General features: G+C 44.3%; 1 protein-coding gene across 4 annotated transcripts; it reads right to left on the bottom strand.

The window, feature by feature from the left end:
- Positions 1 to 42,356: 42,356 nt before the first annotated feature.
- GNE (glucosamine (UDP-N-acetyl)-2-epimerase/N-acetylmannosamine kinase) lies at positions 42,357 to 95,262 on the bottom strand. 4 transcript variants are annotated; one of them, XM_056518271.1, is made up of 12 exons: positions 95,014 to 95,184; positions 58,126 to 58,328; positions 52,743 to 53,194; positions 51,685 to 51,837; positions 51,378 to 51,590; positions 50,363 to 50,450; positions 50,054 to 50,264; positions 48,671 to 48,800; positions 48,313 to 48,534; positions 46,879 to 47,061; positions 46,162 to 46,278; positions 42,357 to 45,271 (listed from the first exon to the last, which is right to left on the bottom strand). In XM_056518271.1, the coding sequence occupies exons 1-12, from the start codon at positions 95,053 to 95,055 to the stop codon at positions 45,036 to 45,038; spliced, it is 2,250 nt and encodes a 749-aa protein (XP_056374246.1). In that variant the 5' UTR covers positions 95,056 to 95,184; the 3' UTR covers positions 42,357 to 45,035. The 4 variants fall into 4 exon arrangements, with proteins under 4 accessions (XP_056374246.1, XP_056374248.1, XP_056374247.1 ...); XM_056518273.1 differs by lacking the exon at positions 95,014 to 95,184 and adding an exon at positions 72,404 to 72,623; XM_056518272.1 differs by lacking the exon at positions 58,126 to 58,328 and having other exon boundaries at positions 95,014 to 95,262.
- Between the last annotated feature and the right edge of the window lie 25,920 nt (positions 95,263 to 121,182).

Raw genomic sequence — 121,182 nt, 5'->3', positions numbered from 1 at the left:
TATACTCTACTATAAGCCGACCTCCCTATGCTGCAGGGACCGTCCTGTGGGGAGGGTTAGTCGTTCCGGGCTGTCCATCTTCACCGGGAGGCCCTCTTCTATGCTCCCGGACGGCCCTGGACTAGTGACGTTGCCTTGACGACGACGCACAGGGAAGTTCATGCACAGGGACGTCCCTGTGCGTCGTCGTCAAGGCAACGTCACTAGTCCGGGGCAGGCCCGGAACGACTAATCCTCCCCATCGGACGGTTCCTGCAGCATAGATGGCCCGGACCAGCTCACCCTTCCTTCCCACCAAAGGGAGGTAAGTAGAAAACTAAAGGGGGGTCTGGATGATGACGAAGGCGCGGCAGTGGTCTTCAACCTGCGGACCTCCAGATGTTTCAAAACTACAAGTCCCAGCTGGGAGTTGTAGTTTTGCAACATCTGGAGGTCCGCAGGTTGAAGACCACTGAGAAGGGATTGACAGGCAGAGAGTTCACTCGAGTATAAGCCGAGGGGGCGTTTTCAGCACGAAAAATCGTGCTGAAAAACTCGGCTTATACTCGAGTATATACAGTATATTACATGCATGTGCACTTTGGTTTAGCAGCCTTGTATTATTGAATATTATATATCTTGTGCAGGATGGGATTGGGGTTAGGGGGTTCATGGCCCCTACCCATGTGGTGCTATGCTCGCTTTTCAGCTTTTTTTTTTATTGGTTTTAAGTGTCCTTGTGTTTCTCAATGATTATTTGTCTGTATGTGTATTTGTAATGAAGAGATTATTATTTGCATACATTTCTCTGTATTGGGTGTGCACTTGTTACAGCTTTTTCTTTTTCTCTTTTGCGATTTTTAAATAACAAAGCGTACCTGTCAGATCCCACAAAAAAAAAAAATGTTTATATGTTACTCGGTACCTAATCCTGATCATGTACATGTAAGTTTTATATCTCTATAACCCATAGTTCACAAAAAAAAAAATTGCATATTAATACTGCTCCATCTTGTAAAAGGGATGGGGTGTGTCCTCCTCTTGCCTGCACTGTGATGACTCCTCCCCCTCCCTGACGCTGCTGACTAACTGCTCTGGGAAGCCTGGCAGCCCTGCTCTGTAACCCTTTCCTCTCTGGATTTATGCTGTGTACACACAATAATTATTGGGGATTGCCTGTACTCACAATATTACAATATGGTGAGTGTATAACTTATATCTTCATATGTCATTCATGTGTGTCATCCTTAGGCAGTCCTGTAATGCTGGAACTTGCAGTTTTGGAATAGCTGGAGGTACACTGTTTGGATAACGTTTTTTTTTTGTGTGCAAAATTACAACTCTCAGCATGCCTAGACATCCTTTGACAGGCATGCGTGTTGCTGCAGGCTGTGTTCCTCCTGCAGCCTTGTCAATCAGCCATTTCTTGTCCATCACCCTTGGACACCCTCATGCTGCTGTGGGACTCATCAGTGTCCCAGGATGTATGGGGACCCCTAGTGATGGGATTTTCGGAGGTAGTTTTCTTTAATAAAATGTGATTTTTTTTTTTTAAAGAAGTATATTAGAAAAACCATTCTTTTGCCAAGTTGTATAACATTTAGAAAGTGTTTATATCTGACAGTGCCCGTTTAACATCTTCCTGCAAATGAATGTATATGTAAGCCCACTGCGGATCCCACTGTATGATCAGCAACCGGGAGCCATGGCTAATGCCGGACATCGCTTTTCAGGCTGATGTCCGGCATTAAACCTTTTGACGCTGCAATTGAAGTTGATTGCGATGTCTAAAAGGGGTAAATCACGTTCCCAGCTAGCTCAGTGGTCTAAACAGGACAGCCGCGGCATCCGGATCAGCTGAGAGGATGGCAGCAGGTCTCTTTGCCCCGTATGCGGTTTTACCACCTAAAACTGTAGTAGACCATGGTTTGAGGTTCGGTGGAAAAACGCGTACGGGGGAAAAATGAGCCGACCGGAGTCAGTGTCTCACTCTGGCCGGCTCATTGAAATGAATTACATACGGACGGCATACGGCAGGGATACGGGAGCGCAAGGTTTTAGCTCCTTCCAGCCGTATGCGGTCCCGTATTGGTAAAAACGTGATGTGAACCCAGCCTTACCCTCCTCCAGCTTCACATGGTTGCTGCTCCATGTGAAGTTAGATATTTGCTGCTGAGCATATGGAGTAAAGCTTCATGTTTTATATCTGGATGGTAAGTGCACTGATCTTCTTTTCTCTTTGTCACTTGTTGATGGACTTTACATATCGAGTAGCACCTAAGGATTTTTTTGCAACCACTTGCATACCACCCTGGTTTTGCTAGAGTTTGGACCGTGCCCGGTAGTTTCTATTTTACACCAAAAACAATAAACACCTCAGCAGAATCTAAGGCGTTAATCAGTGGTGCCCATTAAGTGTCCAGTGGTGTAAATTTGTGGAATACGAAAGAAAAGAGAGGAGCGCTCCTAGTGTGATACTGTCAGTATACAGATGTTAGAGTGCTGGATTATTGCACCTTACCGTAATATGTTGTGCTCAGAGCACAACACCTCAGTGTGCGTGTAGACTCGCGGAGAGTTGGTCATACTCAAGCAAAGTGATATTTCAACTAAAACACAGACTCACCTGTCAGTCATCATATATTTTTCATCTCATCGACTGCAGCTGTGGCCTTCAATATGTAGGAAGGACAATCCAATCCCTCCATTGTAGGATAAACAAACACAGACAGAATATCAAGAATACATTTCAAATGCATGGACTCTAGACACTGTTCAATAATTCATCCCATGGAGCTGGAACCCATCCGGGTGACCCCAATTGATCGCATCTCAGAGACCTGTTCAAAGCGTTTAGAACTTTTTAAAAAAAACGTGAAGTATACTGGATGTATAAACTCAGTACAGTCTCCCCACGTGGTCTTAATGAAATTGTGGAGACATCATATAAATATTTTATAAAACATCCACAGCAAACAATCTTACCTAACATATACTATATACATGGTGCCCTGTCTTATTACATTTATTTATTCATATTTATAATTATATTTATATTCAATTATATTACTTTTATTATATATATTATTTATATTATGAATTCTATTATATTCTCTACTTTTATATATACATATTTTATTCTCTTATTAATATCAATATATATTATCATAATTGGTATTATAATTTTGTGAGCGCTTCTACTATAATACCTGGTATGGCTCCCAATATCCTATCCCCCTCTGTACCCTGATTATATTTATATTATTAATTCTATTCTATTCTCTTTTTTTTTATATATATATATATATATATATATATATACATATTTTATTCTCTTATTAATATTAATATATATTATCATAATTGGTATCATAATTTTCTGAGAGCTCCTACTATAATATCTGGTACGGCTCCCAATATCCTATCCCCCTCTGTCCATGTGTCGGACCCTATATTGCCCGTATTTTCTCCTGCTATACTATCCAGGAGGAGCCTATAATACCCCAACGCGGCTCCCAATACTATGGATAAACCGTAACCATCTTCCATGTTATCCCCCATCTGACAACAACTGTTAGGCACACGCTATAAACGATGCACATCCACAATACAACAATGTGTGCATCCAAGTGGGCTTCTTAATAGGTGAATGCAGCGCTGCATAAAACCGAATGCACCACCGATACATCAAACACAGGTCCTAACAATGAGAATGATCCCAAGGTCCAAACCCTATCTGACAACACCGGTAAAGCACCCGCTACTCACCATTATTGCCCCCAAATTAACCAAAGAGTGGTCTCCCAAATATGAGTCTCCAGCACTTCATTCATAGTTATTAGAGATGAGCGAACTTACAGTAAATTCGATTCATCACGAACTTCTCGGCTCGGCAGTTGATGACTTTTCCTGCATAAATTAGTTCAGCTTTCCGGTGCTCCGGTGGGCTGGAAAAGGTGGATACAGTCCTAGGAGACTCTTTCCTAGGACTGTATCCACCTTTTCCAGCCCACTGTAGCACCTGAAGGCTGAATTAATTAACGCAGGATAAGTCATCAACTGCCGAGCCGAGAAGTTTGTGACAAATCGAATTTACTGTAAGTTCGCTCATCTCTAATAGTTATGAATACGGGATGCCCGCTTCTCACATCACCTCACGAGCGAGCCGCCAGCTACATTGTTACAACGGTAAATATGTCCAAAAATAACACAAGCAATATACAAATTTATACAAACTGAAAACAAATAAAATCTCACCCAAGTTCACTCGCGCTACATCATGGAAAAACCTGCGCTGGACATAAACTCTAATAACCCAGATATTGTGAACTCTATGTACCCTGCGGCTGCACAGTTTACCAACAATCTGTGACCACACAGATTAATCATACTACAGCCTAACCGCAGTAGAACTGTGCATATAGGGTGCTGCAGAATATACTACTGTACTCCATCCGAATGTGCATTTTAAACATTAGCTCTGAACATACATTATGTGTTTAATATCCACTGTCATCTCTACACAATTTGTAATGTAAAACAATTTTGAATGTTTTTTTTCATACTGTAATTGTACCCTCCTCCCACATGACCTTGTGACCCGGCGGCACTTCACCATTGTACATTTAAAGTTGGCGCATTTTTTTTATCTGTAAGACACACTGCCTGACGAAGAATCCGGTCCGGATTCAAAACTTTTAAGTTGCATTTTACAATAAAACTGCCTTTTTGATTTTATTCTACTCTGGCAAGTTTTTATAGCATTTATAGCATTTTGTTTTGCTATTTCCTTTATAAACAGTAAAAAAACAGGTATGACCAAAACCTAAATCACATGAGAAGGTAAAACTAGGGTTCAAAAAAAGCAACATTCCACGTATGAGGGAAAAAAAATGCAAATTAAAGCGTACCCGTCAGATCCAACAACATTTTTTTCTTAATATATCACTCAGTACCTAATCCTGACTATGTACATCTAATTTTTATGTGTCTAGTACCTTTATTTTTTTTATTACACTTTTAATGTAACTCACTACTCTGAATTCCTCTCAAAGGGAGGGGGCGTGGCCTCACTGTGCAGGTCTCCGCCCCCTCCCTCAGTATGCTGTCTGCTCACATCTCCCCTAGCTTCAGCAAAACTACAACTCCCAGCTTGTCCTCACTGACAGTAGCGGGACACAAGCTGACAGTGGGAGGATTTTTCCTCCAGCTATGAGCCCTGCGCTCACAGCTGTCAATCAAGGAAGTGTGTCCATGACATAGGTGATGATGCATGGACACAGCAGGACTAGTATGTGTCTAAGCAGGCAGGGGGGTGGGGCAGTTGTTTGACTGGCATTTTCCGTATGAAATACTGAAAATGTTTTAATGAAAGCAATTGCAAAACCTATTAGTTATACATGCTTTACAACATATAAAAAGTTTTTGTATCTGACAGTGCCCATTTAATGCATTACACTGCTATTCAGCCTTTCGCCTGCTGATATAGGACGTGGCTGCGGACAGGGATTTACTGACCGGCATTGTGATGTGCTGCAGTGGGGGAAGCAGCAGCAGGTGAGTCCTGTTTGTTTTATTTGTAGGCAGCCCAGGCATTATGGAAAAAAAAATTGTACTTGAGACTTCTTTAACCTCTTAACAACATAGGACGTAAATGTCTGTCCTGGTGCTTTATGCACCAGGACGTACATTTACGTCCTATACATAACATGAACACTGGAATGGTGCTCACATCATGCACGGCAGGTCTGGGCTGCTATTAGCAGCCAGGGACCCACCAGTAATGGCGGACACAGCTCTAACAATGCATTCTGCTTTGTGATTGACACTAAAACACTAGCATGGGGCTGTCAATCATAGAACAGAAGGTGTGGATGTGTAGAGTAGAATAGACATGTCAATTCTTTCTGCAGAGTTTGCACGGAAATGCATTACCGCTTCTGTGAAATGTCCACACTGAAATGTTCCGTGAGGACATTCCACCATGTGAATGTGGCCTTAAACAGTTTGCATCCACAACGTGGTGAAAAGATTTTATGTTAACTCTACCTAAGCTGATCCCACAACCATTCTCCCTTCCATCCCTCCCTAAGGCTAGGTTCACACTACGAAATTTCCGCTGGCAATTCCGCTTTGAAATTGCAGGCAGAAATTCTAGTCAGCACTGGCCGCACTCGGAATCTCCGGGCGGAAATTTTCTGCCCGGAGATTCCGTAGTCTGAACCTAGCCTAATTCTCACCACAATGGTTAGTGATTGTTTGGCTAAGTGAAGCTTTATGTACCGTATGTCCTTACAGAAAAAAAAGCAGGAAGTGCTTCTTGTCTACAGTCAGAGATTATCAGGACATACAAAGCTGGGGGTATATAGGCAGGAATGTTTTTCTATATTTTATTCCATAAGCCACAATTGTGTGGAGTTGGTCAACCTATATAATTTTCATTGTAGGTAATATCTTTATCTGTCTTCCAAGGAATATGTTTGATGAAGATTTTCATCTTACTAGTTGTGTTTCCCGGAAGAGGACTTAAATGAATTCCCCCCCCCCGTATCGCTGCTCTCAGTCTCTGCCAACATGCTTCCTGGTGCTGGGGCACAGGACATCTAAGTGCCACTCAACCAATCACTGGCTGAGGTGGTACACTGCCGAATGCCTAAGCTGCAATGTCTCCCACTCCCACATTGCCACTCACGGGATGCAGCAGTGTCCTCCCTCCGTCATTGCTTGGCTGAGTGACAATCTGAAATCTCAGGCCCCAGCACTAGGAAGTGCAACGCAGCGAAGACCATGAGCAGCCAGGGCCGGACCAGGGTTAAAATCCAGCCCTGGAAATAAGCGCATCACACCAGCCCCACAGCATTGCATCATTTTTCCCCCAAAAAATCTCCCTCTGCTACACCACTAATATATAACATTAACATAGATAAATAAACCATACAATTACTCATAACACCTGTGTACTGAGACCAATAATACCAGTATACAAGGAGGAATATTATCAGCATACATATTACCATCATACTGTTACTCAAAAAATCCTGTATACTGAGACCAATAATACCAGTATAAAAGGAGGAATATCATCAGCATACATATTACCATCATACTGTTACTCACAAAATCCTGTATACTGAGACCAATAATACCAGTATACAAGGAGGAAATAGTATGGTGGTAATATTTCTCATTGTATACAGGATTTGGTCAGTAACAGTATGGTGGTAATATGTATGGTGATAATGTTACTGACCAAATCCTGTATACTGTGGCCAATAATACCAGTATACAAGGAGAAATATTATCACCATACATACTATACAATACAGGAATATAGGTGCACTACTGTGGTAGATGTATACAGTGACATTGGCTACACATCCACACCTTCTATCTGGTGTAGGATTCTATTGTGGCACTTGTATTCCGCTGCAAGCATCCTCCATTGTATGCATTTTTCTGCTGGGGATTGCCCCTAGCAATGGACTACAAGGGCAGGATCTGCTCCCCCAGAATAAATGCACAACCGCATTTGGGGTTGAGCACCTCCAGCTATTTGAGACCACGTTTTTTGTTGTTGTTTAAATTTTATACTTGGAGGTGTGTAAACTCCATATGTGATGCATCTGGAACATTTTCCAGGCAGCATGGAGGTAGCACCTGTGAGGCCATGCACCTATATTAGCCAACTTGGGTGGGGCTTGCAGTTTGCCTCCCTCCTCCCATTATATGTGTGCTTAGCCACGCTGGAGGGTACCTGGGAGCCGACCTAATGCGGCTGTAATTGCCACTGGCCCCTGTTTTGCTTATCACGCACAGGTAGGTTTAGCGCTAGGTCCCATGCCATTTGAGAAACCTTGGCGTTGGTGTGCGGGCTCTGGTGTGTCCTTCATATAAGGATATACTGGCGAATGTCTCAATTTTAACATCAGTGTTGAGGGATTGCCAATGTCATTGTATACATCTACCACAGTAGTGCACCTATATTCCTGTATTGTATTGTTCTAATTGTTACACATCCACACCGTCTATCTGGTGTAGGATTCTATTGTGGCACTTGTAGTCCGCTGCAGGCATCCTCCATTGTATGCATTTTATGCTGGGGATCGCCCCTAGCAATGGACTACAAGGGCAGGATCTGCTCCCCCAGTATAAATGCACAACTGCATTTGGGGTTGAGCACATCCAGCCATTTGTTGTTTAAACACCATACATACTACCATCATACTGTTTCTGATCAAATCCTGTATACTGAGACAATAATACCAGTATACAAGGAGGAATGTTATCACCATACATATTACCATTATACGGTTACTGACCATATCCAGTATACAGTGACCAGTGTTATCAATTGTACCAGTATGCAAGGGACGATAATATCGCCACATCACAACCACGTATCACCACCACATTACCTACCACCACAATGCTACTGAATAAAATTCAGTATACAGATATCAATATTTCTCCCATACAGTAACCATTTAGAAGTAGATACCATCTGTATGCAGGCTCTACAGACCATATAAGTAACTACTGTTACATCTAGTGACTCACAAGTGATGTCTTCTCTGTTGTCTCAAAAAAATCTTAACTCCTTAAGGACTTAGGGCGTACTTGTACACTCTGAGTCCGCTCCCGTTCTATAACGCGGGGCCACAGCGTGTTGGCTAATAGCGTACGGCACTGATCGCTGTGCCGCGCGCTATTAACCCTTTAGACGCGGCGTTTAAAGTTGATCGCCGAGTCTAAAGTAAAACTATAACGCTGCTGGTTAGCTCAGGGGGCTGTTCGGGACTGCCACGATGAAATTGCGGCATCCCGAACAGCTGTAGGACAGCAGGAGGGTCCCCTACCTTCCTCCTTACTGTCTGATCGCCGAATGACTGCTCAGTGCCTGAGATTCAGGCATGAGCAGTCAAGCGGCAGAATCATTGATCAATGGTTTCCTATGAAAAAGCATTGATCAATGTAAAAGATCAGTGGGTGCAGTGTTATAACCCCCTATGGGGGCTATAACATTGCAAAAAAAAGTTAATAAAGATCATTTAACCCCTTCCCTAATAAAAGTTAGAATCACCCCCTTTTCCTATTTAAATGGGCACTGTCAGATATAAAAAACTTTTTATATGTTGTAAAGCATGTAAAACCAATAGGTTTTGCAATTGCTTTCATTAGAACATTTTCAGTATTTCATAATGAAAAAGCAAGTCAAACAACTGCCCCCCCTGCCTGCTTGGACACATACTAGTCCTACTGTCTCCATGCGTCATCGCCTATGTCATGGACAGACTTCCTTGATTGACAGCTGTGAGCGCCCATCTGTCAGCTTGTGTCCCGCTACTGTCAGTGAGGACAAGCTGGGAGTTGTAGTTTTGCTAATGCTAGGGGAGATGTGAGCAGACAGCATACTGAGGGAGGGGGCGGAGACCTGCACAGTGATGCCACGCCCCCTCCCTTTGAGAGGAATTCAGACTAGTGAGCTAAATTAAAAGTGTAATAAAAAAATAAATAAAGGTGCTAGACACATAAAAATTAGATGTACATGGTCAGGATTAGGTAGTGATATATTAAAAAAATGTTTTTTGTTGGATCGGACGGGTACGCTTAAAAAAAAAAACTGTAAATAAAAATAAATATATGTGGTATTGGAAATGTCCGAATTATAAACATATATCGTTAAATAAACCGCATGGTCAATGGTGTACGCGCATAAAAATTCCAAAATAGCGTATTTTTGGTCACTTTTTATATAATGAAAAAATGAATAAAAAGCGATCAAAAAGTCTGATAAATACAAAAATGGTACCACTAAAAACTTCAGATCAGATATAGGGTTCAGAATATGACAATTTTAAACGTATACATTTTCCTGCATGTAGTTATGATTTTTTTCAGAAGTACGACAAAATCAAACCTATATAAGTTGGGTATCATTTTAATTATATGGACCTACAGAATAAAGAGAAGGTGTCATTTTTACTGAAAAATGTACTGCGTAGAAATGGAAGCCCCCAAAATTTACAAAATGGTGTTTTTTTTTCTTCAATTTTGTCGCACAATGATTTTTTTTCCATTTCGCAGTAGATTTTTGGGTAAAATGACTGATGTCATTACAATGTAGAATTGGTGGCGCAAAAACAAGCCATCATATGGATTTTTAGGTGCAAAATTGAAAGGGTTATGATTTTTAAAAGGTAAGGAGGAAAAACAAAAGTGCAAAAAAAGAAAAACGCTCAGTCCTTAAGGGGTTACAGACAAACATTTTAAGCTCCTTTCTCCAGCACAATCCTCATCATTATACAAACTCCCCATCTGAAATAATTCCCATTTTTGTGCCCCTATATAGCAGTTAGGCCCCTTCTGTGCACCCATATATGAGTTAAAAGTTTCCACTGGACAATCCCAATATCAGAGGCTACAAGGGAGGTGAATTAAAACTTTATTTGGGCACATTAACCCCTTAATGACGCAGGACGTATATTTACGTCCTGCGCCGGCTCCCCGCATCACATCGCGTCGGTCCCGGCGCTCATAAACGGCCGGGACCCGCGGCTAATACCACACATCGCCGATCGCGGCAATGTGCGGTATTAACCCTTTAGAAGCGGCGGCCAAAGCTGACCGCCGCTTCTAAAGTGAAAGTGAAACTATCCAGGCTAGTCAGTCGGGCTGTTAGGGACCGCCGCGGTGAAATCGCGGCCTCCGAACAGCTTACAGGACACCGGGAGGGCCCTTACCTGCTTCCTCGGTGTCCGATCGACGAATGACTGCTCCGTGCCTGAGATCCAGGCAGGAGCAGTCAAGCGACGATAACACTGATCACAGGCGTGTTAATACAGTGATCAGCATAGGAGATCAGTGTGTGCAGTGTTATAGGTCCCTATGGGACCTATAACACTGCAAAAAAAGTTTAAAAAAAAGTGTTAATAAAGGTCATTTAACCCCTTCCCTAATAAAAGTTTGAATCACCCCCCTTTTCCCATAAAAAAAATAAAACAGTGTAAATAAAAAAAATAAACATATGTGGTATCGACGCGTGCGTAAATGTCCGAACTATAAAAATATATCATTAATTAAACCGCACGGTCAATGGCGTACACGCAAAAAAATTCCAAAGTCCAAAAAAGCGTATTTTGGTCACTTTTTATACCATTAAAAAATGAATAAAAAGTGATCAAAAGTCCGATCAAAACAAAAATCCTACAGATAAAAACTTCAGATCACGGCGCAAAAAATGAGTCCTTATACCGCTCTGTACGTGGAAAAATAAAAAAGTTATAGGGGTCAGAAGATGAGATTTTTAAACGTATAAATTTTCCTGCATGTAGTTATGATTTTTTCCAGAAGTACGACAAAATCAAACCTATATAAGTAGGGTATCATTTTAACCATATGGACCTACAGAATAATGATAAGGTGTCATTTTTACCGAAATATGCACTGCCTAGAAATGGAAGCCCCCAAAAGTTACAAAATGGCGTTTTTTCTTCGATTTTGTCACACAATGATTTTTTTTCCCGTTTCGCCGTGAATTTTTGGGTAAAATGACTAATGTCACTGCAAAGTAGAATTGGTGACACAAAAAATAAGGCATAATATGGATTTTTAGGTGGAAAATTGAAAGGGTTATGATTTTTAAAAGGTAAGGAGGAAAAAACAAAAGTGCAAAAACTGAAAAACACTGAGCCCTTAAGGGGTTAATAAAAGTTTACGCCTGATAACCCCTTTAGACCAACATATATGCCCTCATATATTATTAGGTCCACCTCTGAGCCCCTATATAGAAGCTTGGCGCATATCTGTGCCCCTAAATAGTAGTTAGAGCCCTCTGTGCCCCTATATAGTCACTAAGCCCACCTCTGTTCCCTCTAAATAGTAATTAGACCCCTCTGTGCCCCTATATAGTATCTAGGCCCACCTCTGTGCCCTTAGGCCTCTTCTGTGCCCCCATATAGTAGTTATGACCCCCTCTGTGGCCCCCCATAGTAGTTAGGCCCAGCTATGTGCCCCCATATTTTAGACAGACCTTAACTGTGCCCCCATACATTTGCCCCACATAATGATCTGGCCTAAATAAATAATTTTGCCCCCACTCTATAATGTTGAAGTAGTCCTCCTTTGTTTTATTTAGTAATTTCTCCCCACACACATACGAACATTAATATTTCCCGCCCCCATTAAGTAATTACACACTATTACATATGCTCTATGCTCTGTGTTCTAAAATAAAACCAAAAACCTTATACTTACCTAACACTGTTTCCAAGAAGCATACCTCCAGTGTCCTCTTCTTTCTTCTCAGATGTCTCCACACAGACCACCAGGGCCACCATCAGGGCATGAATGGCGGGCATGCAGTCAGGGGCTTGGGCAAAAATATAAATGAGGGGGGCCCGGCTAATTCCTTAAGGGGCCTGGCCACTGCATTTCCTGCAGAATTCTGTGGTAGAGAAGTCACCGAGTAGTCGTCCTCATGATCAATACAAATATTGTTTAAAATATAACTTTTAATGTACTACAGACTAAAATTAGAAGATGACAATTGAACTAAGGTATGTGCTACTTGTACTAAATAGTGCTAGGGAGCCCGGGGGTGTGCAGACCCAAATCTTGAGGATAGATAAGTGAACCACGCCTATAGTAGATATAGATGGATGATCTAAGATAGGAGCGACTAAGTTCCTGTATTAGAGGATGTAAATGTATGATTATTCAACAATGAAATAATTCAAGGATTAGAGAGATGGAGGGATATGTGCCCACTATGATAAATAAACCCATCCCTCTTTCCCTGCCTTTTGAGGGACCCACCTCCTTAACAGGGTGGCCTCAACCATGGTGACGTTCCCTGCTCTCACTAAGTGAGGGGAAAAAACAACAAAATGAGACAATAGATAGAAGGGGATAGGGCTGCACAACCCAAGGCTCCAAAAACAAAGTGTGTGTGACAACCACAATAGTGCAAAAACAATCAAAAAATAACCCAACTCCAACGCGTTTCACCTGTCAAATTTAAACAGGATCATCAGGGAGAAACGTGGCACCAAACATAAACATTAGTGATAGTGATAGCACCAATTTAAAAGACAGGGCACTTATGATGACCAAGTATTCCCTAAGAGCGCAGCGAACCAGACCCAGATAGTAGCTAATTCCTCCAAATTTGCCCTCCTAGTGTGGGATGTACACTAGGTGCATGAGGTATGCCACATATAATAAATTGTGCCCTATGCAAAGTAGAGGCTATTAATAGCCATGATGTTTACTCATTACAGCCATGTACACAAACAACAAAAAAATAATAGTTTTTCTTTGCATAATTTGCTAGCATAGATATAGATGCAAAAATATACATATACCTAAGTACTCTGGATTATTAAAGTAGATACAAGTGGTGACGTAATAGACAATATCACCATTAACCTTTACCCGAAAATATGCATAGGTACCATGAAGTAGTTGTGATTGGTCAGAGATACGTCAGGGGGTGACTTAGTGTTAGTGCACTAGTAGATGGGTGCACTACACACAATGATAGCAACGCGATAGGAGCTACCACTAAATAAACATAAATACATAAACTGCCTAGCCTGGCAGGTATATTGAGTATAGCCAATAAATCACAAACTGGGACCAAAATGTTGGATAGCTGGCATAGATATTAAAGATATTCAAAGATGTAGAAAAAGGCTAGTGGAGTGTAATGGCACCCCAGCAGCAAGTATACTTAGCACCCCCAGACGATGGTACACTTAGGGCATCCGGTCTTACTGGGCTGGCGACATGCTCAGATGTGTTAAACAGAGTGTACCAGCTGGTTTTAAATAGTGCGCATCTTACCTGGCGACCAGTCAGAGCCAGTGGCGCATAATGTGACGTCAGACGCCGGGCGCAAGCAGCGCGTCACTGATCTGTAAATGTCAGTGAATCGGTCACATGCGTTTACGAGGATGCGGCACTATGGCGCATGCGCGGTATAGCCGCGCCTCCAGACAGGAACTGAATACAATCCAGAGACGCATCACGTGACCTACTTAGGTCACGTGAGCGTCCAAATGCCGGAAATGGGTTCCGGAAGGTATGTGACATGTAAATAAAGCAAATATTAATTCCATAGCCACCCAAATTATGCAATCCTATATTTGGAGCTAGTGTTTTGCATAGAGATGAAAAATTGGTGTTGTTATGTGAATGATCGCTGCTATATATGATGTACTTAAAGTACAACAAAAGTTATTAAAAGATAGACTGACCAGACAATGATGTCAGTCAGTAAGTCCCTATTTTTTAGTATGATAATAGGATAAAAAAAGGGGGACAATTCTAGATAAGCTGTCAATAATAGTTAATTCTGATGAAATATCAATCTTAAAAATGATAATCCAAGAGGGAGGTCTAGCTATCAGCATATAGTAAATACGTATATATGTATTAATTGATGACCAAAAATTACTAAAAGATTGGGGGATTACTCCCCAATATGAGAAAGAAGGGGGGGCAAATTTTAACCAAATAAAGGGATTGCCATCTGTTCGGGTGTATTATCAAATAAAGGAGGTAAATGACAAATGTTCATTCAGCCCCTCAGGGGATACAGTCCCCAATCTGTAAATCCACTGAGTTTCTTTTTGCAGGAGGCGACGATCAATGTCGCCACCCCTTACATTAGCGTGTACTACCTCCAACACTTGGAAAGAGATAGCACAAGGTGTAGACGCATGTACAGATCTCATATGATTAGAGATGGGTTTGTCTCTCTGATGATTAATGTCTCCTATATGCTCTAATATGCGACGGCGTAGTTCTCTCTTAGTTTTTCCCACGTATACAAGGGGACAGGGGCATAGGCATGCATAGATCACATTAGAGGTTTTGCAATTAGCAAAATCCCGACTAATGTATCTTTGTCCATTATGTGGGCTCTGTAGATATTTTGTCACCTTAATGTACTCGCAGCCTTTGCATTTACCACATCTATACGTTCCTACCACTTTCCGATCAAGCCAGGTCCCTTTGGCTGATGGTGGTGTAAAGTGACTATGTATTAATCTGTCACCTAGGTTTCTACCACGTCGATAGGTGATCTGTGGGCGTTCACCCACCAGACCAGATATCAACGGGTCTGATGTCAAGATAGGCCAAAACTGAGTGATAATGTTACGTATAGATGTGGCTGCTGTTTCATACGTCCCAATTATTCGGAGACAGTTGTTCTCTTTTTTAGGGCGAGGGATAAGTAACGAACTTCGATTACATTTCCTTACTTCATTATATGCTTTAGTAAGAATACTGTTGGGATATCCCCTCTCTCTAAACCTTCGTCTCAACTTATTGGATTCTGTTCTAAAGGATGTATCATTTGAACAATTTCTCTTCATGCGTAAATATTGAGCCTTAGGGATACCACGTTTTAGAGGCACTGGGTGATGACTGTCCCATTTTAGAAAATTGTTACCCGCCGTTGGTTTTCTATAAACACATGTATCTATTCTTCCCGATGGGTTCCTGCTCAACACTACATCAAGAAAACACAGACTGTCTTTGTGTATTTCATAAGTGAAATGGAGGCCTATCTGATTTACATTAAGTTCGTGTACAAAAGAGATAAAATCTTCTCTCTGTTCTGACCAGATGATAATAATATCGTCAATATACCTTCCCCAGAAGGATATTGACGGCTGATATTTTTCAAGGGTGTCACCAAATACAATCAGACTCTCCCACCAACCCAGATAAATGTTAGCATAGGTGGGCGCTGCTGGACTGCCCATGGCAGTCCCTCTGAGTTGGTGGTAGATCTTGGTGTTGAAAGTAAAGAAATTTCTGGTCAGGACAAAGTTGAGGAGTTGTAGAACGAATTCATTGTGTTCTTTTAGATGAATACTTCTACTGGACAGGAATGATCTAACAGCCTCAATACCACAGTTATGTGGTATGGAGCTATAAAGGGCCTCCACATCGATGGAGCAGAGCCAGGAATCATTATCCAGTGAGACGTCTTCCAGTTTTAGTAACAAGTCGGTGGTGTCCCTGATATAGGAAGGGAGCGATAATACAAAAGGACGTAGTATTTGATCAAGGTAGACCCCCGCATTTTGCGTGAGGTTATTAATGCCTGATACAATTGGGCGGCATTTCAGGGGTGAAAGCCCCTTGTGTATCTTAGGCAATCCGTAGAACGTTGCCATAGTGGGATACATAGGGTAAATGAAATCATATTCTTTTTTATCAATGAGGTTGGAGAGTAAAGCTTTGTCGACAATGGCCTTAAGTTCTTTCTGAAAAATCATTGTAGGATCCCTATCCAGAGTCCGATAGCCTGTTCTGTCTTTGAGTGCGTTTAGGCACATAGTGACATAGTCCCCTTGATCCATAATGACCAGGTTTCCTCCTTTGTCGGAGGATTTAATCACTATGGTTTTATCCTCCTCCAGGATTTTTAGGGACTGTAGTTCATACTTTGTTAGATTGGTGACCTGGTGATGATCATTTCTCACCGTGTCCTCTATGGCTCGGATGACTACTCTTAGGAATGTATTAATACTATCCTCTTCATTAATTGGAGGCATTCTAGTGCTACGGAGATGGCATGAAGAGAATGGACCCTTCCCTGGGTCTCTCTCGCTATCGTCCAAGAGAGACACCAGCAATTGTGCATCGGTGAATTCATCAGAAGATAGGCCATGTTCCATACCAAGTCTCAAATCACGCATTTTGAAGAATTTTTTCCAACGTAAGGATCTGGCAAAAAGATGGAGATCACGTACCCATCCAAAAGAGTCAGGTCGATTTGTGGGTATAAATGATACGCCTTTATTAAGAAGAGAGATTTCAGATTCAGAAAAAATTCTTTTAGATAGGTTTATAATTCGTTTATTGTCTGATGAGGGGGAAAACAGCGGGTCATTTGATGTCGATGCTAGCCCTAACTCTGGGTCAGCATCGGACCCTTCTCCAAAAAAGATGATGTGGAGGCGGAATGTATTGGCACATTGGCCTGTGAAGAGGAAGAGGCAGAGGGCAATCCATATTGTGGAGGTCCATATGATTGATTTCTGTTTCTGCCTCTTCCCCTGCCTCTGCCTCTGGGGGCGTAGTTGTTGTATCTGTTCTGCCATCCTCCCCTGCCTCTAAATCTCGTTCCGTATGGTGATCTAGATCTAGATCCTCTATTTGACTCTTGATCAGAGTTTTCCGTATCGGAGGATGAAATCGCCGTATCGGTGCCTCGTCGTGTATCACCTCCCAGAAAAGAGTACGCTCTATTTTCCTTGAACTCAGCTAAGTCTCTCACGTATTGTTTATGTTTTCTGTCTTTCAAGATGTACTTAAATTTCTCAACTTTGTTTTGCAATTCAAGTTCCTTTTTAGCGAACTCAGGATCAGACTTCAAGGAGAGGGCAATCTCGATGGAGTCTTGCAATTTCTGGGTGGTGGAGGTTAATGTTCTTTTTTCTTCTTCTAGAAGCAGGTTCATAAAGCGTAATGAACATATAGTAGCTTCTTGTTCCCACTTGAGCATAAGCTCAGGGGTACGCGATCTCTCAGCAGGGACTATATTGATTCTTAGTCCCTTTGGTACAATATTGTTTGAAATGTAGCTCTCTAAAGAGCGTACTTCCCACCAGGATTTAATATTGTCCCTATAGTGATTTGCCAGATCCTTAAATGTGGAATTTAAAGTAGGTATCCCTTTATTACTAAGGCTAATGTCCTAATCCGAAAAGACTTCTTTAGCCTCCTCAGCCCAACCTTCTAGGTTAATGCGATTAGATAAAAAGTTGGCCATCTAACTGACAGCGTGAAAGCGTTAGACCCCTATTTATGATATACTGATGCCGATTAGTAAGGTCAATAGAGGATCTAGATCTAGATCACCATACGGAACGAGATTTAGAGGCAGGGGAGGATGGCAGAACAGATACAACAACTACGCCCCCAGAGGCAGAGGCAGGGGAAGAGGCAGAAACAGAAATCAATCATATGGACCTCCACAATATGGATTGCCCTCTGCCTCTTCCTCTTCACAGGCCAATGTGCCAATACATTCCGCCTCCACATCATCTTTTTTGGAGAAGGGTCCGATGCTGACCCAGAGTTAGGGCTAGCATCAACATCAAATGACCCGCTGTTTTCCCCCTCATCAGACAATAAACGAATTATAAACCTATCTAAAAGAATTTTTTCTGAATCTGAAATCTCTCTTCTTAATAAAGGCGTATCATTTATACCCACAAATCGACCTGACTCTTTTGGATGGGTACGTGATCTCCATCTTTTTGCCAGATCCTTACGTTGGAAAAAATTCTTCAAAATGCGTGATTTGAGACTTGGTATGGAACATGGCCTATCTTCTGATGAATTCACCGATGCACAATTGCTGGTTTCTCTCTTGGACGATAGCGAGAGAGACCCAGGGAAGGGTCCATTCTCTTCATGCCATCTCCGTAGCACTAGAATGCCTCCAATTAATGAAGAGGATAGTATTAATACATTCCTAAGAGTAGTCATCCGAGCCATAGAGGACACGGTGAGAAATGATCATCACCAGGTCACCAATCTAACAAAGTATGAACTACAGTCCCTAAAAATCCTGGAGGAGGATAAAACCATAGTGATTAAATCCTCCGACAAAGGAGGAAACCTGGTCATTATGGATCAAGGGGACTATGTCACTATGTGCCTAAACGCACTCAAAGACAGAACAGGCTATCGGACTCTGGATAGGGATCCTACAATGATTTTTCAGAAAGAACTTAAGGCCATTGTCGACAAAGCTTTACTCTCCAACCTCATTGATAAAAAAAGAATATGATTTCATTTACCCTATGTATCCCACTATGGCAACGTTCTACGGATTGCCTAAGATACACAAGGGGCTTTCACCCCTGAAATGCCGCCCAATTGTATCAGGCATTAATAACCTCACGCAAAATGCGGGGGTCTACCTTGATCAAATACTACGTCCTTTTGTATTATCGCTCCCTTCCTATATCAGGGACACCACCGACTTGTTACTAAAACTGGAAGACGTCTCACTGGATAATGATTCCTGGCTCTGCTCCATCGATGTGGAGGCCCTTTATAGCTCCATACCACATAACTGTGGTATTGAGGCTGTTAGATCATTCCTGTCCAGTAGAAGTATTCATCTAAAAGAACACAATGAATTCGTTCTACAACTCCTCAACTTTGTCCTGACCAGAAATTTCTTTACTTTCAACACCAAGATCTACCACCAACTCAGAGGGACTGCCATGGGCAGTCCAGCAGCGCCCACCTATGCTAACATTTATCTGGGTTGGTGGGAGAGTCTGATTGTATTTGGTGACACCCTTGAAAAATATCAGCCGTCAATATCCTTCTGGGGAAGGTATATTGACGATATTATTATCATCTGGTCAGAACAGAGAGAAGATTTTATCTCTTTTGTACACGAACTTAATGTAAATCAGATAGGCCTCCATTTCACTTATGAAATACACAAAGACAGTCTGTGTTTTCTTGATGTAGTGTTGAGCAGAAACCCATCGGGAAGAATAGATACATGTGTTTATAGAAAACCAACGGCGGGTAACAATTTTCTAAAATGGGACAGTCATCACCCAGTGCCTCTAAAACGTGGTATCCCTAAGGCTCAATATTTACGCATGAAGAGAAATTGTTCAAATGATACATCCTTTAGAACAGAATCCAATAAGTTGAGACGAAGGTTTAGAGAGAGGGGATATCCCAACAGTATTCTTACTAAAGCATATAATGAAGTAAGGAAATGTAATCGAAGTTCGTTACTTATCCCTCGCCCTAAAAAAGAGAACAACTGTCTCCGAATAATTGGGACGTATGATACAGCAGCCACATCTATACGTAACATTATCACTCAGTTTTGGCCTATCTTGACATCAGACCCGTTGATATCTGGTCTGGTGGGTGAACGCCCACAGATCACCTATCGACGTGGTAGAAACCTAGGTGACAGATTAATACATAGTCACTTTACACCACCATCAGCCAAAGGGACCTGGCTTGATCGGAAAGTGGTAGGAACGTATAGATGTGGTAAATGCAAAGGCTGCGAGTACATTAAGGTGACAAAATATCTACAGAGCCCACATAATGGACAAAGATACATTAGTCGGGATTTTGCTAATTGCAAAACCTCTAATGTGATCTATGCATGCCTATGCCCCTGTCCCCTTGTATACGTGGGAAAAACTAAGAGAGAACTACGCCGTCGCATATTAGAGCATATAGGAGACATTAATCATCAGAGAGACAAACCCATCTCTAATCATATGAGATCTGTACATGCGTCTACACCTTGTGCTATCTCTTTCCAAGTGTTGGAGGTAGTACACGCTAATGTAAGAGGTGGCGACATTGATCGTCGCCTCCTGCAAAAAGAAACTCAGTGGATTTACAGATTGGGGACTGTATCCCCTGAGGGGCTGAATGAACATTTGTCATTTACCTCCTTTATTTGATAATACACCCGAACAGATGGCAATCCCTTTATTTGGTTAAAATTTGCCCCCCCTTCTTTCTCATATTGGGGAGTAATCCCCCAATCTTTTAGTAATTTTTGGTCATCAATTAATACATATATACGTATTTACTATATGCTTATAGCTAGACCTCCCTCTTGGATTATCATTTTTAAGATTGATATTTCATCAGAATTAACTATTATTGACAGCTTATCTAGAATTGTCCCCCTTTTTTTATCCTATTATCATACTAAAAAATAGGGACTTACTGACTGACATCATTGTCTGGTCAGTCTATCTTTTAATAACTTTTGTTGTACTTTAAGTACATCATATATAGCAGCGATCATTCACATAACAACACCAATTTTTCATCTCTATGCAAAACACTAGCTCCAAATATAGGATTGCATAATTTGGGTGGCTATGGAATTAATATTTGCTTTATTTACATGTCACATACCTTCCGGAACCCATTTCCGGCATTTGGAACGCTCACGTGACCTAAGTAGGTCACGTGATGCGTCTCTGGATTGTATTCAGTTCCTGTCTGGAGGCGCGGCTATACCGCGCATGCGCCATAGTGCCGCATCCTCGTAAACGCATGTGACCGCTTCACTGACATTTACAGATCAGTGACGCGCTGCTTGCGCCCGGCGTCTGACGTCACATTATGCGCCACTGGCTCTGACTGGTCGCCAGGTAAGATGCGCACTATTTAAAACCAGCTGGTACACTCTGTTTAACACATCTGAGCATGTCGCCAGCCCAGTAAGACCGGATGCCCTAAGTGTACCATCGTCTGGGGGTGCTAAGTATACTTGCTGCTGGGGTGCCATTACACTCCACTAGCCTTTTTCTACATCTTTGAATATCTTTAATATCTATGCCAGCTATCCAACATTTTGGTCCCAGTTTGTGATTTATTGGCTATACTCAATATACCTGCCAGGCTAAGCAGTTTATGTATTTATGTTTATTTAGTGGTAGCTCCTATCGCGTTGCTATCATTGTGTGTAGTGCACCCATCTACTAGTGCACTAACACTAAGTCACCCCCTGACGTATCTCTGACCAATCACAACTACTTCATGGTACCTATGCATATTTTCTGGTAAAGGTTAATGGTGATATTGTCTATTACGTCACCACTTACAGGTGAAACGCGTTGGAGTTGGGTTATTTTTTGATTGTTTTTGCACTATTGTGGTTGTCACACACACTTTGTTTTTGGAGCCTTGGGTTGTGCAGCCCTATCCCCTTCTATCTATTGTCTCATTTTGTTGTTTTTTCCCCTCACTTAGTGAGAGCAGGGAACGTCACCGTGGTTGAGGCCACCCTGTTAAGGAGGTGGGTCCCTCAAAAGGCAGGGAAAGAGGGATGGGTTTATTTATCATAGTGGGCACATATCCCTCCATCTCTCTAATCCTTGAATTATTTCATTGTTGAATAATCATACATTTACATCCTCTAATACAGGAACTTAGTCGCTCCTATCTTAGATCATCCATCTATATCTACTATAGGCGTGGTTCACTTATCTATCCTCAAGATTTGGGTCTGCACACCCCCGGGCTCCCTAGCACTATTTAGTACAAGTAGCACATACCTTAGTTCAATTGTAATCTTCTAATTTTAGTCTGTAGTACATTAAAAGTTATATTTTAAACAATATTTGTATTGATCATGAGGACGACTACTCGGTGACTTCTCTTGCTTAGATCCTCTTGACATTTATCATTACGATAACATAGAATTCTGTGGTAACAAGAATGGCGCCTTGCAAGACAGCAGTGCCATTCTTTTTACCACACTACAATCCCCCCCTGCACTTACTGTCTCCCCTATGCCCTAGACTCTTCTCTCAGACTGAGGAGAGAGCACAGTGCTGGTATGAGCAGGGGAAAGGCTCTACAACATGGTGACTGTAAGCAGGGGAGAGCCCAGTAAAGACTATACAAGATGGTGACTGACTGAAGGCTTTAAAAAGTAGGTGTCCCTACATGTATATATGTATGTATGTGTGCATGTTCATGTTTATGTAATGTGCCTATTTATGTGTGTGTTAGTACTGTGAATTAATATATACAAAGGGCATGTGTGTACATCTGTATAAAGTGTGTATATGCATGTAATGTTTACAGTATGTGTGTTGTGTGTAAATGATGCATACATGTACAGTATGTGTGCTGTGCGTATGATCCATATATGCACAGTATGTAATGTGTACAGTATGTGTGGTGTGCGTATGATGCATATATGCACAGTATGTAATGTGTACAGTATGTGTGCTGTGTGTATGATGCATATATGCACAGTATGTAATGTGTACAGTATGTGTGCTGTGTGTATGATGCATATATGCACAGTATGTAATGTGTACAGTATGTGTGCTGTGTGTATGATGCATACATGTACAGCAAGTAATGTATTTTTTTTTTCTGGGTTCACCGTAAGTTTTGTGGTGAAATGATTGATGTCAGTACAAAATACAATTGGTGGTGCAAAAATGAGTCTATTGGTGCAAAATTTAAAGTGTTATGATTTTTAGAAGGTGATGAGGAAAAAAACAAAAGTGCAAAATGGAAAAGCCTCTGGTCCTTAAGGGGTTAAAATTTATCATTCTGGAAACAATTCCAAATGAGTGTCTGAATAGATACCAAAGACTCATTAATCGTGAGTCTTTTTGGATATTCAAACTTTCCGCCTTATTTCCACATGGTCTCAATGAGACCAATGAGAATGTCCGCAAAGGAAAAATTAGTTTTTTCTGGTAGAGCTCTGTTGCATTTTAGGGGCTTTGCATGTATTTATTATATATTTATAAGTTGTTTTTTTTTTTTGTATTTGTTTAATGTATATTTCCTGGTAGTCTTATTTTTAATTAATTGCTGCTATTTTAATATCTTTTACATATTATTTGATGTTATGCAATGTGATTCATTGTTGAACCCTGAAGGGGGTACATTTTTGGGTATATAATGATCTCTAATCCTGCATTTACCATGCCTGATAAAGCAGCTAGCTGTGCATTGCATTCTGGGTTATAAGAGTCAAGATTACACTCCCTAATTGTGTCCAGCGCCATGTTGATCGACCCTGTTTGAAGCAAGCATCCTCTATACCGGTGGTCTTCAACCTGCGGACCTCCAGATGTTGCAAAACTACAACTCCCAGCATGCCCGGACAGCCGTCGGCTGTCCGGGCATGCTGGGAGTCGTGGTTTTGAAACATCTGGAGGGCCGCAGGTTGAAGACCACTGCTCTATACATTAATAGTCTCAAACAAGTTTTAGTCCCAGCGTATATGTTATCCATTCTGGCCAAAAGAGTGAAATGCTGCTATGCCAGGATAATCCCTGGTTCCTGGAAGGTGTTCTGCATCCATCCTTTTCTTTACACTGCATTTAAAGGAGTGTACAAAAAAGAAAGTTGCAACAGCACTCTTGGTCAAAAAATGGAGGCTCTTAGCGCACTTTTTGATCAAAATGTGTCCCCCCCATCCACCACGCGGTAAGTTGGGGGGTGTGGCACCCTCTTTAGCCGTGCACCCCACCCCTCTCAGACTGGAGGTGGTTTAGTCAATGGCTGATCCAACATGTCACACAGTCAGAGGCTATATGCACAGCAGAGGTGAGTTATCATGTTAGGGTCCCATCCGATATGAGGCCACCTCCGCGTGGTGGATGGGAGGACACATTTTGATCAAAAAGTGCACTAAGAGCCTCCATTTTTTTTTTACCAAGAGTGCTGCTGCAACCTCTTTTTTGTACATGTTGTATTTGCCACAGCAGCGGGCACCTGTGTATTAGGTTGTTGTGCTGGCTATTTTTCCTTTTGTTTTTGCATTTAAAGGAGTAGTGCACTGACAAGTAACTTGAGTCCTTTGTGTTCGGGCTGCTTAAAAAAAATAAAAAGAGAAACTTTCACTCACCTTCCTGCATTCCCCCGTAGTGATGCTACAGCTGTTTGGTCCTCCGGTCCGCTCTTCTTCCGTGTGCACGGATCGTCGCACTGAACTCAGTCTATCATCAGCCGAGGCGGGACATCGCTGCGGATGGTGATAGGCTGAGCACAGTGTGACAATCCGTGCACATGGAAGAAGGAAGAAAACCGGAGCGGAGGTCATGCTTTTTTTTTTTTGCCAAACATTTTTGCCAGACAACCTTTTTATAAAGGTTATCCAGCACTAGATAAACAGGTGATTTCTTAAATTAAAAAAATAGCACATTTGTCCTCAGGTTGTGTGTGGTCTTACAACAGCTCAGTTCCATTGAAGTGAATGGATCCAAGTTGTCGGCTGTCCACAGCAGATTTTCCGCTGCGTAATTTGTGCTGCGGAAAATCCTCCGCAGATCCTACTGACTTCAATGGGGCTTGTGGCGGATTTCCGCAGTGGAAAATCTGCTGCGGACAACCGCAAAGAGCCCGCCCCTTTAAAATACGTAGTGGGAAACCCGCAACTAAATCCGCCTGTGTGAACGTACCCTTACTCAGGATCCAAACCTGAAAGAGCAGTTCTTCTCAAGAATTGTTATACACCACATTACAGGGTCCATTACCCTATGGAAATATAAGATTAAAAAAACCCGATTGGAAAGTCCGACTGCTGTGACCTCCACCGCGGGCCCTTTGTTCTCCACATGAATGGAGCAGCAGCACTCATACTTGGCTACTGCTCCATTTGCTCTTTATGGGGGAGATTTGTCAAAACCTGTGCAGAAGCAAAGTTGGCCAGTTGCCCACAGTAGTTAATAAGATTGCTTCTTATTTTTTCAGTTTTTAAAACTGAAAGAAGAAATCTGATTGGTTGCAATTGTCACCTGCTTTGACCATAGTAAAGCCCACACAATGAAGGAGAGGATTTAGGGTGTGTACCTATATGTAATAGCTGTCCCTGCTTTAAAGGAAAACTGCCACCAAATCCCCCCCCCCCCCCCCCCGCACTAACCAGAGGTACTGGCTGGTAGTGCGGGGGACGCTGATCAATATGATGCCTGCCATGCCCAGATCAGCCCCACTGTTCGCCTGATATCTTCATTTTTCAAGATGTGCAAATCATCTTCTAAGTTACTGCCTTCAACTGGCACTGTGATGTCACCACTGCTCGGACCACAGCACCGTCCGGCTTATGCATATTCATGCTCTCCTTCCCACTCTGTATGTGACTCCACTGCGCATGTGCCGGTTTCCTGTGTACACCCGGTAGCGGCCTCAGCGCTGTGAAGTCACATACAGAGCGGGGTGGAGAGGGAGGGCATGAATATGCATAAGCCAGACGGTGCTGTGGTCCGAGCGGCGGTGACGTCACAGTGCCAGATGAAGGCAGTAACCCCGCCCGTGACAGTAAGAAGAGGACTTGCATATCTTGAAAAATGAAGATATCAGGTGAACAGCGGGGCGGATCCGCGCATGGTAGCCATCATATTGATCAGCGTCCCCAGCACTACCAGCCAGTACCTCTGGTTAGTGCGGGGGGGAATTCGGTGTCAGTTTTCCTTTAAAAATAGCGAAAAGCAAGGTTTATTAATTGCGGCCGAACACACGGATGGACGGTGCCAAAGCACGAGAAGCCGCATGCTGCTAGGCCTTTTCTTTCTTGGTCCACATCCCATCTTACAGCGTAGAGTTCTTACTGCCAATAAAGGGAGAACAGAGCAGGGATGGAGGAGAGGAGAGGCATGCCAGCCCGTAACGTCTCAAGCTTTTACACTGCCCAGCCGTCTGTTCAACCACAATAAATAAACTTGCTTTTGCCATTTTTAAAGCAGGGCCAGCTATAACAAAGGTACACTCGTAAGTGGGCAGTGTCAGATCCAAAAACTTTTCATATGTTGTTACTAATAAAAATAAAAAAAACTTTTTTTATTATGATTGTTTAAAAACTTTTGAACGTTTAATAAAGAAAACTGCTCCTGAAAATCCCACCACTAGGGGTTGCCATACATACTGGGACACTAACCAGTCCTGCAGCAGTATCATGCTTGTCCATGAGTCACAACAGGGCTGCATGAGCAGACACACCAATCATCTCCCACCACCACAAGGGAGGGGAGAAGATTTCTAAAATTGTAAGCTAATGAAAAGAGGTATTTTATATAATAAATATAGGTGAGATAAAATTAGATGCATACAAATTAGATTTACATGATCACGATTAGGTACTGAGTAAAAAAATTTTTTTTTTTTGTGGGATCTGACAGGTACGGTATAAATCCTCTCCATTGTGTGGGTTTGCTATGGTGAAAGCAGGTGACAGTTGCAAGTTAGGATCAGAGTTCTCCAAACTGTGGACATCCAGCTGTTGCAAAACTACTACTCCCAGCATGCCCAGACAGTTACTTGGAGTTGTTTTGAATCATCTGGAGGTCAATAGTATGTAGACCACTGCCTTAGATAGCCAGCCTAACTCTCTGGTGGCATCAGGTTCAGCTAACTTTAGTATACAGGCACCTTAAAGGGGTATTCCAGGCAAAAACTTTTTTTTTTATATATCAACTGGCTACGGAAAGTTAAACAGATTTGTAAATTACTTCTATTAAAAAATCTTAATCCTTCCAATAGTTATTAGCTTCTGAAGTTTTCTGTCTAACTGCTCAATGATGATGTCACGTCCTGAGAGCTGTGCATGATGGGAAAATATCCCCATAGGAACTGCAAAGCTCCCGGGACGTGAGTCATCAGAAAGCAGTTAGACAGAAAACAACAACTCAACTTCAGAAGCTAATAACTATTGGAAGGATTAAGATTTTTTTTAATAGAAGTAATTTACAAATCTGTTTAACTTTCCGGAGCCAGTTGATACATAAAAAAAAGTTTTGGCCTGGAATACCCTTTTAACCCATTCATGACCCAGCTCATTTTGGAATGCTTTTATTGGGCAATGCAATTTTGAGATTGTTTTTTCGTGACTTATTGTACTTTATATTAGTAGTAAATTTTTGTTGATACATACAGCGTTTTTTGTGAAAAACTCAAAAATGTAATGAAAAATTTGAAAAATTAGCATTTTTCTAGATTGAAAACTATCTACTTGTAAGAGAAATAGTTATGCCAAATAAATGTAGTTATTAATTCACACCTACAATATGTCTTCCTTATGTTTGCATCATTTTTTATACATTCTTTTTCTTTTTTAGGGCATTAGAAGGCTTATAATACTATGAGCATTTTTTCACATTTTCATGGTAATTTCACAATAAATTTTTTTAGTGACCACTTCAATTATGAAGTGGATTTGAGGGGCCTGTATGCTAGAACCCCCAAAAAATCACCCCATTTTAAAAACTGCACCCTTCAAAGTATTCAGAATGACACAAAGTTTATTAACCATTTAGGTGGTTCACAAGAATAAAGCAAAGTGAAGGGACATTTTTAAATTTCAAATTTTCTTTTGCATTTTTCTTGTTTCAACTATTTTTTTGACATGGAAGGTATTATCGAGAAAAAACTCAAATGTATATGTATTACCCCCATTCTAAAGATTTTAGAAATATCTCATATGTCTTTTTTGTGTGCTCCCTGACACACAGGCCTAAGACTTGATGCAGCACATATTGGATTTTGACACCTCCTTTTTCTTAGGATATTTAGCAGTGCCCACCGTGGTACCAGTACAGTGGAAAAACCCCACAAGTGACCCCATTTTGGAAACTACACCCCTCAGAGAAATCATTTAGGGGGGTAGTGAGCATTTTGACCCCAACAGGTGATTGAGGATAGTTTTTAACTCGTTTTTTCCTCCTCGCCTTCTAAAATCCATAACTCTTTTATATTTCCATGTACAGACCCATATAAGGGCTTGTTTTTTTGCGTGACCAATTGTACTTTGTAATGAAACCTCTCATTTTATTTAAAATGTACGGCGAACCCCCCAAAAATTTTTTAGGGAGGAAATTGAAATGAAAACCACAATTTTGCACATTTTGGAGAGTTTTGTTTTCACACTATACACTTTACGGTAAAAATTACATGTGTTCTTTATTCTGTGGGTCAATACGACTAAAATAATACCCATGGCTAGATACTTTTATATTTTTGTACTGCTTAAAAAAAATCTAAAACTTTTTGTACAAAATCAGTAATCTAAAATCACCCTATTTTGACCACCTATAACTTTTTCATTTTTCCGTATATAGGGCAGTATGAGGGCTAATTTTTTGCACCGTCATCTGTACTTTTTATCGATACCACATTTGCATTTATAAAACTTTTAGATAATTTTTTATTAATTTTTTTTTAATAAAATATGACAAAAAAGCTGCATTTTGGGAATTCACCGTACAAGATCATTAACATTATATTTTGATAGCACGGACATTTACACGCGGCGATACCAAATATGTTTATAAAAAAAATGTTTACACTTTTTGGGGGTAAAATGGGAAAAACTGTCAATTTTCATTTTTATTGGGGGAGGGGATTTTTCCCTTTTTTTTCACTTTTTATTTTTACATTTTTCGACTTTTATTTTACACTTTTTATGTCCCCATAGGGGACTATCTATAGCAATCCTTTGATTGCTACTACTATTCAGTGCTATGTATAGGACACAGCACTGATCAGTATTATCGGTGATCTTCTGCTCTGGTCTGCTCGATCTCAAACCAGAGCAGAAGACCGCGGGAGACAGCCGGAGCAAGGTGAGGGGACCTCCGGCCACCATGCTGGATGATCGAATCGCCACAGCATTGTGCATTGTGCTTTTATTGCAGAGGCTTAGAGGTGTAAAAATTGTGGAAACCATTGAGAAGTGACCCCATTTTAAAATCTACGCCCCTTCAAGGAATTCATAAAAGGGGGTATTGAGCATTTTGATCCAACAGAGGTTTTCCAAAAGCTAATGCTCTTAGGGATTGTGCAAAAGGAAAATTGTGATTGCGTCACAGATATTAGGTAGAAAAACTCGGCACTCCGATAGAATTAAGTGTAACTTGAATTTTATTTTGCAGTCTTTAGAATCTGACGTTTCGGTCCAATCCCTGGACCTTCCTCAGAGTTTAGATTGCTGCGGAGGTGTGAATATAAAGAGGTATACGGCTTCCTGCCGGGAGAAAGGTATAAAGAGCGCAGCCATAGACTGCGCTCTTTTTAACTTTCTCCCGGCAGGAAGCCGTATACCTCTTTATATTCACACCTCCGCAGCAATCTAAACTCTGAGGAAGGTCCAGGGATTGGACCGAAACGTCAGATTCTAAAGATTGCAAAATAAAATTCAAGTTACACTTAATTCTATCGGAGTGCCGAGTTTTTCTACCTAGTATTTATGGCTTGGGAGCCTACTTGTGCACCATTAAATTAGGAGAGTGCCATATTTCTCATTATTGAATGCGTCACAGATATGCCATTTAAGTTCCAAATGCGTTGTGCTTAGCTTACACAGATTTAGCTGGAATGGTTTTGGGGTACAATGAAAAAATTTGCGGCATACTGTATCGCACATTTTGCTGGAATGGTTTTGGGATACAATGAAAAGATTTGCTGCATACTTTACCGCACATTTTGCTGGAATGGTTTTGGGGTAAAATTTAAATGATTACGGAATGGGTTATGGGTGCTAAATTGAGGTTGGATTTTAGATGTGGGGACGTATAGTAACTGCAGAGAATGGGGATGAAAAGGTGATAGTAGGGTTAATAAAAGATAAATTTAGTAATCTAAGGATTTGTGGAACTCTTTGAAACAATCTTTTATGCAAAGGCCAGGGTTATCGAGGCAAGTTTCACAGTGGAAAGTGGTGTCCTTTTTGATGGCTTTTTTGTAGCAGACTCTACATCTCTTTTGGGTCCTTCCCTTTTTTCCGCTAGAGGGGATAACATTGGGAAAATGTTGGCCAGGTACAATACGGTTGTACCCCACTGATGAGGTACTGGGACGCTCCTCTTCTCGGTGTCCACAAATTAGGTTCTTAATAACAATTTCTTGAAAGTCAAGAAATGTCCCTGTCCCACCTGCATTACGTGATAGCACGTATGAATTGTACAGTGCCACGAGCTTTTTGTAACAGGCCTTCGCTTTTCTCATGGCACTGTACGGTTTTAGGACTTGATCGGATAAGTCCACCCCTCCCATATATTTGTTATAATCCAGAATGCAATCTGGCTTGGAGACGGTGGAACTTGTGCCTCGTACTGGGACAGTGGTGGAGCCGCTGCCATGGATGGATGTCAATATAAGGACATCTCTTTTGCCTTAAAATTTTGCCTCTTGGCAGTGGTTACGCAACATGTGTTTTTGGGGAGGCCTCGCTGGCTCTTGCGAACAGTGCCACAGGCGACTGTATCCCTGGCAGCAAGGCACTGAAAGAGAGGCAGGCTTGAATAAAAATTGTCCATGTATAGGTGATACCCTTTATCTAAATGTGGGTACACCATGTCCCAGACAATATTTCCACTTACCCCAAGAGAGGGGGGGGGGGGGGGGGGCATTCAGAGGGGGGGCGCAATAATGCTGTCTTTTGTCTTTCCCTTTGTATACTCTAAATTTGAGTGTACCCCGAGATGCTTTTGCATGGCTTATACAAATATCTTTTTCTGGGATGTATGCCTCTGAAAACTTGCCACTGAAATGGTCAATTATTGGCCGAAGTTTATATAGGCGATCAAAAGAGGGGTAATTTTAGGGTGGGCATTGGGTATTGTCACTGTAGTGGAGGAATTTGAGGATTGCCTCAAATCTTTTGCGGAGCATAGTATTGCTGTTCAGTAGGGTGTGGTACAGAATGTCTGCACTACAATACTGCCTCATTTACGGCTTTTTCACTATGCCCATGTGGAGAACAAGGCCCCAAAATGTCATAATTTCATCAGACGTGACGGGGGTCCAGTTTGAATATGAAGAAGTGGGGTTCTGGGCCAAAAATTGTTGGGCATATAAATTGGTCTGTTCTACAATTATGTTGACCAATTCATCCAAATTTTTTATTTTTTTTTGCTGAAATAATCAATTTTAGTAAAGCCATCTGTACTGAACTGGATTCCTGAGCTGGCCACGAACTCAGCAATCTGGACCTCATAATTTTCTGGGACTGGGGTCCACACAGGGTCACTTGGTTCGGGTGCTGGCTCAGGCAGCGTCCTGCGATGCCTTTGTCGCGGTTCCTTGTCACTACTGGAGGAGGATAGCAAGAGGAAAGAGTCTCCTAGGACTGTATCCACCTTTTCCAGCCCACGGGAGCACCTGAAAGCTGAACTAATTTATGCAGGATAAGTCATCAACTGCCGAGCCGAGAAGTTGGTGACGAATCGAATTTACTGTAAGTTCGCTCATCTCTATCCGCTACCCTAACACCCTGCCTATTACAGGAACCTAAACTCCAATGCTAAAGAGTGTGTGTGTGTGTGTGTGTGTATATATACACACATATATATATATATATATATATTTATGGTCAAAGCCTACCGCCTGACACAAGGTGTGTCCCTATCCCTACCTTACTAGTACCTATAAGAACTACGGCTTGTGGTGTGCCCGACTGGACACCAGGCATGATCCGTAGTGAAGTAAGGGACTACCGTGCTACCAATAACGTTCTTAGAGCAGGAGAGTGTCAATTGAGCTAAACCCGGGGAAAATTGTATTTGACCCACTTGTACATAGTTCCTGGAACCTTGTGCTTGCGCAAACTCACCCGGACGCAAAAAGCCATAAAAAGCCAGATACATGGCTGCCTTAATTACTCTACTACCATGAACCCCAAAAGGATGCTGATCCAGTAGCTGCGACAATTGTCTAAACAGGGGGCCAGTAACCGGAAGTCTACCAGGTGTGGCTGTAGTTGATGTTTTCTGAATACCTCTTAAAATCGCCCGAACAGGCTGGGCCGAAAATAATGACCCACCCCGAGGATTTTCTAAGGACATGAAATGCTGGATCCCCGACAGGTATAACTTAATCGTGTTATGGCTAAGTTTTAAGTCAGTGTGGCAAAAGACTACAAACATCAGGATGTAGGACACATTATCGTGACTGTCTTGTGGGAACTTCTGCTTGAAATTTGAAAAAAATTTCCACGCTTGAGAATATGCTTTAGCCGTGTTCTTAGACAGCGATTTATTAATCAGACCTTTAGCAATAGATATGCAGTGATCTAAAGGAACCTTTGGTCGCTGACGAGAGGTGCCCGCGTGGCTGACCTGTCTACGCCTGGCATAACCTGAAAAAAGAGAGTGTAATTAGTACGTGATAGGGCATCTGCCGCTATATTCCGTATCCCTTGAACATGTTGACATTTCACATGAAACTTGTGAGACAAGGACAACCATATTAACCTCCTGAGGAAAGACATAATGGGACTGGACCTTGATCTCCCTTTATTGATGATATCCACCACAGCTATGTTATCGGTGAAAAACACTACCGTCTTCCTGGACCACAGTGAGCCCCAGGTAACTGCTGCCGCAACTACTGGATAAATTTCAAATAACGCTGAAGTGGATGAAAAATTCTCTATAGATAACACTTCCTGCGGCCAAGGACCAGCTATCCAGTGGGAATCCCAGATTGCCGCATATCTTATAGAAGAAGCGTCAGAAAAAATCCCGGGGGAAAAACTGTCCTCGACAGGGATGAAAAAAGAAATGCCGTTCCAAGACCGCAGGAAGTGATTCCACATGACCAGATCACTCATGGTCTCATTGTCTAGATGCAGTGTTGCATGTTGATCTGAAACCGTAGGAAGCAAGGCCAAGAGACGAGATACAAATGTTCTCCCTTGCGGGATGACTCTGGCAGCGAAATTCAGCATGCCCAGAAGCTTCTGTAACTCTACCTTGGAGCAATGGCTGTTTCTGGAAAATGAATCTATGGTCTGTCTAATACGAACCAGTTTCTCCTCTGGCAGCCTTGCTTCCATGGCTACTGAATCCAACACGATACCTAAAAAAGTGATGGTGGTACTCGGCCCTTCCATTTTATTCTCGGCAATGGGGACATGCAAAGCTGTGAATAATTGCCTAGTAGTTGGTAACCCGATGGGGGGGGTGGCATGAGGGTTCGATGATCAGAAAGTCATCCAAATAATGAATGACATGTGGGCAACCGAGGACTGATTTGTGAATCCAATGTAATGCGGAAGCAAACTGGTCGAACAGCCATGGGCTGCTTTTAGCACCAAATGTCAGTTTGGTGGCAAAATAAAACGTTTCCTGCCATTGAACCCCATGCCACTTCCATAAGTCCGGTCTAATAGGCAACAACTTAAAAGCGTCAGTCACATCAGCCTTGGACATCCATGCACCTGGACCCAAGGATAAAACAAACAATCTGGATGGCCTGATCCACCGATGCATACTTCATCGAATATTCCTCGGAAGGGATCAGGGCATTCAGACTGGGAACGACGCTACAATGAGGCGCAGACAGGTCGTACACTAAACGTTTTTTATTAGAGAATTTCCCTACGACTATCCCAATTGGACTAATTCGCCATGTGTGAAAAGGTATTTCCGAAAAGGGGCCTATCATGTAGCCCTTTTGCACTTCTGCTTGTATAAGCGTGGTGGCTGTTTACGGGTCTCTATCAGCAGACTGCAAATTGTGGCAAGTGAATGCCTGTTGAGGCACTGCCACCAGCCCTGTATGGAACCCGAACTGGAGCCCATGCGACAGCCACTGCACCCAAGATTGATTGGGGTGCGATGACAAAAAGACTGTCAAGGCTTCCACATCCACCACGCTTAGTCATGCGTTTTTCTGAGGACACTGCGTCTTTTGATGTGCTCTGAATCACAGCGAGCAGACATGTAAGAGCCTACACGTTGAATAGTTGCAGGCCGACCAATTATAATTATTACATACCTGGGCCTTGCCGAGGTACTTAATTGGTCTGCCCAGTTTGTCTAGCCCTGCTGCTTTTTGGGCAGAAGAATGAATAGGAGCCAGGCCAGAACTGGAGGAGGCTTGATTATTTACTTGCTCACACCAAGTGCTGGTATGTGAAATGGAGTTGCAATGATTACAGGCCGGGGCCTTCAAACCAGCGAAATGGCGGCAAAATAATTCTGTGTCCAACACCGTCCAGTCAGTGGCCTGCTGAAATTGCAGCCATGCTGCCGCTGCCTGGGCTGCAAAAGACACATGGTAATCATAAAAAGCGCTACCACCATATTTAAGCCCCAGCTCCGTGAGCTTATATAGGTAGATATCTAACTCCTCTCTGCGCAATGGGTAAACTGAACAGATAACATCACGGTAGATGCTGAAAGCTAGCATGAATTCCGGCAAAGTCAATTTCCTACTTAGCCGCACGTCCTTGCTTTTGAGCACGACTGACACCTCCCTGCATGCTATAGTCTTACTGTCAGCGAGCTCATGTGAAGCAATTAGCAATGAAACCAGTTTTTCGTCTTTTCCCTCTAAAATGTCCTTGCGGATATTGGGAGGGATAAAATGGGCTGGCAAGACGTGCCGTGACTTCTCCGACATGACCGCTACTGGGCTTGGTGCCGTACCTGACGAGAGCCCTGACGGGCCCAGGAGAGCTACGGATGAAGCGGCTGTAGTGTCCGAGTTAGTGGCTTGCAGACTAATAACATTATTCCCTGCTACTGGAGCGGCCGCTGAGGACACTCCCTGCGTAGTAGCCGGCAGCCTGGCCTCCATGGAGTCCATGCGACTAGCCACTACCGCCAGGGAAGTGGAGAACCCCGTCATCATGCCTTGCAGCTGCGTGAGTGCCACCTGGATGTTAGAGAACTGGTCTGCCTGTTGACTCGTGCCTGGAGCATCCGCCATCATGATGCGATATAGCTCCGCCTTCCTGGCAGTAGCCGGGAAGGGTACTCCTCCTCTGTCGTGATTTTGGGGATGGTCCATGCCCGATAGGACGATGTACTCCCGTGCTCCGAAGCCCTGGATGGCGTCTCAGGGACTGAGAGGTAGTCCTCAATGTCCGACCCGTGGGACATGATCCTACAAAATAACCCCCAAGCCCCCCAAAATTACATTAAAACGAGTTGATTTCCCGAGCCCTCGACATGAATGAAAAACGTACGAAATGTCACGCTCTTGCCTGACATGTACACCTACCTGCCAGGCCCCCTAAAAGCAAGAAAAACAAGCAGACCGCCTCGTACGTGCAACCGAAAATGGTAGAAACTCTCCTACCAGTCATCTGCAGCCTCACGATGACTGATGTTTTCTACCCTTTATTATCACTGGTTCTGACGCGCAACCGACTGACTCCATGCGAGGCAGGTTATGGGAACTCAGATACGGAACAGAGCCAGTTTAACATACTGAACCAAGTGACTTATGCCTGTAGCCGTGACAGGACTTCCCTAATTGGTCTGTGGCCGTGACAGACTGGTCGGAGTCGGCGCCCGAGCCAATAATAAGTCGGGAGGCCCATTTATAACAGTTCAACCGACAGTGACTGAAACAGTGCAGGAGAAAATCGTAAGCGTGCCCTACTCGTGTCATGTGACTAACGTTCACCCTTCACGCGTGTACTGGGCTACCGCTAAGCCCAACTTACCTCCTACTTAGCGCAGCACCTAGAAACATAATATGCAATTAACCACAAATCTCAATAAGCGATCCAAACCCCCTAACATATGACACGTACCGCTGAACAAAATACTTGCTGGCTGTCTGAGCGTACGCCTTCGCACCCTAGTAGCGACCGTGAAGCTATCACTACGGGAGATAATTATGTGAGAGAGTAAACAAGATGTGACTCTGTACATTAAGGTACCCTTGCGAGGTAATTGTGACATCAGAAATGTACCTGCCCATTGACCAGAGACCCTTGTAATAGAAAGAGTACGCCAATGGCATAGACCCCTTACCGAGGGAACCATAGTCACCCATGTGTAGTCAACTATCACCAGCCAGACAAACGATAAGTCAGCCCCCAAACATTCGTAATAATGGTAACCACCGAAACTACTAAGATGGAAAAAGAAGCACCAGATATCATGACAGGGCGTGAAAGAGAATAAGTACAATAGCGCATCAGTCAACCAATAAGTGATAAGATACCAAACGCTTACACCTGACAATGCCTGAAAAAAGTTACGAGGGGTACCTTCTGAATTAGGTTTAAACCTCAGACAACGAATATGAGGACCCTTGTAGGACAGAGGCGACGAACTGGAGAAACAGTTGAAATAACGAATCTAAGGATGGAATAGGGGAAATATGGTTACCCTAGTATCCTGAATCTATGCATTCCTGTATATGCTAGCATGGCCGTGCGAAGAAGCTGTATATATGAAGTATACCTGTATCATGCACGTGCCCCATGTGATAACTCTTACTATACAGCCTACAAACATCTTATTAAATGTACATAATACATTCCTTCTGAGTCTCTATATGACCCCCTATAAAAGAAAAACAACTGGAGGCACCTGGTGGCTACCGTGCAGTGAAACGCCTTGCTGTCAACCATGTGACTGGGCAAACCTTGGTAACCCCCGTATTGCCATCTGCTGCTGCCGGCAGGAACTGGAGCCCCCACGTTGCCTGAAATCCCCCCGCTGTAGGGTACGTCAGGACAATGGGGCCTGCTGGGCCCAATGCGTATACTAGAGGCCTGCCCTGCTGTGATCAATCTGATCAGCTGATCCGGGTCGCCAAGCAACGTGCGCAGGACGCCAGCAGGCTGCGTCCCCCGCCAGCGCTCACCCCCCGCTGGCCCTGGTCCGTCGATACCAGGCCCCGGGTGAGTGACACACCGGCCCCCCGGGGCACCCGCACCGCACCCACCGGAAGCACCCGGCCAGAGTTGACAGTTTACCCCGCCGGGCTGCCTCCAGTGATCGCCGACACTGCCCGGGACCAAACCTGAGCCTTACCTTGACCTGCGACGCTGGCCACCGCTCTATGCTCCCAGCTTGGACTGACAGTGCAAGGACCGGAACCAGAAGTCCACCTGAAAGAAACCGCCCGCAACGATAAGGCCTTCCCTCCCCCTATCCCTGTTATATGGAGGCTCGCGGCTCCTCCCATAAATCTAGGTTGTGCCAACCTTTCACATATACCGTATTTATCGGGGTATACCACGCACCGGCCTATAACACGCACCCTCATTTTACCAAGGATATTTGGGTAAAAAAAGTTTTTTACCCAAATATCCATGGTAAAATGAGGGTGCGTGTGTGTGCGTGTGTATACCCCGATACACCCCCAGGAAAGGCAGGGGGAGAGAGGCCGTCGCTGCCCGCTTCTCTCCCCCTGCCTTTCCTGGGGTCTAGAGCCCTGCTGCCGACCCTTCTCTCCCCCTGGCTATCTGCGCCACTGCCCGTTCTCTCCCCCTGATCATCGGTGCCGGCGCCGATAGCCAGGGGGAGAGAAGCGGCGCCTCCGGCGTGCGTCCCCGCTGTGCACTGCACGGCGCACTGACGTCATCCGCCGCGCCGTGCAGTGCATAGCAACGACGCAGGGGACGCACGCCGGAGGCCTGAAGCAGTGCGGACCCCGGCAACAGGTAATTATGCAACCGGGGGATGGGGGGGGAGGCAACGGGGCAGCGGCGCCGGCAATGGGTGCCGCTGCCCCTTCTCTTCCCCTGGCTGTCGGCGCCGCTGCTCCATCGCCGGCACCGCTTCTCTCCCCCTGGCTATCGGCGCCGGCAATCGGGCGCTGGCACCGATAGTCAGGGGGAGAGAACGGGCAGCGGCGCCGATAGCCAGGGGGAGAGAAGGGCCGGCAGCAGGGCTCTAGACCCCAGGGCAGGCAGGGGCAGAGAAGCCGGCAGCGCTGGCTGTCTCTGCACCTGCAAAGCCGATGCAGTTCATTGATTTAAAGCGCCCGCTTTAAATCATTGAACTGCAGTGGCTTATCGGCGTATAACACGCATGTAGACTTTAGGCTAAAAATTTTAGCCTAAAAAGTGCGTGTTATACGCCGATAAATAAGTTTTTTTTTTTTTTTTTTAAAGTGGACGCCAACAACTATCGCTTAAATGTCCACCACCTAACACCCTGCCTATAACAGGTACCCAACAACAAAAAATTTTTTTTTTTAGATATATAAAATTATATAATAAAGTGGCAGGTTTATGACTGTAGGGGGAGCTGTTGTACAGCTAACTAGCTGTAACTACAGAGAAAAATAAAATAAAAATCACACGTCTTCTCTTGGAAGTGAAGAGAGCTGCAGGACAGCCACAGCTGCCGGACCTGAACAGATGGGGGACAAACTGTTGGTAAGTGACACTGGGGGATCACTGGGGACAGTTGTGATCAGGCACAGAGGGGATCACGAAGGGGATGGCACAGAGGGGATCACGGAGGGGGATCAATGGTCACAGAGGGGATCACCGTTCACGGAGATCAGATCACATACACCGCTCTGCTCACTGAATGGAAAAAGAATGCAAGTGAGCAGAGCAGTGTTTATTATTTACATTTTATGCTTTGGCTGCCATCGGCTTGGTCCCCCTGGACCATCCAATCACAGCCAAAGCAACAAGGAGCCACCTAATGTAAACATCGGTGGTGATTGGTGCTGTGTTTTACAGCGCTGAACACCACCGATGATCCCTGTTACTGGGCAGGGTAACAGGATTTTTCCTGCGATATGCTGTCATCGGCTAGTCAGATTTGACTAGCAAATGGCAGTGATCGCGGTGGGGTGTGACGGAACCCCCCCTGGGTCCTGACACAAGATGGCTGGCTGTCAGTGATAGCCACCATCTTACCGGGCGTGGCACCCGTTAGTGGCGGACAATATATACATGACCTTCCCTTCCATGACGTACATGTATGTCATGGGTCAGGAAGGGGTTAAATGGGCAGTGTCAGACATAAAAACTTTTGATATGTGGTAAAGCATGCAAAACCAATAGGTTTTGCAATTGCTTTCGTTAAAACATTTTCAGTATTTTATACTGAAAAAGCCAGTCAAAAAACTGCCTCCCTGCCTCCTGGGATACATACCAGTCTGGCTGTGTCCACTCATCATCACCTACATCATGGACCCACTTCATGATTGACAGGTCTGCAGATCTAAAGCTGCTGTGATCGGCTCCCTCACTGTCTGTGTTTACTTCACAGTCTCCTCGTGTGAGGAGAAGTTGGGAGGGGCGGGAGTACACTGCTGCCTGTGAGCAGATGATGAAAGACGCTGGTGACTGAAGATGGGGACTAAATGGAGGATTTTTTGTTTAAAACGTAAGGGTCCCTGCATGTATATATGTGTGGATAAATATATGTATGTGTGTAAATCTGTGTCTAGGTAATGTGCATGTGTATGAATAAATGCAGTGTGAGTGTGTGTGTTTGTGTGTGAGATACAGGGGGACTACAATCATATGCCTCCAGCTGTTGCAAAACTACAACTCAGGGTAGGGGGTGGAGGAGGAGGGGGAGTAGTTATCACCTGAGAAGAAAGGGAACAGTCCCCCTGCTTCTAGTCTACAACATTAAAGGGGTGCTCCCTTGGAAAATAATTTTTTTAATCAACTGGTGCCAGAAAGTTACAGATTTGTAAATTACTTCTATTAAAAAAATCTTAATCCTTCCAGTACTTATTAGCTTCTGAATACTACAGAGGAAATGGTTTTCTTTTTGGAACACAGAGCTCTCTGCTGACATCTCTGTCTATTTTAAGAACTGTCCAGAGTAGGAGAAAATCCCCATAGCAAACATATGCTGCTCTGGACAGTTCCTAAAATGGACAGAGATGTCAGCAGAGAGCACTGTGGTCATGATGTCAGCAGAGAGCTCTGCGTTCCAAAAAGAAAACCATTTCCTCTGTAGTATACAGGCCCTAAAAAGTACTGGAAAGATTAAGATTTTTTTAATAGAAGTAATTTACAAATCTGTTAAACTTTCTAGCACCAGTTGATTTAAAAAAAGTTTTCCATGGGAGTACCCCTTTAAGGTCATTAAGAAATAAAGCTAATTCTGAGAGAAATATAGGTCATAGACACATGAAAATGATATGTACATGATCAGGATGAGATACTAAGCAACATATAACAGTTTTTTTGGGGGGTGATCTGACAGGTACGCTTTAAGACACCTTCCCCAATTAATTCTATAGGAAAAATGGCTGTGGTGGAACATATAAATCGATTGCCCTTCACACTACATATTTTCTGAGCGGAATTCTGCTGGAGGAAAATAAGATTCATAAGCCTCAAATTGTTTTTAATAGGATTTAATAGGATTTCATTGAAATTGAAAAGAATGTACATGTTCATTCTTTCAGAGGAATTTGCTCGCAAATGCATTGTCGTCATGGAGTTGGCACACTTCCAAGCTGTCCTAGCACCGGCTTGCACTGCAAGAGCCTGCTACAAATGGAATTTCCACCCGAGGATTCTGTAGTGTAAGGGTCTATTCACACGTACAGATTTGATGCGCAGGATTTCAAGTTGTGTTCAGTTTACATTGAAATCTGCAGCAGAAAATCCTGCGCATCACATTTGCGTGTCAAATCTGCACAGAATACGGTACGTGTGAATAGACCATAAAGGAGCCCTATGAGCGCAGTATTAAAATAGCATTGTGCATGATACATAAAAAGGCATTTGAGTTCTTTGGGTTATATGGCTGTGTTGGGAACAGGACTGCCTACTCTACCACTATCACTCTGTACTGTACTCTGTCAACATCTTTTAATTTGTCACGTCAACCTATTTTAGGTGGACAGGTATCATGGTCATTTAACCTAACGACCATGGACTTGTATACTCGTCCATGTGCCGTCAACAGGGTATGGCGTGGGCTCCTGACTCTAGCCTGCGTCATACCGGCCGGCCCCCAGCAGATTCCTGTAGCTGGGGGCCGGTGTTAATAGCAGACATGTGGTGATCGGCGTGGCCGGCTATTAACCCTTTCGATCGCCGCTGTTAAAGCTGACAGTGGCGTCTAAAGGTGCCTTTATCCCGTCCCTGGTGGTCCAGTGTGGTGGATCGCCCCCCCACAGCGCGATAGTGGGGGGTGGTTGGGCTTTCCTTTCCTTCCATGCCGGCTCCTGCACCGAGAATGATAAAGCCTGGCAGGACCAGGCTTTAACAATCAAACGCAGAGCACACAGATCAATGTGGTTCTATGGAACCACATTGATCTGTATGAGGAATCAAATGATTCCTCCTAAAAGTCCCCTAAGGGGACTAAAAGTGTAAAAAAAAATTAAAAAGTTTCCTTAACTTCCTTATTAAAAGTTTAAATCACCCCCCTTTTCCCCAAATCCCATATAAAAAATATATATAAACATAATGAAAATAAACATATGTGGTATCGCCACGTGCGTAAATGTCCAAACTATAAAATGATATTAATTAAACCGCACGGTCAATGGCGCACGCGCAAAAAAATTCCTAAGTCCAAATAGCGTATTTTTGGTCACCATAAAAAAATAAAAAGCAATCAAAACAAAAATGGTACAGATCGAAACTTCAGATCACGGCGCAAAATATGAGCCCTCAAACAGCCCAGTACGTGAAAAAATAAAGTTATAGGGGTCAGAAGGACAATTCTAAATATATAAATTTTCCTGCATGTAGTTATGATTTTTTCAGCAAGTACGACAAAATCAAACCTATATAAGTAGGGTATCATTTTAACCGTATGGACCTACAGAATAAAGATAAAAAGTGTCATTGTTACTGAAAAATTTACTAGAAAATGAAGTCCCCAAAATTTTACGTTTTTTCTTCAATTTTGTCGTACAATGATTTTTTTCCGTTTTGCTGTAGATTTTTGGGTAAAATGAATGTCATTTACAAAGTAAAATTGGTGGTGCAAAAAAAAAAAAAAAGCGCCCTCATACGGTATTTAAGGTGCAAAATTAAAAGGGTTATGATTTTTAAAAGGTAAGAAAGAAAAAATGAAAGTGCAAAAACAGAAAACGCCTGGTCCTTAAGGGGTTAAAAATGGAACAAATGAAACAAGAATTCAACATGTAAGCTTATCACAACAATTCAAACCCGTGGTCTCTCAATGGTCTGTTTATTGTCATTTTATGTTACTAAATGATGATGTTTATACAATAACATAATAAATATCAAATAATAGCCATCACCTGTGAGTACGGCACAGTACAGTATCATAAGAGAAAATGTACAGGAGATAACATTTCATAAAACATTCAAATGTACCGTCCCAGTCTTTACTACTGTTGTGTCTTGATAGAATGTTCCACATTTTACAGCAAATATTGCACCAAGTCACAAAAACTGTAACTACATTTAAATTAAAAAACAAAAACAAACTAGAAAGCAGCTGGAATGTTGGGAAATTCAAGCCATTATGGTAACATTTGGTAATAAAAACAAGAGTAATGCATATTGGACGTATACAATACAACCAAAGCTATTTACTTTAGGTTTAACAACTCCCCCCAGAAGGGTTAGCAATGTAATGTGCAAGTCAACAGCTTTGCAACCAATTTTTATTGCCCCAATTCAACTTTATAAAGTCTTTAAAAAAAAAAAAAAAATGCTCTGTGTTGTGTATACATGTTACATCCATGTATCCTCCAAATGGCTGTAACAATTTCAGACTAAAGACAAGATATGTCTAGTCCAACAATGCCCTAATCCTTATCAACATATATTTAGTAGATTACCAAACAGGCCACAGATAGCAGAATATGGCTGCACAGGCTTTTTTAAAGACTGTAACAATGGAGACACACAGGTTACATAGGAGCCACAGACATAAAACTGCATTTTATTTTTATACAAGACTAAGTTGCATCATTTTATATTGTAGATGTAAAAATGAAAAAATGGTTGCAAGAGAGTGTACATAGCCTTTAAAGGGATACTCCACCCCTAGACATCTTATCCCCTATCCAAAGGATAGGGGATAAAATGTCTGATCGCGGGGCTCCCGCCGCTGGGGACCCCCGCAATATAGCATGCGGCACCCACCTGTTTCTTGTCCGGAAGCGATGGAGGGTCTGGGTCCCGAGCACGGGAACGGAAGTCCGTGACCCTCCAGTGCCTCCGGACAAGAAACAGGTGGGTGCCGCATGCTATATTGCGGGGTCCCCAGGGGCGGGACCCCCACGATCAGGCATCATATCCCCTATCCTTTGGGTAGGGGATAAGATGTCTAGGGGAGGAGTACCCCTTTAAATATATTAGAACCTTAATAAACATTTGTACATTAAATATAAACATTCAGGAGATTATTAATCGGACACTAGTTACATTAAATTACAAGAGGAAAAAAAAATCCAGTTTTTGAATGGTATGTCAGTCTATATTAAAAAGGTAAATATTAGGTCACCCCCAGTTACATTTCTTCAAATATCCTTCCAATAAAAATAAGCAAGTCAATGATTTCCATGGGATCTTAGACAACTGTAAACCAGTTACAGCCATTTATAGGATGTGGAGCTTCCCAACAGCTATCTGAATGTTAAGTATGTTCATACAAGGTAAAGTGGTTTAAGTCCGGTTTACAGTTAGGGTTCCAGCAAAATTCCACTTGCACACTTGAGGAATCAGCACTTATTTCACAGCAAAAATTCGAGTCATTCATTTTTTGGGCAGAATCTGGATCCACTTAGGAAGTTCTGCTATGGAACTTCAGAAGTGTGCACAGAACAGCGAAATCCCATTGAAACCAATGAGAAGCTGCTGCAAGCAGAATTCCACTTAGAATAACTCTGCGCACAATTTCCGCATGAGCCCTTACTGGTACAGATTCCATGCCAAAACTGGCACCAAAGATTCCAAAATGCTAGTAAGTGGATTCTTCCAAACACCATGCAAAAATGCATGTAGATTTATTACACCTACCGCAGTGATCTGAAAGTAACAGATCCAACATGCTAAAAATAAGGAATTCCTACAATAGGCAATCCCGTTTCATACTGCACTTTTGTCTGACAATACGATGGTTTTAGTGTTCAAACACCTTTATGTACAATATAAGTTTGGCTTATAATATTATGATAGAACATTGTTTCATTTAGAAACAGAAAACACTCACTACAGACATCTATTTACAGCATCATACAGAAAGTTTGACTGATATACATCTAAACTTATTTAAATTCTGGTGAACCTTGAGAAAACACTTGTGAAAATGTTATCTTGTTGTCTCTTAACATTATATATATATATATATATATATATATATATATATATATATATATATATGAAAAAACGGACTGCTTTTCTCTCCTCCAGAAACTGCACCACTACTGTTCACAGGCTGTGTCTGGTATTGTAGCTTGGACCTATTGAAGTATTGGTACTAAGATGCAATACCAGTCATAGACAAGAGTGGTGCTTTTTCTGATTTAAAAAAAAATATAATAATAAAAATTTCATATGTGCCTATTCTAGATCAAAACAAAGCAAAATGTCCAAACGCCCTTCATGGGCTAAAACACGAGTCATCTGATGCCACTCTTCAGGTGAGGGCATCTGGTCTTCAGGTTTTTCTATGTATTAAAATTCCTTTCCATTGTTCGCCTCAACATAAAGCCAGTGAGGCCAATTTTCTTTGGTGATATACATATAGTATAAGGCAATAGAGAAAATAACTACAGAAGAAAGTGGTCTATATAAAAAAGATAATCCAGCTTCATCTAGGCACAGTGTTAGTCTTGCCCGCGGCCGTGTAATTGTTCCAATCACACAGGCCTTTTACAGTCTAGTAGGTCCTACGTGTGGTATAGTCCAGCACCATACTCGCTGCTCCCAGGAGCGCAGGGTCAGACAAGTTTGATACAACCACATTGACATCCTGGACTGAAGCCAAGCCTCTCTGGTGTATCACTTCTTTTACTGCGTTTACATACTGGTTTGCCAGCACGCCCGAGAGTATCACCAACGATGGGTTGATGGTGTGCAAGATGTTCACAATCCCAATGCCAAGAGCTGTTCCAGCTGTTGGGAAAAAATAAATAAAAAGGTAGTATTAGAATATGGAAGTATGTATTCATAAAGTGGTGGGTGCTTTCTAAAGCCTGATGATTATACAAAAAGCCTTTTTGGGAGGAATCTATTAGCAGAAACTGCAGAGGAATGTAGTATTATAGTTTACGAGTGGTCAGAGCTACTAAATTAGGAGTAACTGATAGTGGCTCTCGCTTTTGGATGACAGAGAGGGGGCGGCACTAGGTCAATATGCCCATTTGAACATCAACAATGGTAGTCAATGGCACAAAATTTAATTAGTGTTGTGTTCAAGTCAAATTGCTGAATGTCAAGTTATGTCACAGGCCAGGTATTCAACTTCTATTTCAAGCGTTTAACCATCTCATGTGCAGAATGACACTCCACCCCATGCCCTGCCAATTTTGGTGTTTCATTCCTCCCTCTTCAGTTGCTGCTTTTTTTTTTTGCATATATTTTTTATTGCCACTATTTTGGCTTAAGTATAAATTGTTCCTAACATTTAACTGTAAGCAAAGGGAATGGTGGAGAAAAACAGCAAATTAACCATTGTGATTTTGCATTTTAAATGTATGGGGGGGGGGGGGGGGGGAGATTTATAAAGTCTTGTGCAATGAAAGCAGGGAGTATTTGCAAACAGCCACCAATCAGGTTTAATCTTTAAGCTTTTAAAAAAGGAAAGCTGGAATCTGATTGGTTGCTATGGGCAACTGCACAAGGTCCGGTACATCTTTCCCAAAGGCCATGTTCACACGGCGGAATTTCCAAGCGGAATTCTGTGGACATTTTATAAAGGAAAAAAAAGCCTATGCAGTGGCCTAGCTGAAAGAAAGATATGTGAAAGTCAGGAAAGTATTTTCTTAATAAATAATAATTTATACCTGTCTTCAAAATATTGCTGGCTTTGGAGTTTCCCAGTTTTGCTGCTTGGATAAGATGAACAGCTGTGACACACTCATCATTTTTCAGCATCATATTTTCTACTAACAGCTGATCCTCTGAATAATATGATCAGAAATGAAAATTTCATCAGTTGGACACATTAGAAGCAAGAACTTATTTATTCTTGATGAAACATAAATTGCTAAAAATCTTGTTCTCTGGGGTCCGAGGAAAAACAGGTGCTTTAGCCATTTATGGAATTAGGAAAGAACTCATCACGACCCAAAAAGATGAGCGTACATCTGCTCTGTTACCAACTTTGCTGGTGGTCTATAGGAGTAACAGCACATGCAGCGTCGCTGTTCTCTTAACCTTATTCTGCAATAAATCACTAAAAGTACAAATTGTAAGGCACACATTTTTCCTGCAAAAATATAAGCTGACTAAACATCTATTCGGATTTTCTCCCTTATTTTCTCTAAGTCATTTGCTGATAATGTGACTTTCTTTGCTAGATTTTTTTCCTGCCTTGTTATTGTTTTATACTACTGTATTCTGTTATTTCTGTACTACCTAACCAATCAATAAACTTGAATTGTTCATTAAAAAACAGGCTACAATGCACTCTAACAAATATTATTTTAGAGAGCCAGGGGTCTCACTGCCACCTAGTGACAGAACATGCAATCTGAAGGAAGAAAGTCATGGGAACTCACCATCATGCAGTTTCTTTGCCTCTCTTTGCAAGGCGATTCCTGATGCATATGCTTCTATGCAGCCATGGCTACCACACATGCATTCTGGTCCATCAAAAGATACCATGATATGTCCCAGCTCACCAGCACAAAAGGAGCTGCCATATACAAGTTCACTGTGATGTATCACACCTCCTCCAATACCTAAAACAGAGTAAATGTACTGATATAAGTGTAAACACTCAGCGATGAAGTCTCAGGAGAAATCAGAAGTAATAAGCATGTAGTAATAGTTTCTCTCTATGTTGGCAACTTCTTTTCTGTTCTCCTAATCTTTTGATCAGTCACCTCACTTGGCTACAAGTCTGACTCCCCTAGAGAAGAGCAGGCTGCTACTTATTTCATGCTAAGATAATATGCACATTCAGATGGATTAAAGTCTACTTTTTAATTGGGTAGAATAGAATGATGGATATATATTAATAAAAGGTTAATGGGGCAGGCAGAAGCCAGTGGGGAGAACCATGACAGGTGAAAGGTTCCCTCTAAAGGTTTTTTTTTAATCTTATGTTTACTCCTCTGTTGCGTTTCTTATTTCCCTACTACTCAGCAGTTGTGGGCAGTACTAAGCCCTTCTATTAAGTGACCAGCAAGCGGCAGTGTGATCTTGCTTGTGTGCTTGCTCCCAATGCTGCTGTATATTGAAACTAGAAGCTGCTATGTAATAGTATTATAAGCAGTATCATAACTTGCAGACACTTAATGCATATGCATTATTATAAAAGACACTTAAAGGGGTACTTTGTTGCTAGAAATCTTATCCCTTATCTAAAGGATAGAGGATAAGATGTTGAGCCGCTGGGACCCCCACAATCTTCGTGTAGACACCCGGCGTTCTGAACATTATGTTTAGAACACAGGATTGGGGAGGACGTGACGTCAAGCCACAGCCCCTCCATTCATGTCTATATTTGGATAGGGGATAAGATCTCTAGCAACTGAGTACCCCTTAAAGGAGGAATTATTCAGTCACAACCTATTAAAGCTCTTCCAAAATGTTGTGCAAAAACATTTGTGCAGTTTTGCCATTCTGCACTGGTGCATGGAATGAGGAGTTCCCCTTTTTTTGATAGAGAGGCTTTAAAAAAGTAAACAATTATATAAACAATATTTTGAGATAGTTACAAGTAATATAAGTTTCTTATAAATTGGCATACTTCCTGTTTAGAAAATCGTTGTCACACTGTTCATACTCCAAAGTCCACATTGTTATCTTTTATTTGCAAATAGAGATAACCGTGCTTGACAGCAGGCCATTGTGATAGCCTGGATAAAAGCAACCGATGTGCTGAGTTGTGTGCTTGGTATGGTTGGAAAGAAATACTACATGCAGAAGATAAGACACATACAGAAGTTACATCTCATTTATCTTTTTGAAGCCCTTGTGACACATACCTGTACCAGTAATAACCGTGACAAAATCTTCTAATCCTTTGCCTTGTCCAAACTTTCTCTCAGCTAGCGCAGCACAGTTACCGTCATTATCAACCCATACTGGTAGATGAAGTGTATCTGACAGAGGAGTTCGCAGGTCAACCGAGCTCCACTCCTGAATTAACTTGGTAGAATGAAGCACCAAGCCTTCCTGCGGGTTTACTCGTCCACCAGTGGAAATACCTGGATGTTATGAAGCAGTGTTAGTTACACGTATATAGTATTTCTTATAAGTCATTTATTATCATTTTAGATTCTATATAAATAAAATGGTATTATATAACTGACAAAATATTATATATCAGCAAAAGGTACATACCTACACCAAGTATTCTACAGTTCAGAGTGACTGCTTCAGATGCTGCTTCAACACACATCTTGAGAATCAATTCAATTCTATCTTCATATGTTTTAGGATTGGGTTGGACATATTTTTTTATAATTTCCCCCTAACAAAAAAATAAATAATAATAAATTAGAACAAAAGTAGGTAAGTAACAGGCTTGAACAGCTGTATTATGCTCTACTGAAACCAGCCTTGCCCAGGTAGTCAACATCCATTCATGGATGGATCTAAACAATTCTACAGGTCTAAAATGTACATCCATGAGGCACTTCAATTTGCTTTTCTCTCAGATTTAATCAAAATAAATCATGGCATGCTTCAACACATCACAGAACAAACATTGTTTCCATGAGGTACCACAAGGTGGTATATTAGCCAAGTGTATTAGCCCAACCTCATACCCAAACAAATGTCTTCACACTAGGGCTGGGCGGTATACCGATTCATAACGAATACCGAAATTTTTGTGCTGCCCGATATGAATTTTAACCCATACAGCAATACCGGTTTGGCACCTCCCCCTCGGGAATTAATGAATTGTCAGCCCAGCACTGCACTGTCCCCACATCGGGGAACTAATCATAAGTGACCCGCGAGCGCCGTTCTGCTTCTCTCCCCCCCCCCCCCCAAGTAATTATTAGCCCAGCACTGCGCTGTCCCCATCAGGGAACTAATCACACACATCACCCGCAAGCGCTGCCCTCCTGTTTGTTGCGGCCACCGGCACTGACACTCTATACCAGTGGTCTTCAACCTCCAGATGTTGCAAAACTACAACCCCCAGCATGCTCGGACAGCCGTTTTGCACCATCTGGAATTCCAGAGGTTGAAGACCACTGCTCTATACTGTATCCCTATGCCCGGGCTGCGAAAGGTAAACAAAAACTAACTCACCTTCCCCGTCGGTCCGGTTTAGCCCATGACAATGGGCTCAGCCTACCACCTGCCGAGACAGAACATCGCTGTGGCTGGCGATAGGCTGACTGCTGTCCGATGTTCACATCCCCAGGAAGAGTGTAAGGCCAACGTAGGAACATGCGTTAAAGTTTATTTTTATTTACCTTTTTCAGCCCAGGCATAGGGATACAGCTATAGAGTGTCAGCACCGGTGGCCCGCAAAAAACAGGAGAGCAGCGCTTGCGGGTGACGTGAGTAGTACCCCGATGGAGACAGCGCAGCTCTGGGCCAATAATTTTTTATTTTTTTTTATTTGTCCATACCGCCCAGCCCTACTTCACACATAAAAATATAGCATCTACACAAACAATGTAAAGCATCTACACAAACAATGTAAATCACACATCAATACTTTTATAAATAATTTACAGAATGACAAACTTTATCAAGGAAATCTACCTTCATGCTGACAATGGCTATTCTAAGATTTGTTCCTCCCAGATCAACAGCCAAAGCACTCAGTGTTTCCAAAATGTGATCAATATCTTGAGAAATATTTTCTTTCACTGGAGGAAAGCAGAACTTCTTTTGAAGAGGTTCTGACAAACTGATTGATTTGAGAAACTTTACAATTCTGGGAACAGAACTGCCGTCTCCATAAATTTTTGAGCTGCGAAAGAGAAAGAAAAAAAAAGAAAAAATTGTAGTGAGTGGTAAAGATTAAATAAAACAAAATACACTTATGTATTTAGGCAGGATCACACCTACCAAGGATATCGCTTTCCAAACTGAAGCTGAAGAGCATGAATTATTTTATTCTCTGTATCTGCATCACGGACATGAAGCACATTTTCTCCTATAAAACATCAGAGGTTAAACAATATACGTACAATATCGTGTCAGTAGGCTGCAGGCACACCAGACTGGTTAAACAACACTAGTAGTAAAGTTACAACAGTAAATAATTGAAAGTTTGATCAGTAAAGCCAAAAGAAGCTTTAGGGCCTGTTCACACTAGAGAATTTCCATGAGGAAACTGCAGTGTTCGCCCACTGAGATCACATTACAGAAGTTCCATAGCGAACATGTTCAAGCTTCCAGTGGAATCCACTGGAGAAGTCCCAGCATCGGGGACGGCCGTCAGCGGCAGACTGCTGTGGACAATAAGCGCCAATTCCAGAGGAGACTGCTGTAACAGGAATCCACCTGGAATTTCCACAAAGAATTTTCATAGTGTAAACAGGGCCTTTGAGAACTAGTAATTATGTTCTCTAACCAATTTTCTAGTAGCTGGATGCTAGCATACCCAGCCCCCACAGAAGAAAGTTTATAATAAATCTACGATATATTAGAAGTTTTGCAATCACATGAATGTTATACCAGTGTGTGTTGGCTTCTGTATTATGGACCTCAATCCTGGCCCGACCACTGGGCTAATGATCCTTATGATGCTTTCAGTTTGGGGTCTATAGACCTCTGGTTGGGCTGGGACCTGTGTCTGTATTAAGGACAGGTGAATGCAGCCTAAGTGAAAATGTGCAGAGATCAGGAATAGATCAACATATGTGAAATGCGACATGCGGCCATGTCTTTCTTTCTAAATCTGTGGTACATAAGTGTACTTTCACTTTTATATTAACTTAATGTAACTTCAACTTAACTTAATATTACCATATCTATTTCATAAAAACTAATTTTAGCAAGCTTGAAATAATGTAGATGCTTTGATGAACCAAGACTGGTGATACATTTCATGTGGTTTTTTTTTTCCACACATCCTCACCGGTTTCTCTTCCTGTCTGTCGCGTTCCCAAATTGATGACTGGGGTTCCGAAAGCTCCTGCCTCGCGCACCCCACAGCTGCTGTTCCCTATCATACATCCTGCATGTGCAACTAACTGGATAAACTGTTCAAATGGGACATGTTTCACGGCTCGGAAGTTGGGATGGTGCTCCACACCCTTCTTTCTCATCACTCGCACCATTTCCTTACTTCCTGTAACAAACAGAAATTCATTACATCTGAAGAACATTTCCTATACCCAACCCCAATGAAACCATGTGTCATGTGTCCTTCCACAGCAACTCACCTGCATCAATGTTTGGGAACAGAACCAATGTTTTCTTGTTGAATGAAATGAGAGCATTTAAGGTGAACTCAAACATTTTGACAGAATGTTTAATATCTGTAGTAACTGGGTGCTGCAGAGCTACAATATACTCCTCGGGTTTCACATCATCACCTGTGAAGGATAAATTGGTGGTAACTTAAAAAGGAAAACAACATAATGGAAAACTCAAATGATGCAAAAGAAAAATTCAAATATGTATAAAAAATTTTTACTTTTTCGTAAAGCTGTTTAAGAGGATTAAGATCAACGTGGCCAAAAAAAAGTTTTATACACGGTGTCCCGGTACTATATACAGGGTGTCCCAAAAGTTATCAAACAGTAAGGCAAGAACACCAGTGTTTCACCATTGGATTCATTTGCCAAATGAGAGTTTTCTAATCACAGTGAACAATGAATATGGAATAAAATTATTATAAAAAAAAAAAAAAAAAAGGAAAAGCATTAAAATCAAATTCACTAACATTTTTTGGGATACAAATTCCGTTTCTGACTTTGGGGTTGCCTTTGAAACCACACTACTGACAAGATTTAGTGGTAACACAATGGCCCTCATTTACTAAGAGTGTTGTGTAGGTTTCTTTGTGGGTTTTAATTCCCTACAATTTATTTTCCACATAATTTACTAAGGTTTCCCTACATTTTCCACTTTCCCTACATTTTGCTTTTTTTACACATGTTCTGATCTGTCTGGTTGTCCTCAGCTCAAATCCACCACATTTTATGTGGAAACCTTAGTAAATATGTTGGGTATTTGTAAATATGTCGGGAACACGCCCCTTTTTGGAGACCACGCCCCTTTTTCAGGTTGTCTTCGCAAAATGGAGTTAGTCGGGGTTTTTTCAATTCTGGCACAAAATCTGGCGCAGACAGAATTTCAGGCGCAATGCGACAGAATCTGGTGCACAATTTGACAAAACATGTCGGGTTTGCATTAGTAAATGAGGGTCATTGTGCATTAAAATGAGGAGACATACAGCAATAAGCATACACTTATGAAGTACTGGAGTTACACATACCGAGCCAAGCTTTGATGACACCCATGTAGTCCTTGTTTTTCAGATTAAGCAGCTTGTCATAAGAGGGACATCCAGCCAGGAGGATGCGGTCATGGTCCTCACACATGGCGATGAGGTGCTGTTCAGCACTCCGGGTGCAGCACACATGGTAATGGGACAGTTTAGTGATGGCATGTCTGATGGAGTCATCAATTGTTCCACTGACTTCACCTCCTTCTATGTGAAGGATTCTTATATTCATAAGAGCAGCACTTGTTGCCAATGCTAAGGCATCAAACCTGTCTCCATGGACAACGATGATGTCTGGTTTCAACCGATTTAAAACATCTGGCAATTTCACTAAAGCAAGGCCCACTGACTCCACCATAGCCGCTTCATCTTCCCCTCTCACAATTGTATGTAACCTTGCTTGGATGTCAAAGTCATCTTGTTCAATCATACGATAAGTATTGCTAAATAAGAAAGACAGGAAAGGAAGATGGTAAATATAAAAACACTTATCCATTTGGCAGACATACATGTCAAATCCAATGTGTCCCTTTGCACAACAATCCCATTACCCCCTCTTGTTGACCTTTAAAAAGGGTTATCCAGGTTTAGAAAAACATAGTTGCTTTTTTCCAGACACAGCACGACTGGTTGTGTGAGAGGTATTGTAGAGAATGGAGCTGTGATACCACACACACAACCTGAGGCCAAGAGTGGCATTGTTTTAAATGAAACAGGCTAGGGAAAAAGTGGGTAAAATTCTGAAACTTAAAAAAAATTGTTTTTTTATTACAACTGGATGCAATAGGTCCTCAGTTGATGAATCTTAAACATTATGTAATGTCACATGGCATATTTAGCTGTATTACAAGGAACAGCTTATCTTAACAAGGTCTTTACAGTAAATAGGCTATCTTTATCTGTGGGGGGGGGGGGCACAGCGGCATCAGTCATTGTGGGGAGGGCACAGCGTCATCAGTCATTGTGTGGGGGGGGCACAGCGGCATCAGTCGTTGTGGGGGGGGGGGGCACAGCGGCATCCGTCGTTGTGGGGGGGGGGGGGCACAGCGGCATCCGTCGTTGTGGGGGGGCACAGCGGCATCAGTCATTGTGGGGGGGCACAGCGGCATCAGTCATTGTGGGGGGGCACAGCGGCATCAGTCATTGTGGGGGGGCACAGCGGCATCAGTCATTGTGGGGGGGCACAGCGGCATCAGTCATTGTGGGGGGGCACAGCGGCATCAGTCATTGTGGGGGGGCACAGCGGCATCAGTCATTGTGGGGGGGGTACAGCGGCATCAGTCATTGTGGGGGGGGGTACAGCGGCATCAGTCATTGTGGGGGGGGGGTACAGCGGCATCAGTCATTGTGGGGGGGGTACAGCGGCATCAGTCATTGTGGGGGGGGGGGGGGGTACAGCGGCATCAGTCATTGTGGGGGGGGCACAACGGTATTCATTGTTTTATGGTACAATAAGAAGGTACAGGGCACGGTGTTTGTCAAAATTATATTTGGGGACATAGTGTGTGGCAGTAATATACCAGGGGCATACCAAGTGGCAGTACTATACCAGGGGCATACCATGCAGTAAAAATATACCAGGGATACTGCATGTGGCAGTAATATATTAGGGGCATAGCATGTGGCAGCACTATACCAGGGGCATAGCGTGTGGCAGTAATATACCAGGGCACAGTGTGAGGCAGTAAGATATCCAGGGGCACAGTTTGCGGGCAGTAATATATACAGGGTCATAGCGTGCGGCAGTAATATATGCAGGGATATAGTATATGGCAGTGTTATATATTAAGGGGGTACAGTGTGTGGCAGTAATATATTTAGGGGGTACAGTGTGTAGCAGTATATTCAGAGGTACAGCATGTGGCAGTATTTTCAGGGGTACAGCGTGCAACAGTTTTATATTAAGGGGTACACAATGTGGCAGTATTTTGGGGTACAGTGCGACAGCATTACATTCAGGGGCAGTATTTTATTGTCTGTGGCAGTATTAGTTTCATGGGTACAGTATGCGGTAGTATTATTTTCAGTTGTACACAGTATGCTGCAGTATTTTCAGGGGTACAGTAGGCAGTTGTATTTTTAGGGGTACATTTTCAGAGAGTCTATGGCAGTATTTTTAGAGGTACAATATGCGGAAGTATTGTTTTTAGAGAGTGTGACAGTATTATTTTTAGGGGTACAGTATGTGGCAGTATTTTCAGGGGTACAGTAGGCAGCTGTATTATTTTTAGGGGTACAGTATGCGGCAGTATTCAGAAAATACAGCAAACAGTACATTTACATCATCCAGAGTTCAGTCATTTTACCTATATCCTTCATGGCACTGCGACCACTAGGTGTGAAGCAGGCCTTAGCGCTTAGCTCGGATCTTTACCAGTGACAGACCTGGATGAGCGGACCCTCACTAAAAATAGTTCCCCTGCTATAGAGGGACACGGCAGACATCATAAAATCAGATAAGGTAAGTGTTAAATCCTATTAAAGGAAGGGGATAAGGTAAGGAAGAGAGAGGAGAGTGCGGAAGGCCTGGTTGACAAGTGGCCCCTACCTACAATACCCTACTCCAAGACAATCCATAGACTGACGAAGTACAGCATGGATGGAGGCTGTGGTGAGGGCCATCACTAGAGATGAGCGAACTTACAGTAAATTAGATTCGTCACGAACTTATTGGCTCGGCAGTTGATGACTTTTCCTGCATAAATTAGTTCAGCTTTCAGGTGCTCCCGTGGGCTGGAAAAGGTGGATACAGTCCTAGGAGACTCTTTCCTAGGACTGTATCCACCTTTTCCAGCCCACCGGAGTACCGGAAAGCTGAACTAATTTATGCAGGAAAAGTCAGCAACTGCCGAGCTGAGAAGTTCGTGACGAATTGAATTTACTGTAAGTTCGCTCATCTTTAGCCATCACCACAACCTCCATCCATGCTGTACCTCATGGGCTTGTACTTGGATCATCTTTTACTTTCATTATTTAACCCCTCTATTGTCCCTAGATGAGCCAAGGGGCTTTAAACTTGTAGGGATGTTCAGTTTTACACGGTCTGCAAATAGATTAATATTATGTATTCCTTTTCTGATCTTTTGAGTCTCTGTGATTGTAACAGTGATGTCTATATAATACTATAAGAGCGATTTATATTACTGCATCATGTAATAAAGGATACTTTACACTCACAGAAACCTGATTCTCTCTGTTACATTTATTGATTTTTATGTATAACCTGTTATTAATATGCATAGGAATGTTTACATGTAGTTCCTAGTATCCCATTCCTGTCCACAGAGTTAAACAGAGATTTTTGGGTAAAATTACAGATGTCATTACAAAGTAGAATTGGTGTTGCAAAAAAAAAAAAAAAAAAAAGCTATGATTTTTAAAAAGTAAGGAGGAAAAAACGAAGGTGCAAAAACGGAAAAACGCTATGTCCTTAAGGGGTTAAATCATTTATACAATAATGAAAACAAAACCTACACAAAATGTTAACTGAGAATGCATGAAGACAAAGAACGATTGTCCAAAGAAGACAGACAGGAAATTCTACAAGCCAAGTCAAATATCCTGCTCTGAAAAAACACTCGTTACGCCGAGCGCTCCGGGTCCCTGCTCCTCGCCGGAGCGCTCGCGGCGTGCTCCTCTCTGCAGCGCCCCGGTCGGACCCGCTGACCGGGAGCGCTGCACTGACATTCACGATGGGGATGCGATTCGCATAGCGGGACGCGCCCGCTCGCGAATCGCATCCCAAGCCACTTACCCGTCCCGGTCCCCGGCTGTCATGTTCTGGCGCGCGCGCGCCAGCTCTCTAAGATTTAAAGGGCCAGTGCACCAGTGATTGGTGCCTGGCCCAATCAGTCTGATTAGCTTCCACCTGCTCCCTGTCCATATAACCTCACTTCCCCTGCACTTCCTTGCCGGATCTTGTTGCCTTGTGCCAGAGGAAGAGTTTAGTGTTGTCCAAAGCCTGTGTTCCAGATCTTCTGCTATTGCCATTGACTACGAACCTTGCCGCCTGCTCCGACCTTCTGCTACGTCTGACCTTGCCTATGTCTAGTCCTTCTGTCCCACGCCTTCTCAGCAGTCAGCAAGGTTGAGCCGTTGCCGGTGGATACGACCTGGTTGCTACCGCCGCAGCAAGACCATCCCGCTTTGCGGCGGGCTCTGGTGAATACCAGTAGCAACCCTAGAACCGGTCCACCGACACGGTCCACGCCAATCCCTCGCTGACACAGAGGATCCACATCCAGCCTGCCGAATCCTAACAATAGATCCGGACATGGATCCCGCTGAGGTGCCGCTGCCGAGTCTCGCTGACCTATCCACGGTGGTCGCCCAGCAATCGCAGCAAATTGCCCAACAAGGACAGCAGCTGTCACAGTTGACCGCCACGTTGCAGCAACTTCTGCCACTGCTACAGCAGCAACCATCTCCTCCGCCAGCTCCTGCACATCCTCCGCTCCTAGCCTCCGCTTGTCCCTGCCAGACAAATTTGATGGGGACTCTAAACTCTGCTGTGGTTTCCTGTCTCAATGTTCCCTACATATGGAGATGTTGTCAGACCAATTTCCTACAGAACGGTCTAAGGTGGCGTTCGTAGTGAGTCTTCTGTCTGGAAAGGCCTTGTCTTGGGCCACACCGCTCCGGGACCGCAATGATCCTGCCACAGCCACAGTCCAGTCCTTCTTCGCTGAAGTCCGTAGTGTCTTCGAGGAACCAGCCCGAGCTTGTTCTGCCGAGACTGCCCTGCTGAACCTGGTCCAGGGTAATTCTTCAGTAGGCGAGTACGCCATCCAATTTCGTACTCTCGCCTCCGAATTATCTTGGAATAACGAGGCCCTCCACAGCAGAGTGGTTGAGGGCTTGGCATCCGCTCCCTTCCGTATTATTAACTTCTGTATGTAGAAAGATGCCATATGGAAGGCTGTTGGATGGCCACTAAACAGCCTTGTTTTTCCTTTATATAATGGATATAGGTCCAAATGTGTTAATCTGTCAGGAAAAAATGGTTTTCCCACAGTAACCAATGAAAGCTTGTGTTTCATATGTAAACAAACTCTAGTAAAATGAATGCTGGGCTATGGCATGTGTTTGCAGTTGTTTCAGCTGCATTAAAAAGGACAAAAAGGAAACATTTACTACTTCAAACAAGTCTGTCTTTTCCCTCTCTAAATTTACATTATCACCTTATTCATGTGTATTAGACTTAGGTTAAATAGATATGCTTGGGAAATCTCCTGGAGTAAATGTTACATTTATCCATACAGCCCTTGTTACCTGACTTAGGCTACAGAAAGTGTCCTTTTATACTGTTAAGCTATGATATGAGATAATAGGATATAAAAATTGTTAAGAAAACAAAAAGGAAAAGCCAACTTACCCGTAGTCATCGATGAGATGTGATCCAATAACCACTACACTAAGTTCAAAGTAATCTGATTCTGCCTTGATTCCGAACATAATAGGGGCGAGCTTGGAGTAATCTGCTCTGTTGCAGGTTGCCACACATACTCGGAGTTTCCTTTGGTTTGTATTCTTCTCCATGTCAACTTTCCGTCTTGTTAGGTTTTCAAAGTAAAGCGCCTAAAAAAAAAAAAAAATACAGCACAAAGAGCTTTTAAAAATCTGTTTTATTTATCTTGTGGACAAGATATTAACCTATTGGTTTGTTTTTAAAGCTCTTCTACCAGGTTCACATCAGCGTTGAGCTTCGGTCAGGGGAGCTCTGTTTGCTGGGTCTGTTCAGATCATGGGAGTTGAGCGTAGAAAAATACTGCAGGGATTAATTTGTTCTCCGCTTGACTCCTGAAAAACCCCAACAGATCCCATTCAAAGTCAATGGGACCAAGGTCATTTGTTTGACACTGGAACGGACTCTAACGCAGATGTGAACTTAACCTTCACATTTAATCTAAGAAAAAAAAAAATGGGATTTGGAACCAAATGTAGCACCATAAGTTGTAAAAATGTAATCATCAGAAGTTATCCATAATTCACAATAGCAGCCATAAAATCATTCCTTGTGACCAGGCTTAGCTCAATGTCCTTGATGCATTTGGCAACCGGGTACAATGAATAGAAGCAGTCACTGGCAGAAAAATTACACAGAGGTTGATATATATATATATTCATATAATAATATTTGGCAATAAGCTGCTGGTATGTATTTTACTGACAACAGGGGGTGCAGAGCTCAAATGTGAAAGGAGTTAGTACAGAGCAGAAAAAAATTAAGTAGACATACAAAAAAATAATAAACTATGTAATAAAATGGGTTATGTATAGCTCTCTTTCTGTTAAAGAACAATTAAAATACAGTGTCTACTGTCACTGTCTTGCCTACAACAAATAAAAGGGAATACAAAACGAAAAAAAAAAAAAAAATTATAAAATGTCCAGCTTTTAATAGAACAGTGACTCATTGGTGTAAATCAGTATGAGCTGAGAATATGGTATTTGTACTTGAGAATCCACACCCAAGATTAAATGTTTATATAAGGCTTTGCCTTGGCACCATGACATTTATAATTTATATGTTGCTAAATATTTGACATTATAATGATGCAATCTGACCATGTCCCGTACAGCACAAAGTAAAATGAATGCAATGATGTGTGAGAAGGAGAGGGTCACCGTAACACAGACTTCTTACTCCCTTTCATAACAGTCTAGCACAGCCAGATGTAATTTTCCATGAGACGTAGACGTTCCGTCTTTCTCCAAGCCACTGTGATCTCAGATGGTTTTTCTAAAACACAGGCAGGGATGACAGTGGAGTGGGAATCGTTTTATTAGCAGTCATGTCCAAGAGGGCGTAACTGTGTCTAGATGTTTCTGGCAGCAGCCACATATATAGCAGGCAGTTAGTCTCATCTTATTCTATGATATGTGATCGCCAAATATTACGTTGGATTACAAAACAAGGATCAGGCGATCCCTTAAATATGAGCCATAGATTTATTTGTTTGGAATTTATGTGTGACAGTGGAAGTGGCTTGTACAGTGAGAAGATTCCTGTCCACATTCACCAGTAACCGAATACACCAAGAACTAAGACACGGGTGTGGTGTCAACTTAACGGGGTACTCCGCTGCTCAGCGTTTGGAACAAACTGTTCCAAACGCTGGAGCTTGTGACATCATAGCACCGCCCCCTCCCATAGACTTGCATTGAGGAGACGGGGTGTGTCGTCACAAGCTCCCAGCGCCAGCTCCAGCGTTCAGAACAGTATGTTCCAAACGCTGAGCAGCGGAGTACCCATTTAAACCTCAGAAATGTAATACAGCATTGTTGTGGACACAAGACAAGAGTGAGGAATGGCGAAATTATTCTGTATGTACTTTTCTGTACATTAATAGAAAACTGGAATTTGTTCACTTCATACATAGCATTCATTGAACCCCAACAAGGACGCTCATCAGAACATTCACTGACAGCGTGCAGAAGTAGTACTCTCTCACTAGTAAGCGTGAACCGATAGCACTAGGATTCCCTGATTACTTTGGTAGTTGTGTACATTCACTAGCAATAGTTTACTTTCAGGTCATCCACTTCTCTGTGACATACACATAAAAAAAGGTATTATTCATCTGTGTGTCAAGGACCAACAATTATGTTTAACAAAACTTTCTCGCTAAATATTTAATGTTTAACAACTATACAAATTGAGCATTCACTTCCACATGAAAGGTTTAGCTAACTGACCAAACAAGCAGAGCTACTGCTAAAGCAAACAACAAAGCTTAACAAAGACAAAGTTACATGGAGAATTGATTGATAATGTTTCACAACACAAAAAGTAGCAGGAAAAATAAAATGTTCCCACAATATTAGGTGAAATGGCTTTCTCTGAAATGTTTTTTCAAAGGGGTACTCCACTGGAAAACATTTTTTTTTCTAAATCAACTGGTGCCAGAAGGTTAAACAGATTTGTAAATTACTTCTATTAAAAAAAATCACAATCCTTTCAGTACTTATCAGATGCGGAATAGTACAGAGGAAGTTCTTTTCTTTTTGAATTTCCTTTCTGCTGACACTGTCCAGAGTAGGAGAAAATCCCCACAGAAAACCTATCCTGCTCTGGACAGTTCCTAAAATGGACAGAGGTGTCAGCAGAGAGCACTGTGGTCAGACAGAAAGGAAATTCAAAAAGAAAAGAACTTACTGTGGATCATACAGCAGCTGATAAGTACTGTAAGGATTAAGATTTTTTTAGCTGGGTTTTCATCCGAGATCTTGGGTCTTTCAGCAGGACAATGACCTCAAACATACGTAAAAAAGCCCCCAGAAATGGATGGCAACAAAGCGCTGGAAGTGGCCAGCAGTGAGTCCAGATCTAAATCCAATTGAACAAGTGTGGAGAGATCTTAAAATTGCTCTTGGGAAAATGCGCCCTTCCAATAAGAGAGACCTGGAGCAGTTTGCAAAGGAAGAGTGGTCCAACATTCCGGCTGAGAGGTGTAAGAAGCTTATTGATGGTTATAAGAAGCGACTGATTTCAGTTATTTTTTCCAAAGGGTGTGCAACCAAATATTAAGGGTGCCAATAATTTTGTCCAGCCCATTTTTGGAGTTTGGTGTGACATTATGTCCAATTTGCTCTTTTTCCTCCTTTTTTTGGTTTAGTTCCAGTTCACACAAAAGGAATAAACATGTGTATAGCAAAACATGTGTTACTGCAATCCTTCTCTGTGAGAAATACTTCATTTTCTTGAAAAATGTCAGGGGTGCCAACATAGTCTGGGGTTCTTGGGGAAGATTTAAAATAAAAGATTCTCCCCATTGTCCATAGCAACCATCACAAGTAAGTTTTTATTTTACAAGAGCAATACAACAAGTTCAAAATGTCCGCAGTGTAGATGGAACTTCAACACAATAACATCTACTTTGCTGGTACTGTAATACCCCTGCAGATTTTCAAATCTGCAGCAATCTGGTAAGGGTGCATTAATCTTATGGATCGACCGATAGATTTTTTTTTTTTAGGGCCGATAGCGATAATCTGTCACCTTTCAGGCCGATAGCCGATAACTTATACCGATATTCCGGTATAAGTTATCGGCTATTTCAACCCCCCCGGTGGGGCAGAAGCCGTTGCAGATCAATGATTTAAAGCGGGCGCTTAAATCAATGAAATGCAGCTGCTTTTGCCGTGCCAGAGACCGCCGCAGCCACCCGCTTCTCTCCCCCTGCCTGTCCCGAGTCTAACCACCACAGTTGTCCCATCGCCTCCCCCCATCCTCTGTCCACATACCACCGCCGCTGCCCCATTGCCTCCCCCAATCCTCTGCCCACATAACGCCGCTCCATCACCTCCCCCCCCATCCTCTGGCCACATACTGCCGCCGCTGCCCCATCGCCTCCCCCCATCCTCTGCCCACATACCGCTGCTGCCCCATTGCCTCCCCCCATCCTCTGCCCACATACCGCCGCTGCCCCATCGCCTCTCCCCATCCTCTGCCCACATACCGCCGCTGCCCCATCGCCTCCCCTCCATCCTCTGCCCACATGCCGCCGCTGCCCCATCGCCTCCCCTCCATCCTCTGCCCACATGCCGCCGCTGCCCCATCGCCTCCCCTCCATCCTCTGCCCACATACCGCCGCTGCCCCATCCTCTGCCCACATACCGCCACTGCCCCATCGCCTCCCCCCCATCCCCGATGTTGTAAATACCTGTTCCCGGGGGTCCGCGATCCTTCAGGCTTCATCGGAGTCCTGCGCTGACACTGTGCGTACTGACGGTGACGTCACTCGTCATTATGCAGCACAGCAACAGTGCAGGAGCCAGAAGGATCGCGGGCCCCCGGGAACAGGTAATTATAACACTGGGGATGGGGGGAGGCGATGGGGCAGCGGCGGCGATGGGCGGGGCATTATCGGCAAGGTAATTGCCGATACCGATAATGTCCAAAAGCACGATTATCGGCCAATAATATCGGCCAAACCGATAATCGGTCGATCCCCAATTAATCTTAAACGGATTATCTGGCTAAAAAGATGTATCCCCTATACACTGGATAATGATATATATCTGATAGCACGGGAATTATATTTTTCAAAATGAAGCCCAATCTCTCACCTCTGGACGTTGCTGCCCGTGGAGCACGCAACAAAACCAGCTCCCACCGTCCAAGACTGCCTACTTGTGCTGAACCATGATGAACCACTCACTCAGCCAATCAGCGGCTGAGAGGGGACCCATAGGTTCCCGTTGCCACATGTTCTGCGTTTGGCTTTGAGAGATGCAGCTCATCCTGGGTGGTCTGACTGCCCAAGCAACATTATGACTACCAACTAGTACCATGCACAAGTGCTTTTTTAATTAGCAGGACTAGATTTGAACGGTTGCTCTGGTAACCTGACTGGGTGAGCTGCTTCACTACACTAAATGTCTGGCATAAGTTCTAATAAGTCTGAAGGAAGGGTGTTCAGAAGGCCATGCCCCTTTATGCGGTGCCAGGGCACGCTATGTAACCTGGGCGGAGGTCATTCAACAGGAGCAAAGCTGTGAATTTTAGTCATTTTCTGATCATTTCTGCATACAAAGAAATAGTTTAAAGTCTGTTTAAAGACAGATGACAATATGATCTTTCCATACATATAACATAACAGAACGGAAAGACTTCTGTTAACTTGAGAAAGCGGGCAAACAATGACTTGTGAAAGAAAAACAGTTACCCCTCTGTGGAAATATACAGCTATCATCAGGCCTTTAGTAGTAGTTACATGTAGCAGTGTCAGATTACGTAGGGTGAAGGAAAATAAGAGGGATGTCAACGACTAAACAAACCTGCCAGGACAAAAGAATGTCACTCTCTGAAGAAAGGCTGCCTCACAATGCATCCATAAATAGGACCTTATTAGGAATCTAGTTCTAGACAATAATGTATAAACCAGCTGTATAGCAGTTAGTGTTCCTAGACTAGCGGTCCATAGAACCAAGGCATTGTTCAGAATCTAGAAGGGGGCTCAACAATAGTTATATTAAAAAGGAGTACTCCGTTGCTCAGCATTTGGAACAAACTGTTCCGAACGCTGGAGTGGGAGCTCGTGACGTCATAGCCCCCCCCCCCCCCCCCCCCCCTGACAGCACGCCCCACCCCCTCAATGCAAGTCTATGGGAGGGGGGGGTGACAGCCGTCATGCCTCCTCCCATAGACTTGCATTGAGGTGGCGGGGCATGACGTTATGAGGGGGATATGATGTCACAAGCTCCTGGCGCTGGCTCCATATAAAAGTGTAAAAAAAAAAGATTGATTAAGCCTGGATAACCTATTTATGAAGAAGGTTATCAAACACCCTTCCATAAAGCCTTAGGCCCTGTTCACACTACGGAATTGCCGCAGAATTTCCGGGCGGAATTCCGCGGGCGCAATTCCGTGGTGTGAACTTTAACATTAGTGTGAATGGGTCTCCGCGAGACCCGTTCACACTGCGGAATTTCAGCGGCGGACATTTCCGCCGCTGAAAGTGTTCCGCGCAAAGAAAGAACATGTTCATTCTTTGCGCGGATTCCGCGAGCGCTGCATAGCCGTCAATGGTGACGGCTCAGTGCCCCGCGGCCCTAGCGCCGAAGCAACTTCGGTGGCGGGCGCCAGGCGGAATCTCCGCTAGCGGAATACAGCCGCGAGAATTCTGTAGTGTGAACGGGGCCTAAAGAGGTCTGCCTGGTTGTCCATGCTATTTAGAAACTGCACTGCAGTCAGTATTACAGTAAGCCCCCGACGTATGATCAAATGGACATACGATGGCCTCTCAGAGGCCATCGCATGTCGAAGCCAGCATCGACATACGATGCTTTTATATGTCGGGGCCATCGCATTAACTGCTAACCGACAGCGCAAAATGCTTAAGCTGTTGTCGGATAGCAGTTTAAGCATCCCGGACAGGTTCACTTACCTATCCCCGCTACTCCGGGTCCACTTCGTGATCCTCCGGCGTATTCTGCATCTTCTCCGGGGTCCGGGCCTCGCTTTCCGTCGTCGTTATTACATCGCTGCACACGCCGTCCCGGGGCTCAACGTAATAACGTCACCAGAAAGCGAGGCCCGGACACTGGAGAAGATGCGGAAAAAGCCGAAGGATCCCGAAGAAGACGCCGGAGCAGTGGGACAGCATGAGGACGCGGTCCGGAGCGGCTGGGACAGGTGAGTATAACTTCCTATACTTTACATTGCACGAATCCCTCAACATACGATGGATTCGATAAACGATGGGTCGTTTGGAACGAATTACCATCGTATGTTGAGGGACCACTGTATTGTACATTCAAAAGGGGTGTTCTAGATATTCCTGTAACTGTTCCGTTTGTCCAGAGTGGGTAGTTAGTGAAAAGCACATGGATGTCTGCAAGCCCCATTCAGATGTACAGAAAAGCTTCAAAAATAAGTGCAAATTCACCTTAATGCAAGGGCTACTTTGCAACATTAAAGTCCCAACTTATCACATTGAACATTGTCGTGTTGTTACAACTTAGCACGAGCATGACACAATCATCAGCAGGACGATAACAGGTGAAGATCAAGATCTTTATGTGCAATCCTAATGCCCCTAGGCCAACGTCGCACACACACAGATGAATACAATGGGGGAGATTTATCAAAACATGTCCAGAGGAAAAGTTATCCAGTTTCCCATAGCAACCAATCAGATTGCTTCTTTCATTTTTAACAAGGCCTCTGCAAAGTGAAAGAAGCGATCTGATTGGTTGCTATGGGCAACTCAGCAACTTTTCCTCAAGACAGGTTTTGATAAATCTCCCCCAATGTCAATATAGGTCTATCACAAAGGTCAGCTGATATGTGTTCTAGCATACATGGCAACAATCCAATGTGCTTTCAATTAGGGATCGACCGATATCGTTTTTTTTAGGGCCGATACCGATAATCGGTGCAGGTTAGGGCAGATAGCCGATAACTTATACCGATATTCCGGTATAAGTTATCGGCTATTTAACCCCCTGCGACACCGCTGCAGATCATTGATTTAAAGCGGGCGCTTTAAATCAATGATCTGCAGTGGCTTTTGCGGGGCCATAGGCCGCCGCCACCACACGTTTCTCTCCCCTACCTGCCAGGGTGGTCCGGGCCATCCATCCATCGTTCATGTAGTGTCCGGGGGCGTTCCGGGTGGAGGGTGGTCCGGTCCGGGCTGTCCTTCTCCGGCGGTCATCTTCTCCACTCCGGGCAGGCTCCGGCCTAGTACGCTGCATAGACGCCGCTGCGCAGTGACGCCAGTGCGCAGCGACGCACCTGACGTCACGGCGTAGCGGCGTCTATGCAGCGTACTAGGCCGGAGCCTGTCTGGAGTGGAGAAGAAGACCGTGGGAGAAGGACAGCCCGGACCGGACCACCCTCCACCCGAACGCCCCCGGACACTACATGAAGGAAGGATGGCCTGGACCACCCCCATTACGGGTAAGTTTAATTTTTTTATTGACTCAAAGGGTGGGGGAGGGGCCCGACCGGTATAGCGGTATGGGAAAAAATCCATACCGGTATACCGCCTAGCATCACGGTGGGGGGTGCGACGCGGTGCGGTGGGTCGGGGGTGCGGTGCGGCGGGTCGAGGGGGTGGCGGTCGCGGTGCGGGCGGTGCATTATCGGCTTATCGGCAAGATAATTGCCGATACCGATAATGCCCAAAATCGTGATTATCGGCCGATAATATCGGCCATACCGATAATCGGTCGATCCCTACTTTCAATAAGTCAAAAGGTACGGCCTCTTGCAGAAGGTTTGACTGTTTTTCACCAGTTCCGTACCTTTGTGTTGAGGCTCTAATCATTATAATCTGTCTAGGATATATACCAGATACAGTTTAGATACAATGAAGTATAAGGTAAAATCTGATAAAGCCGCAATAGGCAAAAAAAAAAAGCCACAACAAACTATAGTAATGCATTACAATCTTCATAGAAAACACCTGGCTGTGATACACATTGTTTGATGATCTGTGTAAAGATGCAAGGTCCTCAGATCTGCAGACATGGACAGTAGAAGCTTCACTATGGCCCTTCCAATAATTTTCAGTCTGGAAACTAAACCCGATATGGTCCAAAAATTATCCTACCGGAGTCACTGACTTACTTTCTCCGACTCATTCAAATGAATGGGGTGCGATTTGGCAGGGATACGGCAGAGGACAGTTTTTAAATTCTTCCCTAGAATCCGCCTGCCATATCAGCAAAACGTGGTGTGAATATAGCCTTACTAAACGGCTTATGGTTCGGCCATTACATCACATGACCACTAATCTGACTTTTGAATCCCACAGTCTAGTGTGGACCAGAAGTCACTTTCACTATTCAATTCTATGGGACAGGGCTGTGGAGTCGGACGAAATTTTGGGTACCTGGAGTCGGCAAACAATGCACCGACTCCGACTCCTACTAAATTTAGATTGGAATAAAAAAAAAAAAAAAAGCAAGTTTAAATGTCCCAATTCACAAAAAGTTATAATTAATGACTTCTCTACTTTAAGAATAAAGACCAATGCATGCAGTGCCTCACGTAACCGCAAAACGAACACGTTAAGTGACCGTGAAGAAGCATGCTTTTCATGTGCTTTACTATAGGGCACACAACGCACAATTAGGAGCGGCAATACTTATACTTTCCATAGTGTTGTGTTCTGCTGTTACAGGGAACCCATGGGTAACCTAGCCTCTCACTGATAAGGGGTTAAGGAAATATGTTTTTTGAAGGACTAGAGACACTTGTATAAGTGAAGGGAATGGAGGGTCAATAGTTCAAGACTGAAGCTGTAAACCATTGGAAAAACTGCTGCCATTCAGCTAAGGCTATAAAAACTTGTAAACTTGATTGTTAGCTTAAAGGGGTACTCCACACCTAGACATCTTATCCCCTATCCAAAGGATAGGGGATAAGATGTCAGATCGCCGGGGTCCCGCTGCTGGGGACCCCCGGGATTGCCGCTGCGGCAACGAGTTTGCTCTGTGCGTAATGACGGGCGATACAGGGGTTGGAGCATCGTTACTTCATGGCTCTGCCCCTCGTGATGTCACGGCCAGCCCCCTCAATACAAGTCTATGGGAGGGGGCGTGGCGGTCTTCACGTCCCCTGCCATAGACTTGCATTAAGGGGGCGGGCCATGATGTCATGAGGGGCGGAGCTATGACATTACGCTGCTCCGTCCACTGTATCGCTCTGTATCCGTACCCCGAACTCGCTCTGTGTAGTAATGAAAGTGCAGTGCCGCAGCGGCGATCCTGGGGGTCGCCAGCAGCGGGACCCCGGGGATAAGATGTCTAGGGGCGGAGTACCCCTTTAAACTTTAAACATGACTATGGGATTCTACTAGGGAAATCATGTTTTATAATAAATGCCCCTTCCTTGATCCTCCCACTGCCCTATCTTCAGCAGCAGATCAGCACACAAACTGTTCAATACAGTAGACTGTTGGCTTCCCAGCCAGTAGTCCTATGGTAATGACAGGTATGTTACCTTTCTTTCCTTCAAGGAATGTATAAAATACATTCGCATATTAATACAGAGGAGTCGGAGTTGGAAGTACAATAAACTCCGGAGTTGGAACATTTATCTACCGACTCCACAGCCCTGCTATGGGATTGATATTAATCTAGACAGGAGGTCACACAATGTAACAGCCAGACTGAAATGAAAGCCTTCATGACCCAGTGAATTTTGACTTACATTTTTTTTTTTCTCCTCACCTTCCAGGAAAATAACCTTTTTATTTTTCCACAAAGTTGTATCAGGGCTTATTTTTTTGTGGCACGTTGTATCTTATTAGTGTACTTTATGATATAGTGTATTCTAGAGCCAGAAAAAAATTATATGCAAGTTAAAATTCAAAAAAATATGGAATTGCGCAAATTTGTGGGTCAATAATTTTTTGGGAGTTCACAATATGGTAAAACTGACAAGAAAACTTTATTCTATGGGTCAGAATGATTCCAATGATACTAAACTTTCAAGCAATAAGGCACGGAATGCATTGTTTTCTATGAGACGGCGCATTCATTTCCAAGCAGTCCTAGCGTCAGCATGTTATGCCACGCTCCGCATTCAGGGGAATGTCTGCGCGGTCCTACAGGGTCAGGAATGTAATCATTTAATAGTTCGGACAATTATGCAAGTGGGGATACCAAATATGTTTATTAATTTTTTTTAGAGTGTTTAATTTGAAGAATGGAAAGGGGGGGGTATTTATAATTTTACATTAGAGGAGGGGTTATACTTAAAAAAAAAAAATGTTTTGGTTACCCTAGGGGCCTAACATAAGCCATTAGTAGATGGCTTATATAGATCAATGTAATGTTATTGATCTATGCGGTCGGCAAGACTAAGGCAGCCTTCAGCAATCATCGATACATGGAAGCCAGGAAAGCAGAGGTGAGACCTTGAGTTTCTACAACAACCCATTGGCACCAGGCGATTTCATTGTGGAGATGCTCATGGGTCCCCCTGAACTCAGGGATAACACGTAAATATCATAGATAACGGGGGGGGGGGGGGGGGGGGTTGGGCGGAGGACATGAAGATTGTGAATATGGAAGATTCAGGAGTGACCCAGTAAGCATGCTTCGTAGACACTGGTTGTGTTCAGCACCATAGACTTATAGGCAAATTAGCACATGCTACTGTAAAACACTATGCCTGTCCTAAGACGTGTCTCTCTGCTACCCTGTACTACACTGCCATCATGGCCTAGCATAAACAACAAGGCACTCAAGAGGCTACATGTTCTACAGCATGCCCTGGTATACAAACACTATAGAAGTACCACTGTTACTCTTAGCTGGTAGGGTCACACATTGCTTATACACAACATATTTCACGCTGCACCAAAATCTGCTACACAGCGGAAAATACGCTGTGTAATATCCTATGAGCAAACACACAGTGCTTCCGCGTGGCAGCGATGTTTGGAGGCAGGTCCTGTGCACCAATGTGACTGATGCATGGGCCTGCCTCCCAACCTCACTGCACACACAGGGCTGCTGTAGGGAAGCCCTGTGTGTTTGCTCATAGGAGAATATGCAGAGTATTTTGTGCTGTACAGCGGATTTTGTGCTGAGTGAAATACGCTGCGTACACATTATGTGTGACCCTCCCATTACCTTGTCAAGACTCTTTAGCCTCTTAGTGACCGCCCATATGTACCTTTATGGCTGTCACTATGGGGCCTATGAGTCTAGTGACAGCCAGGCCCCCATGCTATCTGCCAGGAGCAGAGAAATCCTCGTCTTGGCAGTTTAACCCATTACATGCCGTGGTCAAATCAGGACACTGGCATGTAACAAAATTGTGGGGTCTGTACCCTATCAGTTGGTGCTGATGGGTGTCTTCTGAAGGACACCAGGCCTGCCATAACACAATTGTATACAATGTCTGTCAGTAGTAGTGCTGTGTATTACATCAGTGATCCCCTAAGGCAGGGGTCGGCAACTCACGGCTCTTTTACTCCTTTGCCGCGGCTCCTCGAGTCTGTCCCGGTCACCCTCATTCCGGGACAATGCAGTGCCCTGGAATGATCTGAGCCCATGAGCCGCCGTCACGGCGTCGTCGGTTTACTTCCCTGCCCTGGTGCCATCGGAGCGGAGTCTCTTCTTCCGGGGCCGCGCGGATCCTCACTGTCATGTGACAATGTAACGTCACATGACAGTGACGTCGCCGGTCTGCGCCTCAGTCGAGGAGCGCCGCCGGGAGAGGAAGACGCCACGCGAGGAGCTGGTGAGTATGTAAAGCACATTACTCACTTGACAGCGGGGCGTTAACCCCTCACCCCGCGGCAGCGTTAATGCTGCCGCGGGGTGAGGAGTTAACGCTACCGCTGCCATGGGGTGAGGGGTAACTTAACCCCTCACCCCATGGCAGCGGCAGAGTTATCGCTGCCGCGGGGTGAGAGGTTAACGCTGCCATGGGGTGAGGGGTTAAAGGAGTACTCTGAATCAAAACTTTTACCCACCATTAGCAAGCTTTACCCGAGATATATAACTTAGTAAATTACCTCAGTAGCGTTACCTGCAGCCATCCATGTTTTATAGCAATTCCGGAAGTGCAGCCTGTCTTTACCAATTATGACACTCGTTCCACGCTCTCCGGCCACCCGCGGCCATCTTTTGAACGAATCGTCATCATGGTGTTGTTCCTCCCCGAGTTATGCCAGCCCCCACTAGTGCCGCTCGTTCACTCCCACCTCTGAATATTCATAAACCCCCTGGATTACTCAGCAGCTATTCGCTTTGCTGAGTAAACTCCTCTCCCTCTATCCTCCTATCAGCATGCGTGAGGCATCAGCATACCGGACATGTGATTCCTCCCGTCCAATAATATAACTTAGAGTTACGCTGCAGTAACTAAGTTATATTCACATAGCTAGTTACGCTAGCAATCGGAGTAAAGGGAGATTGAAGCGCGCATGCATAATTTGTGAGGGAGGGGTTGGGAGCGGAAGAAGAGGAGTAAGCATGCTGGGAAAACGTCATTCATGACGTCACGCCATGCTTACAGTACCCGGAAGTATGCTAAAATACCGGGGATGATTGCAGGAGAACGGCTGGACCGATTTTGGCGAGCAGGACCTCTAATGAAAGGTAATAAAGTACACTTCGCTATGGTGCCATATTTTTTTTAGATCAGAGTACTCCTTTAAGTTACCCCTCACCCCATGGCAGCGGTAGCATTTACCCCCCTCTCCCCAGCCCACCCCAGGCCTGGGGCCCAAAAAAATGCCCACCCCAGGCCTGGGCCCAAAAAAAGCCCACCCCAGGCCTGGGTCCAAAAAAAGCCCACCCCAGCAAAAATATATCTTACATTGTTAAGTGAAAGTCCTTTTTTACTTCAGATTGACAGCTGACTGCATGATCCTGTATACATAGCATTAAGGTACGAAACAATATATGCAGTGTTATATTTGTTTTAAATGTCGCAATGGTTTTGCGGCTCCCAGGTTTTTTTTCCCTTCGGAAACAGGTCCAAGTGGCTCTTTTTGTCTTAAAGGTTGCAGACCCCTGCCCTAAGGGAATTAGTTAAAACAAAATAAAATAAAAAAGTCTATTTGAATAAAAATAACCCACCCCCAACATAACACATAAATTCCCATTAAAAAAAATCTAATCTTTAATAAAATATTTAAATAACCTAGAGTTGTCTTTCTGCACAATAAAAAAAAATAAGAATAATAATTCCCTAGCCAGCTGTGTAAAAAAAATTAAAAAGACCCAGAGTATAAAAATATAGTGGTATTTTCCCCACATGGTGAATAACAAATTTAAGATGCAAAAAAATAAAAATAAAGCAAATATTTATAAAAATAAAAAAATTAAAAGTTATATGTTGCCAAATAAAAAAATAATTATAGCTCTTAATATGCAACACTTAAAAAGAAAGGAAAAAAGTGTGTGGGCATTAGGCCCAAAGTGGCTTGGTCACTAAGGGGTTATACAGCCAGACATAACAAGTGACCCCTTAAATACAGTTCTCCAGAGCACAGCTATAAAGACCACGTACAAATGTGCGTAGCATATGTTGGAGAAGGGATACAGAATGAGAGGATGTTTGAACGTACGTAAGAAAAACCATACAATATACGAGCAGGCGACCCCCCTCCCCAGGTGGTTCCGGCTCATGTACACATGATAGCTCCCTGCCAGGTCTCTTCATTGTTATTTACCTGGGGGTGTGCAGTGACCGGTCAGTAGACACCGCAAAGATAACGCGCGGTCTCGAAACAAACTGCGGCAGAGCAAGCAGGAGCGAGATTCTGCGGGGATGCAGGGCGGGGCTCGCGGGGAAGTGGGCGGAGCACAAGCCCACAATCCTTGCTTGATTCCTGCTACGCAAACTCGTCACAGACAGTCATTAGCTGCCCCAGGCTTGAGAGGTACGCGCCGGGGTGGGCGTGGTTACTGCGTATCAGAAATGCGCGTGACGCGCGCTCCCGTGCCCCCAGCTGATCTGTGTGCGCGCTTCACTTCCACTGATGTACTACAACGAGCTCCACGACTCAACACACGTGACACCACATTCCAGCCATCCACTCTCCTTTACCCTATATTTAAAGGGGATTTCCTCCAAGGTGGGGGTAAGCACAGACCCTGGTAGTATTCTTTTTCCAGATTGCTTCTGGTAAAAAGAGCAGATATTCTGTGAATGTGTTCTGAGGTGGTGCAAGTATTAGATCAGCGTTTCCCAACCAGTGTGCCTCCAGCTGTTGAAAAAGTACATCTCCCAGCATGCCCAGACATCTCATTTATTTACAGCCATATTTTCAGACAATTACAGACATAAAAAAGGCTTCATTTTTTTGTTTTGTCTTTTTTTATCTGTAATTAGTTGAAAATACGCCCGTAAACAACTTACAATCATTTATTTTCTGTGTGTGAACATACCCTTAGGCTAAATTTCCACTAGATTTTTTCTGGCAGTTTTTGAGCCAAAGCCAGAAGTGTATTAAAAAGGAATAGGACATATAAAGGAAGGACTTACACTTCTCCTCCCTTGTGGATCCACTTCTGACTGTGGCTCAAAAATTGCAGTGGCAGATATCCAAAAACTGCCAGAAAAAAAACAAGTGGAAACTTAGCCTTAGGCTAGGTTCAGACTACGGAATGGGTTTCCGTTCACAAATTCGCACTTTGTAATTTGTGAAGCGGAAAATCCGCTTAGAAATTTATGCCTGAAGAAAGGCGTCGCTCTTTCTTCAGGCGGAAATCAGCGCGGAACACATTGCAGTCTATTGGAGACTGCAGTGTCCGCGCGGTCCTAGCACCGACTGATTCAGTCAGCGCTGGCCGCACTCGGAATCTCCGGGGGGAAATTTTCTGCCCGGAGATTCGGTAGTCTGAACCTAGCCTTAGGGTAGTGTTTGGTCAGAAGTGTCTTCAGGAGCCCTAACCTGTTCTTAGATGCCTTCCTTATGTCTAGCCTCCACTGTAATTGAATGCATGCTTTCCTTGAAATAGAGGACCAAAGGCTTAACCCAGTCATGTATTTGAAGAAAGGAATTCTCAGGCCTTTGAAGTAAGTACCAGCTACTTGAGATCACAAGCAAATCACTTCAGTTCAGTTGCCTAACCCCTTAGGCTAGGTTCACACTGTGGAATTTCTGGGCAGAATTTCTGCCAGAGATCGAGCCGGCTGCACTAGGACCGAGCGGACTACATTGCTGTTCCCATAGATGGCAAAGCATTTCTGAGCAGATCTCCCAAAAGATCCACCCAGAAATGCATTGCAGTCTATGGGGGCAGCATTGCAGTCTGCTTGGTCCTAGTGCCGCTGGCTCGATCTCCAGCAGAAATTCTTCCCAGAAATTCTGCAGTGTGAACCTAGCCTTAAAGGACATCTGCAGCGTGATTAACACTTATCCACTATCCACAGGATAGGGGATAAGTGTTTGATTGCTGGGGGTCCGAACGCTGGGACCCCCTGTGATCTCCTGTACGGGGCCGCGGCTGTCCCGTGCAGGGGGCGTGCCAGCCGCAGCATGACGTTGCGGCCGGCACAACTCCTCCATACATCTCTATGGGAGAGGCGGGGAGGTAGCGTTCGTGCCTCCCCGCCTCCCCCAATAGAACTGTATTGGGACGGGGAGGAGACTGGGCGTCACCGTCGACGCTACGCGCCTTAGCGCTCACTATGAGCGCTAATGGCGGCGCCCTGTTAGGGAGATCGGGGGGGGGGGGGGGGGTCCCCCAGCGGTCGGACCCCCGCAAACACTTATCTTGTAGGAGAGAAGTGTATATTGCGCTGCAGTTGTCCTTTAAGAACGCAGGGTTTTTCCATTTTCATTTTCTCCTCATCACCTTCTAAAAATCATAACTCTTTCAATTTTGCACCTAAAATTCCATACGATGGCTTATTTTTTGCGGCACCATTTCTACTTTGCAGTGACATTAGTCATTTTACAAAAAATCCACGGCGAAACGGAAAAAAATTCATTGTACGACAAAATTGCAGAGATCGGAAGCGGATGCCTGCTGAAATGCTTCAGCAGGCATCCAGGGCAAACGCCGAGGGGGGCCATGTAGGCCCCCCCATGTGGGCAATCGTCGTAAATCACAAGGGAAATCGCCCCTGCAATCTGCGGCGATACCGGGCTGATCGGGTCTCTGGGTCCCGACCGCCCGGTAATTTTGCATGATCCCGGCTGTCACAGACAGCCAGGACCATGCTGAAGTATAGGAGCGAGGTGGCAAGCCTGCCGCCTCCTCCGATCCCCTGCGATCCGTCGGTTAGCTAACCGTCCAATCGCAGGGGGGGGGTTACTTCCTCCCACCCTGCCCGGCCCCTGGAAGTCCAGAGAGAACGTGAGGAAGACCGGAGGACGCGGCGGGGGACGGGGGAGTGCTGGGGCCCGGCCCCGGTACTTACCTCGTCCCTGAAGACCCGGATCCCGGCGGCAGAGGCGACAGGTGAGTTGATCTTCGGCGGCGTTGCGGGACCTTTGCAGCAGTCCAGACCGCCGTAAAGCGATCTGGACTGCTCCATCTGGTCCCCTTACACTACAACTCCCAGCATGCCCAGACAGCCCTTGGCGTCTGGGCATGCTGGGAGTTGCAGTTTTGCAACATCTGGAGGTCCACAGTTTGGAGACCACTGTGCCCTTCCAGATGTTGCAAAACTACACATCCTCAGCGTGCCCTTACTGTCCAGGCATGCTGGGAGTTGTAGTTCTGTAACATCTGGCCCTTCAGATGTCGCAGAACTACAACTCCCAGCATGCCTGGACAGTTTTGGCATACTGGGAGTTGTAGTTTTGCAACATCTGGAAGGGCACAGATTGGGAACCACTGTATTAGTGGTCTGCAAACTGTAGTCCTCCAGATGTTGCAAACTACAACTCCCAGTATTGCCGGACAGCCGTTGACTGTCCAAGCATGCTGGGAGTTTTGCAACAGCTGGAGGCACCCTGTTTGGGAATCACTGGCGTAGAATACCCCTATGTCCACCCCTATGCAAGTCTTTAATTCAGGCCTCAAATGCGCATGGCGCTCTCACTTTGGAGCCCTGTCGTATTTCAAGGCAACAGTTTAGGGCCACATATGGGGTATCGCTGTACTCGGGAGAAATTGCCTAACAAAGTTTGGGGGGCTTTTTCTCCTTTCACCCCTTATGAAAAGGTGAAGTTGGGGTTTACACCAGCATGTTAGTGTAAAAAAATAAATTTTTTACACTAACATGCTGGTGTTGCCCTATACTTTTCATTTTGACAAGAGGTAAAAGGGAAAAAGCCCCCAAAATTTGTAATGCAATTTCTCCCGACTACGGAGATACCCCATATGTGGGCGCAAAGTGCTCTGGGGGCACACAACAAGGCCCAGAAGGGAGAGTGCACCATGTACATTTGAGGTGATTTGCACAGGGGTGGCTGATTGTTACAGCGGTTTTGACAAACGCAAAAAAACAAAACCCCACATGTGACCCCATTTCGGAAACTACACCCCTCACAGAATGTAATGAGGGGTGCAGTGAGAATTTACCCCCACTGGTGTCTGACAGATCTTTGGAACAGTGGGCTGTGCAAATTAAAAATTTTGTACAGCCCAAAGATCTGACAGACACCAGTGGGGGGTAAATGCTCACTGTACCCCTTGTTACATTCCTCAATGGGTCTAGTTTCCAAAATGGTATGCCATGTGGGGGTTATTTTGCCGTCCTGGCACCATAGGGGCTTCCTAAATGCGACATGCCCCCCCCCCCCGAGCAAAATTTGCTCTCAAAAAGCCAAATATGACTCCTTCTCTTCTGAGCATTGTAGTTCGCCCGTACTGTACTTCAGGTCAACTTATAGGGTACCTCCATACTCAGAAGAGATGGGGTTACAAATTTTGGGGGGTATTTTCTGCTATTAACCCTTGCAAAAATGTGAAATTTTTTTTTTTACGTATGCAAAAGTCGTGAAACCCCTGTGGGGTATTAAGGCTCACTTTATTCCTTGTTACGTTCATCAAGGGGTCTAGTTTCCAAAATGGTGTGGCATGTGTTTTTTTTTTTTTTTTGCTGTTCTGGCACCATAGGGGCTTCCTAAATGCAACATGCCCCCCAAAAACCATTTCAGAAAAACGTACTCTCCAAAATCCCCTTGCCGCTCCTTCCCTTCTGAGCCCTCTACTGCGCCCGCCGAACAATTTACATAGACATATGAGGTATGTGCTTACTCGAGAGAAATTGGGCTACACAGACAAGTATACATTTTCTCCTTTTACCCCTTGTAAAAATTCAAAAATCCAAGAACATGCGACTGTAAAAAATGAAGATATTTGAAAATTGCTGCTGAACTTTGAAGCCCTCTGGTGTCTTCCAAAAGTAAAAACACATCAATTTTATGATGCAAACATAAAGTGGACATATTGTATATGTGAATAAAAAAAAAAAAATATTTGGAATATCCATTTTCCTTACAAGCAGAGAGTAGAATATGTCACGAAAAAACAATCTCGGAATCAGAATGATAACTAAAAGCATCCCAGAGTTATTGATGTTTAAAGTGACAGTGGTCAGATGTGCAAAAAATGGTCGGGTCCCAAGGTGTAAAATGGCTGGGTCCTTAAGGGGTTAAAAGCGCGCACGGGCGGGGGGGGGCGCAAGATTTATAGCGCTGCAGGGGGGGCAGTCATATAGCCTGTATATCTAGCCCCCCAGCAGCGCATTAACAAAGATATCACCCCCGCCGGCGCATTTATACATATATACCCCCCCGCAGTGCATGTATAATGTACCCTCCGCAGCGCATGTATAATATACACTCGCAGTGCTTCTATATACCTATGCCACTGCAGAGCTATAAGTGAAAAGCATTCTAGCAGCAGCATCGGCCGGCTATACATATGCTGCCGCAGCGCTATGAATGCTAAGTATTTCTATTAGCAGCATTGGGCCGCTAATGCTTTTCACATATAGCGCTGCGGTGGCATATGTATATAGATGCGCTGCTCTGCAAGGGTATATTATACATGCGCTGCGGAGGGTACATTAGACATGCGCTGCGGGGGAGGGTATATATTTATTAATACGCCGGCGGGGTTTTTTTTTATAAACGCGCCGGCGGGGGGTATATTTATAAATGCATTGGCGGGGGTCATATCTTTATTAATGCGCTGCAGGGGGCATATTATAAATGTGCTGGGGGGCTAGATATATAGGCTATACGTCTGCCCCCCCCCCTCAGCGCTATATATCTTGCCCCCCACAGAGCTTTTAATATAGATATGGCCCCCTGCTACTCACAATGTTCATTTTTAAATCCCCCGACAGGAGCCCTGATTGGCTCCTCAGTACTGGCCATTCAGGGCTCCCCGTGGGGGATTTAAAAATGATAGTTAACGGTACACTGCAGGGTTGCAGACCATGCCGCCCGCTCCCCTGCTTAATAACTTCGGATCGCGTCAGGTCTCAGAAGTGAAACCTGGTGCGATCAATCCCTTAGCCCCTGTGCTACAACCTCATGGAACAGACTCTGTTCCATGATGGGGGTAGTAGTAAAAACACTAATGTGGCCTCCCCAGCTGTCTGAAGACTCCCGCAGCCAGGGAATTACTACTCCCATCATGGAAACAAGTCTGTTCTATAATGGGAGTAGTAGTAGTCCCGGCTGTGGGAGTCTGTAGGCAGAGGTGTTACGGCCATACATGAGGGATGTTATAACGGGTCTAAACAGATGAATATTTATTCAGCCGTTAGCACCCGTTATTTCATCTGTTATTATACATCCGTTATTATACATCCGTTTTTCATAGTGTGAAAGGAGCATAAACAGGTCAACTGAGTTATTGAGATGCAAGCCACTGTATTCATAAAGAAAGGCTCTATATATGGTCCCAGTTTAGAGAATGTTTATTTATGGCTGGGAGTGATGTCAAATAAAAAATAAATAAATAATAATACTCCCCTCCCTGGTCCCCTGCAGCTCTAATGCAATATCCCAGTGGATACAGAAAACGTCAGGACTGTAGTAATAATATTTCTTACAGTCTTCACAGCTCAGCTCTGAAGATAGCACCTTTACACGAGAAAATTAGGTAGTCACGTTATACCAAAAACCCCAGCATTTCGGAGATGCTTCCTGAGCTTACGCAAGTCACCTTTGTCACTACAAACTGTACGCACATTTCTCTGTAGGTATTTCGTTCATGGAGCCCTGGGGTTACAGTGACAATTGTTTTTCTGTCTGTGTAAAGCTTAATTGGCTTTACCATCACAATTATGGTATTTACCGGAGGCCTTCAATAACAATTTTAAAATGCAGCAAAACCAAGAGAGGGCTCTACCATTAAGGACACAGCACGTTTTCATTTTTTCCTCTACGCCTTTTAAAGAGTACCTGTCACCAAACTAAACTTTAAATATAATTGTCCCTTATGTAATTATAAGACAATTTACTATTTACTTGCTTTTAAAATTCTCAACCTTTTGTATTTTTAACCACTTGGGGATGCAGGGAGTACAGGTACGCTCTGCCTCCCGAGTCCTTAAGGACCCAGGTCATACAGGTATGCCCGAGGGAATTTCGGTCCCTGCCACTCGCCAGGAGGGGACCAGACCGGGATGCCTGAGAACCCCCCCCCCCCCCCCATCATGTTGGCGATCTGCGTGGATTCCGGATCATACGGGTCTCCGGTGAGGGGTTGGGGCTTTCCAAAACACCCCCGATCCCCCTGAAGTTCCCTTACTGGCGGCAATCCTATGGGGTATTTCCGTACTCAGAAGAAAATTTTGGGGGGCTTTTTCTCCTTTTACCCCTTATGAAAGGGTAAAGTTGGGGTCCACACCAGCCTGTTAGTGTAAAAAAATTTAAAAAAATGTCACTAACATGCTGCTGTAGCCGCATACTTTTTATTTTCACAAGAGGTAAAAGGAAAAAAAAAAGACCCCCAACGCAATTTTTCCTGAGTATGGAAATACCCCATATGTGGACGCACAACAAGGCTCGTGAGTGAGAGCACACTAAATTGGTGATTTGCACAGGGGTGGCTGATTTTACAGAGGTTTTGACATAAACGCAAAAAAATGTATACCCACGTGTGACCCCCATTATGGAAACTACACCCCTCACGGAACTAACGAGGGGTATAGTGAGCCTTAACACCCCACAGGTGTTTGACAAATTTTCGTAAAAGTTGGATGGGAAAAAAAAAAGTGTTACCCAAAATTTAGGGAAAAAAAAAACAACATGTAACCCTCATTTCTTCTAAGTATGGAAATACCCCATATGTGGATGTAAACTGCTCTGCGGGCCCCTCCCCACATGTGATCCCATTTTGGAAACTACACCCCTCATGTAATGTAGGGGTACAGTGAGCATTTACACCCAACAGGTGTCTGACAGATTTTTTGGAACAGTGGTCCGTGAAAATGAAGAATGTAATTTTTCATTTGCACAGCCCACTGTTCCAAAGATCTGTCAAACGCCAGAGGGGTGTAAATGCTCACTGCACCCCTTACTAAATTCTGTGGGGAATCAGAATAAAAGCTAAAAGCATCTCAGAGTTATTAATGCATAAAGTGACAGTAGTCAGAATTGCAAAAAACCCCTTAAGGACTCAGGGTTTTTCAGTTTTTGCACTTTCGTTTTTTCCTCCTTACCTTTTAAAAATCATAACCCTTTCAATTTTCCACCAAAAAATCCATATTATGGCTTATTTTTTGCGTCACCAATTCTACTTTGCAGTGACATTAGTCATTTTACCCAAAAATTCACGGTGAACCGGAAAAAAAAAATCACTGTGCGACAAAATCGAAGAAAAAACGCCATTTTGTAACTTTTGGGGGCTTACGTTTCTACGCAGTGCATATTTCGGTAAAAATGACACCTTCTCTTTATTCTGTAGGTCCATACGGTTAAAATGATACCCTACTTATATAGGTTTGATTTTGTCGCACTTCTGGAAAAATCATAACTACATGCAGGAAAATATATACGTTTAAAAATGTCATCTTCTGACCCCTATAACTTTTTTTTTTCCACGTACGGGGCGGTATGAGGACTCATTTTTTGCTCCGTGATCTGAAGTTTTTATCGGTATGATTTTTGTTTTGATCTGACTTTTTGATCACTTTTTATTAATTTTTTAATGGTATAAAAAGTGACCAAAAATATGCTTTTTTGGACTTTGGAATTTTTTTGCGCGTACGCCATTGACCGTGCGGTTTAATTAATTATATATTTATATAGTTCGGACATTTACGCACACGGCGATACCACATATGTTTATTATTTTTTTATTTACACTGTTTTATTTTATTTATGGGAAAAGGGGGGGTGATTCAAAATTTTATTAGGGAAGGGGTTAAACGACCTTTATTAACACTTTTTTTTTTGCAGTGTTATAGCTCCCATAGGGACCTATAACACTGCACACACTGATCTCTCATGCTGATCACTGGCGTGAATTAACACGCCTGTGATCAGTGTTATCGGCGCTTGACTGCTCCTGCCTGGATCTCAGGCACGGAGCAGTCATTCGTCGATCGGACACTGAGGAGGCAGGTAAGGGCCCTCCCGGTGTCCTGTAAGATGTTCGGGACACCGCAATTTCACCGCGGCGGTACCGTACAGCCCGACTGACTAGCCGGGATACTTTCACTTTCACTTTAGAAGCGGCGGTCAGTTTTGAGCTTTGGGGTTAAAGGGGTACTCCGGTGGAAAACTTTTTTTTTTTTTAATGAACTGGTGCCAGAAAGTTAAACAGATTTGTAAATTACTTCTATTAAAAATCTTTACCCTTTCAGAACTTTTTAGCAGCTTTATGCCACAGAGGAAATACTTTTCTTTTTTAATTTCTTTTTTGTCTTGTCCACAGTGCTCTCTGCTGACACCTCTGTCCGTGTCAGGAACTGTCCAGAGCAGCATAAGTGTGCTAAGGGGATTTTCTCCTGCTCTGGAAAGTTCCTGATACGGGCATCAGGTGTCAGCAGAGAGCACTGTGGACATGACAAAAAAGAAATTAAAAAAGAAAATAATTTCCTCTGTAGTATAAAGCTGCTAAACTTGAACTATGTGGCTCTGTTCTGTTCCTTGCGCAAGTCAAACAGTTAGTTTGGTCTCCTCCCACCCTGACAGGAGACCAAACTTAGGAAGTGCCTGTAGGGCATGGCAAGGCACCGCTCTCACAGGCTTCAGTGACGTCACGCCTGCTGGGGAACGCCCACTTTCTCCTGCCGGGAGCTCACATAATGTGAGCAAGGGGAAAGGTATGATACACAGCTTTGTAAAGCTTGGCAATTTTTTAAAGGGCAGGAGGGGTGTTCGGAGTAGTTAGGGAATATAAGAGTTCGTTTAGAAAATATGGTTTGATGACAGGTAACTTGTGTTTTCTACCCAGTGCACTTTATGGTAACACTGACACATTGGCCCTCATTTACTATTGCAAACCCGACATGGGTAAGAAAGAAAACCTGAAAAAGGGGAGTGGCTGTCGGGAAACGGGGGCATGGTCTCTGAAAAGGGGCGTGTTCCCGACATTTTCACAAAAACCCAACATATTTACTAAGGTTTCCACATAAAATGTGGTGGATTTGATTATATTCATTTTTTAAACTCATTGGCATAAATGTTAGAGTTTAATTGTATTAAAAAATTCGGACATTTCCTTACACGACAATATCAAATACATTTATAAAATTAATTTTTATTTCTTTATTATTTTTTCATGTTTACTCTTTTTATGTCCCCATAGGGGACTATTGTAGGCAATCTTTAGATTGCTAATACTAAACAATGCTATGCAGGTGAGTGGACTAGATAAGTTGTCACAAGAGCTGTCAGTGCCTCAATCACAACTGATCCAGACTGTTGATAGCAGCCATCACTCCTGCACTTCAGACAGAATGTTGCTAAGGACATAAATGTACATCCTGGACATGGGATGCTTAAGCCAATTGTCCCCATAAATGTCCTTAAGGGTTTAAATATTTTTTTTATTATTATTAAGTAGGCTCTGTGTTCCTTATAGCAGATTTAGCAACAAGCAGGATATATTAGATAAATGAATTAAACTACTTACTGCCATAATTATGTGTCATTAAAACAGCACTGAACAACGCCCTCTTACATGATCCACCTATACAGGATACTGTTGGGAACATTAAAGCTGAATCAAGTATGGACATATTGGTACACTACGTTCCAATGCTTGTAAAACATATGTGAACTGTCTATGCTCACATATTGCTTATCTACTGCCATTATTTCAAATTACCCACTTTACATATAGTACAGTAGACACCCAGGATTTTAGAGAGAGAGGTCTTATCCCTACAGCTAAATCGCTATCAATGCAGTTGCTCTGTATTACTCTCCGCTAAGTGCTTCTATAAGCTCATCATCCACCACTTATGTCTTTTGTGTAAGGCTGGGCTTCAACCAATGCAGACACACCATAACACTTAATCTCCACTTTCTCTTACAATACAAGCCCAACTTTACTAGGGCCAAACCTCAACATAGAATATGAGGTAAGTTGGCAGACTGCATTTTGTATAGTACAACCCTTGCAGATAAAACAAACTGGGTGAACACCTTGTACGGTTGTATGACTTCCAATAATAAATTACTATTACAATAATCTTATTTTCACCCTAGTGATGACTGCTGGCAACTAACATTGCATGATTTAAATCTGGATTTTAAAAGGGGGTTTCTGCTGGGGCTAATAAAATGAATGACATATCCCTTGAAGGGGTGCTTCGGTGGAAAAAACTAATGTTTTCTAATCAACTGGTGCCAGAAAGTTGAACAGATTTGTAAATTACTTCTGTTTAAAAATCTTAATCCTTCCAGTACTTATCGACTGCTGTATGCTCCAGAGGAAGTTGTGTAGGTCTTTCTAGTCTGACCACAGGTGGCAGCAGAGAGCACTGTGGTCAGACTGGAAAGAACTACACAACTTGCTCTGGAGCATAAAGTAGCTTATAAGTACTATAAGGCTCAAGATTCTTAAATAGAAGTCACTTACAAATCTGTATAGCTTTCTGGCACTAGTTGATATAAAAATGTTTTTTTTTTTTTACCGGAGTACCCCTTTAAGACTGGAGTGTCATGGCCCTTTCATAACATAATAGCTCACCCATATGGATAGCTGTGCCTGGGACTGCAGCTCAGCCCCATTCAAGTTATTAGGGCAGGATCAACATTGACCAAACATTGTTTGGCTTTGAATGTTTTAGTCTCAGAAATGCCCAATAAAAGGGTAGTCTCATCTTAACATCTTAGGATCAAACTGATGTTCTTCATTTAACAATTTAGATCCCACAATCATTGCCAAATGCAGGATCTAAAAGTAAACATAACTGATGCTGGGGGGTCTGATCAGGACCTCTACTTTGCAGTGCCATGGTTACAATCAGTTAAGATGGCAGCAGGAGGTATTCTGCTTACCTATGTGCCAGCCATTGTCGCCCCATTCATACAGCCTGACTGAGGCAGACTGTATAATCAGCATGCCAACATCAATGAATAATGCTATACCATTGCATAGCAATAAACAGTATAAGCAATTAAAACTGCTTAGAAAATTTACAAAGTAACAAAGAAACATCCTCTACACCTAGAGAAAAAAAGTTTCTACACCAGCACAGAAGGGGCACATTTTCATTATTTTAATTTCCGAGGCGGAATTCTCCAGTGAGCACAATGCAGCAGAATCCCGTTGAAGACAATGGGAGGCTGCTGCATCGGAATTTCTGATCTGAATTTCTTAGTTTGCATAGTTTGAATGGGCCCCAACTGTAATGCATGGCACAGATAAACAATGATGTCACAGTTGCAAAGTCCATTGCATGCATGAGCTTGACATCTCAACAGTCCTTATGGGGTTACTGCCAGACATATTATAAAAGTTTGTTTACAAATGCTGGATTTTACTAAGATTTCAGAGTGGATGGACAGGTCTTATGGAACATTTTTACACAGATTTTTGTCCGTTAGTAGCACACAGATTCAATACTGAAAAGCCAAGAATTAGCCCCATAAAATGACAGTGGGGATAATCTTTGTGTCAATCTGCTGCACACCCATAGCACATCTTAAAAATCTGTGGTAGAACTACGTGTCATGTTTCATGCTTAAAGGGGCTGTCCAGGAATGACATGCAATAAAACCTAATAATCTGTTTGATGCATCTTCAGGTGACAACTACTGTGCATCTAGCATAATGCTCAACAATGATTGTAATGGTACATCTCTCCAGCAACCATCTTTAAAAAGTAGGCCAACCTGAGACTCAGACATATGGCTGCTTAGGCTAAAACTCCCCTTTAAAGGAAAACTGTCAGTCTGTTAACCCACACTAAACCCAATACACTGGGTTATAGTGTGGGTGAACAGGAGTCCAACAAGGGGTCACTTACTTAAATATGTCTATTAGGTCCTGATATATGTCCCCCAGAAGATCCACTGCTGAATTCAGTGAATCGCGCACAGGGGGCGGGGCTCCACCCACTTAATTTACATATTCATTGTCTGTGACTCCACATGCTAGTTACAGACAATGAATATATAAATTGAGAGGGCAGAGCCCCACCCCCTATGCGCGATTCACTGTATTCAACAGAAAATTTTCTGGGGGACATATCTCAGGACCTAATAGACATATTTAAGTAAGTGACCCCCTGTTGGACTCCTGTTCACCAACAGTGGGTTTAGTGTGGGTGAACAGGCTGACAGTTTTCCTTTAAAGGAATCTGTCATACATATCACCCGTACAGTTTGGTAGTGCAAGTGACACTTATGACAATGATACTTACCTATCCCCGCTCCGTAATTTCAGTTCCTTGTTACATGCAAATTACCTCCTTGCATTCCCAAGCTCCCCATGCACGGTGACGGCCGGCATCTTTATAGTGCTGAGCCTCCTCTGCTGCAAAGGCTCAACACAGGGGAGATAGAATTAATAGAAAGATGGCGGCCAGACATCATGCACAGGGAGCTTGGGAACACCCTTTGCACACCAAATAGGTCATTTGCATGTACAAAATAAAAACAGGATTGCGGTGGAATGGAGGCATGGAGCGGAAATCGGTAAGCATTATTGCCATCTGTGTCCCCAAGCCTGTACAGCAGGGGCCTCAAACTGGCGGCCCTCCAGATGTTGCAAAACTTCAACTCCCAGCATTCCCGACAGCCATTCGCTGCAGCAAATGGCTGTCTGGGCATGTCCAGGCATGCTGGGAGTTGAAGTTTTGAAACATCTGGAGGGCCACCAGTTTGAGACCCCTGCTGTACAGTGTGGTATTTGGGATCATACTGATGACAAATTCCCTTTAAAGGAAATGCTTTTCAAAAATAATCCTGTTTATGTCTACATGAATTTCCTCTATTAAGCACAGAGAGTAGAGGTATAAATGATTTCATAGTAAAAGGAAAACACTGTTCATTGTGAAACAACACCCAGAATTACACCATTTAGTATTGCAACAGACTCACAGAGGACGTGTGGCCTCATCACCGGTAATAATCCTTGTATTCACCATGAAAAAACTATTCTGGGACATCTTTATTATAGCTGTACTGCGATATCCATCTGTTATTCTTACTAGAAATGTATGACTAAGGCTTGGACTACATGGAGATTATCATACATAGAAAGACAAAAAGGTACCTGCACTCACCGCGAGGAAACAGCAGACCGACTTCTATGGCATCTCGGACAGATCCGACTTCAGGCTGACAGCAAGGCGCTCAGATTGAAGGCGACTGCAAGCAAAGTTTTGCGCAGATCGTACGAGGCCGGAAGAAGCGCGATCCGTGCGAAACTTTGCTAGCAGTCGCCTTCAATCTGAGCGCCTTGCTGTCAGCCTGAAGTCGGATCTGTCCAAGATGCCATAGAAGTCGGTCTGCTGTTTCCTCGCGGTGAGTGCAGGTACCTTTTTGTCTTTCTATGTATGCTATTGAGTGACTTCAGGTTTCTTGGTCCCCAGCACCTCCGGACCCACAGGCATCAGGACTTCGCGTTGCCAGAGTGACAGTGACTCCACAGTACATTCTGACATAATTGGTCTTTCTCCACAGCAGTGCCCTCTAGCTTGTGTTAGTTAGTATTACATGGAGATTATGGCTGCAACAGGGATTGTGCAGTCAAACATTGTCACCTTCCACTTCAGGGCTTATGCTGCATTGCAGCTTAGGTAAGTGAATGGGGTCACGGTGCAACCACAAATATGACCCAGGAGTTGCAAGTAGTCCATCCAAAGATCATCCTGGGAGAGGTGTCTAAAACACAGAATAAGGTGCAAATATTTCCATTATAGTTTTTGGGTATGTTCACACAAGCAGGATCTACAGCGAGTTGCCTACTGGGGCCATAGCAACTTTTCTGCTGTGAATTTTCTGCGGTGAAAATCTCTGCAAGCTGATTACATTGACTTTAATAACTCAATAACTGCAGAGTTAAAAAAAAAAAAATCATCTGGCATTAAAATTGCACAGCTTCGTGATGATTTACACCAAATCCAGCACCAAATGTCAGATGGAGAAGTATAAAGTATGCCGACACTGGCTTGGTAGATATGACTTCTGTGGAATGATGAATTACACTGCATTATATCTGGCAGTCTGATGGGTAAGTCTGGGTTTGCCTGACTACATTGTGCTACCTGTAACATTTAATGAAATATTGTTTTTCAGGTGTTGGCCTAGGCCTTTTAGGTCATGTGAATGGAAAGCTTAAAGAGTGCCTGTCATCAAACCATATTTTGTAAACTAACTCAGATTATATTTCCTAAATACTTCTAACACCCCTTCTGCCCTTAACATTTTTTACGAGCTATAAAAAGCTCTATATCGTGCCTTTCCCCTTGCTCACATTGTGTGAGCTTCCTGCAGGAGAAAGTGGGCGTACACCAGTAGGTGCGACGTCACTGATACCTGTGAGACGTGTGCCTCGCCATGCCCCACACGCACTTCCTGAGTTTGGACTTCTGCAAGTTCGGAAGGTGACCAAACTAATTGTTTGACTTGTGCAAGGAATACAACAGAGCCACCTAGTGGACGTTTTTTTAATCACAGTAAAAACATATAAAAAGGTTAAGAATTTCAACAGCAAGTAAATAGCAAAGTGTCTTATAATTACATAAAGAACAATATATTAAAAGTTTAGTTTGGTGACAGGTACTCTTTTAATGCTTCAGTATAGCAAGACATTACGGACAATTATATGCTGCCAACTTTGTGGAAACAGTGAAAGACAATCTCCTGTTCCAGCACGACTGTGCCCCAGGACACAAATCAAGGTCCATCAAGGTATGGTTGGGTCAGTTAGGTGTAGAAGAACTTAGCTAGTCCCCAGAAAACCCTGACCTTAAACCTCTCAAATACCTTTAAACTAAACCAGGATGGAGATTATGTGCCAGGGCTTCTCATCCAACATCAGTGTCTGACCTCACAAATGCTCTCCTGGATTAATGGGCAAACATTTCCACAGATACCTCCAAAATCTTGTTGAAAGTCTTCCTGAAACATGGAATCTGTTCTAAATGCAAATGGGTCAAACCCCACATTATTGCCCATAGATTTAGAATGGGATGTCCTAAAAGCTCCTGTAGATGTCAGGTAACATTCTAATATGTTTGTACAGCTGTCTTGCTGGCCTGGAAGTTTCGAAGCACATTGTTTTGTTGAAATAAATGAGGGTTGTATGACCTTACATAATGTTACTGCCCTTTAGCTAGTAGCATGGTAATGTTTGTTCTGCACTCTGTTTTTTCTTGTGAAGATAGACACGGATACTGAGAAATATGGTATTTCCTCCTCCCCACACCTCTACCAACTATTAGGGATTGCCTACAAAAATTACAGTATCTCCATTTAGTGAGTCCACCCCTCACATTTTTGTATATATTTTATTATATCTTGTCATGTGATAACACTGAAGAAATGACACTCAGCTACAATGTGAAGTAGTGAGTGCTCAGCCTGTATAACAGTGTTTAATGTCGTGTCTCCTCAAAATAACTCAACACACAGCCATTAATGTCTAAACCTTGGCAACAAAACACCCCTAAGTGTAAATGTTCAAATTGGGCCTAAAGTATCAATATTCTATGAGGCACCATAATTTTCTAGCGCTGCCTTGAGCCTCTTGGGCATGATGTTCACTGCTTGAACACCTACGTGACATTACAGAGCTGGTATATGGTAGAGTCTTTGTGCTCCCCCATCTTCTGTTTGAGGATGCCCCACATATGGTCACTAGGGTTTAGGTCTGGGGACATGCTTGGCCAGTCCATCATCTTTACCCTCAGCTTTTTTTAGCAAAGCAGTGGTTGTCTCTGAGGTGTGCTTGGGACGTTATGTTGGAATACTGTCCTGCGGCCCAGTCTCTGAAGCGAGGAGATCATGCTCTGCTTTAGTATGTCACAGTACATGTTGGTATTCATGGTTCCCTCAATAAATTGTAGCTTTCCAGTGCCAGCAGCACTCATGCAGGCCCAAACCATGACACGTCTACCACCATGCAGGCAAGGCACACTTGTTATGCTCTTCTCACCTGGCTGCCACCGCACACACTTGACATCTGAACCAAATCATTTTATCCTGGTCTCATCAGACCACAGGACATGGTTCCAATAATACATGTCCTTAGTCTGCTTGTCTTCAGCAAACTGTCTGCAAGCTTTCTTGTGCTCCATCTCTTCTGGGATGACTGCCATGCAGACCAACTTGATGCACTGTGCAGCCCCTTCACCCTAGGCAGAAATGCTGGCAACACTAATACGTCTATTTCCAAAGGTAACCTCTGGATATGATGCTGACCATGTGCACTCAACTTCTTTGGTCGACCATGGCGAGGCCTGTTCTGAGTGGAACCTGTCCTGTGAAACTGCTATATGGTCTTCGCCACCATGTTGCAGCTTAGTTCCAGGGTCTTGGCAATCTTCCTGTAGCCTAGGTAATCTTTATGTAGAGCAACCCCACTTAGGGGTGTACTCCCTTTTGTTGACAAGGTTTAGATATTAATGGCTGTGTGTTGAGTAATTTTGAGAGGACACAACATTAAACACTGTTATACCAGCTGTGCACTCACTACTTTACATTGTAGCAGAGCGTCATTGTCTGTACTTGGCCCCTCTGTACTGTAAAGTGCTGCAGATTATATCGGTGCTATAGAAATAATTAATATCATTATTAAATGTTCATTAAAACGTTACTGTCATTAAAAACAGGGTTTTACATGTAGATCAGACCTCTGAGACTCGCTGCGATTGTGAGTTATTAGCCGTGAAGTGTGCTCCTCGGCTATCCATTCATAGACTTATATGCAGAGAAATGTACAGATCTCTCGGTCAGCTGGCAAGTGAGCCTATTGCTGCTCGCTTCCCCGACTAACAACTCATGATCACGGCAGGCCTCAAGACTAATACCTGGTGTGATCAAAGCTTTTAACATGGTTGATCGCCATGTTAAAGGGTATTGTCAATGACAGTAATGCTTTAAAATTGCCTTTAAATGGGCACTCTTTAAAACTAATTTTTGCTATTGCACTCCTTATGGTAAATAAAAAAATATTTCTAATATACTTTGTCTAAAAAAAATGAAGTTTTCTATGTTTTATTTGTGCTTAAAAAAAAGCTCAAGAGCACATTTTCCCCATCTCATACACAGACTTTGGGGGGGTCCTACCAACAGCATATGGCAGTTAAGTGTGAGAAGAGCTATGATTGGATGAAGCTGGACACCCCCCCCCCTCAGCACTCCAGGCTGCACTTCCTGTGTTTGGACTTCGGACCAAAGTCTGTGTATGAGATTGGGGAAAATGTGCTTTTGAACTTTTTTAAGCACAAATAAAACATAGAAAGTATATTTCAAATATTTTTTATTTACCATAAGGAGTGCAATAGCAAAGATTTGTTTTAATGAGAGTAACCCTTTAAAGGAAAACTGTCAGCCTGTTCACCCACACTAAACCCAATACACTGGGTTATAGTGTGGGTAAACAGGAGTCCAACAAGGGGTCACTCACTTAAATATGTCCAGTAGGTCCTGACATATGTCTCCCATAAGATCCACTTATAAATTCAGTGAATCGCGCACAGGGGGTGGGGCTTTGCTGGCTTAATTTACATATTCATTGTCGGTGACTTCACTTCACTGGGATGTGGAGTCACAGACAATGGATATGTACATTGAATCGCATGATTCACTGAATTCAGCAGAGGATCTTGTGGGGGACATCTCAGGACCTACTGGACATATTTAAAGGAAAACTGTCAGATATTTTCTCCCGCACTATCCACAGTACTGGTGGATAGTGCAGGAGACGCTGATTAGAACGAGCCCTACCATACCCGGATCCGCCCGGCCGTTCGCCCACAATTGTACTTTTATTCTATGTGTATATCTTGCTGTAACTGGCATGGGCGGGGCTTCTGCAGCTTAACTGGCACTCATGTCAGCGCCGCTTATGAATATTCATCCCCCCTCCCTCCAGCTCTCCCTCTCTTCACCGCTCCTAACTGGAGGGAGGGGGGATGAATATTCATAAGCTGCGCTGACATCAGTGCCAGTTAAGCTGCAGAAGCCCCGCATGTGCCAGTTACAGCAAGATATACACATAGAATAAAACTACAATTGTGGGCGAACGGGCGGATCCGGGTAAGGTAGGGCTCGTTCTAATCAGCATCTCCCGCACTATCCACCAGTACTGTGCATAGTGCGGGAGAAAATATCTGACAGTTTTCCTTTAAGTGACCCCCTCGTTAGACTCCTGTTCACACACAGTATAACCCAGTGTATTGGGTTTAGTGTGGGTGAACAGGCTGACAGTTTTCCTTTAAATACTGGATGATAACTGTACTCATATCAGAAAAGCGTAGTTCTGGCAGAAAGGTATGCTGACATATACTGTGACACACCCATTCACTTTAATGGACCTAACTTAGTCTACTAAGTGACTATGAGACCAAACATAGGGACTATGTTTGGTCTAATTTTAAATGTATACTTTGTACTAAGCATTCACTCACAAAACAGACTAGTATATTTCGTCCATTACAGTGAACTGGCAATAACAGTACAATATATGTCACTATAGCTTTCTGCCAATATCCTGACATATCACAATTTTTCTGAAATAAACAGAGCATAAACTGCCCCAACAGTGTGAACTGGAAAGGCTTTAGGGTACATTCCCACACGGCGTATCTGCTGCGTATTTGCTGCTGCGTATTTTATTTTCTCTGTTGAAGTCAATGGGTAGGAAAATACGCAGCACCAAATACGCAGCAAATACGCAGCAAAATACGCCGTGTGGGAACGTACCCTTAAGGTGTATTGTACTACATCAAATGAAGGGGCTAAAGCTGAACGGAGTAGAGGAGCAGCTTATTGGTGACTCTATACATAGTACATCCTGTTGGTCGAAAATTCACTTCCTACGCCGGTGTATGAAATAGATGTTTACGTGCTGTGTCAGAGAGTAGGGATCACTTCTTCCTACACTTCTTGGTGACATTGATTCTTTAGGATTTAATACTGCATTACCTCTTGCTACAAGCAGTATAGCCTTTAGCCTCCAGTACTGTCAGTGACAGATCTGCTCTGATCTATTTGCTATACTGACATGTAGTAATCCCACAGTGGAGCACAGAGATCAGTGCACTTAGTTCATCCCGAAGCTGCCATAAACATGATAAAGCTGCCATAAAGCTACTACATTTCTCATAAAGCATTCGTATACCTACATGCTGGGATCGGCCACGTATAACCTTTTAGGTGCAGCTTGTAAAAAGAGCTGATAATATCATTCACATATTGCATGTCAATGGGACAGATTTCCTGTGTAGAATCCCATTAAAGAATATAACCATCAGTCTAGGAAAAGTATAACTGCCTAGGGCCCTTTGACAGACTGTAGGCATTGTGTCCCTTTGGGCTCATTTACATGACAGAAAAGAATCCAGCTTAAAAATTTAGCTCAGAATTTTTGATGCAGCAGCCTCCCATTGTTTTCAATTCACACGGCAGAATTTAATTTCTGGACTCTGCAGAAGGAATGAACATCATTGTCCTCAATGGAGACAGCGCATGCCCGAGCCTGATTCAGATGTGATATGTTCTGCCGGAGTTTCTCCAGGAGGTTATTCTGCAGAGTGATGGGCCCTTTAATTTGCCAATAGCTGTACGGTTTGTGGGGACAGATGAGTATAGAAACACATACATAGTAACTTCTTTTTTTCTCATAAAATGGAGAACATCTGGACCCATTAGAAGAGACATCTTAGAATGGGAGATGTCTCTCTGAACAGACAAGTCGAAGAGACGTATCATCACTGTTTACGGCAAGTTTGTGGGGATGGCTGAGCACGGCCAATAAGAAACACATAAGTAGTCTTCGTGACTTCCTTTCTTTTTCTTATACAATGGGAAACATCTGGACCCGTTACAGGAGACGTCTCAGAATGAGAGATGTTTTTCTGAGCAGACATGTCAAAATGACAAATCATGTTCACGGCCAGTGGAAAAAAATCTGGATGCACAAAAAATACAGCATTTTCTACAGTGTGTGAGGCAGTGACAAGAATGGAATGGAAACCCAGAAAGTTAAAATCCCAGGCAAGACAGGAACACTTTAAGGCTGGGTTCACACTATGGAATTTCTGAGCAGAATTTTTGCCGGAGATTTAGCCGGCGACACTAGGACCACGTGGACTTCATTGCCGTCCCCATAGATGTCAATGCATTTATGAGCAGATCTCCCAAAAGATCTACCCAGAAATGATTTGCCATCTATGGGGATGGCAATGCAGTCCGTGCGGTCCTAGTGTCGCCGGCTAAATCTCCGGCAAAAATTCTGCTCAGAAATACCATAGTGTGAACCCAGCCTTATTGTCAATGGGATTTCAATGCACACAACAGAATTTCAGTGGCGAAGCTTTCTGCCATGGAAATTCATCTGCCAAAAGAATGGACTTAGAATATTTTCAGCTGGAGATTTCGTAGTCCAAACCTAGTCTTAGGGTACGTTTACACGAGCGGATTTTCGCAGTGTATTTCGCTGTGGATCCGCTGGTGAAGGCCCGCTCTATGCTGTCTTTACATGTGTCTGCTCTTAGCGGCAATACGCCGCTACAAGCAGACACACTGCGATGTGCGAATCACCGTATACTCGCACATGGTGGGAGCTCTCTGCCTAGCTCAGAGCAGGTAGAGTGGCCGCGATGTGCGAGTACGCCGCAGGGTGTCTGCTCGTTGCGACGTATTGCCCCTACGAGCAGGCACATGTAAAGACAGCATAGAGCGGGCCTTCACCAGAGGATCCGCAGCGTAAAATATGTTGTAAATCCGGTCGTGCGAACGTACCCTTAGTCTAGGAGACAGTCAGTCTGCAAGTCAGGCTGTGAGGAACCTCTAGTGTACGTTTGAATCCAGCCTCAAAAAGGAAGAATTGTGACCTGTGGGAGTAACACTTTAGATGATTGTTGTGCTGAGTGGCTGGTAGTAAGCCACCTGTATAGAAAAAGAAGAGATCTGTAAAGTTGGCACTAGACAAGCAGGATTTATTTTGTTTAGGAGTGTTAAGGCTGCATTTGTTTTGTTACTAAAAAATAAAGACAGTAGAAGCCCTGTTTAAACTTTACTACTGTGTCTGCCACTGACTGCTGTTTTGCCGCTATCTGTCTGGTTCTATGGAGCTAATCTCTCACAAGTGCTATCATTCAATTTACATCTGGATCTCTCATATTAAAAGGGTTATCCAGCTGTTAAAAACATATCCCAGTGGTTGGAACCCTTCCACAATGTCCAGAACGGCTCCCAACTCTTCCCGCTGAGCGATCAGGCCCCCACCTTGTCTTGGCAGTGGCCACTCTGGAGTCCCGTCTACACAGGTGATTGGTCGGAAGTTGGTGGCGGAGGCGTTCTGGAGGTCGCAGGTGGTCCCAGCAGTCAGACACTTATCTACAGATAAGGGCTATGTTTTTAAAAACTTTAAGGGGGGCACTCAGGTGGCAACCTATCAAACATAAACACAGGTCTGTGCCCTACATTATAAATATTTATATTTGTTATCATCATTCACACATATCATATCCACACACAATCATATACATATTTAAAATGCATTGTGCAGAGCTTATACATGGAATATAGATATATAAACATAGATACTTCTGTGGATTATTCCATTTGGGAGGGGGCACAGTAGGCTTTTACCTCATCAGTCTGGTAGGCACCATGATGTGTCATACAGCTTGATGACTACATCAGTGACATGTAACACCCACGTCGCCCCCCAGGCCTAACCGCATCAGGGGGTCCAGTGACAATAGAGGCTAGGACAAGGCACTTACGTGAGGACCCCGCAGACGAGGGGAATGTCCATTGCTCTCCATCCCGATGAGCCGCCGGTAGGTGCGCTGCGCTGTGCGGATTGCCGGTCGCTCCCCGGATCGCTGTATGTGAATCCAGCCGGCAGCTTTACTGGATGTACTAGTAGTATTCCATTGATTGGCATCTGTGTATTCTTAGTGGAGGAGGAAGCCCCGCCCATTATGCTAATGAGCCCCGTCCTCTCGCCTGGTAGTCCTGCGGTTTCCGTTCAGACTCACATGATTCCTGAGCATCTCGCCTGACCCCGTGCTGCTTTTCCTTGTGGGGAGGGCACTCGCCATAGAGATAGTGGGTGGGAACGTTCTTGGTGACTTTACGTGTCCTATTTAATCTTAGCCTTCTGAGAGTTTGTCTCCTTTAACCTTTTGGTGGTTCACTTTCTTGTAGATATAGTTCTAGTGCCAGATGGCAGTGCTTACCTCTTACCACTCTATAACAGTGGTCTCCAAACTGCTTACCACAGTGCCATAGAACTAGTGCCAGGCACTGCTTCAGGTCACTCCATAGCAGTGGTCTCCATACTGCTTACCACAGTGCCATAGAACTAGTGCCAGGCACTGCTTCAGGTCACTCCATAGCAGTGGTCTCCATACTGCTTACCACAGTGCCATAGAACTAGTGCCAGGCACTGCTTCAGGTCACTCCATAGCAGTGGTCTCCATACTGCTTACCACAGTGCCATAGAACTAGTGCCAGGCACTGCTTCAGGTCACTCTATAGCAGTGGTCTCCATACTGCTTACCACAGTGCCATAGAACTAGTGCCAGGCACTGCTTCAGGTCACTCCATAGCAGTGGTCTCCATACTGCTTACCACAGTGCCATAGAACTAGTGCCAGGCACTCCTTCAGGTCACTCTATGGCAGTGGTCTCCATACTGCTTACCACAGTGCCATAGAACTAGTGCCAGGCACTCCTTCAGGTCACTCTATAGCAGTGGTCTCCAAACTGCTTACCACAGTGCCATAGAACTAGTGCCAGGCACTGCTTCAGGTCACTCTATAGCAGTGGTCTCCATACTGCTTACCACAGTGCCATAGAACTAGTGCCAGGCACTCCTTCAGGTCACTCTATAGCAGTGGTCTCCAAACTGCTTACCACAGTGCCATAGAACTAGTGCCAGGCACTGCTTCAGGTCACTCTATAGCAGTGGTCTCCATACTGCTTACCACAGTGCCATAGAACTAGTGCCCGGCACTGCTTCAGGTCAATCCATAGCAGTGGTCTCCAAACTGCTTACCACAGTGCCATAGAACTAGTGCCAGGCACTGCTTCAGGTCACTCTATAGCAGTGGTCTCCAAACTGCTTACCACAGTGCCATAGAACTAGTGCCAGGCACTGCTTCAGGTCACTCTATAGCAGTGGTCTCCAATCTGCTTACCACAGTGCCATAGAACTAGTGCCAGGCACTGCTTCGGGTCACTCTATAACAGTGGTCTCCATACTGCTTACCACAGTGCCATAGAACTAGTGCCAGGCACTGCTTCAGGTCACTCTATAGCAGTGGTCTCCATACTGCTTACCACAGTGCCATAGAACTAGTGCCCGGCACTGCTTCAGGTCAATCCATAGCAGTGGTCTCCAAACTGCTTACCACAGTGCCATAGAACTAGTGCCAGGCACTGCTTCAGGTCACTCTATAGCAGTGGTCTCCAAACTGCTTACCACAGTGCCATAGAACTAGTGCCAGGCACTGCTTCAGGTCACTCTATAGCAGTGGTCTCCAAACTGCTTACCACAGTGCCATAGAACTAGTGCCAGGCACTGCTTCGGGTCACTCTATAACAGTGGTCTCCATACTGCTTACCACAGTGCCATAGAACTAGTGCCAGGCACTGCTTCAGGTCACTCTATAGCAGTGGTCTCCATACTGCTTACCACAGTGCCATAGAACTAGTGCCAGGCACTGCTTCAGGTCACTCTATAGCAGTGGTCTCCATACTGCTTACCACAGTGCCATAGAACTAGTGCCAGGCACTGCTTCAGGTCACTCTATAGCAGTGGTCTCCAAACTGCTTACCACAGTGCCATAGAACTAGTGCCAGGCACTGCTTCAGGTCACTCTATAGCAGTGGTCTCCATACTGCTTACCACAGTGCCATAGAACTAGTGCCAGGCACTGCTTCAGGTCACTCTATAGCAGTGGTCTCCAAACTGCTTACCACAGTGCCATAGAACTAGTGCCAGGCACTCCTTCAGGTCACTCTATAGCAGTGGTCTCCAAACTGCTTACCACTGTGCCATAGAACTAGTGCCAGGCACTGCTTCAGGTCACTCTATAGCAGTGGTCTCCATACTGCTTACCACAGTGCCATAGAACTAGTGCCAGGCACTGCTTCAGGTCACTCTATAGCAGTGGTCTCCAAACTGCTTACCACAGTGCCATAGAACTAGTGCCAGGCACTGCTTCAGGTCGCTCTATGGCAGTGGTCTCCAAACTGCTTACCACAGTGCCATAGAACTAGTGCCAGGCACTGCTTCAGGTCACTCCATAGCAGTGGTCTCCATACTGCTTACCACAGTGCCATAGAACTAGTGCCAGGTACTCCTTCAGGTCACTCTATAGCAGTGGTCTCCAAACTGCTTACCACAGTGCCATAGAACTAGTGCCAGGCACTGCTTCAGGTCACTCTATAGCAGTGGTCTCCATACTGCTTACCACAGTGCCATAGAACTAGTGCCCGTCACTGCTTCAGGTCAATCCATAGCAGTGGTCTCCAAACTGCTTACCACAGTGCCATAGAACTAGTGCCAGGCACTGCTTCAGGTCACTCTATAGCAGTGGTCTCCAAACTGCTTACCACAGTGCCATAGAACTAGTGCCAGGCACTGCTTCAGGTCACTCTATAGCAGTGGTCTCCAAACTGCTTACCACAGTGCCATAGAACTAGTGCCAGGCACTGCTTCAGGTCACTCTATAACAGTGGTCTCCATACTGCTTACCACAGTGCCATAGAACTAGTGCCAGGCACTGCTTCAGGTCACTCTATAGCAGTGGTCTCCATACTGCTTACCACAGTGCCATAGAACTAGTGCCAGGCACTGCTTCAGGTCACTCTATAGCAGTGGTCTCCATACTGCTTACCACAGTGCCATAGAACTAGTGCCAGGCACTGCTTCAGGTCACTCTATAGCAGTGGTCTCCAAACTGCTTACCACAGTGCCATAGAACTAGTGCCAGGCACTGCTTCAGGTCACTCTATAGCAGTGGTCTCCATACTGCTTACCACAGTGCCATAGAACTAGTGCCAGGCACTGCTTCAGGTCACTCTATAGCAGTGGTGTCCAAACTGCTTACCACAGTGCCATAGAACTAGTGCTAGGCACTGCTTCAGGTCACTCTATAGCAGTGGTCTCCAAACTGCTTACCACAGTGGCATAGAACTAGTGCCAGGCACTGCTTCAGGTCACTCTATAGCAGTGGTCTCCATACTGCTTACCACAGTGCCATATAACTAGTGCTAGGCACTGCTTCAGGTCACTCCATAGCAGTGGTCTCCAAACTGCTTACCACAGTGCCATAGAACTAGTGCCAGGCACTGCTTCAGGTCACTCTATAGCAGTGGTCTCCATACTGCTTACCACAGTGCCATAGAACTAGTGCCCGGCACTGCTTCAGGTCACTCCATAGCAGTGGTCTCCAAACTGCTTACCACAGTGCCATAGAACTAGTGCCAGGCACTGCTTCAGGTCACTCTATGGCAGTGGTCTCCATACTGCTTACCACAGTGCCATAGAACTAGTGCCAGGCACTGCTTCAGGTCACTCTATAGCAGTGGTCTCCATACTGCTTACCACAGTGCCATAGAACTAGTGCCAGGCACTGCTTCAGGTCACTCTATAGCAGTGGTCTCCAAACTGCTTACCACAGTGCCATAGAACTAGTGCCAGGCACTGCTTCAGGTCACTCTATGGCAGTGGTCTCCATACTGCTTACCACAGTGCCATAGAACTAGTGCCAGGCACTGCTTCAGGTCACTCTATAACAGTGGTCTCCATACTGCTTACCACAGTGCCATAGAACTAGTGCCAGGCACTGCTTCAGGTCACTCTATAGCAGTGGTCTCCATACTGCTTACCACAGTGCCATAGAACTAGTGTCAGGCACTCCTTCAGGTCACTCTATAGCAGTGGTCTCCAAACTGCTTACCACAGTGGCATAGAACTAGTGCCAGGCACTGCTTCAGGTCACTCTATAGCAGTGGTCTCCATACTGCTTACCACAGTGCCATAGAACTAGTGCCCGGCACTGCTTCAGGTCAATCCATAGCAGTGGTCTCCAAACTGCTTACCACAGTGCCATAGAACTAGTGCCAGGCACTGCTTCAGGTCACTCCATAGCAGTGGTCTCCAAACTGCTTACCACAGTGCCATAGAACTAGTGCCAGGCACTGCTTCAGGTCACTCTATAGCAGTGGTCTCCAAACTGCTTACCACAGTGCCATAGAACTAGTGCCAGGCACTGCTTCAGGGCACTCTATAGCAGTGGTCTCCATACTGCTTACCACAGTGGCATAAAACTAGTAACAGGCACTGCTTCAGGTCACTCTATAGCAGTGGTCTCCAAACTGCTTACCACAGTGCCATAGAACTAGTGCTAGGCACTGCTTCAGGTCACTCTATAGCAGTGGTCTCCAAACTGCTTACCACAGTGGCATAGAACTAGTGCCAGGCACTGCTTCAGGTCACTCTATAGCAGTGGTCTCCATACTGCTTACCACAGTGCCATAGAACTAGTGCTAGGCACTGCTTCAGGTCACTCCATAGCAGTGGTCTCCAAACTGCTTACCACAGTGCCATAGAACTAGTGCCAGGCACTGCTTCAGGTCACTCTATGGCAGTGGTCTCCATACTGCTTACCACAGTGCCATAGAACTAGTGCCAGGCACTGCTTCAGGTCACTCTATGACAGTGGTCTCCATACTGCTTACCACAGTGCCATAGAACTAGTGCCAGGCACTGCTTCAGGTCACTCTATAGCAGTGGTCTCCAAACTGCTTACCACAGTGCCATAGAACTAGTGCCAGGCACTGCTTCAGGTCACTCTATGGCAGTGGTCTCCATACTGCTTACCACAGTGCCATAGAACTAGTGCCAGGCACTGCTTCAGGTCACTCTATAACAGTGGTCTCCATACTGCTTACCACAGTGCCATAGAACTAGTGCCAGGCACTGCTTCAGGTCACTCTATAGCAGTGGTCTCCATACTGCTTACCACAGTGCCATAGAACTAGTGCCAGGCACTGCTTCAGGTCACTCTATAGCAGTGGTCTCCATACTGCTTACCACAGTGCCATAGAACTAGTGCCCGGCACTCCTTCAGGTCACTCTATAGCAGTGGTCTCCATACTGCTTACCACAGTGCCATAGAACTAGTGCCAGGCACTGCTTCAGGTCACTCTATAGCAGTGGTCTCCATACTGCTTACCACAGTGCCATAGAACTAGTGCCAGGCACTGCTTCAGGTTACTCTATAGCAGTGGTCTCCAAACTGCTTACCACAGTGCCATAGAACTAGTGCCAGGCACTGCTTCAGGTCGCTCTATGGCAGTGGTCTCCAAACTGCTTACCACAGTGCCATAGAACTAGTGCCCGGCACTGCTTCAGGTCACTCTATAGCAGTGGTCTCCAAACTGCTTACCACAGTGCCATAGAACTAGTGCCAGGCACTGCTTCAGGTCACTCTATGGCAGTGGTCTCCATACTGCTTACCACAGTGCCATAGAACTAGTGCCAGGCACTGCTTCAGGTCACTCTATAGCAGTGGTCTCCAAACTGCTTACCACAGTGCCATAGAACTAGTGCCAGGCACTGCTTCAGGTCAATCTATAGCAGTGGTCTCCAAACTGTGGACCTTCAGTTGTTGCAAAACTACAATTCCCAGCGTGCCCAGACAGCCGTTGGCTGTCCGGGCATGCTGGGAATTGTAGTTTTGCTACAGCTAAAGATCCATAGTTTGGAGACGTCCAGGCATGCTGGAAGTTGTAGTATTGCAACAGTTAGATGCCAACATTTTGGAGGCATGCTGGGAGTAGTAGTTTTGCCACAGGTCCACAGTTTGGAGACTTTTTGATATCCTGGGAGTTGTAGTTTTGCTACAGCTAAAAGTCTACAGTTTGGAGACGTCTACGTTGGAAGTTGTAGTATTGCAACAGTTGGATGCCCATATTTTGGAGATGTCTGGACATGCTGGGAGTAGTAGTTTTGCCACAGGTCCACAGTTTGGAGACTTTTGGGCATGCTAGGAGTTGTAGTTGTGCTACAGCTGGAGGTCCACATTTTGGAGATGTCCAAGCATGCTGGGAGTTGAAGTTTTGCAACAGCTGGAGGTCCACAGTTTGGAGATGTCCGGGCATGCTGGGAGTTGTAGTTGTGCAACAGTTGGAGGTCCAGTTTGTAGACCAATGCTCTACAGGATTAGTGCAGGAGCAAAAGGTCATGTCTGAGAGCAATAAGTTTAGCTCTTCTTTTTTTTTTTCTTGTGCAGAACGGACCCTGAAATAGGTCAGAGCACAACTGGCACTGCCTGGTCCTGGCCGACCCCATTCACTTGAATGGGGTACATCAGGGAGCCGGTAGTTTACTGGAGAAACAAATTGTGCTTGCACAGTTTTTTTTTCCAGCTAAACTCCTGTCATTTTGAAGAAATTGCCCAACGGCCTTAGACAATAAAGCATATTTATCATTACACATAAAGGCGAACCCCGAATGAAATTTTTTACAAAAAATGACAGCGCTGTGCACCATATTTTTTAAGCTGACATGTATTTCAAATTTGGTGCCTAAATGCCGGATCAGGGCTTCCTTCTCCCTGCTCCCCTCTGCATATCACACTATTTGACGTCGCTGGGTCTCGTGCTTAATACTCAATACGTCTGGCTGCTATAGAGACAGTGCGGGAAGCTACTTTTCGTAATACGGAGCCCGGATTGGGCGTCAATTTAAAAGATAACATACACACAGTGCTGCGTGTCATTTCTCAAAAGATTGAGTATTAAGGGCATTAATGGTACCCTTTGAAGGAGGGTTATCCTAATATGAGCCAATGTCCACTCATCCAGTGTCTGGACCCTGAGCCGGTGTTTAGGCACGGAATTTGAAATACATGTCAATTTTAAAAAAATGACACATACACAATGCTGCATGATGACCTAAGCTCTTGTGACCAGAAGGTGAAGCAGAATAATTCCTCCCGCTGTGGTCTCATTATGGGATAACCCCTGCTGTCACCATCTCTAGGATATGTTCACACTTAGGAAATTCAGCAAGGAGATTTGTGGCTGGAATTGGTGCTTATGTCTGCCATCCCATTGAGAAAAAGGACATGAGCAGAATCTAAATCCTCGTCGGAAGTACTGCTCCGGAATCTCCAACGCCTTGACATAGCAGAGGATTTCTCTTTAACCCCTTAAGGACCGGGACAATTTTCGCTGTTGCACTTTTGTTTTTGTCTGCTTATCCCATATAAGGGCTTGTTTTTTGCGGGACCAATTGTACTTTCTAATGTCTTTTTTCATTTTTCCATATGCACCAAAGGGAAAATAAAATTATTTCTGAGGTGAAATTGAGAAAAAAATGGGGGGGGGGGGGGAGGGGATGTTTTCTTTTTTACGCCATTTACCGTGTGGTCAAACTAACATGTAATATTGATTCTTTGATTCTTTACGTCGGCACAAATTTTTTTTTTTAATTGCCATTTTCTGACTTTTTTTATTTTTTTGTCAGCTGGGCTATATGAGGTCTAGTTTTTTGTGCCGTGATCTGTAGTTTTTATTGGTACCATTGTATTGATCAGACTTTTTGATCACTAGTTACAATTTGGCAAAAAAATGGCAATTCTAGTTTTTTTTTAACATTTATAATGTTAACCATAATGGATAAATAATGTTATATTTTAATAGTTCAGACAAATACGCATGAGGCATTACCAAATATGTATAGCTTTATTATACTTACATATTATTTATATGGAAAATGGGAAAAGGGGGCTGATTTAAACTTTTGATATGTAAGGGGTTAATGTTTGTGAGTTAAACTTTTGATATGTAAGGGGTTAATGTTTGTGAGTCAGCTTGTTCCCCCCTGCACTAACCAGCAATACTTCCTTTAAACCATTAAAAATATTTTTTACACTTCATCGGTCCCCTTTAGGCTAAGTTACTACTTGTTTTTTTGTGCTGCATTTTTTGGGATGAAAATGTCCTGCGTCTGGCGTTTTGTCTGGCTTTTTTTTTTGGCATTTTTTCATTTGTGTGGAAATTGCACCTTGGCAGTTTTTTTTGGTACCCAAAATTTGTTGGGTACCAAAAAAAAAGATGCAGCAGTGATGAAAAAAAATTATTAAATGAAATGTATATATTTTATTAAAAAATGTTCATTATTTTTTAATAAAGTGTGTGTGTTTCACTTTTTTTCCCTCTATTTTTTACATTTTTTAGGTAGTACTACTACTCCCAGCATGGAACACACTGTTCCATGATGGGAGTAGTAGTACCTGTACTATAGACATATCGCCCCGGGTGTCACTCCTGACACCCGATGCAAGCGTCCATAATATAGCAGAGATGAGGAGCGGCTCTATACAGCGCTCACATCTCTGCTCTGTATTCCGGCCAGTGATGTGAATAGAAATTCACATCATTCATATTTTCCGCACAAAGCTGTGATTGGCCGGATGGTTGCAGCCAATCACAGCTCTAAGGGAAATATGAATGAGTGGCCGGAGTATAGTGCAGAGATGCGGATTGCTGTATAGAGCCGCTCCATCTCTGCTATAGACAGGACGATCACAGCGGATGTCAGGAGTGATACCCGCTGTGATCTGTTCTTATCTGCAAGTACTACTACTCCCAACATTGAGCACACTCTGCTCCATGCTGGGAGCTGTAGTACTTGCATTAATAGACAGATTGCAGCGAGTGTAACTTCTGACAACCGCTGCGATCTATTAATGCAGGTACTACAGTTCCCAGCTTGGAGCAGAGTGTACTCCATGTTGGGAGTAGTAGTACCTGCAGTTAAGGAAAGATCACAGCGGATGTCACTACTGACACCCGCTGTGATCCTCCTGTATAATGTATAGATGAAGCTGCTCTTCTATGGTCCCCTGCACGGCTGTATATATACATATTTTCATATATCCCACAGAGAGCTGTGATAGGCTGGAACCATCTGGCCAATCACAGCTCTCTGCGAGAAATATGAATATGTGTATATATACGGCAGTGCAGGGGATCATAGAAGAGCAGCCGCATCTATACATTATACAGGAGGATCGCAACGGCGATCTGTCAATTAGTACAGGTACTACTACTACTACAGTGTGTTCCATGCTGGGAGTAGTAGTACTACCTAAAAAACTAAAAAAATTAAGAAAAAAGTGAAACACACACACACTACATTGTTATTATTGTCGGCTTCGTTTTTTGGTCCCCACCCACCCACATAAATTGATCCCTGTTTAAAAAGTAATAAAAATTTTGTTCTAAAAAAGATACATTTCGTTAGATACAATTTTTTCCTTCACTACGGTATCTTTTTTTTAAATAAATTTTTTTTAATGGTACCCTACAAAATTTTATTTAAAAAAAAGGTATCTCCATCACTTTTTTGGATTGCTAAAGTCAAAAAAAGAATAAAAACTGCCTGCAAAAACACCAAAGTTAAAACCCACATATCGTTGCTGAACATGCTGAGATTACCAATGATCTGAAAATTGCCAAAAATAGTGAAAAAATTCCAAAAGGATTAAAAAAACGCCAAAGTGAAAAACGCCAAGTGAAATATGAATTTTGCGATTTCTCATTGATTTACAGCTAACATCTGGCCGCAGCGTTTTTTGGAATTCCAACCTTAGGAGAAATCACTAGAATCCTCGTACAGATCAATGCAGTTCAATAAAACTACACAGATCTGCACTTGATTGATAGAACCTGCTGTAGAGAGGCTCTATCAAACCCAGAGCCACAACCAGCATGGATAAAGAGGTAAGCCCTCTGGCTACCTCTACAGTGGATCGCCTCCGCAGGATGGGGGGATGGGGGAGGGGGGGGGATGCACGCACCGTAAATAAGGTTGGGCCCAAAGTCACAAGGTTAGTTGAATGCAAAGTGTCACATGATGTCAGCATAAATACACCTGTCTGCAATACCTCCAAGCAACATGGACAGGAGATGCCTGACAAAGTTGTAAAAAAGAAAAGATCAGGGTTGGGATATAAAGATCGATCCCTAACTTTAACTTCTTAAGAACGCAGCCCATTAAAGGGGTACTCCGCTGCTCAACGTTTGGGACAAACTGTTCCAAACGCTGGAGTCGGCGCCGGGAGCTCGTGACGTCATAGCCCGCCCCCTCGTGATATTACGCCCTGCTCCCTCAATGCAAGTCTATGGGAGGGGGTGTGACAGCCCCCTTCCATAGATTAGTATTGAGGGGGTGGGGTGGGGCGTGGCATCATGAGGGGGTGGAGCTATGACGTCAAGAGCTCCCGACTCCAGCAAACTGTTCCAAACGCTGAGCAGCAGAGTACCCTTTAAGGACAAAGGTTATTTTTGCATTTCATTTTTTCTTCCTCGTGTTTTACATGACTTGACTTTTTTTTTGCCATCTACAGACCCATATTAACCCGTACAGGACCCAGGGCATATGGATACGCCTTCTGTACCTGGATCTTAAGGACCCAGGGCGTACAGGTACGCCTGTGGGAATTCCGGTCCCCGCCGCGCGCCGTGAGGGGACCGGACCGGGGTGACTATCAATCAGCAGGCACCCTGCGCAAATGCCCAGGGGGGTCATCAGACCCCCCCCATGTCGGAGATCGGCGCAAATCGCAAGTGAATTCACATTTGTGATTTGCGCCTATTCCGGGTCATACGGGTCTATGGTGACCCGGAATATAAGGGGGATTGCTGTTGTCCATGACACCCACGATCCCCCTGAAGGGATAGGAGTGAGGTGGCAGGGGTGCCAACCCACCTATCCCTGCTATTGGTCGTCAAAAGCGATGACCAATAGCAGATCGGGGGCAGAGGGGTTAACTTTCGTTTTCCCCGTTCGGCCCACCCACAATAGGCGTGGAAGAACGGGGAAACCGAAGGGGCCCGGGCGGCGAAGTCCACTTACCGATCGGTGGAGGCTGCGGGACACAATCGGCTGCGGTGATCGGCACGGGAGGCATGTCATGCGGCTGGCTCCCTGGATCCTACGGAATATGGAGGGCTACAGTTTGAAACCGCTATACAGTGGTCTCTACACTGTAGCCCTCCAGATGTTGCAAAACTACAACTCCCAGCATGCCCACACATCTGTTTGCTGTCTGGGCATGCTGGGATTTGTAATTTTGCAAGATCTAGAGGGCCAACATCTGGAGGTCCACAGTGTGGAGATCACTGTGCAGTGGTCTCTAACTGTAGCCCTCCAAATGTTGCAAAACTGCAAATCCCAGCATGCCCAAACAGAAAACAGCTGTCTCGGCATGCTAGGAGTTGTAGCTGCGTACCTCCAGCTATTGCATAACTACATCTCCCAGCATCAGTACATGCTGGGAGTTGTAGTTTTGCAACAGCTGGAGACACACCGGTTGGAAAATCCTGAGTTTGGTAACAGAACCTAACTGAAGGTTTTCCAACCAGTGTGCCTCCAGCTGTTGCAAAACTACAACTCACAGCATGCACAGTCTGTCAGTACATGCTGGGAGTTGTAGTTTTGAAACAGCTGGAGGTTTGCCCCCCTATGTGAACGTACAGGGTACATTCACACGGGCAGGTTTACAGTAAGTTTTCTGTTTCAAGTATGAGCTGCGGCAAATTTTTAGCGGGAAGCTTTAGCGGTAAACCTCAGCCAGTGCGAACATACCCTAAAAACACTACACTAACACATAATAAAGGGTAAAGACTGTAGTATAGACCCCCTTACACTGCCCCCCCCCCAATAAAAATGAAAAACTTATTGTACAGCCGTGTTTCCAAAACGGAGCCTCCAGTTGTTGCAAAACAACAACTCCCAGCATTTCTGGACAGCCACTGACTGTCCAGGCATGCTGGGAGTTTAGCAACAGCTGGAGGCACCCTGTTTGGGAATCACTGGCATAGAATACCCCTATGTCCACCCCTATTCAATCCCTAATTTAGTCCTCAAATGCGCAAGGAGCTCTCTTACTTCGGAGCCCTGTCGTATTTCAAGGAAACAGTTTAGGGCCACATATGTGATATTTCCGTACACGGGAGAAATTGCACTACAAATTTTGGGGGGGCTTTTTCTCCTTTTACCCCTTGTGAAAAGGAAAAGTTGGGGGCTACACCAGCCTGTTAGTGTAAAAAAATAAAACATTTTACACTAACATGCTGGTGTTGCCCCATACTTTTTATTTTCACAAGTGTTAAAAGGAAAAAAAATTGTAACGCAATTTCTCATGAGTACGGAAATACCCCATATGTGGGCGTAAAATGCTCTGCGGCCCACAACAAGACTCAGGAGTGAGAGTGCACTATGTACATTTGAGGCCTAAATTGGTGATTTGTACAGGGGGTGGGGGCTGATTTTACAGCGGTTCTGACATAAACACAAAAAAAGAAATACCCACATGTGACCCCATTTTGGAAACTACACCCCTCACGGAACATAACAAGGGGTATAGTGAGCCTTAACACCCCACAGTTGTTTAATGAAAATTCTTCAAAGTTGGATGGAAAAATGAAAAATACATTTTTTCCCCTAAATTTTTCATTTTCACAAGGGAAAATAGGAAAAAAGCCCCCCAAAATTTGTAACCCAATTTCTTCTGAGTAAGAACATGCCGCATATGTGGATGTAAAGTGCTCTGCGGGCGAAGTACAATGCTCAGAAGAGAACGAGCACCATTGGGATTTTGAAGAGAAAATTTGTCCGGAATTGAAGGCCACGTGTGTTTACAAAGCCCCCATAGTGCCAGAACAGTGGACCCCCCCTTTTGTGACCTCATTTTGGAAACTACATCCCTCATGTAATATAATAAGGGGTACAGTGAGCATTTACCCCCCCACAGGTGTCTGACAGATTTTTTGGAACAGTGGTCTGTGAAAATGAAAAATTTAATTTTTCATTTGCACAGCCCATTATCCTCTGTTTGGAATGTAATTAAGAAATGTCAGTCATCAGGAGAAGTGGAAGTTAAAGCAAGATCTGGAAGATTGTGTAGGATTGTGAGAAAAACAAACCAAACCGACGTTTGACTGCACAATCCCTTCAGAAAGCTCTGGCAGACACTGGAGTTGTGGTACACTATTCCACTATAAAGAGATACTTGTACAAATATGGTCTTCATGGAAGAGTCATCAGAAGAAAACCTCTTCTACGTCCTCACCACAAAAATCAGCGTTTGAACTTTGCAAATTAACATATAGACAAGCCTGATGGATTTTGCAAACAAATTCTGTGGACCGATGAGGTTAAAATTGAACTTTTTGGCCGGAATGAAAGGTACGTTTGGAGAAGAAGGCGAACAGAATTTAATGAAAAGAACCTCTGTCCAACTTTTAAGCATGGGGGTAGATCAATCATGCTTTGGGGTTGTATTGCAGCCAGTGGCACAGGGAACATCTCACGAGTAGAAGGAAAAATGGATTCAATAACATTTCAGCAAATTTTGGATGCTAACTTGATGCCATCTGTGAAAAAGCTGAAGTTAAAGAGAGGATGGCTTCTACAAATGGATAATAATCCTAAACACACCACGAAATCCATGGAGGATTACATCAAGAGGCGTAAACTGAAGGTTTTGCTATGGCCTTCACAATCTCCTGACCTCAACATAATTGAAAATCTATGGATAGACCTTAAAAGAGCAGTGCATGACAGACAGCCCAGAAATCTCAAAGAACTGGAAGACTTTTGTAAGGAAGAATGGGCAAAGATACCTAAAACAAGAACTGAAAGACTTTGGGCTGGCTACAAATAGCGTTTACAAGCTGTGATACTTGCCAAAGGGGGCAGTACAAGATATTAACTCTCCAGAGTGCCCAAACTTTTGCAGACACCATTTTTTTGTTTTCTGTTATTTTGAAAGTGTAAATGATGGAAATAAAATCTAACTTTTGTTGACATATTATAATAATGTCTAATCTGTAATTTGATGCCTTTTGGAGATTTTTCCATCTTTCCTTGGCTTCTTTATGCACATTAATACAAATTTTTACCTGGGGTGCCCAAACTTATGATCCCCACTGTAGGCATAGCACTGATCAGTAACAGCGGCGATCCACTCATATAGCCTGTCAGATAGCAGACTATACAAGTGGATCCTAAAAGAGCAGCACAGAGCAGGTGAGGGGATCTTGGGCTGCCATTTTCACTTATCAGACCCCTGCAATTGCACTGCAGGTGGTCTAATGAGAGTCACTAATCCCCGCAAATACATTAGATGCCGTGATTAGTATTCATCATGGCATCTAAAGGGTTAATGATGGGCATCAGCATGATTTCTGATGTCCCCCATGACTGGTAAGGTTCCGGCTGCAAGTTCCTGCGCTTGCTTCATAGATTGTATATTCTGTAAGTGGTAAATGTACACCATGCTACGCTAAATACCAGGCATGTGGTTTGTCGCATGCAGTAATAATGTAAGTAATGCAGCAAAAATGAAAATTGACCTGGTCCTTAACCCTTCAAGGATGCAGGCCTTTCATCCCGTTCCTTGTGGTTCCATCACCGGGGTTTAATGCGTTTTCATGAGCTGCGCACGCTTTAAACCCGGTGGGTCCTGACTGCTATCAGCAGCCAGGACCCAGGGTTAATGTCAGGCATCACCGATCAGGCCGATGCCAAAGTTCATTGCGGCATCTAAAATGAAAGTGAAAGCATCCCGGCAGCTTAGCGGAGCTGATCGGGACCATCGCAATAAAATAATGATGTCCGGATCAGCTGAGAGGATGGCGGAAGGGCCCTCACCTGCTTCCTCGCCGTCCGATCGGTCCTCTGCTGCTCCCAGCCAGCCATGCAGGCTGGAGCAGCAGAGCACCAATAACACTGATCAATGCTATGGCATAGCATTGAACAGTGTATGTAATCAAAAGATTGCAGGGTAAAGCCCCCTATGGGGGCTTTAAAAAAAAGCGTAAAAAAAGGTAATAAGCCCCTCCCCTAATAAGAGTTTGAATGACCCCCCATTTCCCATTTTTTAAATAAAATAATGTAATGAAATATAATCATATGTTGTACCGCCGCATGCATAAATGTCCAAACTATTAAAATATAAGGTTAGCTAAACTGCTCGGGCATACACGTAAAAAAATACCAAAAATGTGCAATTTTGATCACTTAATATACCATAAAAAATTTACAAAAAGCAATCAAAAAGTCCCATCAAAACAAAAAAGGTACTGATAAAAACGACAGACCACGGAGCAAAAAAAGAGCCCTCATATATACCCATAGGCAAAAAAATAAAAAAGTTATAGGCATCAGAAGATGACAATTTTAAACATACTAATTTTGGTGCATGTAGTTCAAATTAGCAGTAAAATAAAACCTACATCATTTAGGTATCCCTGTAGCCGTATGGACCTACAGAATAAAGATAAGGTGTAATTTTTACCGAAAAGTGCACTGTGTAGAAACAAAAGCCCTAAAAAGTAGCAAAATGGCGTTTATAGGGATGCAAGCCAGACCATACTATTAACATATAACATTATTTATCCCGTATGGTCAATGGCGTTAACATAAAAAAATACCAAACCACAGAATTGCATTTTTTATAAATTCAAATCCAGAAAAAATTAGGTAAAAAGCGATCAAAAGTCCGATCAATACCAAAATTGTACCTATAAAAACAGCAGATTGCAGCACAAATAAATAGCCCTTGTACAGCTCAGAATGCAGAAAAATAAAAATGTTGTGGTCAGAAAATAGAAATTAAAAAAAAAATTCTAAAACGTTTAGGATTTTAAATTTGTAAAACATGATGGAAACTAAACAAATTTGTTATGTTGTAAGCAGGATGCACTAAAGCAGGGGTACTCATCTACTTTTAGTAGGGGTCCGCTTTTCCAGGTCTGCCATCCGGTGAAGGTCCGAGCTAAATGCTAAGACCTGGTTCACACCTGGCGGCCGCAGTGCCATTCCAGAAATAGGCGCTGCCTGTTGTAGAACATAATTAGAACTTAATTAATCATAATTGTTCTCCAACTGCCACACATTGTGCCCCTGGGATAATACTACCACACACTGTGCCCGTGGGATAATACTACTACACACTGTGCCCCTGGTATAATACTGCCACACACTGTGCCCCTAGTTTAATACTGCCACACACTGTGCCCCTGAATATATTACTGCCATATACTGTGCTCCTGGTATAATACTGTCACACACTGTGCCCCTGGTATAATACTGCCACACACTGTGCCCCTGAATATACAACTTCCACACACTCTGCCCCTGAACATAATACTGCCACAAACTGTGCCCCTGAATATACAACTTCCACACACTGTGCCCCTGAACATAATACTGCCACACACTGTGCCCCTGAATATACAACTTCCACACACTGTGCCCCTGAACATAATACTGCCACACACTGTGCCCCTGAATATACAACTTCCACACACTGTGCCCCTGAACATAATACTGCCACACACTGTGCCCCTGGTATAATACTGCCACACACTGTGCCCCTGGTATAATACTGCCACACACTGTGCCCCTGGTATAATACTACTACACACTGTGCCCCTGAATATACAACTTCCACATACTGTGCCCCTGAACATAATACTGCCACATGCTGTATACCTAAATAAAATGCTGTCAAACACTATGCCCCTGATATAATACTGCCACACACCGCGCCCCTGAGTATAATACTGCCACAAATTGTGCCCCTGATTATAATGCTGCCTCACACTTTGCCCCTAAGTATAAAGCTACCACACGCTGGGCCCCCAAATATTATATTGCCACTGTGCCCTGATGCGAATTATACCTCTGTGTCCCTTAAAACAATGAATGAGGTGCCCCCCCCCCCCTATGAACTCTCCAGAAGAGCATGTTGGGAACTGTAGTTTTGAAACAACTGTAGAGATAAAGGTTGGGAAATACCTGTAATAAACTTACTTCCAGGGCCGGACTGGGAGCAAAAATATGCCCGGGCATATTAGACTATGCAGCCCATTTTGTTTTTTTATGGTGGGTGTCGCATAAAATTGGCTGCATACTCTAAAATCATCTCAGTTTAAGTGCCTCTCCAGCTGTTACAAAGCTTCAGGCATTTTGGGAGTTGTAGTTTTGTAACAGTTGGACAGCCACAGATTGGGGTACAGTGTCACCCATCATCACTGCAGAAATTGCATGTGACTACAGCTCTGATGGGACAATCATGAGAATACACAATTGTATAATGACTCACAGGAGACGTCTTCTCTGTTGTCTTTACTTTCCTTCTTCGTCTGGTATTTATCTTCTTTCAGCTCCATCTTCTCTGCAGAGTCTGGCACCTGCACATTATTGGTTACTTTGTTAGCAGATCCTCATCCTCTGTATAAAGACAATAATCATTATAACCCTGCCAGACATCATGACCCCTAAAATAATACTGCCAGACACTGTTTCCACTGTTTGTCAGAATCCCACCCCTGTACTCCCCCCTGACCCATTATTCCCCTCCTCATGCAAACCCCTAAGGACTCCTCCACACTGTGGACATTATGTTGGCAGAATGTCCGCTTGCTGCAGGCACCACAGAAGCCATTGGTGATAGGACTGCACGGATGTGCGCCATCTCTATAGATGACAATCTGGTGGAATTCCCCCAGAAGAATGGACGTCCACCCAAAGAATGAACATGTTAGTTCTTGGGGTTTATGTCCATTCTGCTGGGGGAATTCCACTGTGACGATTCTACAGTATGCACAGAGCAGCAGAATCCCATTGAAAACAATTAGGCTACGTTCAGACTACGGAAACTCTGGGCAGAAAATTTCCGCCCGGAGATTCCGAGTGCGGCCAGCGCTGACTGAATCAGTTGGCGCTAGGACCGTGCGGACAATGCAGTCTCCAATAGAATTGTTACGCCGAGCGCTCCGGGTCCCTGCTCCTCCCTGTAGCGCTAGCGGCGTTCACCTCCGTGCAGTGCCCCGGTCAGACCCGCTGACCGGGAGCGCTGCACTATTGTCACCGGCGGGGATGCGATCCGCGTAGCTGGATGCGCCCGCCCACGGCTCGCATCCCAATCTCCTCACCTGCCCCGTCCTCCGTCTGCTCAGTCCCGGCGCGCGCGGCCCCACTCCCTAGGGCGCGCACGCGCCGGCTCTCTGAGATTTAAAGTGCCAGTGCGCCATTGATTGGTGCCTGGCCCAATCAGTACCTACACCTGTGCCTTCCCTATTTAAACCCTCTTCCCCTTCCTGTCATCGCCGGATCTTGTTGCCTAGTGCCAGTGAAAGCGTTTTGTGTATTCCCAAGCCTGTGTTCCAGACCCTCTGCTGTTGCCCCTGACTACGACCCTTGCTGCCTGCCCTGACCTTCTGCTACGTCCGACCTTGCTCTTGCCTTGTCCCTTGTTCCGCGCCTGTCTCAGCTGTCAGCTGGGGTTGAGTCGCTATCGGGTGGAATGACCTGGGGGTTACCTGCCGCTTCAAGTCCATCCCGCTTTGCGGCGGGCTCTGGTGAAAACCAGTAACCCCTTTGACTCCGTTCCCCTGGTACGGCTCACGTCATCACCCCACTGACACAGAGGATCCACCACCAGTGTCCTCGCTGCATACCTATCCGGATCCTGATAGTAGATCCGGCCATAGATCCCACTGAGGTTCCGCTGCCTAGTGTCGCTGACCAAACCACGGTGGTCGCCCAGCAATCCCAACAGATCGCGCAACAAGGACAGCAGCTGACTCAACTGACCGTCATGCTGCAACAACTTTTGCCACAGCTTCAGCAATCATCTCCTCCGCCAGCTCCTGCATCTCCTCCGCAGCGAGTGGCCGCTCCCAGCCTCCGCCTGTCTCTACCGGACAAGTTTGATGGGGACTCTAAACAGTGCGGTGGTTTCCTGTCCCAATGTTCCCTATTCTTGGAGATGATGTCGGACCAATTCCCCACTGAACGGTCTAAGGTGGCTTTCGTGGTCAGTCTCCTGTCTGAAAAGGCCTTGTCATGGGCCACACCGCTCTGGGACCGCAACGATCCTTTCACTGCTACTATCCAGTCCTACTCCGCTGAAGTTCGTAGTGTCTTTGAGGAGCCAGCCCGGGCCTCCTCAGCCGAGACTGCTTTGCTGAACCTAGTCCAAGGGAGTTCTTCCGTCAGCGAATACGCCATCCAGTTTCGTACACTCGCCTCAGAGCTATCCTGGAACAATGAGGCCCTCTGCGCGACCTTCAAGAAAGGCTTATCCAGCAACATCAAAGATGTACTGGCCCCACGAGAAATTCCTGCTAACCTGTCTGAACTTATCCATTTGGCCACCTGCATCGACATGCGTTTCTCTGAAAGACGCCAGGAGCTTCGACAGGAAAAGGATCTTGTTCGCACCAGGCGATTTCTCTCCTTGGCTCCTCTCTTCCAAAGTCCATTGCAATCTGTTCCTGTGCCTTCCGCCGAGGAGGCTATGCAAGTGGATCGGTCTGCCTGACCCTACAAGAGAGGACTCGCCGCCGTAACGAGAATCTGTGCCTGTACTGTGCTAGTACCGAACACTTCCTAAAAGACTGTCCTATCCGCCCTCCGCGTCAGGAGAGACGCACTCCATTACCTCACAAAGGTGAGACGACTCTTGGTGGGAATTCTGCTTCTCCACGTCTCACTTTGCCTGTGTGGATTTCTCCATCTGCCAACTCCTCCTTCTCAGCTGTGGCCTTCTTGGACTCCGGTTCTGCAGGAAATTTTATTTTGGCCTCTTTTGTTAATAGGTTCAGCATCCCAGTGACCAGTCTCGTCAAGCCGCTCTACATTTCTTCTGTCAACGGAGAAAAATTGGACTGCACTGTGCGTTACTGCACAGAACCCCTGCTTATGAGCATTGGACTGCATCATGAAAAAATTGAATTTCTTGTTCTGCCCAACTGCACCTCTGAAGTCCTCCTCGGTCTACCATGGCTCCAACGTAATTCTCCTAATCTTGACTGGACCACCAGAGAGATCAAAAGTTGGGGTCCATCTTGTCTCAAATGATGCCTCACGTCTGCTTCCACTTGTCAAACTCCTGAGGCTCCATTTATACCGGGTCTTCCCAAGGCCTACCAGGACTTTGCTGACGTTTTGTGCAAAAAACAAGCAGAGATCTTGCCGCCTCATAGGCCTTATGACTGCCCCATTGACCTCCTTCCTGGTACCACTCCACCCCGGGGCAGGATCTACCCTCTGTCTGCCCCAGAGACTCAAGCCATGTCCGACTATATCCAGGAGAACTTAAAAAGAGGTTTTAATCGGAAGTCCTCATCCCCTGCTGGAGCAGGGTTCTTCTTTGTCTCTAAGAAAGATGGATCCTTACGACCTTTCATTGACTACCGCAGTTTAAATAAAATCACCATCAAAAACCGCTATCCCCTGCCTTTGATCTCTGAACTCTTTGACCGTCTTCGTGGAGCCAATATTTTCACTAAATTGGACTTAAGAGGCGCATATAATCTTATTCGCATCAGGAAAGGTGATGAGTGGAAGACCGCATTCAATACTAGAGACAGACATTTTGAATATCTAGTTATGCCCTTTGGGCTCTGCAACGCCCCTGCAGTCTTCCAGGACTTCGTTAATGAGATATTTCGGGACTTATTATATACCTGTGTTGTGGTTTACCTGGACGACATCTTGATTTTCTCCTCTAACCTGGAGGAACACCGTCGTCATGTCCATCTAGTGCTCCAGAGACTTCGTGAAAACCACCTGTATGCCAAAATGGAAAAATGTCTCTTTGAATGCAAATCTCTTCCTTTCCTAGGTTACCTAGTCTCTGGCCAAGGGCTAAGTTTATTACCCCATTTCTCCACTATTGTGGCCCCTATTGTGGCCCTGACCAGGAAGAATGCCAACCCTAAGTCATGGCCTCCTCAAGCTGATGAGGCCTTCAATCGTCTCAAAACTGGCTTCGCTTCTGCACCAGTGCTGTCCAGACCTGATCCATCAAAACCTTTCTTTCTGGAAGTTGACGCCTCTTCAGTCAGAGCTGGAGCCATACTCCTCCAAAAAAACTCTACCGGACGTAACATTACTTGTGGTTTCTTCTCTAAAACTTTCTCTCCGGCTGAAAAGAATTACTCCATTGGAGATCGTGAACTTCTAGCCATCAAGTTAGCACTCGAAGAATGGAGGCAACTGTTGGAGGGTTCCAAACACCCCATTGTCATTTACACTGACCACAAGAATCTCTCGTACCTCCAGTCTGCTCAGCGTCTGAATCCTCACCAGGCTAGATGGTCGTTGTTTTTTGCCCGCTTTAACTTCGAGATACACTTCCGTCCTGCAGACAAAAATGTCAGGGCTGACACCCTTTCTCGTTCCTCTGATGCCACCGAATCTGAAGTCCCTCTGCAGCATATCGTACCTCCCGAGTGCCTGATCTCCTCTGCTCCAGCTTCACTGGGACAAACTCCCCCTGGAAAGACTTTTGTTCCTCCACGCCTTCGCCTCAAAATCCTCAAATGGGGACATTCCTCTCACCTTGCAGGCCATGCTGGCATTAAAAAGTCCATCCAGCTTATTTCTCGTTTGTATTAGTGGCCTACGCTAGAGGGTGACGTTACTGATTTCGTTCGGGCCTGTACTGTTTTTGCCCGGGATAAAACCCCTCGCCAAAAGCCTGCTGGACTCCTCCTTCCTTTACCCGTCCCCGAGCAACCATGGTCCCAAATTGCCATGGATTTTATTACGGATCTGCCCGTATCCCATGGCAACAGCGTCATCTGGGTGGTCGTTGATCGTTTCTCCAAAATGGCACACTTCATTCCACTTCCAGGTCTTCCTTCTGCGCCACAATTGGCGAAGCAATTTTTTCTGCATATTTTTCGCCTTCACAGGCTTCCCACGCATATCGTCTCGGATAGAGGCGTTCAATTTGTGTCGAAATTTTGGAGAGCTCTCTGTAACCAATTAAAAATCTAATTACATTTCTCATCCTCCTATCACCCCCAATCCAATGGACAAGCAGAGAGAGTAAACCAGATTCTTGGTGACTATTTGCGACATTTTGTCTCCTCCCGCCAAGACGATTGGGTCGACCTTCTACCCTGGGCTGAATTCTCGTACAATTTAAAAAATTAGGAATCCTCTGCCAAATCCCCGTTCTTTGTGGTGTATGGCCGTCACCCTCTGCCCCCCTCCCCATTCCCACTTCTTCTGGACTGCCTGCTGTAGATGAAGTTACCCGGGACTTCTCTGTTATCTGGAAGGAGACTCAAAAGTCGCTCCTACTGGCCTCGTCTCGTATGAAGAGACATGCTGATAAGAAGAGAAGAACTCCTCCTGTCTTCGCTCCTGGGGACAAAGTGTGGCTCTCTGCCAAATATATCCGCTTTCGTGTTCCCAGCTACAAGCTGGGCCCGCGTTACCTTGGACCATTTAAAATCAAGAGTCAAATCAATCCTGTCTCCTACAAACTTCTTCTCCCTCCTTCTCTTCGTATTCCTAACTCCTTTCATGTTTCCCTTCTCAAACCTCTCGTTCTTAACCGGTTTTCCCCCAAGGTCACCGCTCCTGCTCCTGTCTCTGGCTCCTCTGATGTCTTCACAGTAAAGGAAATCCTGGCCTCCAAGGTAGTCAGAGGTAAAAAAAAAATTCTCGTAGACTGGGAGAATTGTGGCCCCGAAGAGAGGTCTTGGGAACCCGAGGATAATATCCTCGACAAGGAGCTCATTCATAGGTTCCTAGGCTCCAAAAAGAGGGGGAGACCAAAGGGGGGGGTACTGTTACGCCGAGCGCTCTGGGTCCCTGCTCCTCCCTGGAGCGCTCACGGAGTTCACCTCCGTGCAGCGCCCCGGTCAGACCCGCTGACCGGGAGCGCTGCACTAGTGTCACCGGCGGGGATGCGATCTGCGTAGCGGGACGCGCCCGCCCGCGCCTCGCATCCCAATCTCCTCACCTGCCCGTCCTCCGTCTGCTCAGTCCTGGCACGCGCGGCCCCGCTCCCTAGGGCGCGCACGCCAGCTCTCTAAGATTTAAAGGCCCAGTGCACCATTGATTGGCGCCTGGCCCAATCAGTACCTGCACCTGTGCCTTCCCTATTTAAACCCACTTCCCCTTCCTGTCATGGCCGGATCTTGTTGCCTAGTGCCAATGAAAGCGGTTTGTGTATTCCCAAGCCTGTGTTCCAGACCCTCTGCTGTTGCCCCTGACTACGATCCTTGCTGCCTGCCCTGACCTTCTGCTACGTCCGACCTTGCTCTTGCCTTGTCCGTTGTACCGCGCCTGTCTCAGCTGTCAGCTGGGGTTGAGTCGCTATTGGGTGGAACGACCTGGGGGTTACCTGCCGCTGCAAGTCCATCCCGCTTTGCGGCGGGCTCTGGTGAAAACCAGTAACCCCTTAGACTCCGTTCCCCTGGTACGGCCCACGTCATCACCCCACTGACACAGAGGATCCACCACCAGTGTCCTCGCTGCATACCTATCCGGATCCTGACAAGAATGCAATGTGTTCCGCACGGATTTCCACCTGAAGAAAGAGCAACGCCATTGTTTAGGCGGAAATTTCCAAGCGGATTTTCTGTTCACAAATTCCGCTTCACAAATTACGAAATGTCAATTTGTGAACGGAAACCCATTCACTACACTATACATTTTAGCAAGCGGAATTTCCGCCTGCAATTTCAAAGCGGAATTGCAGGCGGAAATTCCGTAGTCTTAACCTAGCCTAAGACTATGCTGCAAGCAGATTTCCAATAGAGGAATGTCTTCAATGTGGATGGACCTTAAGTCCCCCCCAGACCCCTAAGTCCTCTTCCAGACCTGTCTTTCCCATCTTTCTTCAGATCCCCCCAGACTTCTCTGCCCCCCTAAGTCCTCATCCAGACTTCTCTGCCCCTCTAAGTCCTCATCCAGACTTCTCTGCCCCCCTGATCCCTAAGTCCTCCTCCAGACTCATCTGCCCCCCAAGACCCCTGCATCATCCTTCTTTACAATTTTCTGTTCCCCCCAATACCCCTAATGCCCCCACCCCCCTAAGACCCCTGTATCATTTTTCTTTACATTTTTGCCCCTGCATTTTTACATTTGTGTCCCCCCAGACCCCTTTATCCCCTTGTAACCCTAACACCACCACCCCTGCCCCCCAAGACTCCTGCATCATTTTTACTTTTACTTTTATGCCCCCCCAGACCCCTTTATCCCTTTCTAACCTTATCACCACGACCCCTGCATCATTTTTACTTTTATGCCCCCCAGACCCATTTATCCTCTTCTAACCCTAACACCACTACCCCTGCCCCCCAAGACCCCTGCATCATTTTTACTTTTACTTTTATGCCCCCCCAGACCCCTTTATCCCTTTCTAACCTTATCACCACGACCCCTGCATCATTTTTACTTTTATGCCCCCAGACCCATTTATCCTCTTCTAACCCTAACACCACTACCCCTGCCCCCAAGACCCCTGCATCATTTTTACTTTTATGCCCTCAGACCCCTTTATCCCCTTGTAACCCTAACACCACCACCCCCTGCCCTCCAAGACTCCTGCATCATTTTTACTTTTACTTTTATGCCCCCCAGATCCCTTTATCCCTTTCTAACCCTAACACCACTACCCCTGCCCCCCAAGACCCCTGCATCATTTTTACTTTTATGCCCCCCAGACCCCTTTATCCTCTTCTAACCCTAACACCACTACTCCTGCCCCCCCAAGACCCCTGCATTACTTTTACTTTTATGCCCCCCAGACCCCTTTATCCTCTTCTAACCCTAACACCACTACCCCTGCCCCCCCAAGACCCCTGCATCATTTTTACTTGCATGCCCCTCCACCATCATTTACTATGGCACCGGGCGCAGATGCGGGTCCCGCGGACGGCACGATCCTGCTTCTTCTCTGTCGCAGGTCCCGTGCTGCTCCTCTGCTCTCTTCTAGTCAGGCCTGGCCAGAGCAGATGATGCAGGCAGTGCTAATCGTGCCGCCTGCATCATTTGAGAAGCGCTGGCTGGGCAGGGAGCACATTGTTCCCTCGCTCCGGCAGTGCTCAGCTATTCATTTGTATCGGTGTCTGAAAGACACCGATACATGTGAATGCCAGGACAGCGACTGCCACCTCTGGCCGGTTCCCTGAACCGGCTGGAGGTCCGGATGACTGGTGGCCGCGGTCCGGATATGGACCGCGGTCCGCCAGTTGAGTACCGCTGCCCTAAAGTATCAAAATACCATGTAAATCAGACCACAAGGTGAATGGCGTAAAAAATAAAAGCCCAAATTTGCCATTTCACCTCAAAAATGACTTTTTCTTTGTTTTGGAGCATATGCTATAGAAAAATAAAAGGTGCCATAACAAACAGGGCTGTGGAGTCAGAAGATAAATGTTCCGACTTCGACTCCACAGTTTTTTGTACTTCCGACTTCGACTCTCTCTATTCGACTCCTCTGTATTAATATGCGAATGTATTTATAAGCACTAACAGTCGAATCCAAGAAGCTGTTCCACCAAGTTCTTCTAAGCTCTTCTAGCAGAGAGAGGTAGTTGGGCAGAAGCTTCTGCCTTCTCCTTTTTGTGTGCTGATCTGCTGCTGAAGATAGGGCAGTGGGAGGATCCAGGAAAGGGTATTTATTATAAAACATGATTTCCCTAGTTGAATCCTATAGTCATGTTTAAAGTTTAAGCTATCAATCGGAGTTTACAAGTTTTTATAGCCTTAGCTGAATGGCAGCAGTTTTTCCAATGGTTTACAGCTTCAGTCTTGAACTATTGACTCTCCATTCCCTTCACTGATATTTAATCCTTTATCAGTGAGAGGCTAAGTTACCCATGGGTTCCCTGTAACAGCAGAACACAACACTATGGAAAGTATAAGTATTGTCGCTCCTAATTGTGCGTTGTGTGCCATATAGTGAAGCACATGAAAAGCATGCTTCTTCACGGTCACTTAACGTGTTCGTTTTGCGGTTATGTGAGGAACTGCATGCATTGGTCTTTATTCTTACAGTAGAGAAGTCATTAATTATAACTTTTTGTGAATTGGGACAT

The sequence above is a fragment of the Hyla sarda genome, chromosome 1 (assembly GCF_029499605.1).
Source record: "Hyla sarda isolate aHylSar1 chromosome 1, aHylSar1.hap1, whole genome shotgun sequence".
Classification (NCBI taxonomy): Eukaryota; Metazoa; Chordata; class Amphibia; order Anura; family Hylidae; genus Hyla; species Hyla sarda.
Note: the sequence above shows the minus strand (reverse complement) of the source record. Positions and strands in the feature narration are given on the sequence as shown.

Bases quoted from the DNA above. Each gene is read 5' to 3' on its own strand.
- GNE (XM_056518271.1), bottom strand. From the start codon at position 95,055: ATGGAGAGCAATGGACATTCCCCTCGTCTGCGGGGTCCTCAC. The intron at 58,329-95,013 runs GTAAGTGCCTTG...TTTTTTTTTTAG, and splicing joins CTCGTCTGCGGGGTCCTCAC to GCGCTTTACTTTGAAAACCT. The intron at 53,195-58,125 runs GTAAGTTGGCTT...TTTCTTATTTAG, and splicing joins CATCTCATCGATGACTACGG to CAATACTTATCGTATGATTG.